Below are 144,179 nucleotides of genomic sequence, written 5' to 3' on the forward strand. Positions count from 1 at the left end.
CCGTGATGCCTGTAGAAGGTTTGATCAGGCAGCATGGATGGGGTAGCCTGTGCTGCCCGTTCCCCGCCACTGCACGCTCAGGAACCAGTCAGTTCTTGGCAGAGGAGGCCTATACTCTTTTTTTGTCTTAGGTTTTTGCCTGTTGGGTTTTATTACGTTCTGTTTTCCTTCAGCTTTGCCTTGCAGTCAATTAGAGCACTTATGGGTGAATGTTTGTTTACATATGTCATGTAGCTGTCCCTTCAGGGATGGCTCTGTGCATCTGAGACAGGAGACTATGTTTGTATTTTAAACTAAGTGGAACGGGCCAAAAACCCCTCCCAGGCTGTGGAAAGTTACCAGCGAGGCCTGCATTTGGAGGACCTGTGGGTGGCTGGCTCGGCTGGTGAAAGGCACTTGCGGAGTTGCAAGCGTGGCTACCTGAACTGAATCCCTGGAACCCACAAAGAGGTGCAGAAGAGAGCTGAAGCCTTCGAGCTGTCTTTGACCGCCCCGCACATGCTGGGGCTAGTGTGCCTACACACATATGGTAATAAGTACATTTAAAGCCAGAATAAATCTTAAAAAAGAGAAAAATCTGTGCCCGTTATAAGAGGAGGGTAAACCCTGGATAATCAGTGTGTTGGCATTTCTCTTGTTCTCGAGATTCACGCCCTGCTTAACGACTCAGTGCCTGTCTGTGATAGTCTTCAGGTCCGCCATGCTGTAGGAATTAACTCCACCAGCCTTCAGAATGACTTGCCCGGCTAGCCCCTCCAGAAATCTGAAGTCATAATTCTTTTCTTCTCCAAATTTTCCATCTCTAAGCCTTCTAATTCTCCTTCAAATTTTCATCTGTAAAGTTAATGCAATCCAATAAGAAAATAATGTACTCTTGAGACGCTGACACGCTCAGAGCCATTTTATCCTGCCCCACAGCCTGGAAAGTTTGAATTTTCCAGATAAAAAATAGTTAGAAATAATAGAATAATTCACTGTACTGTAACAATTAAATCCAGCAATTGAACATCACGCATTGGTAAATACAATGTTCTCGACAGCCGAAAGTCTCCCATGTACTTAGAGACAGAAACAAAGTTCTAAATCGAAAGCGTCTATTCCCAACCACATCCCAAGATGCAAATGAGCATCCAAGCATGCGGCTACATATCTTTACAGAAGCAATTACAAACAAGCCCGATCATCAGTCTAGGGAGGTCTCCAGCGCACAGTCTTATCTGCTCTGCCCCCTACTGGAAAGAGCGTGCAAGGCCGACATCATTTCTGATTAATTTTTGGCATCATTTCTCTGTGTCTGCTTTAGGAATGCAAGGCGTGAAATTTATAGTAGCAGGTTTAATATTCCATCTAGCCAAAATGATTTTGCTACAAGGACTTTACCTTTGGTGGAATATTTTGGGTTGGTTCCTCCCGCCGCCACCTCAAGAATATAGATTGCTTCTTCCTTTCGTGGCAACCCCCTGTCCAAATTCTTTTTAAGCTGTCACCCAAGTCAGTACGCGGCAGGAATAATTTCATGCTGTGGGAAATGTATTTAATTCCACATCTTGTAAGAATAATTACTTAGCATAATGCCACTTAAAATGTATTTTTATCTGCAAATGCTAATGAAGCTACAAAAGTCTGAATCATCTTTTGAAAGAATTAGGGTATTAAGGGTGCTTTGCCTCCACTCCCCTTTCTCCCTGAAGAAGAATCCAGAACCCAGGGCCTAATCTGAGAGCGGATCCTGCCGGCTCTGAGCTGGGTATGAGCCTGCTGGCTTTGGGGGACATTTAGGCACAGAGGCTTCCTCAGAGTCTCCCTAAACTCTGGACACAGAAGTTCAGGCTTCCCAAGATGCTCTGTACTCACCGAGGTCATCTGAATGGCCACTGGGAGAGAGGGACGGAGGGAGGGAGGGAGGGAGGGCCCAGGGCCAATGAAAGCCACCTACCCTAATGGCCTGTCTGTCAGCAGACTGTGGCCCTTGTCATTAAGAATCTTATCTCTTTGATCATCGGTGTGCCCAACCCTCATAGAGCATTGTCCCTCTATTGTTCTGCCCAAGGCCTGAAAGCAGTCAACAAAAGGTGACAAAGAGTCAGGGAGCAATAGCTGCTTTGTGTAGAAGCTTCTTTTAAATCACTTTATTTTGGAAAGGTTGGAGAATTACAACAGCATCACAAAGATTATTCAGGAAGCACCCGTCTACCACCTATACCTTCTGAATGTCTTGCACAACTCCACAGGAACAAATGCACACCAGAGAGGCTGTGGGCCACTCCACAGGCTTTACTCTCCCCGTGTGCACTTTACTGCCAGGTCTCTATTAGGTCTTCTTAGTGCCGTGACTCCTGTCTCTGTCTCTTCTCATCTTTTATGGTGTCAGGACATCTGGACAGTGCTCACCGAGTGTCCTGTTGACTGTCTCTTGTTTGTTCCATGTTTTCTCACCATGACTGAGTGGACATCCGGGGTGAGAATACTACAGAAGCCAAGGGTTCTTCGTCGGGGCTCTGTGGAATCAGGGTCTGCTTTCCAGCAGGGCTGAGTGGGACATGTGCCAAGGCTACCTGAGATAAGGGAGCCCTTGAGGAACCCGAGGAGTGGATGTAAGGAGAGCTAGGTATGAGTCTGGGCCAGGGACACACTTGTCTATCCTCTCATCTGTTTTCTCTGTCATGATCGTGGCAGATGGAGAACTGGAAACGCTTCTTTGCTGTGGGGAGACAGTATTGTTTTTGTAATGGTCCAATGCCATTAAGATCAGCAGAAGGTCAAGCAGCAGCCAAAGAAAGCAAGGCCCTGAGGTGTGGGTGTGTGCATCCATGTACCAAAAGGAACATGTTGCTAAACAACACATTTTGCGTCTAGTGTAGCCCTTTGTGGATTCATCAGGGCTCCAGAAAACCTGAGAATGAGGTGTAGGCATCTTGGTAGATGGAAACTAGTGACTGTGTGCTGAAAGGAAGTGGTAACTATTAGTACCGAGACCTGTGACATCACATAGGCGACAATAAGCACAGCGTGACCTATAGGCCTGTTGCCAAGGCAACAGCCACCATATACCCAGAGTTCAATGGGCCTACCTTTACCTGTAATTTATGTCACCATCCGTATATATTTGGGTAACGTGTCTCTCCCCTCCTCTTTCTTTTTCTTCCTTCTTTCCACCCACTGCCCCTTTGTCCCATCCCAAATAAAGCCCCACGTGGAACTGTGAAACTGTTTGGTTTGGTGTGGTCCCTTATTGCAGCCCACATCTCCACCATGCCTCTGCAACCTATGCGGCATGCAGGCAGGCAGCCTGCGCAAAAAAACAAAACAAAACAAAACAAAACAAAAAAACCAAAACAACAGTAACCATTTCTTAAGCAGTGTTTCCAGCAATTAGAAAGTGTGCTGGATTCCTGTGCTTGGATAAGATTTGTTAGTGGCAATGGGATCCTTAGGTACCTTTATCCTTGTGTTTTGCCTTTCTCCTCCTTAAGGGGCACCTTCCTAGGGTTTAGCATCCCTGTCTGTTCAGTACCTGTCTGAAAGCTGCTACTCAGGCCTGGTTCATTTTAAAAGATCAGGAAATGCTTATTAAGGAAAAATATTTTTAATGAGTAGATGAATAAGGTGCTCAAAAAGATATGTGGGTGTACGGGCGGGTTGTGTGTCAACTTGACAGAAGCTGGACTTATCACGGAGAAAGGAGCCTCCCTCGAGGAAAGGTCTCCATGAGATCCAGCTGTGAGGCATTTTCTCAATTAGTGATCAAGTGGGGAGGGCCCCTTGTGTGGGTGGTTCCACCTCTGGGCTGGTGCTCTTGGTTTCTATAAGAGAGCAGGCTGAGCAAGCCAGGGGAAGCAAGCCAGTAAGAAACATCCCTCCATGGCCTCTGCATCAGCTCCTGCTTCCTGACCTGCTTGAGTTCCAGTCCTGACTTCCTTTAGAGATGAACTGCAACGTGGACGTGTAAGCTCAATAAACCCTTTCCTCTGCAACTTCCTTCTTGGTCATGATGTTTGTGCAGGAACAGAAACCCTGACTACGCCAGTAGTCATGCCGCTCTTCCCCATTGAGAAATCTCTGACCTTCACCTCAGGCTAGGTGTGAGAACCCAGCAATGGCCACGTGCACTAGACCTTGAGCTTCCTGCCCTAGGTGAACCCTGCAAATATGTGGAGATGCTGACAGGAAGCACTGTTCTAGCCCAAGCCCCTGAGCTCTAGAATCTGTATCATTTGTAGAATGCTGAATAGTATCAAATGTATAGATGGCAAATTCTGAGATTGAGAAACTGGAGAATCTAAGGTTAAGTTTCCTTCTGGTGGCCCATAGGATTGGAAAATGAATATAAGGAGAAGATTGGCCATTGCAGTGGGAATAGAGGTATGTGGAATGCATCATAAACATGTGGCTTTTACACATACGTACATCTATCTATCTATCTATCTATCTCATCTATCTCATCTATCTTTTATCTATCACCTATCTGTCTGTCTCTCTGTTTATCCTTATACACATGCAATGCTGAGACATATCTCCCTAATTGATGGGACTGGTTTCATTTCTTCATTTGCTCAGTGATTACCCTTTTGTGATTACCAATTATCTATATAATTTCAACAGCATTATTTATAGTTGTTATGGCAATTTAAATTGAATTACTAAGATTTTCCCACAGAGCTGGGGAGATGGCACAGTTGGTAAAGGCCTTGCCACACACGCATGGAGACCTGACTTGCTCCCCTGCACTAGGTATGCTGTAGCCTTGTAATCGATGCCACTGGAGAGATAGAAACAGGCAAGATCCCTGGGGACCGTAGGCTAGCCAGCCTCATTTAACTGACAGACATAGGTCCCAGTGAGAGGACTTGTTTCAAAAAGCCAAGGTGATTGGAGCTGATTGGAGCTGGAGAGATGACTCAGCAGTTAAGAGCACTGATTGCTCTTCCAGAAGTCCTAAGTTCAACTCCCAGAAACCACAAGGTAGCACACAGTCATCTGTAATGGGATCCAATGCCCTCTTCTGGTGTGTCTGAAGAGAGCAACAATGTACTCAAATACATAAAGTAAATAATGAAAAAAACAAAAACAAAAACAAAAACAAGGTGGACAGCTCCTAAGGATCGACCCTTGAGGCTAACCTTCAATTTCTATACATGTACCTAAAGGTGCATTTGCACACATATGAGCATGCACTCCTCCCCAACATGTACAATTTTCTGGTGTGTATTTAGTGGGTTTATTTCAAGCAAATGAGGAGTAAAGTACCAGAAGGTTCCTCCCCCACTTTTTTCCTAAGATGAGGCAGTAGCCCAGGTTGGCCTCTAATTCACCATCATGCCTGGCCAAGGAGGCTCTGAAGTCTGATGTCACTAAGGGACATAAGCAAGTAACCGCTCTTCCTGGGAGCCAACAAAATGGCCGACATTTTGAGCAGCTGTTGGACAGGATCCTCACAGTCTCACCGCGGAGTCTACCCAAGTCCCATTCCACAGAGAAGGGAATTAAGATACGCAGAGCCTGCTGGGCAGTGTTGGCGAATGCCAGCACTTGGGGGGAGGCAGAGGCAGTCTGATCTCTGAGTTTAAGGCCAACCTGGTCTACCGAGTGAGTTCCAGGATAGCTAGGACTACACAAATAAAGTGTGTCTCAAAAAAACCAAATCAAACCAAACCAAACAGGCAGAGCTCAAAAACCTGCTGCTAAGTGGGGCAGTGGAAGCCTAGCTCTATCTGATGCTAGATACGTTGCTTCTAGAGAAGCTCCAGAAAACGCTTGTGCTTTCTAGAACAGCCTGCCCACCCTGAGACTGTGACTAGGAGAGCTGGAGGGAGTAGGTTTCTGTTCTCGGCTCTAGTGGAGGAAACATGAGCCTCAGGGACACATCATGTGCTTCTCCATGCAGTATTCAGAAGGAGCTTGCAGCTTCATGCATGTGTACAATGTGTGTGTGTGTGTTTGTATGTGTATATGTCTCCCAAGGTCCTCACAGCGAGCACCTTTAGGAAGAAGCATCTGGCTGTGGAGAAAGTAGGAGTGAGATGAAGGTGTTCCAGAATGTTTTTTTCCTCAGACCAAGTGCACTGTTAAAAAAAAAAAGTCATCAAAATTGCTGGCAACTCACAGGCCCTGTCAAGCAGCTCAGCACGCTTGTTGTGGGATGTTAGGAGACTGCCTTGAACTAAAACTCCTGACAGATTTATTCTGGTATAAGCTCATAAGTTTTCTTGGTACTGATTAACTCGTAATATTCAACAGAAACTGACCCTTTAAAGCAAGTACTTGTTTGTTCATGGGAGAACAAGTAAGAATAAAATTCTGTGCTTTTAAACGCTGGCCCTGTGAAGTAGGCTAGCCCTGTGTCTTTATCAGATCCTCAGGAAGCACATAGTACAGTTTGCATGGGTATAGACAGGGGTCTTAATTTCATGGGAGGCACCAAATTTACTTGCCTCCCAAAGATGAAAAGCCAAACTACTTTCAATTCTGAGTCAATAAAACACTGAAGTGGCCACTGAAGCAATTCAATTGATGGCTAGTGTCACCAAAACTACTGTTATAAGTCTTTACTATTATATATTTTATACATCATATATAAAACTCAGCCCGATTTGGAAGTAACATTCTCACCAGCATGGAACTGACATGTAATTAAGAAGCTAGACACATGGGTCTGGAGAGATGGCTCATTAATTATAGCATTTGATGCTCTATCAGAGGACTGGGATTTGGTTCCCAGCACTGATACATTCTTCTGACTTCCTTGGGTACCTGACACACATATATATAGTACACATATTTACATACACGTAGAGAAAACACTCATATACATAAAATGTTGAAGTCTAAAAAATGTTTAAAGGAAGCTAGATAAGTATTATTTTAATACTTTATTATTATGTATGTGTACAATGTGTGTGTATGTGTTTGTGTGTGTGTGTGTGTGTGTGTGTGTGTGTGTGTGAGAGAGAGAGAGAGAGAGAGAGAGAGAGAGAGAGAGAACACATACATGCCATGATATGTGTGGAGAGGTCCAAGGACAACTTTGTAGAGTCAGGTCTCTCTTTCTACATTTACCTAGGTTCTAGGAATTGAGCCCAGGCAGCCTTGGGCAGCAAGCAATTCACCCACTGAGACATTTTTCTAACTCAGTGTCCTTAGCATTTTAAATAAAGGGGTTGAACCAATCAGAACAGTCATAAATACCAGCTCAGGTTGTTCTCCACTGTTTTGGGCAAAGTCAAACTCCCAACTAAATGACCACCCCATGGATACAAGGGCTTCCGCAAATATATGGTGTGTTGATGTTGTTTTAGGCAGGGTGAAGAAATGGAAAAAGTAGCCCAACAGTTTTCAAATGGAGCACTGGGCTGCTGTGTCAGCTGGAACATAACTTATGCTGATAAGTCCTTGGATTTCAAAGTGACTCTTATCAGGCAGACCCCTTTTAATTTGGGTATAGATTCCTGAATCCAGAAAGGACAGGGGAATTTCCTGCTAAAAGAAGACAGGGAAAAGAAATCACATGCTGGAAGGTTGGACCAGAGAAATAAGTTTATACATGTGTCTAAATTTCCTGTGATAAGGTAATTTTTATTTCATAGACTATCTTTGTGTGTGTGTGTGTGTGTGTGTGTGTGTGTGTGTGTGTGTGCCGGCTAGACCCAGGCATCCACCTGGCTCTGATTCTCCAGTGCCAGGACTAAACACACCTACTCCCTTTTCTGTTTTTATGAGACAGGGTCTCACTCTAGTGTAGGCTGGCCTGGAACTACACAGCCCAGGCTGTTCTTCAACTCTTGGTAAAGTTCTTCAACTCCTGTCTCCTCCCAAGTGCCTGGATTATAGGCATGAACCACCATTCCTGTTGGTTCTCTCCACCAGCGAGTCACACTGTCTTCTGTCGGCCTTTAGCTTTCTGTTTTTCTATCTGCACATTATTCCCTAAAGATTTATTTTTATGTGTGTGTTTTGTCTGCATATATGCCAGTGTACCATGTGCATGCCTGGTGTGGGAGGGTAGAATATGAATCAGATCCTAGGGACTGGAACTAGGGATGTTGTGAGCTTCATGTAGGGACTGAGAACTGAACCCAGGTCTTTGGCAACAGCAAGTGCTCTTAGCTTGAGAGCCATCTCTAACCCCAAATCTCTTTCTTTTTAAAAATTTCTTCTATCTGCTTGATTTAGCTCTTCAACCAAAAGAACCTGGGGGTGGGGGGGGTGAGGAGAATCACCTTCCACCTAATGAGCAATTCCTCAAAAGGTACTTTAGGAACTCATTGCTGGAGCAACTGCAAGGGGTGCCTGGTTTTGTGTATTAACTTTTAAAAGTACTATTATTAGTACAACAATCTTGCAATGTTTCCTTTTTACTTTCAAAGCTGATCTTGAGGGATGACATGGTAAAATGATTTGGGTCCTCAAAATCTTCAGGACTTCCACTCTTGTAGATTTGGGGTTCAAGACTTCATATAACAGCGTCATGGGGCCTTCTTGCCTTTTTGGATACTTGAGGTTCTGGATAGTGAGTGATTCACCAGGGCAGAGAATCCTGGTCTGATTTACCCATCGGTGTGATCTCTTTGGTTTTAGCACTTTCACAGATAAGCCACAACTGCAAGTATTAAAGTTACTTCCAGTGGTTCAGCCACATAAGGGAATAAATATTTCATTTAGTAAAGGAAATTTAAAATTTCCACTTTAAAATATTTCCTCACAAAATAATCCCTTTAAGGCACCACTTCTAAATAGATGATGATGTTGATAAAAAAGGACAGAACTCATAATGTCTTATTTTTTTAGTGTTTAATGTGCAGCATATGCCAACATAAAGACTTGATTACAGGGCTGGGGATGTGGCCCCGTGGAGGGAGCTTGGCTCTATTACGTTTGGTCTATTGTACTTCTGTTCCTCTAACAAGGCTTACACCAGACAACATAGTTCTGAGAGGATGAGCTCCTGGCTTTGGCTTAGGGCTCTGGTATTGTCATTGTTGTTCTTGTTTTTAAACATCCGACTTACCATATCCTCGTGGAAGGACACATGGACAGAAGAGCCGGTGTTTAGATGCCGTAAGCTGAGCCCTGGGGAGCAGTGCAGCCCCTGATCTACATGCTGCTCTTTTGACCATTATCTTGAAATGAAGCAATCTCAGCAGCTGAAAACTTTGTCTCTTCAAAATATCTATATGATTGAGAATTAGTTTTCAACCCCTAACACACTGGTTCTGCCAGAAAGTTGCCCTTTAGAGGCCAACAATTGCTGGCTTCCAGTTCCTGGTGTGGGGACTTCTATCTGCCCGTCCCACCAACCAGCATTTATTTTTTTTAACAGCATGAGCTAATCTTTCTAACACATGCGGTGTTGGTGAAGTCACTTCTTCTATTTTTTTTTTTTCTGAGAAACAAAACAATAGCCTTTTCAAGATCCATCCAGGTTAGCGTGCTTCCCTACCACCAGGTAAGCCCACTGCACTACTCTCTGGGCTTTGAAAGCTATCACCCATGCTGATCCAAATCAAACAGGCCTTCGGAGGGGCCTGGCGATGACGTCTTCATTGAGCGCGAGCACAGCTAAGCCTCCACTCCCTGTTTGCTCTGCAGGGCTGTGCCAAGAGCTTGGCTTTTAATGTTCCCAGCATCCTTGGAAACCTCACTTGTTTGGCGTGCAAGCTTAAGAATGCTGTTGCATCCACAACAGAACTTGGGGATGAGTGAAAACGGTGTGTGTCTCTCAGGGGTCTGGAATTATTCCCGTTACCTAGCCATAGCACTTGAGTAGTTCAGAATCTTATTACCCTATGATAGTGCATTTGTAAAATTATATCAGAAATAGAACAAAAGGATTTGCTGTAATAGGATTCATTTTTTTAACCTTTGAAATTGAAGTGTTTTTCCCCTGAATATTAAAAGCACTCATTTTAACTGCTGACGGATATTAATGGGAAGTATGATTAAAGAGTCATGATGTTTAACTTTTAATATGTAAATATAAAAATCTACTCTTCATAGCCTAATCTGATGACACCGAGTTATCAGCAGAGTATAATAACTTGACCCACCCTCCAACCTGGCTTTAATTAAATCTCTTAATGGCTAAACATCATAGCTTCATCAGAAACACGGAGAATACGAACAAAGTAACATTTGCAAACTCTACTGTAAGCTTTCACATTTTTGAATACATTTTAATTAATTTTCTTTTATTTTTGACTACATTTTGAGTAACAGAACAAAACATGTATTTTTTTTTAAAAGGTTCTTCTAAAAAACAAGAGGGAATAAGCTCGTGGAACTGCGCATGCTCTCAACTGCGCATGCTCCCACAGCAGGACACAGAGAACAGTAGGAAGTGGGAAGTGCTAGGTGCTTTGCTGTGAACATGGCAGCCACAATGCCCTTGTCCTGTGCCCTGTGGTGTGGGCTGGCCTCAGGGTCCAGGCAGCGGGGCACTGTAGTGTGTGGAGAAACAGACAGCTCTGCTGGCTCCTACTTGCTCCTCAGGCTAACCTCCAGGCAGAAGTTGGCTTTGTGGGGTTCCTGTAGATCTGCCAACCCATGGCACACCAGGGACATGGAGGAGGATGCTGGCCAAATCCTATATAAGAAGCCATCTCCTCACTCCCTCCTCAGCCTTGGGGGCTGGGCTGAAGGGAGCCCTTTATCTGATTTTATGCTGTTATGCTCAGCCAAGAAAAAGCAATATAGCAAGCAAGGAAAAGCAACTTAAGCTTCACACAGGAGAAAGGAAAAGATTCTTCAAGAAGCTTACTGGGAATGAAGGCTAGTCACAGCTAACCATCCTTAAATATTAGTTCCATTTGAAATTGTTTCATTTACCGATGGTTTTAAGGAGTTTAAATAGTTGTGTTTTATCTGTCTTACGCTATATATATTATTGCTTTGTCAAAAAGGTCTAATGTTGCCGCTCTACAAATATCAGATAACCTATATGCCATGTGCTAATACTCATGTGCAAAGCACACTCAGTAGACATGCCTATATGCTGATACACATTTAAAAGGTGTTCTCAAAGAGGCCTTGGCTGCTACTTTGAGGCTAGCTAGAAAACGTTCCTTTTAATAAATACTGTGTCATATGTAGATTCTCAGATGACAATCACACACACAGAAGGATGTTTAGAAACAAACATGGGCACTACACACTCAAGCAAATTTTCTGAACCAATAAAGGCTTTCTGAAGAAAGGTTTGGATTTTATTGTCCTTTTCCCCTAGAAAAGGGAAAGTCATAATCTTCCATAATTTCTTTCAAGTGGATAACCTTAGACAATTTACCAATGCTTCCTCCGATTCTCACACCGCACTGAGTTCCAACAGTTTTTTGTTTTAAGGTGAACCAAGTTTCTGGCTCTTCCCTGTGGAGAAGTTACTTTCAAGTCAGTGAAAGTTCTTGGCCCATGATTAAAAGTCTTTGCCAATTAGTACTCAACAACTTCAATTCAGTTTTTTCTGGTTCAAGATGAGCAGGAGCCTAATAAGGCTGTGATAAAAGGGCAAAAGGCACCGAGAGCCAGAAGCGGATTAATGAGCTCCTCCATGTATTTGTCTTCCTAACAGCTGAACTGTTACAACTATTGACACTCTTCAAAAGGTTCCGCTCTGAACCCTGTCCAGGCACTGCAGGCTCCAATGGACATCTTCAAACCCAGAGAATGGAGGAGCAAGAGCTTCCCCTGTGTGATGCCAAAACCAACAAAGCCCCCTGGATCAGGTAATGAAACTTCAGCTTTTCCCCCTTTGAGATTTATTTACTGGCAGCTGACAAGGGGCAAATTCAGCTCGAATTGTGCAGTCAAGGCCCTGTCAAGCTTTTAGAGGTACCCTTGTCTTGAAGCACCTTCCTGACTGGCATTTCACTCAAAAGCCCTCGGCACTGGTCCTTAACAGCTTATGACATCACAAAGGACACTCCAGACAGATGCCTACATGGCATCCTGCAGCATTTTAAAAGAGAATTAGTGGTTTTAATTATGGTCGTAGTATGAAAGGGAGCCATGCAGGCTCCACGGGAGCCCTTTGATCAGACCCTTTTGCCAGTACAATGGCACGGAACTGTGGCTATTCCTGGTAAGGGGCCTCTTCTTGCTGAATGACTCACCAGTGATCTTTGAATGCAGACAAGCTTCTAGCCCTCCCTCTTCATTAGTGAGCATTTCTATACAGGGGCCTATATAGTGCTCGGAGTCTAGGAGCTATACAATCAGGGGGAAAGAATCCCTACAGATTCTGGCCTCTACTTAGGAAGTGCTGAAGGACTCTGAGTGACTTTATTCATTAAAACAGGTTTCTATTAATTAACTGTCATAATAAAATAAAGCACTATTATTATTTGCATTTCTTGCTATGTTCTCTTTAGTAATATGTATAAAAGATGCCTGAAACAGAAATGAATTTATTGGGCGACGTCCTCACCCACTCTCGCCCACACCCTTTGTTCATCTGGGCAGCTACTTCCTAATTACTGGGTCTAGATCTGTGAATCCAAAGAGAAGGACAACATAAATATGAAATTAATTAAGGACATATAAAATACCTTTTAAGTTTGCCCATTTCTGCAAAAGGAAAGCGCGAACATGAAATTAGCTTTCCTTTTTAGGGGCTGCAGAATTAAGAGGATAAAACTCAAAGTTTAAAAACAAAATCAGATACTTGGTATATAGTTTAAGACTAAAATAATTATAGTTAACAAGGAAAAAAGGAATTGTAATGAGGTATATAACAAGAATTTTTTTTTAAGAAACTATCTCACTTGCAGGAAATAGAAAATGACTTTGGTCTGCAATGAGCATTTCTTAAGAATTTACCTTTGAATCCCAATAAGCATGGCCAACATTTAGGTCTGTGGAGACAGTTCCTTCTCATCTAGAACCTACAGTCGGTGACTCCGTGAGGACTGCAGAGGTTTTTGAATGCCTCTCAGGAAATGCTAATTTGGAACATGAGATAAACAGGATTTTGCGCAAGGCCGATGTTTCAGCCACCGGCACTCTGAGGTCCTTGATCCTTATATCCAGGAGATAAATGAGATTTCTACTTTTTGATGCACCTGCTTTACTTGAAGGAAAAATTCTTGGACTTGAGACACTTTGGAAGCAGAGCTACTGCACTTTGCTGGCTCAGACCTTGTTTTTATTTCTTAGACTTCGCAGTTCTCTTCTTAGATGCTTGAGAGCAGCTATAATGTCTGCTCTCTGGGGATCATTTTGTGCTTTCTGAGTGTAGAGATGGAAATGTTTGATGGTTTCCGACAGCAGGACTTCAGGGTCTACGCCGGCCCCTGGCAGCCGCAGCATGCGCTCACAGGCGATGGCGTAGTTCTTGTGCCAGTTCACAGGGAGCTCCTCTTGCAAGTACACAATCTCCTTATACAGCTAGAAGACAGCAAATGTTGTGATTCCATTGTTATCTTGGTGAATCTTCTCATTTCAAAACCAGAAAACAGAGAAGAATTAATAACACAAGGGGGGGGGGGAGAACCACAAACAGCCTACAGTAAAATCCTAATCATCGCCGGGCCATGCAGAAAATGCAGAGATGCTACGTAATTACTGCAGTCACAGGAGGCAAATGTGCTCCATCTGAAGCCGCTTCTGAGGCTTCGGATGCTGCAGGACCTGAGACACACCATGTCAGGACAAAGTGCTTTTCCTCCAGAAAGATGTTCTGGGAAAGGATTTAGTTCGAACTGGAGGAAAGCTATTTACACAACAGGCCAAGTGGCTAAATTTAGCTGCTGGAAGGGGGTGGGGTGGGGAATGCAGCTTTCTTTAGTAGATAGTGTAGAAAAAAGAACTTGGCAGAATTAAACTTCTGTCTCACATTATTTGCATGGATCTCTCTCTACATGAAACAATCGTAGCATTAGCAACAAAACAACCCAACGATGCTACTCTTATCAAGGATTCCAGGCACAACAGGATCAAGAGTTTCCTCAAAGGGCAATACTGAAAATCTTCACAGCGCCCTACAAGCCACCATCTCAACAGCCGAAACCTTGTCCATAGAAACTCAGAATTTTGGATTTCCCAACTGCAGAGACAGTAGAAGCAAGTAAAATAATAAATTAAAAAAAATTGTGTGTGGGACTTGCGGGGAGTGGGGACCCAGAAAAGGGGAAATCATTTGAAATGTAAATAAAAATTTATCAATAAAAAAAATTGTGTGTGCGTGCTCACGCATCCATGTGGATGCACCAGGACCACGTACACAGGCAGAGTTCAGACGACAACTCTGGGGAGCTGGTTCTCTTTCCACTGTGTAGGTTCTGAGGATCAAACTCTGTTCATCAGGCTTGGCAGCTGAGCTATCCCACCAGTGGTCTAGAATTTTTGATATTGAATTTTCCAGAGGGAATGCATGAGCATTTAACAAGGGTAAGTGTAGACTAGCTGGCAAAATAGAATATAAGATGCCTCCTTCCTTAGGAATTCCACTGTCAAGTTAGCACTGGGTAACTAGAAGTGTTCTGTAGACTCTCAGGGTAGACCAGAGCAGGGGACTTTTAACTAGGGCTGTGTTCACAATGTCATGTAGCTGACATGGACCAATTAGATCATCTTCTTCCTTCTCTCCTCCAAAGCAGCCAGATAAATGCCTACTGTAAGACAGTGCTCTTGTCAAGAACTCCACAGCCTGTGACTGCCCTTTGGAGATTTAATAACCCTGTCACTCTCCAAGCTCCTTTCAGAATAGTTGCCTTTATTCCTGTGCACTGACTCACAGTTGACATTTAGGCTGGAGTGGGCCTACACTCTGCCAGACAGAACTCTACAGGCTGCCTTTAAAATTTGAATCCCTCACTGTCCTTGAGTGGGGTACCCTGCAGACTGCCTTTGCCCCCGTAGTTACCTCCTCATGGACCACCATCCCTCGCTCCCTATCTAGATCTACCATCGATTTGGCTAGCTCATCCTGATATTCCAGCGCGGTACCTCAGGACATCTCTTCCCAGCACTCAGGCTCAGATCCCCAAGTCCCACAGCACCTCTGTCAGCACACATAGGGAACATCTGTGAGTGAGGGGTGGGTCATGCTCAACATCCTCCCTGGAACCTGCTGCCTTTGTGATAGCAGGGACAAGACAACACTAACACGCTGCACTGATAAGTAGGTGCTCAACAAATGCTGTGAGTGAAGAATGAATAAAAGTGAATTAATGTTTAAAACCTAGGAGCAAAATGAGTCACGCTGGCTGGACCCCACGCTGCTTTAACTCAGCAGCAGGCAAGTGTCCTGGCTGAGTAGAACCAGGGAGCCCGGAAAGAGGGAACTTGGCTGCTCATACCCGCAGGGCCAAGCTGGGTGCGCACAGGCCCTTAACTGGATGCATGCTTCTGCATGGCACACTGCCTGACTTCTTAGTAGTACCAGTGCTAGTACTACCAGACGATCTCAGGCCAATGCGAGAAACCATAGGAAACCAGAGCTTTGTCAAAACAGTGCTACTGCAAGCCTCTCTCCTCTGGGCGCCTTTCCTGGGGAGGGTGTAGCGCTGTCTTCTGAAGGTGTGATGGGCTTCCCAAGGCTAGTTAGAAGACACGACTCTTCCTGTAGCTTATCTGTCCTCAAGACTCCTCCACCAGCCACGGCCTATCATTTCACGTGTAGCCAGTGTCAGGCTGGCATTGGGGACACGGCAGAGCTTGCTTTAATGAAGCCATTGTGTAAGCTGATGCTGCAATGAAGAGTGACAGACACTTTGGCTAAAGAGCAAAGGTTTACTGTCTGAGCTGTCGGCAGGGCCTCACTCCTCCTGGAGCTCTGGAGAATCTATTCCTTCCCTTTCCGGTTTGCAGAGCCTTCTGCACCTGGAACTCACAGTCCTTCCTCCATCTCCATGCTAGAGGACACCATTTCCAAATCTCTCCCGGTCTCTCTTTCGCAAGGCCCCTATGATCATAGTGAGCCAAATGGGCTAATCCATGATAAGCTGTGATCTCAGGGCCTTTAACTCAACCATATGTCACTGTGCCCTTTGCCACAGAAGGCAGTGGCCCAGTGTCATTCTACTTACCATGACCCTTAGCTTCAACACTGTTTATGACACACCGGAATGTTTTCCCCATGTACACTGCTTTATAATGCTCAAAACAGCCTGGGCGTGAGAGGGTAAAGGTTCCGTTGCATGCCCTGCATCCACCCTAGGCACTTCCACCTCCCAGTTGATGCCCTGCCACAAAAGTGAGCCATACTTTATAGGCGTGAGTGTAGAGCTGTGCTCTCACGTCTGCAGGAACTCCGGCAGACTCAGCCAGGCTGAAGATGAAGAATGGCGTCTTCATCCTGGGGGTGGGAGAAGAACCCTCATTAGAATCATAAAGACGGGGAATGGACAATTGGTGTGTGTGTGTGTGTGTGTGTGTGTGTGTGTGTGCACGCGTGCGCGCGCGCATTGTTCATTCTTTCATGTTCATAGAAATTTACTCTGAACCAACATTGATCCAAAAGCTCCCCAAGGACACAGCGCACTCACACTCACCACCAAAGCCCTCAAAGGCAGGGGCTCTCATGCTCAACACTAAAGCTCTTGGGGAAAAGGTTCCTATCATCACTGTGTGGTTCCCTGCAGATGCCCGTCGCTGTTACAGACGAGCAGGCAGAGATGGAGTGGCGTTGCTGGGCTTGCCAGTACATCCCTGAAGGTGCCCATCACCAGTGGCAGCTTATGTCATGGGCAACCAGTTCTTCAAGAAGTGGCTAGACATTCTGAGCACACAAACATCCAAACTGTATTCCACACACCAACTAAATCAGTCCCTGCCCAGATAATGCCCCTCTTCCTTCTTTTAGGTGATGTCTCCCTCTTTTCCCAGACTCAATCACAATGAACAATTGTGCAGAGAATCTTTGATCAGATCTTCAATCCAACTATTTGCCCCTGTAACTAGACTAGCAACTTTATGCCATTTTCTAACTTTTTAAAAAATCCCTCGGATATTTTGCAGTCTTTATATCGGAGTTATGTTTTTTCTTTAAAAGAAGATTTTTATTACATTTTTTACTTATTTATTTTGGGTGTATGTGGGGGCTGGGTACGTAGCTACATATGCTGCACTAGAGAAGTCACAGGACAACTTGCAGGAATCAGCCTTCTCCTTCTACCATGTGGGTAGTAGTGAGGGCTGAACTCAGGCTGACACGCTTGGAGGCAAGTGCACCTTTATCTGCTGAGCCATCTTGCTGGCCCAAGGAGCTATATTTCTTGGCATTCTTAATAAATACTCCTACATATATAAATGCTTTATACCCTAACTCTATTCTCAGCACATAATCTCTGGCATAGACTGGGCATCAGCATATTTCTGCAGAAGGAAGAACTCCACGGCCGAGAGATCCCGTTCTATATTGCCTAGGACTTTTGGTTAATGTTTTGGCCAAAGTTTGCTTTGTGTTGGTTTTATTTTATTTTAATTTTTTTACATTTATTTATTTTGCATCTGTGTGAGTCCACAAGCTGTATCTTGAATGTGGTAACCAGAGGAAAATTTATAGAAGTTAGTTCTCATTCCAACCTGTGGGTTCCAAGGATCAACTCAAGTCACCCAGCTTGGCAGCAAGTGCCTTTCCCCTTCAAGCCATCTTGCAGGCCCCTGTTGGTTGATTATTTAAAAATAATGACAGGGACCAAGAAAGGCAGCAGTGCCACCAAAAAGTGATACATCTGGACCAGCGTACCTCTCTCTGTGAGCAGTCACAGTAGCGGGTGATGTCTTTTCATGTAGTCTACTGTGATAAACTGTGCTCTATGAGGGCAGGGACTGTGTCAGCTTCATGTGTAGCTTCTGGCCTGGCATACCGCCTAGCCTCTGGTAAATATCATATGAGTGCTTTAATGACAAACTGGCATAGCACAGGTGGAGACATGGCTGTAATGCCCAATTATAAAACGGAAGCACAGAAGTCAGGGTGCCTTGGGCTACACTGGGCTTTGGACACTGTCATTAAGTGCCCTTGGAAATCTGTCTGTCTTGCTCTTTTATAAAATAGAGATAACAGAGCTTCACAGGTTATTATGAAAATTATTAATATTACTGTGTATTACACATGCATAATAATACAATGTCTTGAACCAAATAGCTGTTCTGAAGTTATTTTTATTCCCACTCAACCACAGTCCCAGGACAAAAAGCACCATGGGCTATTCCTTTGCCATATTAACAACAGGCTGCAAATGATAAAAATGGAGATCACTCACCTTGCTTGCCACATCTCCTCGTTGGCCACCGATTCCCAAGAAGATGGATCAAATCTGTAGTTACAAGAAAAACAGTATCCTTCGTAGGTTACCTTTCAGTATGAACATACAATGCCTGTGTGTTTATATATAGAGAGATAACCACTAGAACAGGCTGGCTCTGGCTGTACTGATGCTAATCACACCAAAGTTTTGCATTTTAGTAGGAGCCTCTAGGGGGCGGAGGACAAAGGGGAAGAGGCTGCAGGTGTTGGGCAGCTGTTCCTGAGGCAGAGGGCACACTAGGGCACAGCCAAGAGCTGGTGCAAAGAGAGGCTTCACTAAACCCCTACTGGGCTATGGGCTGCTTGAAGAATTCCGGCCAAACAACTGCTAGCCAGAGTTTTATAATTAAAAATGTATAATAAATTTATAATTAATATTTCTTATGCAGTATCTGTTTAGAGAGAATGGTGCTAAGGAATAATATATATGTGTGTATGTGTGTGTGCGTGTGTGTGTGTGCACAATCTTCACGGTTATCTGAAGAAAATGTAATTTTTAATTTTTTTTGAGAAAATGTTTTAGTCAGGGTTTCTATTCCTGCACAAACATCATGACCAATAAGCAAGTTGGGGAGGAAAGGGTTTATTCAGCTTACACCTTCCACATTGCTGTTGATCACCAAAGGAGGTCAGGACTGGAACTCAAGCAGGTCAGGAAGCAGGAGCTGATGCAGAGGCCATGGAGGGATGTGTCTTACTGGCTTGCTTCCCCTGGCTTGCCCAGCCTGCTCTCTTATAGAACCCAAGACTATGAGCCCAGGGATGGCACTACCCACAAGGGGCCCTCCCCCCCTGATCACTAATTGAGAGAATGCCCCACAGCTGGATCTCATGGAGGCACTTCCTCAACAGAAGCTCCTTTCTCTGTGATAACTCCAGCCTGTGTCAAGGCACAAAACCAGCCAGTGCAGAAAGGGTCTCACTATGCAGATCAGATTGGTCTTGAACTGAAATCCTTCTGACTCTGCCTCCTGGGTGCTGGGATTTTAGGCATGTGCCACCAGAGCTAGCTGGTTGTCATTTTCCAACTTTCCTTATGAATCAAAGTGAGTTGCCAAGCTCTTGCTGTTACACAACAATGTGGTGTTGTTTCTCGTTGTCTCAAAACCTTCCATAGCTCCCATCAATACGATCTTTCTTCTTGCACCTAAACTATAAACAATAGATAATCTAATACTAAATAATCCAGTAATGTGAAATATTTATATCGGATTGTGTGTGAGGTTTTGTGCATATGCGTGCAGGTGGCTGTAGAAGCCAGAAGAGGGTGTTGGCTCCCTGGAGCTGGACACCACCAATGTGGGTGCTGGGAACCAGAGCTTGGTCCTCTGTAAGAGCAGAACAGGCTCTTAACCAGGCTCAAGAACGCATAATTTAAAAAAAAATCACATAACGGGGGCAATTTGTTTCGATGGACTTATTTTCTACAATGTAAGGGCGAATTTATGGTTTAAGAAGAAATGAATAATGCCCTAAGTGATATAACAAGATTGGCGACAGACAGCCGTTGAAAGGTTCTCGGATTCGGCCTTCCTTACAGAAACTGTCTGTCTGTGCTTCTGCTCTTGGGCTGGAGACTGGATAACCCATTCCAACCCCGTGCTAGGAAAGAGCCGCACCACTGAGCCACATGCTGACTCTGTGTTCTTAAAGCAGGAACATGGCAAGTTCTCTCTTGTGGAAACTGTCATGGGCATCCGCGTGTAGGGTGATACAGTACACACTGCTGGACCAGGCTGCGTCATGGCCTGAAAGCAGAGGCGCATTAGCCTCTCAGGGAGCCCAGTCATCTTCCCTCGGATTCCCTAGACAGGAGGAAGAGAGAGACCATCTCCTCCTGTTCATGCTTTATGATCTGTTGTGGGCAGAAAATAACTGACCCCAAAACAAAGCCAAAAAATTAAGAGGCCTCTCAAGAGCCTGTGTGATGGGACAGACCTTTAATCCCAGCGCTTGGAGGCTGCTGCAGGAGGATCCTGAGTTCGAGGCCAACCTGCATGGTAAGAATTTGTCTCAAAACCCTAAAACAACAAAAAAGACTGTGTCCCTTTTCCTTTTTAGACACACAGAACTGACATCTATGCAAACAGCCAGCAGCCGCTCATACCTTCCATAGGCCTCTGTCCAGTTATAGATGGCTCTTGTGCGTTTAATCCACTCCTCTGGGTTGAACACCATCTTTGAAGGCACCAATTTGTCACAAGATCCCCATGGCCAAAGTGAATAGTCCTTTTTCCAGGTTGGGTCACCTTCATGAATTCCTATGCAAACAAATGTTTCTTTTCTACCCAAAACAGAAGAGCATACAATTCTAAATGTCACATTCCTTTAGTTCGCAGAAGGTCATTTTGGAGGTCATAAGTCTTAGTTATTTATACACCATTTGTGAATATGTTGATTTATTTAAATCTTTCCTAAATATAGCACATGAAGTTTATTTACTATAAAAACAAAACAAAACACTATAAAAACAAAACAAAACACTACCGGAAGGAGCCAACTGGAACAGACTTCCTACCCTCACCCTAAGACAGGAGCTGGTGCGGCAGGCACTGTGCCACAAATGATTTCTTTGATATCTTCCTATTTTACAGGTAGAGTTATAGGTCCCGGTCGGCACACAGCCACCGCACTTCACTGTCTCTTGTCATTTCTGTGCGTATTATTTGCATCTGTAAGTCTCCCCAGAAGCCTCGGTGCATCCTGAGGATAGGCTCCCCGCATTAACTCTGAATGCCACACAGCACGAGGTTAACACATAATAAATACTGGCTGCAATTAAATTAATCAGATTTGAATAATTGTTAGGAACCTTAGAGCCTAGAAGTTAGAAACAGAAATGGCTTAAACAATAGCTTTCTTCCCAATTCGGTTGTTAAGTAGAAAGAAAAAGGAGCACCGCATTTGGAGAATGATTTGAAAGTAAAAGACCAGGGTAACTCTGAAAGGGGACAATGGGAGTGGAGACCTTACATTTCCCCTCACCCCTTCCTGCCTCTGATTTGGTGTCCTAGGGCTGCCGGTGGCACCTGGCACACAGCTCCACCTCCACTGGAACAGGTCACTCTGGGGAAGACAGTCACGGTCAGCTGTATTCCGGCTCTGGGAGGAAGCCAGCAGCTGCCATCTGAGGCCCCATGAGCAGACCCGGGGAAGAACCCAGACCCAAATCAGCAGGCTCCAGCCTCTCCCCTTCAGCACTGCAACGCTCCCAGTTTTCAAACCCAAGGAATCAGAAAGGGGTCCCGAGGCTAGAAGACCAGGGATGGGGGTTCCCTGTCCTCGGGCATGAAAGCAATGCAGTGGAAGCGGTGTGGTGATGGTAGTGGTGGCTGGTTAGGAACCCCAAACCCTGAGTTCCAGGAGCAGTATGAGCTCAGTCTAATGCCTGATAGAGACAGTGTCAGGAAGGAAGGACAAAGCAGAAGATGAGAGCTTTCTGACCCAAAGTACTAATAAAGTAGGCCCTAGGGAACTGGAAAAACTGGGGTGACTGGGCTACCAGGTCACTGGGCCATGGAGTTCTGGCTCCAAGTGTGGTTTACACAACTGTAAAGAGCAGACCATACTCCCTAGGAATTGGACAGACTTGGTAATGAAAACTGATCAGCAGCGATGTGGGGTCAAAAATAAGCCAAAAATGTCCCTGGTTTTACTGGCCAAAGGAAAAAAAGACCAAAAATGTTCAAGGGTACTGGTGTGTGCTCTGGTTTCTTTCTCCTTTTGTATTGCAATCTGAGGAGCACAGCCTGCGGAAAGCTATGAGGAGTCAGACAGACCTCTGAGGTGTGCCCTCAACTCCAGCTCAGACACCAGGATGGAGAAGTACGTGAACACCTTGTGGGTAGGACAGCTGGACTGACGCCCACCCCCACCCCAGCACCATGGAGGGTCAGCTTGGGTCACCAGGAGCACTCTATACTGAGCCCTGCCTCCAGCCCTCTTTTTACTATGGGACAAGGTTAAAGTTATTCCTGCTGGCTTTAAACTCTCTCTAGCTACACTGGTACTGAACCTGTGACCGTCCTGCCTCAGCTTCCTGCCGGGATCACTGGCTCCCAGGCCCAATCAGTCAACAGTCTGAATGGTTTCCAGGCCATCACCACGCTGAGGAAAGCACACTGGTCTCTAGGTTATGCCCTGACTTCATTTTTTTAAAGATTTATTTATTATTATACGTAAGTACACTGTAGCTGTCTTCAGACACACCAGAAGAGGGTGTCAGATCTTATTACAGACTGTTGTGAACTACCATGTGGTTGCTGGGATTTGAACTCAGGATCTTTGGAAGAGCAGTCAGTGCTCTGACTTCATTTATATGCCGCCCTGGAAGCAGCGGAATCACAGCAGTGAGGGGCGGAGCCACAGTGAGGCTGTGAACGCAGCTTGGCTATCCAAGAGCAGCACAAGAGCATTTGTACTAGACTATCCTGTGTCCTCACTGTGGGATGCCACACACTAGTGGACACATGTCAGGGCTCATAGAAATGCATGCCCATTAAAGTTGATTTTAATGAATAATCTTTAAAAAACAATGATCAATAAATTAGCTTCCTTCCTTAAAAGTAAGTACCGAGGGAGACATCACACGATGGCCTGGCGAGTGCCATTAAGCCGTTCGCGTCTTCAGAATCCATCATTTCCTGTCTCAGTGAGATGCTTATATTCTAATTAATATTAACATAGTTTTTTAAATTACTTATTCTTATTTTACGTGTATTGGTGTTTTCCCTGCATGTAAGGCTGAAGGTGCCAGATCTCCTAGAATTGGAGCTACAGACAGTTATGAGCTGCCATGTGGGTGCTGGGAAATTGAACCAGGTCTTCTGGAAGGGCAGCCAGTGCTCTTAACCACTGAGCCACCCTTCCAGCAGAGCAAAGTTTATTAACAGTGTTCTAATATGCTAGTGCTCTTTAACCTGATGATTTAAAATTCTACCTCCACAGACTAGATACAAAAGGCCCATAATTTTAGTATAGTCAAAAATTAGGAAGTATATCAAGTATTATAGGACTCTATACTACACTTTTATTTTAATGAAACACTTTTAATGTTTGATGTTTGAGCCATATTTCCCAGTATTTAAAAGATACCCTATTCTACAATGAACACATACTACTTTTTAAACGTTAGAAACATTAAAATCAGGTAACAATAGGCAATACTGTTCCTGAGACCTCTGTTCATCAAATATATTAAAAACTTGTGGCCCAGAGCGCTTATCATCATAACAGCAAGAATCTAGAAACGATGAAGAATTGTAAAAACATAAAGAATTGTTAAATATCCCTTTTGCAGAAGCCTTAAGGTTACAAAAAATGGTAATAGCATTTTACTGATTACATAGAAAATGCTTGTGACGTGTGAGGTAAAAGCAGTGGGGCTATATTCTCCACAATAAAACACCAGATGTGCGATCTTCTGGACATGTGTTGGTAAGTAAGTGACTTGTGCTAAAGACAACTAGACGTCACAGTCAGGTGATCAAATGGCAAGAGCAGTGTCCTTGACAGCATTTCTGTAGTGTCTGGTTCATTTTCCAGGGAGCTGAGATATTTCTATAATATTGTTCTTGGAACATCTTGACTCCCATTTCCTTTTCTTTTTATGTACATGTGTGTGTGTGTGTGTGTGTGTGTGTGTATGTGTTCCTATGTGTAAGGGTACCATGGGCCAGAAGTGGGGTGTTGAATCTGTTGGATCCAGAATCAGAAGAGGACACTGTAAACTGCCAATGGGGAGCTGAATTCAGGTCCTCTGGAAGAGCAGCAAGAACTCTTAACTACTGAGCCATCTCTCCAGCCCCAACTCATTTCATAACAAATGCTGAATGAACACTCACAGGAAAATGAATGGCTTCCTTGTCTGTGTTCCTAGAATGCCTAGCTTATGTAATCAAATAATGTATTGAGTAGGCCTACAGGCGCATTTCCCACTGGCTAGTGGCTGTTCCCGTTCACACCACTGTACACATCCAACTCGGAGACTTGGTCCTCTTGGATTGGAAACTGAGCCTCACAGATCTTTTTATTGCCAGGCCTAACACGAACTATAACAGAGCAGATTTCTGAAAAGTATTAAAGCTGAATTAAATAAAATTCACAAAACCATCAGTCTGAGCATGCTAATGGCTCATTACATCTTACCTCTGGATGTAATTATTCAATGCTGTTGTGACAGCACATTTGGGTCCACTCCCTTTCCTTGAAAACTGGCTCAGCAGCATACTGAACACTGCATTACTGGGTCTCTCCCAAGGGATAACATGACAATGGAATTTATAAAAATTTTCTCAAGTCCTCTTCACAAGAAAACAAACAAATAAAAACACAGAACATGAAATAAATGCTTCTTTTTCAAGCCCTGGCCAGTCTAAGGATCTCAGACAGAAGCAATCGATGCCTCAGCATATTCCTGACCTTACCTCCAAATCATTTTATGTTCTCAAGTACAGAATTCACAGTTCTCTTATTTTATCCTCAGCTAGCATAAACTGGAGGTGTTTTTCTTATTTATAAAAATGTTTTATCCTTTATAAAAATGCTTAAGCTATTTTTATATAGTGATTATTCCTGGAAAAAAAAATGTTTTACGCTTAAAAGGGGCCACGGTGCTGATCAGGAGGAACCTGTAATTGCTTGCAATTCACCTGCAATGATTTCAAGTAGGCAGGCACATCTCCAATTTCTCAGAATTGTGCTAAGATCTTATTTGCTGTTCTTGCTAATCTGTCTTTATTTTTCTTTTACCCAGAACAATACCATTTATTTCTGCCTGGTCTCATTTACACACAGATATTCAATTTAATTACAAAGATAATCTCACTGGTGACAGGGAAATAGGTAGAAAATTGGTCTGTGGATGAGACACACAGCTGCTTCAGAAACAATTTTAGAAAAGCTTCAGAGTTGAGAAAAGCTATTATATGAACAGAATGCTTACTGTTTATTCATTTCAAGAAAGTGATAGAGATTGAATGTGACCACTCCACTGGGTAACACTCCTTCCACAGGGTTCCACCGGTCCCCAGGAAAGCGCACTCCTGGCAAATGCCTCACCACCTTGGGTAAGTACCACTCATAGGTCATCATCTGTAGGAAAGATCACACAAAGAGCCACGCCTCAGAGCATGCTGCAGAGACTCGGCTCACCAGCAGCCTCAGGAAGGCTCCAAATTTGGATACACCATTGAAACAATGGGATGAAATAGACACCCATTCAGGAAGATTGAGGAGGACGGCAGTTGCCTGTCTTAGGAGATGATCACTACCAACGACCCGATCAGAACCTCTCCACGCTCTTGCCAACTCCCAGATGGTGGTCCCCAGTCTTAGACCTAGACAACTGACCTTGACCTTCAGAACCTTTGCAGCCCTTAGAAGCCCTCCGATGTCCCCGCCTCTGTACCTACTTCTAGTCCTGTTCTAGTCCTGCCCCTCACTAGCCTGCGTTCCCAGGGGAAGGGACTGGATCTTTCTATCTCTGTGCATCTAGAACACTGCATGGCACACAACAGTGTTTGTTTGAGTTGTGGTTGAAATGTCTTTGATGGACAGATAAAATAACCTAGACAAAATACACAAATTATAGTTACTACACTCTTGTCTTTTGAAGCGTTGGTCACTTATAATGGATAAGATACACAACTCTGCTCTTGAGAAGCTCCATTATATACTTAAGCCTAAGCCCCAAAGCTGAAAACCTTTTTTGACTAAATAAAACGAATTTATTAGTAGTCCCCAATTAACCACACACCCTTATACATCTTTTGTCTTTATTTTTGAGACAGAGTCTTGCTATGTAGCATAGGCTAGCCATTTTGTTTTGTTTTGTTTTGTCCTCTTTTGTTTGAGACAGTGTCTCACTGTGTCACCCTGGCTGGTCTAGAACTCTCTTTTTAAACCAAGCTGGCCTTGAACTCACAGAAATCTGCCTGCCTCTGCCTCCCAAATACTGGGATCAAAGGCCTGCACCATCATGCCTGGATGACTTCAAACTCTGGAGCATCCTGCTTCTAGATCCAGAGAGCTTATGGGTATGTGCCACCACACCAAGATTCACTGTCTTTTCCGTAAAATAGTTATCAGAAAAAAAAAACTTTTGCTAATTGTATACTTAATTCTGTATTTTCATAGAAAAGACTCCTACAAACATTCTGAATATCATCATTTAAGCTGCTGTGCTCATGTTTTATTCACCCTGAATAAGTTATTTAATTAGCAAATCACGTTAATTTTAAATGCATGTGTTATATAACTCAAAGATTTTATTAGTTGAGCAGCATGCTATGAACTTAGTATTCTGCAGTTAATTCTCACTTTAATTCTGTCAGAAACCACTGATGGCCCATTCAATAGCTGCTACCTGCTTTTTTGTATGCATACTCCTGATTGTGACCTACTCTCTCAGGCAGCAGTGTGCTTAGGCCTGGTGGTTCACCTCAGCTAGTGAATGCTTTAGGAGTGGGCATGTGAGTTGCTGGAGTCTGCAAGAGCTATGTCAGCAGGGCAGGAAGCATCTTGCTTGGTTGTAGGATGTGAGGTTTGAAACCAGGCATCTGTGCTGGTTAATTTTTGACAACTGGACACCAACTAGACTCACATGGGAGGAGGGAAGCTCAAAGGAGGCACTCCTTCCATCGGGCCAGCCACTGAGCTCATCTGTGGTACATTTTCTTCATTAAGGATTGGCGTGGGAGGGGCTGACCCACTATGAGTGTTACCACTCCTGGGCAGGTGGTCCTAGGTGGTCAAAGAAAGCAGAGTGAACAAGCCACGGACTAAGCCAGTAGGCTGTGTTTCTCTGTGGTCTCTGCTTCGGTTCCTGTCTCCCTTGATGTGATGGGCCCATAACATATGAATGAGGCAAACCCTTTGGTTCTAGTCAGTGTTTTATCAGAGTGACAGAAAGCAAACACACCGCTGACATTAAGTTGTTTGTGTCATCCGTCCTGAAACAACCTCTCTGGATCAACTTGTGGGGTCAAAGTTTGTGCCGCAGTTTAAACTGCTCTTAGCTGTGCATTCTGTTTCAAGTACTCAAAAGCATCTTTGTATCTGTGACTAAGCAGAGAGAAGTTCCCAGAGTTAGAATCACCTGTCCCACCACACATCCGAGAGGGCAGAACGAGGAACCGAATCTGACTGAAATATCCTTTGAGATCCATGGTTCCAACCACGCAGTTGCTGCATCAAACAGCGCTGACAGCTGAAATGCACAGAGTCATCAGCACAGCATCTGATTCCGAGAAGCCGGACTGACACTCAGGCTTGTCAGTCTGTACAGCCTACAACTGCTCACAGCCTGCTTCTAAGCAGTGAGCAAGATCCCCACGTGGCATCTGCAAACCTAGTTTCCTGAGGTCCCCGTCATTTACAAGGTGAGTGGGACAACCTACTCATCTGGATTACTCACATTATTCCTTCACGATCCAGTTTCTCTTTTCCCTAGAGACTACTTGAAAAACTGGATTTGCTCTTTTTGGCATTTAATATTAAAATAATCAATCTTATAATTAAGTATAGTTTTTCAGTTTTGGATATTTGCTCTGTTTTGTAATTTGTTTCTGTCTTTTTAGACAGAGTCTTGTATACACGAGGCTGGCTTTGACCTCCTGAGTAGCTAAGGATGACCTTTAACTTCAGATTCTCCAGTTAGTCCTCCTAGGTGCTGGGATTACAGGAGCCCACCTCCATACCCAATTTATGTGGTACTGCTACATTTCCAGTCCAGGAAAATGGTTTTAATAGCACTTTTTAAAAAGGTGATTACTTTTTTAAGCTTAATACTATGTTAGGTGTTTTGTCAGCATGTATGTTTATATCATGGACATGCCTGGAGCCTACTGAAGCCAGAAGCAGGTACTGGACTAGATGGCCGAGAGCTGCCATGCGGGTACTGGACTAGATGGCCGTGAGCTGCCATGCGGGTACTGGACTAGATGGCCGTGAGCTGCCATGCGGGTGCTGGGAATGCAGCATGAGTCCTTCGGGAGGGAAAACAGCAGTGGATTTAATCATCATCTATCTATTTAGCTCTAGACATGAGTTTTTACAAGTTACCTCCAAATATATTTCTGTCATAGAATCAATACTTTACATAGAAATTCTATAGCAATATTATAACTAATAATTTCTAATTTAAGTGAAATGTTTATTTGTGCACATTTTAAAATTTCCAACTAATTTAATTTTCACAGATCAGCTGCAATGTTTTTTGCTTGGCGAACTGGCTAAACGTAAAAATCCAGGTCTTGTAACCTCTATTACTTGACTCTAAGGTGAAACATTAATTAAACCACTTAAATGAGGAAGAAACAAGTTATAAGTCAACCCAAAATAAACAGGACTGTGATGTAGCCATTCGAAGAATGTGTGGCTGGTGGTACCCTGGGAATCCTCGCACGTGCAGTGCGAGGCCAAGGGACGGACTACCTCGGTCTGCACTGTGAGATCCTGTTAAAAGCAAAACACAATTTCTTTTCTCCATAGAAACCCACAAAAAAGAATGATTATAAAAAGTATACCCAACCATATTTAAAAAAAAATAACACTCATCTGTTTACCTACGTGGGATCACATTGTCTGCCCAGACTCAAGCCGTGGGCATCTGCCGCCCGCCATGAATGACGTGGTAAAAAGTTACTGTGTGCCGAGGCTGTTTTTCACACACTTACTTCTTGATCCACCAGTGAAACATCCGGCCGCAACCCTTCGCAGTAATGCAAGTAGCGGAGAGCATTCCCCGGCAGATCTCCTCTGAGCAGGATGATGGCATCCTGCGGCATGGAGTCCAGAAGGTTTCGTGCAAACTGATCAATCACGTTATTGGTTGTTTGGTCACAGATGCTGAATGAAAAGATTTTTCAGCTAATTAAAACCGAAGTCTATGTTTTCCTCTCCCTCCATGCATGTACACTTCAGAGTTTCCCACTCGGCTCTGAGAAGGCACACCCAATTAAGCAGATTATGAGCTCAGTGGTCTGTCTTTCTGTCTGTCTATCTGTCTGAGACAGGGTTTTTCCATACAGCTCTGGTTATCCTGGAACTCACTCTGTGGACCAGGCTGCCTGAACTCAGAGATCTGCCTGCCTCTGCTTCCTGAGGAAAGGCATGTGCCGCCATGCCCTCCACACCCCCAGCATCCTCTCGGCTTCTTTAGAGGGTGCTAACTGAAACTAGAGAGGAAAAGCCCGCTGTCTGACTGACTTCTATCAATTTATAATCCTGTCCATGAAAAGCAAATCTGTTGTCATGTGTAATTCTCCTTCCCAAGTAACCCAATCTCAGTTAACAAGAGTAGTTTCTGACTACGCCGAACTAAGACACTTCCATCTTAATTCCTTTTTCCAGAGACCTAGTCAGAAAAACAAGAGAAATTCTGCTGACTTCTGAAAGGAAAAAGCACCAAAAACCTAACAAAACAAAATGACTTGATGGCATTCCCTGTAATTCCTGTCTTTCTGTCTATCTATCTGCTGGCCTGAGGAGGGGCTGATACGATATGGCCAATAGGTTGGTATCACAAACAAAGGCTCTTCTAGAACAGAGTACCACCCTTGTCCTTGCATTACATTAGCAATGATGGTTTCCTGCTTTGCTCATGATAACTAACATCTTGTCACTAGGAAAGTTGCGATTCCTTCCATTCTCTGGGGGCAAATAAAAGAAAAGACAAAACCAACCAAACAGAACAGAGAAATCGTCCAGCCTGTGCGGCGTTGTCACCAGCGCTGAGACTGGACACCCCTCAGAGGCCTGTGCCGTTTAGAGACCCTGGGACCATGGTGGGATGTGGTTTGTCTCACAAGATCTCATCCCAAAGAGAAAAACAGAGAAAGTAAAAAAGTGGAAGAGGGCTCGGCTCCCGACGTGGGACTGGCTCAGACGGTGCTTCCACGGGTATGCCAAGCACAACCTGGGGGCCTACCCTCTAGAAAGCCCACAGCCCTCATGAGCCTCAAATCCAGTAACTGCTCCAGCAAACAGGTCAGCTGAGAAGTCCTGTTTTGTCATATTGTATGACTCTCCGGGTGTGGCTGGTCACTGGTTTGACAGAATCTGTGCATAAAAATCTGAGCTACCCTGTGAGCAGAGGTCACGGAACATGCATAGGCCAGGAGGCTTAATTTGGCCTGCCACAGCCTGTGGGAGAGGGAAGGCTGAGAGAGGCAGTGGTGGAGAGGTGGAAGGACAGACAGACACCGACAACAGATAAGGTAAGTGACAGGAGGCTGAGGCTGGGAAATGACAAGGGAGAGGTTGGGGAGAAAAGAGAGAGAGAGGAAAGGAGAGAGAGGGAAAGAGGGAGGTAGGAAGGGAGGGAGCTAGTGTCAGGGATAGGACTCCCCAACAGAGTTACCCTGGGGTTGGATAGCTCTAAGTCTGAGGCTGTCTGGGGGTTAAAGTCCAGAGCTACCCATCTCTGTCCATTGCTGTAGAGCCTGAGACCTCTGAGGGTCCAGGGATGTACATGACACAGCTGCACCCTCAACAGGAAGCACACTGAGAAGACTGTGGAAGTGTGAAGGCAGGCCCTCTGCCCGTGTTCCTCTCAGCGCCGTGGCTGCTTCCCACACTGCTGCCTCCCTCCAGGTGGCTTGATCTGGGGAGTCTCAGGGTGAAGAACCTCCCAGCACACAGACTGCAAAGCCAAGTGTGGCCAGCAGAGGGCCCTGACACATAAAGCAGGAAGATGGCTGCTGGGAAGACAGCCTGGGTGGACACTGGACCCTTGTTCAATGCAGACTCCTCAACAGTCTGAGTAAGGAAACACAGAAGTCTGTAAGTTTAAATGACTCTGTTCCTGTGTATAAGAAGGAGTCTCCAGTTCTCAAGGACACCCCAAAAGAGACTGATGTAACACCCCATCCCCCACCCATGTGGTTCTTTTCCCCGACATATTTAGGTATAATTTTACTGTATTTTAAGACGTTTCGAATATTTTGAATGGCTGGTAAGATGGCACAGAGGGCGGAGGGCTTGCTGCCAAGCCTGAGGACCCAAGTCTGACCCCTGTACCCTAAGAAATGATGAGGGGGAGAGCCAGCTCCTTCAAGTTGTCCCCTAACCTCCCTATGGCCCACCACTTCCCAAAGACACAGGATAACTAGGATCTTTTTAGAGAATGGTTGAAAAATCAGTGTTTTTATTTGTTAGCCCCTTTAAACGTTCAGATACTTTTGTTTACATGTGTTTCCACAGGCAGCAACACATTTTCTTTTTCTGAGTTTGTATGTTTGTTTGTTTGTTTATTTATTCATTCATTTATTATTATTTTTTAGTTTTTTGGTTTTTCAGGAAGGGGTTTCTCTGTGTAGGCCTGGCTGTCCTGGAACTCACTCTGTAGACCAGGCTGGCCTTGAACTCAGAAATCTGCCTGTCTCTGCCTCCCAAGTGCTGGGATTACAGGTGTGCGCCACCACCGCCCGGCCCTGAGTTTATTTTATTTTTATCTCCACACTTCCTTTCCCACTGTTGATATCAGGAGTTTTTAAAACACTCTCTTATATTTCTGTTTTTATCTCTTCTCACAGTTGCCTAGTGTCTGTCCTGAGCCTCATCACTACCCAGGACCCTTTGCTGAGGCGTGCTCCCCACTCCTTTCCGTCTTCCTCTTTTATCTCTCTGATCTGGCACTCCTTTTCTCTCCCCTCGGTGTCCTTCCTTTCCCATTTCCACACTCATTCTAAACAATTACTCTCTTTATTGCCCATTCAGCAATAAATGCTTTTGTCAACTTTGGGTCTGTGGCCATTGGCAATGTTGTAGTGGTCTTAGGGGTTTTAAATGTATTTAAATGTTTTGATGTATCGCTGCTAGAGCAGTTTGCTGCCTCTTCACTGGAAGAGTTAAACTTCTCAATAAGATCCTCCCCAAATCCAGAACCAATAGCTAAATAAATTCATTGCAGAAGTTCAAGAAACAACATGACCCCCCACAAAAGATCACAAGCCCCCCACTAACCTCAGAGACACTGAGACAGGTAGAGTGCAGGTAAAGATTTTAAAAGTGTTCTGGCAACAAAGATGAGATAAAAGACGACACCAACGAGCAGAAGAATTTAATCCACGACCTAGAGGGGGAAGTCCGCAGCCCAGAGGAAAGGCGAGCAAAAAGGATGAGAAAATGAGCAATGGGGAAGAAAAATCGAGATTTCGAAGGTGGGGGAAGGAAAGAAGAAATGTTGGAAGAGAAACCCTCAATGAATCAAGGTTGATGAACATTCAAATGCCAACAAGGGGGGGGGGAAGCAGACATGACTACACTATCCACAAACTCTGGAATACAATCAAGAGGCCATATCCAAGAACCCACAGGTGAGGAGAAAGAAAGAAAGAAACACTGAAGGCACAGAAACCTATTGGGTCATTTCCTAAAGCTAGAGAAAGAAGTGGACATTCGAACACAAGAAGCATCTAGAACCCACATACACATGACCATAGAAGAAACTCTCAAGAACATATATCTGTCAAAACTCAAAGCAAAGAAACAATAACAAAAGATGTGAAGGGAACACACCAACTCCCCCATACAGGCAGAACCATGAGGCTGACGTCAGCTCTTTCATCAACAACCCTCAAGGCCGGGAAAGCATGGAAGCACAGCGTTCAAGCTCGTCAAGTAAATAACTACCCAGCAAGAACACTATATACAGCAAGGGTGTCTTTTAAACTTGATGGGAAAAGCTGGGTGTGGTGGCACTTGCCTTTAATCCTAACACTGGGGAGGCAGAAGCAGGCTATGACTGAGTTGTACTAGGCTGAGTTGTTTTAACCCTAGAGATGTAGGGCTGTTTCAACATACACGAGTCAGTAAGCATAATTGAGTATGGAAAGTGTGTGATCATCTTGACTGATGCACAAAAGTCACAATCTTCAACATTCCTCCATAATGAAAGCCATGAAGTCATTAAGAAGGAACATATCTGAATACAATAAAGGATATACATATATATATATATATATAAAACAAGCCTAGAGACAATATAATAGTAAGTGGGGAAAATTGAGAGAATGTCCTCTAAACTTAAAAGACAAGGGTGCCCACTCTCTCCTCTCTATCTTACTCAATATGACTAGATAATAAGTCTTAGCTAGAGCACATAAACAACAGTAACAAATCAAAGGCACACAATAGAAAGAAGTCAACTTATCCCTATTTGCAGACAACGTGATCCTTTATTTTAAAGACTCTACCAGAAAACTCTTAGACCCGATAAACACTTTTAGCAAAGTATCAGGATACAAAATCAGAACACTCTTAGGTTTCTATATGCCAATAATGAACTTTCAAAGAAAGAAATCAGTAAAACCAACAACAACAACCGCATTCACAATCATTCTAAAAAACATCTAGGAATCACCCTAATCAAGGAGGAAGAGACCTGTACAGTAAAAACTTAGATACCAAAGAATCTCATGGAGATACTAAAAGATGGAAAGACTTCCCATGCTCATGATTAGGCAGAATTAATATAATGAAAATGACTGTACTGTCTACAACAACCAATTGATTATGTATAATGCCTATCAAAACCCCAGTGACTTTCCTCAAAAAATTAGAAAAACTCATAAAATCCACAGGGAAGCACAAAGGACCCTGAATAACTAAACCCATCCTAAAAGGAAAGAAGAATGCTGGAGTTAAAAGAATACTGGTCTCTGTTACTGAGCCAGAGTCAGAACAAAATGAAACATGGTATTGGAATGAAACCAGCTAGGTAGACCAGTAGGATAGGAAGACCCAGAAATAAATCCATACTGTTAGAGCCACCAAATGTTTAAAAAGGTATCAAAAACAAACTTGAAAAAAAGATAGTTTGCTTAATAAATGATGCTGAGAAAATTAGGTTTCTGTATTAGAAGAATGAAACTAGATCTGTATTTTTCACCCGCCCCCAACAACTGAAAGTGTCTCAAAGCCCAGACTTGAGACTTCGAGACTGCCAGAGGAACACACAAGTCCACACGTCACGATACAGGCACAGGCATGTGGTTCTGAACAAGCTCCACGGGCACAGGAAATAGTCCCAGGAGCTCACGAGTGGGAGTATGCGAAATTAAGGGCTTCTGCAGAGGTAAGGAAAGCCATCAGAGCAGAGAACCAAAATACAATGTTAACCAAACCACACACGACTGGGGATCAATATACAAGATAAACAAAGAACTGCAATCAATACATTGAGTGCAGTTTTCAAAAGAAGAAATAAAAATGGCCAATAAATACTTGAAAAAGTATCTAACATCCTCAGCCACGAGAGAAATGCAGATTAAAACAGCTCAGACCAGTGGTTCTCAAGCTTCCTAATGCTGTGACCCTTTAATACATTTCCTTATGTTGTGGTGACCCCCCAGTCATAAAATTATTTTTGTTGCTACTTTACAACTGTAACTTTGCTACTATTATGAAATGTAAATATTTATGTTTTCTGATACTCTTAGGTGATCCCTGTGAAAGGATCATTTGATTTCCCAAAGGGATTGTGACCCACAGGTTGAGACCAATGGCTTAGGCATTCCTGTCTCACTCTAGCCAGAACTGTTATCCAAAAGAGAACAACACGAATAAAGGAAGTGAGGAAAGAGGCATTTTATCTATGTCTACAAAGTAAGCTTGAGCAGCCACAGAGGAAGGAAGTATGGAACTTCCTAAAACCTGAAACTGGAGTGACACATTATTCAGAACATTGCTCTTGAACACGGAAGTAAAGGACTGTATATGACATAACAGACACGCCTACACATCCGTGTGTGTAACTACACTACACACGTTAGTCAGGGAATGAAAGCAGCATAATCCAGCAATGGGCAGGTGGAGAACCAAAACACAACACACTGAGATTTTCTTGTTTGTTTGTTTTTTTTGTTTTTGTTTTTCAAAACAGGGTTTCTCTGTGTAGCCCTGGCTGTCCTAGAATTCACTCTGTAGACCAGGCTGGCTGACACACTGGGATTTTATATAGTGATACAAATCAAATCATGACATCTACAAGAGAATGGAGGCAACTGCACATCACTAGGATAAACGGAACAGCCACACTCAGAAGCCAAGTACTGCAGTGTTCTGTCACAAGTGGATTGTAGACCTAGAATGATCTGTGTATGTATGTATGTATGTATGTATGTATGTATGTATGTATGTATGCATGTGTGTATGTGTGTATATTATGAATTTACACATATGTACATTATACATGCATATGTGGATATGTATATGCAAGTATACATATATGTACATGCATATTTATACATGTATATGTATGCAAGAATGTATATATGTATAAATATATGTGTATGTTTGCAAGTCAAAAAATTAGAAAGGGGTCATGAAGAGGGGAGGAAGAGTTCTTTTTTTTTTCATTTTTGTAAGATGTATTTATTTCTTTATTTTATGTGAGTACACTGTAGGTGTCTTCAGACACACCAGAAGAGGGCGTCAGATCAAATTGCTGATGGCCGTGAGCCACCATGTGGTTGCTGGGAATAGGACTCAGGACCTCTGGGAGAGCAGTCAGTGCTCTTAACCATCTCTCTAACCTTGAGCAGTTCTTAAAGAAGGAGACATAGGGAGGTAATGGAAAGGAGCCGCTCAAAGAAGAGTGGGGGATGGGACTGAGAACAGAGGGTGAAGGTGCCCAGAGCGGAGATGCTAACAAAGCTCACTGCTCAAACACTAACCCAAAGAATGTACTTACTTAATTTACTACTTTATTTTCAGATAGGGTTTCTCTGTGTAGTCCTGTTGTCCTGGAACTCTTTATGTAGACCAGGCTAGTTTGGAACTCACAGAGCCCGCTTGTTTCTGCCTCCCAAATGCTGGGATTACAGGCATGAGCCACCATGCTCCACATGAATTACTTTTAAAGCGTTAAGTTGCAAGAGAAAATTCAGTCTTTTTAAAGTTACACTAGTCACAGTTGTTACACAGGATTAGTTAAAGAGCTGTGTCTTCTGCTTTTGTAACTTGATACTGATAGAAATACAAGAACTGTCATTGAATACGTGAACAACTTGTTGGTTATTATGAAGTTTGCATTGTAAGGTTATTTAATTTTTTTTGAAAAGAAACCCTGTAATACCATCAGTGATTGCTAACTTTTAGAACTTAACTTTAAATTAAGGAATACTCTACTACAAGGTTAAATGAAAAAGGACGAGGTATTACTCAAAAGATAAAAAAATTGAAACACAAAGGGAATTATTTAGAACAAGAAGCCCAAGTCTTTCACTTCTCCACCTAAGGGTATTTTAATTATGAAGTTTTGCATCTACCCAGTCTTCAATGTGTCCCCCAAGTTCTTTAGAGGCAAGTGCATGGCTTTCACCCTCCCGGGATCATGCCCAGCTGTTCTCCCTGGCTGGTCTAGGGTGCAGTGTCTCGGGTGTAAGTACCACTTTTCAGGAAGGTGACCTCGTGGTGTTACCTGTAATTTGAGTACACTTGATAAGCAACAAAAAGGGCTGCTGACAGCCACTCCAGGTTCCGAATCCCATTGCACCTGAGCACCCGGTTAGTGTCAGACACAAGCGTGGCCAGACCGAGGCCAGCGAGGACGGCCACCACTGCATTGCTCTGCATCCAGAACCGTTCCACCTGCAAGGAGACACCCAGGTTACCACACCCATGACTACCCTCCAGCTGACAGGTCTAGGAGATCAGTCACAAGAGTTATTACTTAAGCTTAGCTCCTTACACCGTTATCGTCAGGTTCTGTTAATTCCCTTTTCCAGACCAGTCCTGGGTCATTTTCTTTCCCAGTTTTCCAGTGTTCCTTCTTCCTAATTGGGCATGTGCCCACAGTCTCCTCAGAACTACAGGCTTATCTGCACTCTAGCACTATGGGTGGAGGAGATACAGAAATGACTTGGCTTTCCTCTGGGGAGAAACACTTCCTCCGTTCCCTATCTACTCCCAGATGTCTTTTTGTGGGATGAGGGGGACTAGATTGGCAGCTTCCACTGGGCCAACACAGCCTTCTCTTCCTCTCTCTGTGTTACGAAAGTGAGCCACCCACAGGAAGTCCTGGTCCACAGTGGACTCTCTCGGAGGCTCTACTAGGGAGGTGTGTAGCACTGCTTTTAAGTGGTAGCTAAAGCTGCCAGCCTTGGAAGACAGCACAACGAGGCCCCTGCTCACAGGAAGGAGTTACATTCCCCAGTCTCAGCCTCCCAGTACTGAGGTGATTCTCACCAGCTCAGAGGTGATTCTCTTCTTTCTCATTCGGTTCAAAGCTTAGAGGGTCAAGTAGAGCACTGGTTATTAGGTTTCAAGAACATACACGCAGAAAATCAGGCGGGCTCAGCTGTCAAAATAGGGCTACTGGACATCTATGGTTTCTAGTATGAAAACTAATAAAAGCAGGAAGGACGGTCCATGATGGTGGCCCCAGCACCCAGGAACCCGAAGAGGGATGATAGGGAGTTCACTAGAAAGACCGGGCTATAGCGAAACCTCATCTCAAGCAGAACAAAACACAAACAAAAATCCTTATCTCCATCTCAGAGATGGCTGCCAGAAAAACACGCAAGCATCATGCACGCATGTACCGTGCATGTGTGCATGGGCTTGAGAGAGCTGACATAAGAAGACATGACAGGAGTTCCTTCCTCCCCCTCCACCCATAGCTCTTTTGCTATTCTAAAAGGAATTCCAGGCAAAACGCAGTTATTTCCTGTAATTGCAAGAATGCACACAGAAAATTATGAAGTCTATCTTTGGCTTTTTTACTTTATTTAACTACTCTGATAACTAAACAGTACATTTGCTTGCTTGCTTGCTTGCTTGCTTGCTTGCTTGTTTGTTTTGCGACAGGATCTCAGAGCTCTCAGGATGTCCTCGGACTCACTATGTAACAAAGACTGGCCTTGATCTGCTGCAGCCTCCCTAATGCTGGGATTATGTGTATATATTATATATTCCCTAGTTCTGAATTAGTTTATCCTTTAACAAGATTCATGAAGGGAAAATTTGTACACTCTTCACAAATTTACTGTTTAAAAGATATATTGAATTAAAACTTACCACACCCATGAAAAGTGGTTTTGAAATATCTAAATTTGCTCTCCAAGCGAAAAATAATGAATATACACAAAGCATCCCAGTGAAAAGCCATACTACTGACGACTTCCGCCTGTCCCTACAAAAACCAAAATGCATCCAAAATTACCTACATGTTTGAATATCAGTAATACACATAGATTTAACATATAGGGAAATAATATATGTAGCTTGAAAACTTTCTTTTTTTAAGAAGAAAGAGCAAACTCTCCAGGGAACAGGTGAAGTTAGAAGAGTATCAAGCAAGGTTCCACGCTGCGCTCGAGTTAGGCTGCAACGGTGCCGGGGCAGACGGGAACTCAGAGCGAGCACACACACTGGCAGTCTGTTGAGCACACGCAAATACAAACACACTTTCTGCTAAAATAGAAAGTTTAAAATGGCAAATTTCAAAGGAGGAATTCACCGGGGACATGACAAAGTACACTTCAATTCCTGAGGAAAGAAGGTAACTTGGAAATCTCTATCGATATCCTTAATATATAGGCACTAGCTCAGTGATCTGGCATCCAGATACATATCTTCAACCAAGAACCAGAAATGCAAATAATCACCAATCCATGAGTGCTTTAGAACCACTTATAAAAGTGGAACTGTGGGAGCAACTTAACGAGCCTTAAACAAGAGAACACTTAATTTCCCAGTACATCTGCAGATACAGCTCAGCCCGGTGCGGGGATACTTGCTCTGCATGTACAGGGCCCTGGGTTCATTCCTCAGCACCACAAATGATACATAAATTAATTTTTCCCATGATTACAAAATGGAATACATTATACAGATATTTAAACAACCCAAGGGGTTTTTGTTTTTTGTTTTTTCTTTAATATGAGAAAATGCTAACACTGTTTTATAATGTTAACCATTAAGCAAATCAAACTATATATATACATACATATATATATATGTATATTTATGGATTTATGAACAAATACATTCAACTGAACAGAAAGTAAATGAATAAAAATCAAACAGGGTTTTATTATGTAAGCTGGCCTCAAACTCATGGTGGGTCTGCCTCAGCCGACATACTGGGCTTGCAGGCATGTGCCATGCCTGAGAAGAAGGCTTTTTCTTTTTTAAAATTATTAGAGGGATTATATAGCTGCAGGCTTCTTTTGCAAGTCAACAATAGTATCAGCTATGGCAGGGAATGGATCAAATCCAGGGCATTTGAGCATTTGAGATGCTCAAATCTTTTAAGTCACTTACTTGTAATCATAAGACAAAACAAGACATCAAGACAACAGTAACTTAAAAAAAAAGACAGCAGTATCTATCTCTATCTCTATCTCTAGTCTTAATAGAAAAGGTCAGGAGTCATTTATTCTAACTATAAGGTAATGCTGGCAGCACTCTATAGTGACATATAAAACACAGATTCAACAAGAGACATGGGAATGCAGCAGCAAAGAGGGTATTACTCACTTTCTAGCTAGACATATATTTGCCCAAACTGCAAGAGCTTGGATATTGAATGAAAGTTCAGTCTTCATATTTATTATCTGTGAACTAAAGAACAAAACAAAGTACATTATTGTTGGCATGAAAGAAGTTCAGTAAATTTCAAACAAAATATTTTACCAATAATTTTACCAGTTTTAACCAGTGTTTACCAGTTAAACACTGAGGTGCTCTAAGGACTATGGTCATATTTCAAAATTATTTTTTCTTCCTTCAGATTTTGAAGGGGCTGAGAATTGTCACTGAAAAAGTCCAGCAGCTCTAAGTCATTCTCTGAGCGTGGTATTTGACTCTCAGCACATGTGATTTAGGACTGGCACAGTATAGGGTAGAAGAGCTTCCTAATGGCTCAGGGGGGAAGTGATTTTGAACTTTGGATAGCTTCTGCTGTCACTGGCTATTTAGCAACTGAAATAAAAAGTAACCTCTTTTCTGAAGATCCAGTTATGAAGGGACAAAGGGCCAAGAGAAGGATTTTGTCATTCTTTCTGGGTTTTCTTCTTCCTTCTTTCTTGTCTATATTATGTTTTGGAAAATGTTTAAGAAATGTATTCATCTTATTTTGTATAACTGAGCTAAAATCTTCCATTAGCTAGCAAGCAGTTTCAAGTGCTAAGTCCTAAAATCGGCACACTAATTTCTATAAAAAGAAATAGGTCTACACACTATGGAAAATTCATTCTCCCTACTGGCAGTTTTCTTGGAGAAAATGCTATGCTGTAATTACCGGAGCCACACAATGAGTATTTTACTAATGGAGACACGGCTGCCATGAGAAGCTGCCCTCCCTCATTTATAAACACACATGAAAATTTGATTCTGGTGTGAGGTCTGTCTCTTCTAAAGAAATGAAGTCAATCTCAGAATTAGTTCTTAGAGAGCTGCTGCTTAAATGTAAACTCTAAAAGGTGTCCATTGCCTAAGGTTAGATTCCGTAATTTCCTTATACAGAATTGCAATTTACAGATATGCATGGGGAAAAGACCTATTTTGCTTGACTGGAACGTAGGTGATTATGTTCCATCATTTCGGAGGCTTTTCTTGTAAGTTAATTACGCATCTCCTTTACAACAACCCACCAACCTGAAACAAGTTAAGTCCAAAAATGATCTCACTCCGAGTGGAGGGTTCTATCTCCAACCCACACGGCACACAGTTCCTGGGTGGGTGTGAGTGTTCCTCTCCTGTGTCGTCTTGTTTCTACATGTAACACTTGACAGCTCATATCTAATATAAGTTTCCCAACAGATGACTTTTATGTACAACGTAAACAAGCTGGGTGTATGGTCTAGGTTACTCTTGAAAATTCTTTGGAGTTCATGGAGCAGTAATTCTGGGAAGGCAGAAAAGAGCGAACAGTGAGTCTTTCTACATGGGGAGAAGCAGAAGGCCGGGAGAGCTCAGAGCCACTGAGCAAGGCTGTCTACAGGAGGCTGGCTCTCCCTACCTTCCCATTCTCCACAGGAGAAGAGCCGAAGTGCTGTAAAAGTCTTGAGTCAAACATCAAAGGAAACATCGTAAACTAGTTGTTAGAAAAGTAACTACAAGCAGAGAAATATCTCCAAAATCTGCTGGGAAGTGAAAACAGACCAACAAAGTTGTATGTATCTTATGAATCCATTTTAAAAATTATGAAGAAATGCAAAATAAACAAAATATTAACGAATTAGTGATAGCTTTTATCTCTGCATGTTGAAATTACTGGTAATTTAACTCTTATTTTTGCTTACTTGTATTTCAAAAATGTCTATGATTATATATCCTATTTTGGAATAGAACAAAACCAACACTCTGGAGGCTGAGACAGGAGGATTGTGAGTTCAAGGGCAGCCTGGACTATATATATACTAAAACCCTAACTCCGAAAACATAAAGGGAGTGAAGCATCCGTTGAGAACCACTGAGCATGGGAGAACAGGTGTACAACTCTAACTAAGACAGGAGGATTGCTTGTTGTAGACTAGCTTGGGTTACAAAGTCTGTCTTGTCTAAGACAGACATACAGACAAATGGACAGACAGACAAATAAAGAATTGATGATAGATAGGTAGATGGATGGATGGATATATGGATAGATAGATAGACAAACAGATATATAGATAGATAGATAGATAGATAGATAGATAGATAGATAGATAGATAGATAGATAGATAGAGGTAGGTAAGTAGGTGGGTGGGTGGGTGGGAAGGTTAGTATATCTTTCTTTTACATAGTCCAGAGAGTTCTAAACCAAAAATTAAAAGACCACTTTAATGTCATAAAAATTTATTTTTATTCTAAAATTTATATTTGAAGAATTATAATTGGTATTGATAATTTTAAAAGTTGACACAAATAGTTTTCAAGTGTCTTAATCTCTGTAGGTTTTAAAGCAAACATTAATCCATTCTTCAAAGAAAACCATTGGTTAATACATATGACATATATTTGCTTAAGCTGGCTCTAATAAGGTTGGATGTTAAAAATATGAAAGTCAAAAATAAAGCTCACGACAGCCAAAAGGGAGTCATGAGAGAGAGTACATATGCTCAGCTCTCAAGGATTAAATGAGCAGAATTCAAACCAAAATAACAAGAAATTGTTCAAATCACGATGAATGCAATGCTGCAACAACGTCCCTAAGAGAAAGATAATAGGAAACCGTAGGGAGGAGCAGTCATTTTCAGACGCCAGCGGATGGGCAATTTCACGTGCAGGTGGGATGTGTGGCCCAGGCGCTGCCAAGCTCCCAGCAGCCGCACTGCTGTGATGTGGCCTGCCTCGAGCCTTCTCTTAGTGGAAAGCTAAAGCACTTGGCAATACAGTGCACATAAGCAGCTATTAATTGTGGAGGTGGAAACTACTTCCTAGACATACTTCTTAAGAAAGGAACTAATAAGAAATCTCCCCGAATCATTTGAAATAGCTAATAGAAAATTCATTGAAGACAGTCTTGAAATATACTCACAGCAGTACTGTAGACATGCTTGATCCTACTTCAGACTTGGCCTAAACACAAGAGAGTTCATTTGTACAAACATTACACCAAAGCTCTGTGGAATGACGACATTTTTACTGATCTTGCCTTAAAGCTCCATATTTTAAATACACAACCCAACATTTTCTCTTAGTCTTTGAAGCTTTCAGAACCAGTGACAGCTAAACTTGGGCATCCACTGGGAAGCTTTCAGGATAACTGGTTACAAATCAGTTCAACTGTTCCAGAAGGCATGAGCTGGCCTGCAGAGAATTCACCCTCTTACCCGTCTGCTGCAGCCTCTCTCTGTTCTTGGGGCTTTACTGAGCGTTCACTATAAAGAGCAACGCATAGATGATATGAATCTTAATCTGGAAGTGCCCTCCATCTACACTTTCTGAAAAGCCAACTTGGAGCAACCAAAAGATCTGAATTCATATGAAGTGTCTGACATTAAAAAAAAAAAATAAAATCTCTGGCAGGGTGATGGTGCGTGCCTTTAATCCTAGAACTTGGGAGGCAGAGACAGGTGAATCTGTGAGTTCAAGGCCAGCCTGGTCTACAGATTGAGTTCCAGAGAGTCAGGGCTATACAGGGCTATACCCTGTCTCAAACAAACACACAAACACCCCAAACCTTGCATACATGTGTGGTGCATGTGTGCAAGGCAGGCTACCATGGCCTGCATTTGCAGGAGTCAATTACCTTTTCCCACCATGAAGGTTCTAGGGATTGAACTCAGACCAACAGGATTGGTAGCGGCACCCTCACTGCTGTGCCATCTTGCTGGCTTTGATGTACATTTTTATAACTAAACCAATACTAAGTAAACAAGAGTATAAATTTAAAGAATTAAACTCCCTATATCAAATAGTAATTAACAATCATTACTTTACAAATGTCTTTTATAATTAAATATGTCCTAGATATGATACATATGTTCACACACACACACACACACACACTGTAGCACAGGCTTTGAAGCCAGCACTGGAAGGTTGGATCAGGGAGGGCAGTGAGTTCTAGGCCAGTCTGGGCTCCATGGGGATCTTTAAAAGCAAACAAATGAAAATGGAGATAAAGGAAGGAAAGGTCAACAGACCTGCAGGCCCCTCTTCCAGTCATTGGTACCATCGGGTCCCACCAACCTGCAGGCCCCTCTTCCATATTATTCCTACTTCGTTACGTATTTACTTATTTATTCATTCAGACAGCCTCACTACTGCCCGCTGGCCTAGAACTTGTGACCCGCCTGCCTCGGCCTGTATGACCTCTTGCCTGGCTCCTCCCCGACTTTTCAGAAGGTTTCACCACTCTTGCACAATAATGTCAGTTTTTGAGGTTTGGATTTCTGCCAGTGGTATCACATATGCTTCTGAAATTCATTTTCTTTTTTTTAATATTTATGTATTTATTTATGTATGTATTTATTTATGTTTTTATGTATTTGTTTATTTATTTATTAGGTATACAATGTTCTCCCTGCATGTATGCCTATGCACCAGAAGAGGGCACCAGATCTCATTATAGAAAGTTATGAGCCACCGAGTGATTGCTGGAAATTGAACTCAGGACCTCTGGGAGAGCAACCAGTGCTCTTAACCTCTGAGCCATCTCTCCAGCTCAGAAATTAATTTTCTTAAACAACAACAAGTACAAGTCCCATTAGAAAACCCAAATGCCAGTGTCTATATTATAATAACCTATTGTTCATTTTCCCTTTCTTTTATCCTTTACTGCAGTTATATTTACCTTCCCCCCTACCATGTCTCTGGGAAGCAAGGCCTGTTGAATTTCTTAAGCCTGGCATCTCTAATGTATTGTGCTTACATTTTTCTGAGCACTGATAGATTTTCCATTTAAAATTAAACAGTAACACAGATACTATTCATCCAGTATGTTTTTTAAAAAAGGAAATCATGGGGCTGGAGAAAATGGCTCAGTGCTCAAGAGAGGGCCCAGGTTTGAATCCCAACACCTACATGGTGGTTCACAACTGGATTCAACATCTTCTTCTGGTCTCCATAAGCAATGCACACGCATGGTACACAGATATATGTGCAGGCAAAACAGCTATGTACATAGAACAATCACACAGTCCTGGCGCCCAGGCAATGTGGGTACACATTGACAGCCTGGTACCCAGGACATGGAGGTATGAGGATATAAGCCTATGCTGTGTAATAAGACGTTGACTCACCAGGCAGTGGTGGTGCACACCTTTAATCCCAGCACTTGGGAGGCAGAGGCAGGTGGATTTCTGAGTTCAAGACAGCCAGGGCTATACAGAGAAACCCTGTCTTGAAAAAAAAAAGATGTTGGCTCATAAAGTTTAAAAAAAGTGTGTGTGTGTGTGTGTGTGTGTGTGTGTGTGTGTATGTGTGTGTGTATGGGGGGTATGTTCTTGTCATCACTGTAACCTGTACAGGTGAGAAGCCATACTCCAAGGGACTAATCTGGTACCTAGGAGGACAGTGCTATCTGCTGCTCTGGGGGTCACGGCCCAGACTGAGCACTCAAGCGTCAACACTCGTTCCTTCCTCGGCTGGACTTTATATAAGTTTACCAGGCTGAACGTTCCATATTCTTCTCTGAGGAGATGTGTCAGAAAGCCTCGTAGTGTCGTCTGGTCTCCCCAGGTCCAGCGGGCGTGACTGAGGTAGGACGAGACCGGCAGGTAGACATAGGGCAGCAGGCCAGCAGAGAAGGCCAGAGCCAGCCTCAGCAGCAAGCTGAGGGCAAGTTCCTGCACAGGAGACACAGCGGGGACATGTTTACTTTAGTCTATTCATCCTGGAGCTTCAAAATCACATCAAGGGAAACATCAAATGTGTTTGCTTAAGGCTGATCTCTCAATTTATGTTAAGTCACCACAGAACACTGTTAAACCTTCTGATTACTGCAGATTACTAGAAAATTTCATCAGCCTGGATTCCTTTTCGTGGCAAAACCTAAGTGAAGCAAATATTAGCCAAGATGTATGAGTATCAAGTGTGGAGCGTGTTTTACATTTAATCCACGTCATGACATGCGGCGTGGCACAGCTGAGGCGACCCCTCGACTGCTTGGTACTCGCCTGCTAATACTATTTTAAGGCTAAGTCACTTCACCACCATCATTAGAAGTGGCTTTAATGTATACTTCATGACAAGCACACAGATTCTTCCAAGAACTCTGGATATCTCATGCAAGTGTTTAGTGTAAACAAAGCTAGCTTTTACAGACAGCCAGGGGAATCCACATTTCTCTCCTATCTATGTTTAATGGAATCTGCTATTATTGTAACCATGTGGTCTCAGGGGCACCCACATTTCTCTCCTGTCTATGTTTAGTAGAGTCTGCTATTACATGTAACAATGTGGTCTTACATGCTTTACACTGAGTAATCCTTCACCTGTACATTTATTTCTAAAACAAACGATATGAAAATGATTACAAAGATCAAGTCCTAATACTGTGAATTCTGGTATTCCAGAGACATTCAAGCCTTGTTTGCCTTACTAAGTGGAAAAGAGGATCTCTTACAAACATCTTAACTGGAAACTACCAACTCTTTCCCTTGCAAAAACAAGAAACTCATCTGAAAGGACTGTAAGAGGCAGCACTCTTACAGGGACCAGCAGCAGAAAAACAAGCAGCTGGGTTCTCTCTGCGCCCTCACACAAACTGAAAGTGAAGCGTGTGGTACAGCACCGATCTCACTGGTGACTTCCACAGCAGAAGCGAGGCACCTAAGAGCAAGGGCGGGGAAGCAGACACAGAGTCTGACGTGGGCACGGCTGTTCTTAAGCATCAAGGGAAGTGGAAGCTTAACTGCTGGAGGCCCCACTCGTTATAAAGTTGAATTTAGACTGGAAAGAAACAGTTGTTTTACTGTTTTCCTTTTGTATGAGAAATTAGCAGGGGCAATTACACAAGGGCTGTTCCTGCGGTACACTGTGATCACCTGACGAGGATCAGGTCTCAATGTAAAAGCACATATATACCTGTAAGTATGTATATGTATGTATACTTACAGAAGCATGCGCACGCACACACACACATTACTATAGAGGTTCCTTTGACTTCCCTTCTGCTATTAACAGAAATGTGTTGAAGAGTCACCGTTGTCATCAGTAACCTACCGAGACAACGTAATAGGTCCATCCTTAGCCCAGGCTCTCTAATTGTTAACTCTGGGTCCTGGACACTTTACACAAATCACATGGCTCTTCTTCCAGTCAACTGACAGGTGCTTTTCAGAGAATAAACCTGTTGCTTTCTGCTCAGGTCAGAAGTTGAAGCTAGATCTGTGCACTGGCTGATTTTGTGTGTCAACTTGACACAAGCTGGAGTTATCACAGAGAAAGGAGCTTCTGTTGGGGAAGTGCCTCCATGAGATCCAGCTGTGGGACATTTTCTCAGTTAGTGATCAAGAGAGGAGGGCCCCTTGTGGGTGGTGCCATTCTTGGGTTTTATAAGAGAGCAGGCTGAGCAAGCCAGGGGGAGCAAGCCAGTAAGAAACATCCCTCCATGGCCTCTGCATCAGCTCCTGCTTCCTGACCTGCTTGAGTTCCAGTCCTGACTTCCTTTGATAATGAACAGCCATGTGGAAGTGTAAGCTCAATAAACCCTTTCCTCCCCAATTTGCTTCTTGGTCATGATGTTTGTGCAGGAATATAAACCCTCACTAAGACAACCTGGCAGGGCTGCTCCCTAATCCAGGTGCTTACTCCCCTCCCCCATCCAGGTGCCCACTCCCCCCCTCATCGAGGTGTCTGATCCCCTCCCCCATCCAGATGCCTGCTCCCCTCCCCCATCCAGGTGCCCACTGATGCTGGAAGAGGAGTGTGTGGTGCTCAGTTTTATAGTCCACAGAGAAGCCATTGCTGAATTATACTTTTAAATGTTCATATATTTTGGGATGTAAAGCTAGCTGTCCTCAAACTCCCTGTAGCCTAGGCTGGCTTCAGACTCTCTGTGTAGCCTACACTGGCCTTACACTAACCTGCTTCACACTCCTGAACGCTGGGGTTATAGGCGTGCATCTAGTTATGCCTTCATCTGTTTCCAAGGGTTTATAACACAAAGCATCATTTAAAGAACTTTCTGTATACTCTATAAAACTACTGTTAACCCCCCTGAGGCCCTGTGTTAAAGAACCAAACCTCAGTAAACAACTATCTAAAAATATGCTGCTGGTTAAGCTGTTTAATATCCCCCATGTAAGGACTTACTCGATTGACGTCACAGAAGTAAATTCTAAGAAAAAGTTGTTCTTTGTCAACTCTTGTCTCCTTTTTATTTAATCACATAATAAGAATTTTATAATCTCCACATTACTCCTTTCTGCCTTGTTACCAAGATGTGTTAAAGTACAGTAAATACAATTATTTAAAGCTTTAGTATAATTATTTCCTTATTTCCGCATAATAATTTTATTATATGCTTTATGTATTTTCTATTGCAATTCTGACTGTAGTTGGGTATAATTAACAAATAATGAAATGAGAAATAAGTATCTCTGAGGTTCTTAACAAAGAAACAATAAACAAAGTGACCACCTAGCTCTGCCTTGTGTAGTTTACCGTCTAGAAGAACTGACTCTGATGGAATGAAGGACATTTATCTTCTCAGAGTCCTTGAGTGGAACTCACTACCTGCCTTTTTCTACTTGACTCCCCCAGTGTCTAACAAAGTCTCCTGAATTGCTCTCTGTCATTTTAATTAACCTTAATGTTTTTTTTTTCCCCAAAGAAAGATAAAAAGCAAATGAAGGCTTTTCAGTTCTGAGGAGGAATTCCCCGGTTCTGAGGACACAGGACTGTCTCTGAGTTCTGTGAGCTCACACTAGCAGGTGTCATCTGTTGTGTGTTAGCCTCCAGCACCTGGCCGCACACACAGGACTCAGCACTTGAAGGCCTGAAGCATTGCTACCTGAGTGTTTGAATCTGAGGATGTACAAGAAAACCAGTTAGGAAGCGTGATGCTGCCGGTCCCAGTCCCTTCTGCGACTGTGCACTGGGGCGCTGCCAGCAATCATGAGGAAGATTATGGAGACAGCCAGACACCACCATAATCAATACTGCATAATTCCGTAAATCCTCTTTTTAAAGTCAATATTGTTAAAGCCTCGGGCCACTTATGCTTTACATAAAACTCAAGAAACACTGAAGCCCTACGTTTTAAATAACACAAATGTTGAACTGAACCTATGTGAAATAGTATGAATTTTAACTTTTATAATTAAAAAAACAAACCTACCTTCTCTTTCAGAAGTTGGAAAAGAATCCAAGGTATTATGCATATGATATAGAGGACTATTGTGTGCTGATTACACAAGCTGAGGCCACACGAGAAAGCACCAATGACTGCTATCTGAGAAAGAAAAGGAAACACTAAGTCACATCTTCACCCAAAACTCCAAACATAACAATAAAAAGCCCTCAACGCACATGCACAGCTTCTGTGTGCCAACTTAGATGCCAACCACCATGCTAATATAGTCACTAATACTTTTCAGTGGTAGTTTTGGGTAATTCCCCCCCCCAGTCTCATAAAAACCTCCAGTTTGACATTAAGACTATCTCCAAAGTGACCCCTGGGAAGCCCCTTACAATGACTACCAGTAACAGGGTTCTGCATCATTCTTAACTGAAACTGTCATTGAAATTCAACAATTCTGTTTTACCCTACTAAATAAATAAAATTTTAATTAGAACTTTGGTTATCTCACAGGAGGCTTTCAGTTGCTACTGAACATATAGTTGTTTCCATAAGTGACAATCTCACCTTACCCACAGCAATTAGACCCCTTGAACAATTCCCCACTGTCCAATCACAGGGCAGATCCTGAGCCCCCCCCCACCCCCCCCACATCCCACCTTCCACAGCTCCTCAGGGGCCTGCTCCCTCACAAAAATTTGGTTTGACCCAAATCTCCCTTTATCTTTATGTTTCTTGTCAGGATTCTTTCCCTGACTCCCTGCCAGCTCCTTGGCTATAAATTTCTACTTTTCTTTGTATTTAGAGTTAAGCCTGCAACCATGGTCCCTATGGCTGAATGCAAGAAAGCCTGCTTATGTCCCCAAACGAGTACATGGTATGTATGATGTATGTATGTATGTATGTATGTATATTGTGTTTTTCTTTAACACAATGAGAAAAGCAGGTTGTTTTAAACAAAGCACTCTAAGAGCATGGAGATTTATAGGAACCACAAACAATCCATGACACCCTTTGTTTCCCAGTCTAAGAGCAGCTTCCCTGAACTATGACGATGTAGCCTTTCTAGGGACAGCACCCACAAGCACTTAGAAGACAGGGCTCCTTCACTCTGCAGTAACTGTGGTGGTCGTCTCTGAACTGCTTGGGTTTTTACATTTCTTCTGGCTAAAAATAATTTATAACTGTGATTTTTCCTCTCACTAATGAGGAATTAATCAATATACTACCACTCAATTTACCTTAAGGTGGTCCATCCACAGTTGGGCCTCACACACACACACACATACACACACACACACATACACAGAGTGGTGTACAAACCAAACCCAGGACTCACTAGACATTCCATATTTCTCATTCTCCAAAACCCTCTGAACTCTTGAGCAGGGAACAGCACCATGCTTGAGAGCTACCATGGTTCCAATCCCAGCAAAGGGTCCCCCGTGTGACAGTCTCTCCACCTGCCCAGATTACCCCTAACAGAAAGCAGAATAGATGAGTGTGGTCTAAACCAAAGTTAAAAAGAAATACATTCCTGCCTGAAAATTGAAACAAAACCCGATTTCACTTTGATCAAAATAGCTTACCTTTGATCTCTCCTTTGCGGCTCTTGCCTCCTCAAAAAGCACAGTAAGCGCCATGAGCAGCCCCACAAACAGATTGTTTAAGCTGAAAACCTCGGCTGCAATGGACCACTGCCATGTCAGGCGAGAGAATGAAAACACCCCTGCAGCAAGGATTCCTCCAGCGTGCGAGCCAGAGAGCCTGCAAACACAGATAACATGAAATCTCTCTCTGAACAAAAGGAGCTGACTTTTCTTTCAGAAACTCTACCAGCAGAAATTATGACAATTGCCCAGCCCTCGCCCAACACATTATACCCAACACGTTCTTCATATAATAATTCCAACAGATTTTAGTTAGGAAGCTCACAAGTCAACAAATCAGCAAGCCTGTGGACAGAAGGAGGGTTGTTTGAGCCGGGTCGGACAACCTAAAGAGATGGCTACAGGTAAATCTCGGTCACTCCTGAACAGCCACAAATGAGACTGCAAGGCCTAACAAAAGGCAAAACACCTACAGGGCATTCAGCTACTGCTTCTCATGGAACTCGGAGACTCCGACCTTCTACCTCCATCTACCCTATCTCCTGGTGTGACCACGCAGGTCTCTGTCAAAGTGTTTGATGATGTTAAGATCTTGTACAGCTATGTTCTTAATTTCTAACTTTTTTTTTTTTTTGCTTTAGATGAAGTAAAGATAGATTATATTTTTCTAAAGAGGCAGAGGGGAGTGTTAATTTCAACAAAGGTAAAGAATCAAAGGCTACACTGCAAACTGCTCACTCTCTGGATATCAACAAGAGCTATGCAGTGACTTCACGGGAACTCCACCCCTTAATTCAGAGACGTGACTTGTGACTGGTAACATGACCCAACACTAGAGTGTATCTAGCCAGGATAATTCCCACCTTGCTATGAATCTACAACTACAAAATTTAAAACAACTCCTGAGTGTTTCAGGAGTTTTGGAAATCCACCGGCCATCACAGAGTGTCTCAATACTACTAGGAAATCCAGGAATCCTTACTGGGCCTAACAAGTGATACTAACTGCTCTAAGTTACTAGTTTTCAGATATTTTGTTTTGTATAAAAATAGAAAGTAATTTCAATCAACCACTGTAGAAAAAAAAAAGTAAAATAAAATTTCAACACCAGAACTGGAAGGGAGGCTCAATGGTTAAGGGTACTTCCTGGTGGCAGTGCACACCTTTAATCCTGGCACTCGGAATTAAGGTACAGGGCGGGGGGTGGCTTGTTGATATTCAGGGAGTGAGCAGTTTGCTTCCAGATGTAGCCTTTGATTCTTTACATTTGTTGAACTTTACATTCCCATCTGCCTCTTTAGAAAAACACAATTTATCTCTACTTTGTCTAAAGCAATTCCAGGTAGAGGCAGGTGAATCTCTTGAGTTCAAGGCCAGCCTGGTCTACAGAGTGAGTTCCAAGACAGCCAGGGCTACACAAAGAAACCCTGTTGGCTGGGGAGAGGGGGAAGAAGGCATGCTTACTGTTCTTCTAGAGGGCCTTGGCTCAGTTGACTGAATGTGGTCATAAATGAGCTAGCCTGGAATCCAGTCTTCCGATAGACTGGGTCCCATCCCTTGGCGAACACCAGCATTACGATCTCTCCTGGCTAGCTGTGTGCTCAAAACTCCATAACGCAGTGCGCTATCCCCAGCACACATCAGCGTTCATGTTGTACCCTCAACACAATGTCCTCCATCTCCTTCCTCTATACTTGTATCTTACTAACTTCTCTTCAGTTTTCAGGTTCTTGTCCCTCTCTAAACACCTCTATCTTCTGTCTTTGTTTATATAGAAGCACCTTGTTCCAAACATACAAAGGTAACAAGGAAAGAGTGGATTAGCCTTAAAAACATTTCTGAGTTTTGTTTTCTGAAATAGGATCTCATTATGTAGCCCAGGATACCCTCAAACTCACCATGATCCTCCTACCCCATCTCTTAACTTCTGGGATCATAGGTATGTGTCACCATGGCGAGCTTTGTAACATTTTAATAGAACTCAGTTTCATCTATCAAATTCAATTTTGGAAAGTTGTCCCAAGCATCCTTCCTCCAGTTTACACATAAATGAGTACCCTGGGAGAAAGGTTACGGTGGGTCTGAAACAAATCCATTTCTTAAAAGTTCTTTGCATAGTCTAGATAGTGATCAATAAGTGGGCAGATGAATCGAAGGATCTTTATGTGAAGAAGTACAAATGCCAATAAATTATGAAAAAGTGCTCACCATTCTTTGCCATTAGAATACAAATCAAGATTATATTGAGATTTCCTCTCATCCTGACATTATGATTATAATGTAGAAAAACAACAACAAACACTGAAAAGTATGAAGGTAGGAGGAGTCCCCTCTACACTAGGTGGGAATGTCAGTCAGTACAGCCAGACGTTTCTCTGGAACCGGAAACTAGAACTGACATAGAGGTCAACATCTGTGACACCCGCACAGTGCGGAGGACTGAGCCTACACACCTGTCACTACGTGGGTGACCCGAGAAGATGGCTCCTGTACCCAAGGGAGCAGTAGTCAACTGTGAAGAGCAATGAGATCATCTCCTTGCAGAAAGTGTTGGGAATGGGGCTACTGTGTTAAACAAAATAAGTCAAGCCCAGAAGTATACCACATCTTCTTTTATGTAGAATTGTAGACTTAAAAAATAAAAAAGGCAGCCAGGCATGATGATACATGCCTTTAATGCCAGCACTCAGGAGACAGAGGTAGGCAGATCTCTGAGTTCCAGACCAGCCTGGTCTCAAAGAAAGTTCCAGTACATAAAAAAACCCTGCCTTGAAAAAACTAATTAATTGATTAACTAGTTTATTTATCAAAAGGTTTATTAAAATCAGGGGGGAAACTAGGGTGGGGGACAGAAGAGAATAATAAAGAGAGGTGAGTAAGATCAAAATATATGCCTTACCAGCATGAAACTATCACTATGAAATCCGCCATTTTGTGCCAAGAAGACAATACACTTAAAGAGTAACAATTAAGAAATTGGGGTCCGGGGGGAGGGGAAAAAAGAAATTGGGGCCCAGATAGGTCGGTCACTGTTCCAAGGTCCCATCCCAGGGTAACTGACAGCTGGCCAGCATTCACTCTGTAGCCGAGCTGCCTCACACCGCTATGTTGTGGTTTCAAAGACAGGTATTTGGGTTTTAAGATAAAATGATTTATTCTGGATTAGTGGCAAATTGTAGTTTGATTAAATGTGCACCTTCTGGAATGAGGAATGAACTAGAAAAAAGTTTTGATAGTTATTAGAATTGTGTTTGTTTCTATGTTACATCAAAATAATATACTACTGTCTGTATAAGACTAAAGTATATTCAAAACCTCTCTTCACGGGTTCAAATCTACTTTTTTTTCTGGAAGAAAAAAAAGTTTGTCAAAGTTTAAAACCACCAGATGGATAATTAAATAGATTCAAAGAGACTGATATTACTGATATCAATAAATCCCCAGAAAAAAAGTCAAAGATCCCCTAAGGTACAACAATTTTATATCTATGTTGTTATGCCCTGATATTTGCACTGATTACATCAGTCATTAGAATTAGGAACTGTTGCTATTCGTCCTTTCAGACATTTCACAGGATTGAAATGTTGAACCAAAAAAGGAAACATTATTGACATCACTAAGGAAATGTATCTAGTCACTTCAGCTTAGGCATGGCTTTTACTAACCTCATGCCAGCAGCTCTGAATGCTCCAACCTCCAACCAGGACAGTTTTGCAATGAACTGTATCCTCCTGCACTAAACTGACCTCACTGCCAGAGAAATAATATATTAAACTGTTGAGTAAAGTTATAGATGAAAAAGGAAGTGCTTTCTACAAAAACAGTGACAGAATCAAATCTGTAATCTTCAGCTTTTCCCACTCCAATGAGCACCTATATATAGTCCAATTCTGTTGTTCCCAGACAGGGTTTCTCTGTGTAGTCCTGGCTGTCCTGGAACTCACTCTGTAGACCAGGCTGGCCTTGAACTCATAGATCTGCCTGCCTCTGCCTCCCAAGTGCTGGGATTAAAGGATGTGCCATGTTATCCAGCATTCTCATTCAGATTTGTAATCTAAGCCAGTTTAGTAGGTGTGGTGTAGTCCTGTTGAGGTTTCAATTTGTGTATCTCTGAGGACTAAAGGCATCTTTCTTCTGTTTGTTTGTCTGCAATTTGCATACTTCTGCCCTCTGTGCCACCTCATTGGCCCTGTCACATTTCTTAAAATTGGGTCGCTTATCCTTTTAAACAAGCTGTAAAGCTCTTCTCAGTGTCTGTGTTGTTTTAGACATGGTCTTACATAGCCCTGGCTCGCCTGAAACTTTCTGTGTAGACTGGGATAATCTTGAACTCACAGAGTTATACTTGCCTCTGCCTTCCAAGTACTGAGATCAAGGGCATGCATCATCTTACCTAAACTTGACTCTTTAAAAATATACTTTTCTACTAAACACAGCCAGTCAAATGGTTGCAACCAAGAATGCCTATGAGACACGATTCCCCTTTATTATAATTGCCATTTTTTCCAGTCCGACTATGAGAAAACTGTCTAGAAAGTGGAAAAGAGGAAGTACATATCTATGTGCAGGAAGTTGTATGTATAGCCATAGAATTATTGGATTCTTTTTTCTTTTTGAGGCAGGTTCTCATGTAGCTCAGGCTGTCCTTTGAATCTGTGATCTGCCTCAGATTCCCAAACTCTGGAATTATGTGTGTAACCACACCTGGCTTTTAAGGCCTCTTTAATTATCTCTATACATATTCCTACATAGAGTTTGCCAGGCATGATGGCACAGACCCATAATCCCAGCACTCAGGAAGTGGAGGCAGAATCAAGATTCAAGAAGCCAGCTGGGCTCCACAGTTAACTCCAGGCCAGTATTAGCTGCACAGCAAGACCATGTCTAAAAAAAAAAAAGGATAAAAGGATAGAATATTAAACATTTAAACATTTTGGAGGACTATTAATGTTATTTTTCATAAAATAATCTATATAGGCTGAACCTATATGCATTTCTTTGATTTCAACATTTTATGAATCAAATTCTGAATTTCCCCTAAAATGCCTATGGTTTTTTTTTGTTTTGTTTTGTTTTGTTTTTGTTTTTTGTTTTTTTATAGCTTTGAACTCAGAGCTCTGCCTGCCTCTGCCTCCTGAGAGCTAGGATTAAAGACATGCACCAACAATGCCTGGCTCTAACACACATATTTTAACATTGTTTTTATGCTAAGATTCACAATCAGTATTGCTGATTGTGTAATTTTACAACATGCATGAAATGGTGGATTAAGAAAAGGGGGTAATTTGCTGGGCGGTGGTGGCGCACTCCTGTAATCCCAGCACTCTGGGAGGCAGAGGCAGACGGATTTCTGAGTTCGAGGCCAGCCTGGTCTACAGAGTGAGTTCCAGGACAGCCAGGGCTACACAGAGAAACCCTGTCTCGAAAAAACCAAATCCAAAAAAACCAAAAAAAAAACAAAGAAAAGGGGGTAATTTGACATACCTCCTGTGAGAAAGGCCATCACTCAGGAGTGATGTATATAAGACTGCCCCCCCAACACACCACACACACACACACACACACACGCACACGCACACGCACACGCACACGCACACACACATACACACAGGCATACACACACACACTCACATATTCACATACACACACACTCATGCACACACACACACACACATACTCATGCACACATAGTGCTGGAACTTGATCCGTGGGCTTCCTGCTTGCTAGGCAAGGGTCCCACTGCTGAGCTACATCCCCACTGAACACAAGGCTCTGAGACAGGGATGAAGCGAGAAAGTGCAGCTGAGGTTGGAGACTGCGGGCCTGCAGCTTTGGAGTAGCAGCAGTGGACCAAGCCTGGAGAGGAAGAGCCGGAGGATGAGGCCAGAGCCCCAGTAGGAAAGGGAAGGGGATGGAGACTGGACTGGCTAGACAGGATGTGAAGGCACTCGAGGAAGGTTGGGGACTACACGTGTAGAGCAAAAGGCTGTGGGTCATGAGACAAACAGCCTAACTGAAATGTAAACTGCTAGAAACAGTGCAGGGAAACGAAGTACAGAACTGTGAGAGGCTGGAGTAGGCCAGTTACTAAAACTGGACCCTTACTGAAGGCATCTCATCATAGAAAAGAGTAATGAGGCAATTCTCAAACTTTCTAAGGCATTTATTAAAGTTAAACTTTGTCCTGAAAGCCAAGGGCGGTATGACTGTGAAGAGGTGGGCTCTCTGCTCCAGCCAGAGCAAGTGGAGTCAGCCAATCAGGTGAAGGACGACTGTCTGTGGCTTTGGAGATAGAGGCCTTCACTGCCTCTGCCCGGCAGCAGCCTGCTTACATTGTACAAATCTTCCCTTCCTGGCCCTTCCCTGCTTCATCTTACCACAGTGCAGCAGAGATTCTAACTCAAAGCAATCTGACCTCAGGATGCATTCAAGAAGCCACTGCAGAGTCCCAGCTGGGCTCAGCGCCTGTCTTTTCTGTCTTGTGGTTTTTGTTTTTTTGTTTGTTTGGTTTTCCCTCTAGTTCACTACTGCAACCCCCCCAATGCCCTCCTACCCCCCCCCACCCTCCCCCAACCCTCCCACCTCCCCCCCTCCCTCACCCCCTCCCCCCCTCCTGTCACAATGGGCATCCCCATCCTCTACTGTGTTGTCCACGGCTGTGTAACTCTTCCAGGCCCACTCTGTAAGGTTCATATGTGGGGCCCCACACTCCCCTGCTCCTCCTCCATTGTCCTACATCTTCCTTTTGCATTTCCTCTCAATGTTTCCACTTTCCCCATGAACTCCTAACACTGGTGTTTGCTCTCATGTCAGTATCTTCCTACTGAGGGGATCACTTCTCTCATTTTGCAGAGACGGGTTTTATCTACTGTCTTACTTTCAGCTAACAACTACACACTGGAAAAGATAACCTAGCACACGTCACCCCTTAGCTTCAAACTTATGTATGTCCGAGTGACTACCATGTCACTCCAAATCTGATGTCACAAGTCAGTCAACGCCAACCTGAACAAAATGAACCTCTCATCCCCTCCGCCAGCTGCAGCTCCTGCTTTTTATTGTCTGCCTCATGATTTTCATTATTTACTTTGGTTGTCTGAGAGAAATGAAGGTCAACATTTCTTCTTCCTCTCTCCCTGCTGAACATTTTACAAGTTGCTGATTTTAGTTCCTAAACATTTATTTTAAATATTTATTAAACATTAAGTGTTTATTTCATGTATTTTTTAAATAATTATTTTTATTTTGAGTGTATGAGTGTTTGCCACGCATACGTGTATCAAATACATACAGTGCCCATGGAGGCCAAAGGGGCTGTCAGAATCCTAGAACTAGAGTTCCAGACAGCTGAGAGCTACTATGCAGATGCTGAGAAGGAAAGCTGGGCCATCTGCAAGAGCAGCAAGCACTCTCAACTGCTGGGCCACCTCTCTAGCCAGCCCCCATCACTGCTAAACTACATCTCCCTCCATCTGTACCCGTATCTGCCCTGTTCTGTCTCTTAGTAATCACCTGAGCTTAAGCCAGTCCTGAAGCAGGATGAACTCTAAGGTGAGCTCCCCATCACCACCTGAGTGAAGGAGTCAAAACAAACTCTGTCTTACATCTGTTGGCGTCTAACCCTTCAATGGTTCCTCTTCCCTCACAACCCTAACAGAAAGAAGGTCATGACCATAGTTGAGCTCTGATGATTCTGTCAACCTAGACGTACCCTCTTCCTCCTTTCCTCTTCCCTCTCCTTGTCCTCTCCCTCCGCTCTCCTCTTTCCACTGTTTCTGGGCTAAGCTGAGGCAGCGCAGCACAGCAGAAGGACATGGTAGGGAAGCTGCTCGCCTCCTGGCAGCCAGGCAGTGGCAAGCCAAGAGAGGCCAGGGATGACACAGACCTCCCAGCGTTGTCTCTAGTGACCCGCTTCCTCCTGCCGGGTCCCACTGCCTAGTTCCCATCACCTCTGAACAGTGCCATCACACTGTGAGCCCATCACTGGGGTAGGCCACACATGATGCCACAGTGTTCCCTCAGGAATAGTGGGAAAGAAGGGTTCAGGGGAAGGCGAGAGGGGATGAGGAGGTGATACAGGAGCATTGCCATGATCAAAATATTATGAACATGGATGAAAACAACAAAAAGCAAATTAAAGTAATTAATGCCCACCAGCGGGCCTTCACCATGCCAACCTTTGGTGGGGGCAGGGCAGATTAGGGTCAAACTGTAAGATTAGCTGTTTCCCCAGCTCTGGGTTTCTTCAGTGTCTCTGTCTCTAGAGCACAGCTTACCTTCACCTAGTTAACTCACTTTATATTTTATTCATAACTCAATAAAGGCACCAGGTTTTCTAAGAAGTTTTCCCTAAAATACTTTCATCAACACTAGGGTAGTTGCCCTTCCTCCAGGCGGTCAGTAAAATGAATTAACCGATACTTAATAGATTTTTTATAGTTCTAAAAATAATTGATTCTTAAGAATGGAAAATTTTTACTGTAAATAATCATAAGATAAGAAAACCATTGGGCAACTTAAAATTCGCTATATACAATATATTCCAAAGCAAAAAAAAAAAAAAAAAATCTGGACTACCGATACCTCTGGCTAACTGTGTCAATGTAAATCTCATACATCTCTGGTGTGGGTGTGTGTGTTTGGAGAAAAGCTACTTGATTTTTTGAAGATAAGTGCTTTTCATACTGTATATTTAAGACACAGTCCTGGGCCCCAGAGAGCAATGGTTCTAATTATCTAAACCTCAGCCTAGCAATTTTTCTTTCCTTCTTTTTTTCCTTTCCCCTTTGAAGTATTGGAGATTGAACCTAGGCAAGTTCGCTGCCACTGAGCAATACCCCAACAATACAACTTTCAAATCAAGCTTGTAATTATTCTATTATTTAGAGAGAAATCTTAGTGTGACAAGATGGCTCAGTAGTTAAGCCTGTTGCCAAGACTGGTACCTAAGTTTGATCCCTGAAGCCCACACAGGGAAGGGAATCTTTAAACTGTGGAAACAAAATGTACATTAGGCTTGGGGTAAATTTTGTTTCTTCTAGGAATCATGCTCTTGGGGGCTGGAGAGATAGCTCAGTAATCAAGAGCATTTGTTACTCTTGCTAAGGACCTGGGTTCAATCCCAGAACCCACGGGGAGGCTCAGAACCATGGTAAATTCAGTTCCAGGGGATCCAGTGCCCTTTTCTGAACTTTGGGTGAACCAGGCATGCATGTGGCACACATACATACATTCAGGCAAAATACTCATACAGGTAAAATAAAATAAATAACTCTGAAGACATAAAAAGAACCTTACCCCCCCACAGGCTTGTTCTGCAAAACTGTAAAAAGTGGTATCCTGGCAACAAGGAAGGTGGAAAATTAAAGGGTTCCTTCTTTGTTAGGTTGATTTTTAAAAAATTAGTATGATGTCCATGTGGACACTGCTTCCAGACGCGAAGGCGCGCTTGCTCCCCTCATTAGTCTGTACTTTAATCTGCTAATATTCTTTTGGGAAGACTAGGAAATAATTTATGTAAAGAGCACCTTTGTCTTTCATATTACTTGACTTATTCTTTACTTCCAAAATAAATATTTCCAAGGGGGTAATAAATACAGAGGGCTCAGTTACACTGCCTTTCACACACAGATGTGGAAAAAAGTTCCTTACAGTTTCCCAGGGTTTTGACAAAGTTCAACAATATTCCCACTGTCTGTTTTCCTGAATCAAGTATTGATGAGCACTCCATATCAATAAAGCACAGCACATAAGAGATAGAAAAACTTTAAACGATCAGCAGGTTTTCCTAGATGATACCACAAAGCTCTTAGTGGTGAAATTGTCCAAGAGCAGCTGTGCTCTTACATGTGTTCAGAGGAGAAGTGACGAGATTCTGCTCTGGACTCTACAGAAGTCTTCCCTGAAGTCCTCCAGTCTCCAAGGAACTCACTGCCCTGTGTGATTGTTGAGCCTGGAATCATCCTTCTCAACATGAGGGAGTGGCTTGTGGGTGATTAGATGAGTGAGTTGAAATCTCTTTTAGGAAAAAAACCTTGAGTAAGAGCACACTCTGTATCTCCTCTGCCCCACAAAGCTATAACATGTAATTTTTTCAGTTGGGCTAAATTAGGTAAGTAGAATAAAATGTCATTAACAAATATTCCTGCATATATAACTGCTTAATGACTTAACAGTCCTAATTTCTTTCTAAGGAATCTTTCTTTCAAAAATAAATGGAAGGAAACTAGGCATGACAGTGCACATTTATAATCCCAGCACGCAGGAGCCAGAGGCAGGAGTTCAAGACAGTCTGGGCTCTGCAGTAAAGAAGGTTTCATTAATTTTTTTTTTAAAAGGAGGGAAGATATCTAGTTTGGTACTAACATTTGGCTATGACTTTTAAGTGAAATTATTGATCTAAGCCCATAAAACAAGCTGTCATGTGCTACCCATAAAGTCTACTTGGCACATTAACTAGGAATATTTCCCTAAATAAGACAAAACAATTGTCACCAATCCAAAGACGAAATCTGATAATAATAATAATAATAATAATAATAATGACCTAACCAAAAGCCCCATTGTTGGGCTAGAGAGATGGCTCAGTGGTTAAGAGAACTGGCTGGTTGTCCACAGGGCATAGGTTTGATTCCCAGCACCAACATGGCAGCTAATGACTTCTAACTCCAGTTCCAGAGCACCCAACATGCTCTTCTGGCCTCCACTGTATACATGGGGTACACAGACATATGTGCAGGAAAACACCCAAACACACACCCTCACATGCATATACATAAACACACACTCACACTTGCATATATACATATACCAACACCCCACACACTCACTCACACACACTTACATACACACACACACACACACACACACACTGGCATACATGTCCACACAGACACCACCACACACCACACTCACTCACACATTTACACTCACATTTGCACACATGCACACATAGACACACACCACACTCACACACACATACTCAGATACTCACTCTTGCACACATGACACACAACACACACCCATGCATACCTACATACACTTGAATACATGCACACACCACACACTCACACACACTCACACTTACACACGTGCACACAAAGACACTACTCCTACACACCCCTACAGTCACTCACACACACACATACTCACACTTGCACACATGTACATATAGAGACACCCACACACACCTACACACAGTTCCAGTGTGTTTTCACTTGGCAATCATTGAACCCTATCTCAATTTTTCTTTCATTTTCTTGACCAAATCTGTATAAATAAGTAATCTTTCCAAATGCAAATACAGTTAGTAATGTGCTAAGTTAGAATCTTGAAATTAAAATCTAGTAAAAACTAAAAGACATACAAAAATATCTGATTAATTCATAATACTTGGTCACAGCAACAATACCCAGAAGGGGAGCTCAAGTGAGGTCACAGGCTCACTAAGATATTGAAAACAGTCTAAAGACACTATTTTCTGGTTTAATTTAACACTTTGTGATGAGGTAGATGTAGTATTTATTAATCCATTTTTTATAACGTGAAGTCAAATAAAGTATTACCTAAAATAAAGAACATGGTTTAGAATTCACTGTGACTTACAAAGAGGTATAACCTGATGAGCCATACAGAAATCACACACTTTGAATACCACTACTGTCATAACTTAAATAAAGCAACCACTATGTTGTAAAGGATAGCCACATATCAATATCAGTAACCAAAACCAAGTTTTTCTACTATTGAAGAGGTATGCTTAATTCTAAGGTGTCACACCAGTAGAAAAAAACGAAAATACTGACGATTTAACATATCAGATTCAAGTCATTGAAGTAAGCTGTTTTATGTTATTGTACTAGGGTTTGAACACAGGGTTATAGACATAGTAGTCAAGTGAGCTACCACTGAGCTGTATGGCCAGCCTTCTGTGAATTTTATTTTATTTTATTTTATTCTATTTTATTTTTTTCAAGACAGGGTTTCTCTGTGCAGCCCTGGCTGTCCTGGAACTCACTCTGTAGACCAGGCTGGCCTCAAACTCAGAAATCCGCCTGCCTCTGCCTCCCAAGTGCTGGGATTACAGGCGTGCGCCACCACCGCCCGGCTAAATTTTATTTTTGAGAGAGAGAGAGAGAGGAGGGGAGCAGGGAGAGATGGAAAAAACAAAAACAGAGAGACTGTGTGTGTGTGTGTGTGTGTGTGTGTTTTACTGAACCCAGGGTCCTTGAACATTCTGAGCTACATCCCAGACCTCTGTAACTTTATTTTTGTGACGAGGTCTCTTTAAGTTCCCAGACAGGCATTAGATTTGCTGTATTTCAACCTTATTCTCCTGAGTAGCTCGGATTATAGGCCTGTACTATCAGGCCCAGTTTGTTTTATTTTTTGTAAACATATTTATGTTTAAATATATTATGTGATATATTTGTAGTAAATGAATCTTCTTGATTGGGGGGGTAATCCCTAAAATCACGTGCTTCACAGCCAAACATTAGGCAGAGACAGATATCAGATTGGATGACTCCATCAGATCCCTCCCCTTGGATCTCAGGGAACGCTGTGGGAGAGGGAGAGGAAGAGGTGTAGCAGTCAGAGGGGTCAAGGACCCCAGGAGAACATGGTCCACAGACATCGACGAAGCAGGCCTCACAGGGGCTCAGAGACTGAAGGGGCAGTTATGGGGCCCGCATGGCTCTGACTAGGTCCTCTGCAATATGTTATGGTTGTTAGCTTGTTGTTGTCGAGAGACTCCTGACAGTGAGAGTCAGGGTGCCTCTGACTCTGCCTGCTCTTGGGACCCTTCTCTTCCTACTGGGTTACCTCACCCTGCCTCGATATGAGGGTTTGGGCCTAGTTTTATTGTATCTTGAGATGCAGTGTTCAGCTGATATCCCTGGGAGGCTGCTCTTTTCTGAAGGGAAACAGAGGAGGAGTGGATCTGGGGCCTGGGGGTGGAGGAGTGCAGGGAGGGAACTGTGGTTGGGATGTATTGAAAACAATAGAAACACACGGTCCAGAGTTTAGGAGAATACAGTGCTCCTATACAACGCAGACAGACATGCAAAGATAGTATGGGAAGGATGTCAAATCTTTTCAGTTTCACTGAGTAATGCAAAAGGCAGATTCGTGGCACTGAAGGAGAGCAGCAGTGATGGTTTTAAGAAAATCCATCCTAACAAGTGAGGGGCATCATCTCTAGTTAAAACGTAACTTAACGCCTTCTTTTTGGTCCATAACATCCTTGAGACCCAGAGAGGGCTCCTAAGAAAGCTACTGATTATGCAGTGCTTTTCTCACCGACAGAACAGTATTTCATCCGTTGTCTCAATAAATAAATCGGGAGGAGGTTACAATCTATAGCACTGACACAGATTTGCTATAGATAATAATGTGCATTTTTTCTTTCCACTACATGGTATTAGATTTTCATGTATAGTCACATACTTGTCTAAGCCTCAATCAGAAGGCAAACAACAGAAACCTGAAATTCGTTCCAAACATACATTTGATGTGCCTAATAAAATTCATGAATCCTTTGACTTCAGTGATACCTGCATACAAGAGCCCCACATGGGATGCGCTAGCCTTTATTGGTACTGCGCGCTCCTATGGTCAGAGGAAGTGGAAGCGGGCTGGTCAAGCAGCAGCACATGCGCATTACTGGATACTGAATTCCTGTAGTGTTCCTGTAGTGTCACTTCCTAATGGGAATGGCACAATGGGTTAGAGGAAGTATGCTTGAACAGGCTAGATCAACTGCACCTATCCCTCTCCCTCTCCCGTGTGTCTGTATCTGTCTGTCTGTCTTTGGTTTTGGTTTTCTGAGATGGGGTTTCTCTGACTGTCCTGAAATTCACTCTGTAGACCAGGCTGGCCTCGAACTCAGAGACGAGTCTGTCTCTGCCTCCCGAGTGCTGGGATGAAAGGCTGCGCCACCACTGCCCGGCACGCTCATCATTGTCCTTCCACAGTCTTATCTTCTAAGGCTTTAGTCATGAAAACGATGTCAAGATTGCTTTCTGGCTCATTCACATAATCAACATCATAATATTTTTATCTCTCCAGGCTGTGTGGAGAATGGTCAAACCAGCATCTTAGGGAAGGAAAACCCCAAGCCCCATCACACGCCTTTCTTTTTTTGTCAGTCAGAATTCCTGTAGCAAATGTTCTCTGAGCATCAAACGTGTAGAGTTCTAGGCAGCCGGGAGGGGATCCAAACCCTTTCACTTCCAGGTTCAGACCTGAGGAACAAAAAGCAGCGACTGAGGACACTGTGTATTCAAGTTTTATCTCTTCAGCCACCACCACTAGGCCTCAAAAATGATAATCTTCCCATTTAATAACTTTGAAAGTAAGTCCTTATCTGACATTTTATAAAAACTGTGTTGCCACTTCTGAGAAAAGTCTACTGTTTTTGCCGTAAAACTACCAATGCTTTTAAAGGAAAACTGCCAGGTGGTATTCATGATTTTGCTATTCTGCTACGAAGGGACTTAAGAAAGTGGAAGAAAATTTTAAAGCCTTCAAAAAAGAAACAAACGACATAGCACAACTAAAACGGAAAGAATCAGATCACCAACAATTTCTGTGAATAAATGTAATCAACCAATTTCCGTGAGAATTGAGGCCTACAGGCCAGCAGGGTTCAGCAGGTGAAGCGGCTTGTGGCCAAGCCTGAAGAGCCGAGTGAGTCCCAGGACCTACACAGAAGAAGGAAAGAACCAAGCCCCTCAAGCTGCTCTCTGACCCCCAGAGGTGCACTGTGGTGTGCATGCCTCCTCGACTGCTCCCCACCCCCTAAGATGGTTTTTTCAAAAAAGATTCATGTAAATCTAGCTATATAATAAAGCCGTGCATTCTAAAACAGTTCATTTCCATGTCCCTCACCATCTCGTTCCTAAACAATCTAGAAAGAAGCCCAGGACAAGTCTTTCGCATCTGTCCCACTGTCTCTCGGATGCCAGGAACTTGCACAGTGACAGCGTTACCTGCTGAGGCACTGCCTGCTTCAAAAAGTGGCTGGCTTATGGACCACGTGTTCAGACACAGCGCCTGGAAATGAGCTGGCTACTTGGTCCTGACAGCATGCGTGGCGTTCTGAAACTGCCTCCAAGTGCATGCCAGCACTTTATTGTCACAGGCAAGGGCCAGGGCATCTATCTCAACAGCCGAAGTCCTCCTAACCGTCCACTTGGAAGATGCGGCCTCGCTGCCACACCTGCACGCTGCAAGCGCAGGGAGCACACACGAAGCCGTGATCACTAAAGTCTACAGATGGAGGGTACCAAGCTGCTTCCATCACCAGCACTAAGAAACATGGAAAACAAGAAACTGGACATGAAGGGCCTGAATCAGCCCAAGTTATGAAACACATTCTCACATAACTCGTTAGGGTTATCATCTATCTCTGTGAGTCTGAAAAGCGGCAAGTCTGTGTGAGTTACAAGTTATCATTTCATTTGTAATTTTAAGAAATATGTGCATTTATTAGCCGGCCAGTAATAACTGATGACTACTTCCAGTAGCAAGGATCTCGGCAGGAAACAGATTTAGCAATTTAAATGTTTTATAAGTTTTTGTAATTGAGGAAACTTTTCATAATCTGACATTTGTTAAAACCACTTATTAGAAATTATGCAGCACAGTAGCTGTGGAAATATGAGCTAGCTTCACAATTATAAAGTCAGCCTATGCGGCCCTTTCCTATTGTACATAGTAGCATAAGCCCCACGGCGGCCTATCAGCTAACTGGCAGGCAGGGGGCTGCTCTATTCAAAGTGAGAGATACAAGCTGCAGGGCAAAAACCTGGCAGGTCCCATCTGACCCCACAATCCCCTACCGGTGACAGCTCCAAGCTCCATAGCAAATTAGGCCTTCTCATATTACAATTGGAGAAGACAGATTCCATTAGCAGTATCTGAAATTGAGTGGAGAGCTGCACTGTTATCAGACTTGACTCATAAGCACTGCTATTAATCAGAGCTATGATAGCATTTATATATTTCAAGCTATCTGCTGCCGCTGTGATATTCTGCTACAAAGGGTTGATGGGACTTAGGAGAGTGAACAATAGCGCTTTCTGGGAAAAGCAGAGTAAATCAAGAAAGTCTATGACTTCCGCACATTCTGAAGGGATTGCGGTTTACATAAATTTTCTCCCAATTGGAGATTGAGCTCTTCCTCATCTTACACATGGGATTTAGTTGTCACTCAATGGTAACAGCTGTGAAAAGGTGAAGCGGCCCACCGCTCAGAATATTGCCTTCGCTTTTAAAGCAATTAACCCATGAACAGGAGGATACCTGGTGATATCAAAGGGATTAGGCCAGGCAGTGCATTATTAACATCTCCTTGAACTAATTCTAACTCTGACTAGCTGTCAGGAAAGACTCTACAGTCTTAAAAGAGTTTTGGCCTGCTTTTCTCCCTTCAAAACGAAGCACTGCTATTTGAGCCTAATATGTCTCTCAACTTATAAGAAAATGCAAATGAGCTGGGCTCTTAATATGCTTAACCAGCCAAAGTCAATGCAATTTTAATACAAGTATGAGAAAAATATATGATCAATTAACCAGGGATCAAGACAGATATTCCCCTGAAAGGAAAAGAATGCTCTGGTACTTCCCGTTCTTCCCCAAGTCCGAGCGCTTGCTGATGACTTGTTACTTATGCATAGTTACTTCTGAAATTAGGGAGTGCGGCACATTCTCTCTATGGCAATAATCTAAAACATTCTTTGAGTTGGAAAATCCAAATGTCCCTTAAGCAGGAGATTCTGCATTCTCCAAGGTATGGCATTTTCGTTTTCTATTCTTTATTGAATGGCATCTTAATAGAAGCTGTAAGAACAGCAGATACAGTGCTTGGAATCAAGCACTTTCCAAAACTATAATCAAATTAATTTCAGCAGCAAATTAATGCTTAGAAATGTACAATATAAAAAATGGCAAAATTCCACGTACAAAATATGGACATAAAATAACCTGTCTGGAGATACTCAACTATTATTGCTATAACTGATGATAATTTCTTTAGAGTTCCAACATACCACTGATGATTAATACATATATAATCTACATAACATATTCTGTACTAAGAGATCTGATTTCTTACCATACAGTGTTTATGGTTTTAGTGGATTGTTGTTGTTGTTGTTTTATAAATTTCCAGAACAGGGACTTTTAGAATGCCTGAAAGTATGCTGATTTAATGTATGTTTTCGTTTCTTTAAAAGTAAATTTTGTTATAAAAACTAGAAGTGTTTTACTTTCATTTCTCACTGGGTGCACAATAACCACCAGGACAGGCATTTGTCTGCAGTTCCATCTGGCCACTAACAGTCGGAAATCACCACCAGCAGCAGCAACGCCACCGCCGCCACCTCCACCGCCGCCACCACTATCACTATCATCCTCATTGGCTGACTTACAAGGCTACTGAGAATGTTTTTCTTACCTTATACCTCCCCAATCAAGTGATCTAAAGCTATTCTCTGACTGGAGACTATGAACAGTTAAAGCTTCCTGCGGTACAGCGTGTGTGCACAGCACTGTCTGTGTGCTTTCTTCTCGTTATCGATAGACTGCAGCACACAGGGAATGTATCTGACATAGATGCTAGCCGACTGATGCCATCAGTCCTCTTCCTGGTCCACTACATAGCATTTAGTTTGATGCTCCCTGGCAAGTAGCTTTGAAATTCAAATAGTAAGTAAAGTTAGATGGCATTCATATTTGTGATTAATTATCTATAACTTTAAAAAATTATATATAGCATCTATGAATTACAAATAGGATATTAAATTACATTCCACCACATTTAAAAATTATTTACATCAGTGGCCTTAAAAGAAAAATCCTTGTTCTTTTAAAACATTAACTTAATTAGATAATCTTAATATAAAGATATAAGGATGAGATGAATTGAGTATTGGTTCATTAAAATGAAAAATTAAGTTTCTCTAACAAATGCATGCTTTAGCATGCCGCAAAGGGAGCACTGCTCACAGTGTTGCCACACTCTGACTACTTCTAACTCAGTAACTGCAATGACACACACTGCTTTCAGTGTACTAGTTTACTCATGTGTTTCTACATTAGAACAAATCAATACAAACGAGGTCCTGCCAACTTAGGAAGACTGACAAAAAGTGAAGTGTTAATGGTATCTTAGGGCTTTTAAAGGTGACAGACAATACAAAAAAGCAAAGATTACAAACTAATTGGAAACAATGAATAAATTGTTCTTTCAATCTAAGCCATGTTTACTGAAAAAAAAAAGAGCTCTTTACATCAACACATTTAAACAGAAATTTGCCTTTGAAACACACTCTTTGTTTAAAAGGTACAGAAGGTCTTTATGTCCACCCCAAGAGCTAAATACAGTGAATGCTATGTGAACAATTTCCTGAAAAAAAAATCCTAAACCTGTTAAAAGAATGAATTTACTGCACGGACCCACATGTACAGAAATTCTCTCCTAAGTGTTGGGGGAAGGAAGAAGGAAACTGCTTCCTGGATCAAAATCTTCAACATTCAACAAGGGAACAGCAAGAAGATTCTGTCTATAAACAAATAAAGGAATGAAATGTCTTCTAGACAGACTTTGAAGGAGGAGGGAGATACATTTACTGTGTGTCAGGGCTGGGGAGAAGCCACCAGTGTAATGGCTGCACAAAACCTCTCCTGCTGCTGGGTTTACATTCATAGAAGAAAGGTTTCAGAGGTTAAGTTCAGGTCATACAACAAATGAAATTGTAACAAGCCAGCTGACATTGTATAATGTCTTCTTCCACTCAATCAATAGGCTACTGTTAGTCCTATTACCATAGAGATGGCTTCTCCTTTCTGAAGGGTGTCTATTGTTTGACAAAACAGATTTGCCACTTGAACTGGGTTATTCCCAAAGGACATGTACCTTGTCAGTTATTCGTATTCAAAATAATGAAGTATTTTCATATTAAAGTGTATGTAAGCAATGATGTTGTTAGATTCTTTCTCAGTGAGAAACCAACTTTTCTGAAGTCCTATATTTGTGAAATTACTTAGCCAGTTGAGTAGTATTAGAATTCTGATTTAAATGTCAGCAAGTGGAGTGATCCATCACAATGCCGTGTATTAAATCAGAGGGTCGCACATGAGGTGCGCATCTTCAGCCCATGTGCTCCAGCACAGTAAGTGATAAAAGCTATTTCTAAACTGGGCAACTAAAGGGAAATTATTGTCCAAAGCTATTTGGATTAAGAGGTTGTTATATATGATTTTTTAAAAATAGTAGCTTCCTGTGTAATGGCATCAATAATATGTGAGCAAATATGAAAAGTTTTAGAGCACCAACTGCCTTACTTGCGTCAGAGGCTGTTTGCGTGCACGCGCGCGCGCGTGTGCACACACACACACACACACACAAATTCATAGTATTGAAGTGTCTATCTTAAAAGTTCCTTGTGAAAATTAATAACTCAATGTCTTCAATACTGAACAGGTTAGCCGGGCAGTAGTGGGGCACGCCTTTAATCCCAGCACTTGGGAGGCAGAGGCAGGCGGATTTCAAAGTGATCTACAGAGTGAGTTCCAGGACAGCCAGGACTACACAGAGAAACCCTGTCTAGAAAAAACCAAAAAAAAAAAAAATCTAAAAATACTGAACAGGTTAAATTTCAAATTTCAACTCAAATATTTAAAAGAAAAAAAGATCAATTTTCCTTGATCAAAATGAAAATACTTGTAGGTAGTCAGAAAAGATTCAGAAGAAATAATTTTAATCAAACTTATTCCAACTTTTTAGAAGAAAAATAATCATAGCCCTAAACAACCCAGGCAGGCAGAGCCCTTATTTCACACACTGCTTACTAAAGGACTATTAGTGAAAATGCAAGATTGCATGCAGACAGGTCAAGTGATACGAATAACATGTAGTAAATTACCAAAACTGTAAGAGTTGATCTGAACTCTTTCTACAAATAGATTTAAAAGTAAATTTTAGAATTATTTGTTAGCTTTACCACTTCTATAAAATCCTAGCTGCCAAAATCAGTGAAAATGGAATCAACTCAAACTACACTACATTTAGATTATTACTATTAGTATTAGTATTAGTATTAGGTTTTTTTTTTTTTTTTTTTTTTTTTTTTGGATTTGGTTTTTTCGAGACAGGGTTTCTCTGTATAGCTCTGACTGTCCTGGAACTCACTATGTAGACCAGGCTGGCCTTGAACTCAGAAATCCGCCTGCCTCTGCCTCCCAGAGTGCTGGGATTACAGTCATACGCTACCACTGCCCGTCCTAGTATTAGTATTATTAATGTATTTAAGAAAGGTTACAAAAGCTTTTGGAAGCAGGATTTTCCCCTCTATTTTCCACAAAATACAATTTGTATTTTTTTTTTGGTATCATCCTCTTAGGAAAATGTTTAGGCTAAGTTAAGAATGGAGACAGAAACATAGAAGGCAAATGAGTTCACCAATATTCCAGAGCAGTAAACAATCTGTTAAAAGCAAAGTAGCTTCCAACTATGATCGGCTCCATTAAAGAAGTCAGCAGGATCTATGCTGTCTTCCTCCCGGAGGGCTACGGCGGGAGAACGTGAAACCTCACTAAAACCATACCCCAAATGTGATTTCCTTGGCTAACAGCCTCATTTCCAAAGCATGCAGTTACGTTCATGTTTATAATATAATTGGGTATCAGGCCCAGGCTGAGAGGCAGCTGCCCGTCAGCAGCACGGTGGGTAATTAGGTGAACTGACCATTTTTAAGACAAGCTTGGTGTCGCTGAGTTCAGTCAGCCCACCCTCATCTGTGTAAAACGACAAACCTCATTAGTTCTGCCTAACCAGAGAAGTGTGACAATGAACAGGTGACACGCTCACCCAACTGTACAAAGCTGAGGCCACCCTGTACATCTGAGGGGGTAAGGAAGTGAAATCACGTGACTGAGGGACGCCACCTAAGCAACCAAAGATTTTACTACAGTCTGGAGTTGGCCACGAGGAACCGGCAACTCTTATTCCTCAAAGTGAACTGATCAACCACTTACCTGAAAACGGTGAAGAAAAGGAGCGAAGCCGCTACTGCCCCGAACAAGGCACAGAGGAGATTGACGCGGTAGGCGACGGAGCCAAAGGGAAAGAGGGTGATTGCCAGGCTAGCCATCAGTGTGAACAAGGGATAGCCGGGGGGATGGGCGACCTACGGGAAAATAAGCAACAGTTAGATGCTCTCATCTAAAAAGATGTGTCACGGTGGCTTTAACTGAAAAGCAGCCCTTTTGTTGGGCAAGTAAGAGGACTATGTGTCAATGACTAAATGTATCAATAGTGGCTCCTACTGTAATCTCTGTCAATATGGTTATTGTTTTTAATGGACCTGGCATGTCTATCCTATGGTATGTCACCTAAAGAAAAGATGACATATTCCACTGTCAGTCCTTAAGCAGTTTGCGCTCCAGGTTCACAGTACATCCGGGTGATTTAAAAGGTCACTGTGCAGGCAGGTCCTGAAATATCATCTTGGTAGGGTTGAAAGACCACACTGCTCCCGGATTACCACCACGCTGACAGTCATAAGGTCTTGACTAAAGGGATCACACACTATAATAAAGTTTATTAAATAATAAACTTATTAAAATGGTTAACCCGATTTATTCTCCACAGCTTATACAAAATTTGGGGTGATAATAAGCCAGCTACTGTATATATAGTAAAGGCTTTGCTTTATAATTTCAGCTAATTGGATTTAAAACTTAAAGTAAATTGTCACGTACTGTACTTATAAGTTACTAAAAACTAGGGCTTGAAAATAAATTAATCTACTTTATTCCACGCTTAATTAAACTTTCTTAATTCCTAAAACTGTTAATGAGAGCATTGATTAAACAATAAAACTAATACTTACTCCAAGCTCATGTGCGGCTGTGATCAGTTCCCCTGTGAAAAAAATAATGTAAAACCAATAATTACTATTACAGAATGACACTCCTCCAAAGTTTTCAAAATCCGGATGCTTGCATTGGGGTTTTGCATTAATTTGACTGGATAAAACTGTAAATCTGAAGAGATTTAACAGCATGAAATGGTCTAACAGGACTCTCCCCCATAGGTCTTATTAACTATATTCCATAGTTTTAAATAACTGGTCAGTAGAAATACAGGTGAATTCTCATGTTAAAAAAATACATTTTCCTTCCTGAAAGTTGTATTTACTTGCAAATATACAAAGGCACTTACAAAGCATGAATATGACACTCTGCATTCTCTTACAAACTTAGCACAGCTTATAAAGATGTGATCATAAAGCTGTGGGTGGCCTATTATCTTAGTACTTTCAGAGGCAGAGGCAGGAGGATTACCATAAGTCCAAGGCCAGCCTGGGCAACCAGGTGAGACTGCCTCTCCTACAACAACAACAAAAAGATGTAGTTGTCTAACATAAAACACGTGCAGAGGTTTGAGTTTTGGGCATATTATGCTGGCACTTGGATAACTGTTTAAGTTAGGTATCTTTAAACAATCTGTATTCCTTTGGTAAGCTCTCCCAGAATATATTGCTTTAAACCAGTAAGTCACTCCACCCTTTGCATGGGGCCCCTCTGTGCTAGAGGTCCGTTCTAAGCTCACAGCACAGTAAGCAGTCCAGTGTCTGCTACAGGAAGGAAGCACAACACTACTTTTGACTAACACCTCTACATAGCAGCACAGTGAGACATTAGTCCATAATAGTGAATTATGGTACTACTGCTTATTAGGAAAAGCACTTGTGTTCATTTTCTATTTCTTGACAGGCATCAACACTCTGACTTTAATTTCTAGTCCTAGTTACAAAAGTAGACCTCCACCTTACCTAGCCTGGAGTTATATACTGTATCTTTTGTTCGAAAATTATTCTTAACTACAGCACCCTTCCTCCAATGTATAAAAAGCCAAGAAGCTGAACCCTGGCGCTAGTCTATACTTTCAATGCTGCTGTTCAGGTATCTTAGCAAGAGGGCTTCTAAGGTCAGGTCTAATGGCTTCAAGGTCCCTTTGGCAGCCTTGTTTCTAAACAACCTATGCTCCCTGAATACCAGTGTTCCACTAGGGTGGTCCTTTATTCACACACACACACACACACACACACACACACACACACACACGCACACAAAATCTCTCTTCTCACCCTGAAATATTTTTCAACCTGTCTGCCCAAAGTCTGTCAAGGCCCAATTCATCTGCTATTTCTGAATGAATAATACCTTTCCTTACACAGCTCCAGCCCAAGCTATGTTATTATTCCTTCTCTTCCATAGACTCTGCTCGACTATTTAGCACTTTCCTATATGGGATTATATTCCAGCTGCATTTTCATTTTTTCTCACTGAGTTTAAAAACCTCATCATATCCATTCCAGGATCCTGCCAAGAAGACACCAGCAGTCTCTCCTCTGAGAGCCCACGAAGAATCAAACACAAATGCCGTGTGATTGGAGGGTGGTGACAGTTTACCACATGGTCATCCTTACCACTCACAACCTCATGTCAAGTGACAGCCTCACAGAAGCCCCGAAGGGCAATCAGATACATGCTGCTTATATAGAGCAATTACTGACGTTGGCACCTCAGAGACTGAAGAACTTTTTGTGTCCTGAACATCTTTCAGAGGAATTGCTTATAGTCTGAAAATGCTCAGAACTGTTCCCTGCATAACTACTGAGAGGCAGCGATCCTACAATTTTACCCCATTACTTTGCTCAAGTTTTGCTCTTATCTGAGAGACCAAGCATACCGTAAGTTCCAGCTTCAAGGGTCCATTCTCTTCCATTCTGAATATATTCAAACTACACTTTAATATTGACACCCTTTCCTAACTGCTTTAACACACACACACACACCCTGCATTTTCTGCAAAATCCATCAATTCTTGGCAATGTTCAATCTAAACCAAAATATGCCACTGTTCTAAAATCTATGTCTTCCTGGTCAAGAGCAAAGGGAATGTTCGTTAGGTGAATGTGAAAGAGGAAGGTGAAGTAAATCCTTACACAAACTCGGCGCCTCCGAGTTCTTGCTTCCTCCTAGCCCTTGCTGGGGGCTTTCCTCAGTTAAATTAAAGGGCTGCGAGGAACAGAACAAAACTTCCTGAAGGTCTTCCAACATTACCACTCAAACCTGCTGGGCAATTCTGAAGTATATTCATTCAGGTTTGAGACACACAGCTTTGTTGTCCCAAATGCAAATTGGAAGTAAGCCCAGAGCTGTCTGTAGATTCTTCTATGTTTAATATGGCCATATATCATCCATTAGAATAACTATACTTAACATATATAAATCCATCTGTAAGTTAGTTCTTTCAAGGATTATAAGAATTGTCCATGAATATGAATGTGTAGTAGTGCAAAAATAATTTTGCCAGCACCCCACATTGTATCTATAGAGGAAAACTTAACACTTATCAGAGAAAAAAATGCATGTTTTATTTGGTTTTGAGATGTATTCTGTTTATTGACAGAATATATATAAGCATTCAAGTACATCACAAATACGATATGATCGTTCAAGTACATCACAGACACAATATGATCGAAAATAAGCTTAAACAAACCTTCTACATTGATTGGCACATAGTTGAAAAATAACTCACTGATGATTCCTGAAAATGACCATGAAATATCAGAAGCAACCACTATTTAGCATACAAGTAAACAAACATGTCAGAAGTCTGGAATTCAGATGAATACACAACTTTATTTTTTTGGTAACACATGAAATACAGATTTAAAAAAAGGCAACAATTTCAAATTTATTATCACTATGTGTGATGGATAATTTAACAATGTCACAAAACTCTTCTGAGTATGCATTAAGAAGAATGTTCCAACATCAATCTGATTAGGTTCCTTTCAGAAGACCCTCCCTCACTGTGACTTTGGGTGTAGGTTAGCCTTACTTTTCTCATCTACAAAGGTATAGTACCTACCTTCTAGGGCAGCTGGGAGGGCAAAACTCCTTAAAGGGCACTTTGAACAATGAGTGGCGTACAGTTAATGCAATGCTATGATTTTTTTCATCCTGTATTTGTGGCTCAAATAAGTTGTTGTAGATACTTTTTAAAGGGTACAGAGCTATGTACCCTCTAACCTCTCCAATATCAAATCTCTTGCTACCCTACTTTAGTGTTTAACATTAATCTTAGGAAACTGGTAACTCCATTCCAGCTATGCTAATAAAACACCACTCTCACTAAGTGCTCAGTGGAACCGGGAAGAGGAGATGACCTGAAAATGGGGCTTCAAGGATTCATTCTGTGGCAGGCCATCTTGAAGACAGTCCTGGTAATCCCCATCTCCGGGCTTTCTTGCCGTGTAATCCTCTCCCCCTTTGAACTGGTCTAGATTTACTGACTCCCTCCAATACAACAGGGCATATCACTTCCAGGGTTAGGTCTCAAAAATGACAGAGGTGTCAGAAGGCTCTATCTCTTTCTTTAGACAGGAATCAGCTATTTTATGGAGAGCCACACAGGAAAAGGACTAAGACAAGTTTGGAAGTATATCCGCACTAAGAGTCCTGAGAGGTTGCAACTCTGGTCCCCACCTCGTCCTGTGTTAGCAAACCCAGCTAAACTGCACCTAGAACTCCTGGTCCACAGATGGGAGATGATAAATGCTCCTCACTTCAGCCACCAAATCTGGGTGACCTTGTCAGGTAGTGAAATTGTAAATAGGTCATGGGTTCTTCAGGAAATAGTTTGACTATGTTCCATTACAGAACCATTCCGAATACACTGCTGATTATTATGAGGAATCATTGATCACTTTATCTGGCTGTAAAAACAAACAGGAACTTGTTTCTAGACTCAAATATGTTAAAATTATGACCTAGCTTAATCTCTGTGAAACCTGCTTTTCGTTTTCACAGGAAGACGGGTGCTTTAAGTTGCATCTGGCATCCCCTTTTATGAGTTCCCCTCTAAATTTTCTACATGACTGTTTCGTTCTTAATGTTCAGGTTCTAACCGATACACCTCCAAGGAAGTCTTCCCTGACCTTCTGAAGAACCTACTCTTCATTACCACCCTCAACCACATTTTCCCTTAGTGCTTCCGTAACTCATCACCACTTAAAATGTAGTTTATTTAATAACCCGTTGTGTCGTCTCTAACCACAATAGAACGCTCCGTGCTATTTGTTAACTACTGCCAACCTTTTCGTCTGTGGCAAAGGGCTCGATAGGTGACATAATTTCATCGGCTGAAACCCACAAAAGCTAAACAGCTCGAGAACACTGAGACCAGAGAAAGAGAACTGGTTCTGGAAGTCAGAACCGTGCACGGAGCTCCGGCTATGGAACGCGGGAACAGACACCGCGGCGGCGGGCGGCGCCGGGAGACGGGGCGGGGAGGGGGACAGCCTGCAAGTACTTTACCGGAGTCTCCCCCCGGCAGCGAGCGGGGCAGCGTGAGGGTGAACACGGCAGTCACGGCGGCGAACACGGCCACGCTGCCGCGGAGGCCCTCGGAGCGCCACGGCCCCGCTTCGGCTGCCGAGCCCCCGCCGTCGCCATGGAGACCCATGGGCCCGGACCGTGAGCCCCCGCAGCGGCGCGGACCTTCCTGGCCGAGAGGCGCGCAGCCGCGCTGACTTCCGGTCTAGCAGGACGGAGCGGACCATTCCTTCGCCCGCCGGGTGGGGGTGGAGGAGATGGAGGGCGACCCCCGGCACGGCCTAGTCTTCTGGAGGTCACCGCGCGAGGCAGGGTGGCTGCTTCAGTGTGCTTTCAAGTAACGAATCATAAGGGAGCATAAGTCCCGACGACATCAATCATGGGCCAGGCCCACTCACGCTATGCAGTACCTTTCTCCCCTTTCCGCACTGACTTGGCCGGCTCCAAGAGACGGAAGCGGCGTCGATAACGGCGAGCCAGAAAGCGCTGCTCTGCCCCCTGTGGTCTGGGGTGGAACTGCATAAAAGAGCCCCCTAGAAACCCAGTGAACCACCAAGGGTTCCAACCCTGTAAGTAATCCACAAATACATTAATTGCTATTATGTTTTTCAGTGGACACATTCATCGCGGTTATGTATTTATAGAGACTTGCCTCATTAAAAGTAATGTAAACACATGTCCTAATTATTAATTCACTAATCTTAAGATATTAAAATCTGCTAGTTAGTCATTTTTAACACAAGAATTCAGTGAGTTCAAATACTTGAGTTAACAAAATCAACTCTTCATGTTAAGAGCGTCTCCTACTTAAATGAAGAGGAATGTTTTGTTGTAGACTTTCTCAAAAAGTGGGAAATGAAATGAAGACACCACATAAATAATGCAAGAAATGGGAGCTCCTGGATAGCTAGGTACACTGCACACTGCTGAGAAGTCACTCTAGAGCCTTTAACAGACTAGCACAGAAAACGGTTTAAGCTTACAGTTTGCATTATTATACCAATTATTCGGACTGGGAAGGGAGGGGGACAACCTCTGTAGACTCTACGTCAGAATCCACAGGAAATGAGCAACATTCACACATGTGCTGTCTGCAGTCCGACAGGAACAGTGTCCCAGCCGTGAAGTTGATCGGCAGTAACCGTGCCCACCTACCTTAGTCTTTCCTGGTGTTTATAAAATGCTTTATCATCTGAGCTCCTGGGACACAGGGGTTGTGCAGTGTACTTTCCTTATTGCATGAGAAAACACTAAGACCAATGAAACTTATAGAAGAAACCGTTTTATTTGGGATTATAATTCAAGAAGGACCAGAGATTGTCACGGCTGAGAGCCATGGTAGCAAGTTCTCCATTGACCTCTGTTGAGTGACATGCCTTTCTTAATAGCAAAAGGTGCTGAGAAATATGCCTTTCAACTAGACGGCTTGTCCAGGATTATCTTGTATGTGTGTTCATGTGTGACAATGTGTGTGTGTGGTGTTGGGGGCGGGGTGTCCATGTCTGTGCATGTAGAGACCAGAGGTCAATTTTGGATGTCTTCAACTATGGCTGCCCACCTTGGTTTTTTTTTTTTTGTTTTGTTTTGTTTTGTTTTGTTTTGTTTTTTGGTTGTTGTTGGTAGTGGTAGTGGTGGGATTTTGGTTTTTGGTTTTTGTTTTTGTTTTTGTTTTTTTTTTTGACTTGGTTTTGTTTCAGTTTGTTTTGATTTTTGGCAAATTGATTAGCTGGATTTTCCAGTGAGCCCTTAGAATACAACTGCTCCCCAAACCCCCACCAGTTCTGGAGTTATAGGTGCCAACACCATGACTTGATTTTATATGGGTGCTGGAGACCCAAACACAGCACCTCACTTTTATACAGCAAGCAGCTTACCCACTGACTCATCTTCCCAGTCCCAGGGTCTAAGTCACAGTAGCATTGCCGGGAAAACACACTGTGACCAAGGCAACTCTTACAAAAGAAGGCATCTAATTAGGGCCTTGCTAGTGGTTTCAGAGGGTTTGTCCTTTATTATCGTGCTGGGAGCAAGGTTGCAGGCAAGCAGGCACTGGAGAAGTGGCTGGGAGCTTTGCATTCTTAACCCCTTGCCAGCAGAGAGAGTGAGACACTGGACCTCCTCCACCAAGGACACACCTCCTCCACCAAGGACACACCTCCTCTACCAAGGACACACCCCCTCCACCAAGGGTACACCTCCTCCACCAAAGACAGACCTCCTCCACCAAGGACACACCTCCTCCACCAAGGACACACCTCCTTCACCAAGGACACACCTCCTCCACCAAGGACACACCTCCTCCACCAAGGACACACCTCCTCCACCAAGGACACACCCCCTCCACCAAGGACACACCTCCTCCACCAAAGACAGACCTCCTCCACCAAGGACACACCTCCTCCACCAAACACAGACCTCCACCACTAAGGAGACACCTCCTCCACCAAGGACACATCTCCTTCACCAAGGACACATCACCACCAACCATTCTTATTCAAACCACCATACTCAAGGTTCTCCTAAGAATGCTGGGAGCTAACTACAGCATGCCTTTCATAATTAGATTTGATGACCTGTGAAGTTTTGAACCTTGGATAGTCAAAACTTCAGTTTCAGTAGTGATAGTGGTAGAAATGGAAACCAGATGCCAGTGAGTTAAGAAATAGATGACTGAAAATAGAATGTATTTGTGAAGTGCCAGGCAAGGTTCATTTTGTTTTTTTGTAGTTTAAAGGCGTATCCAGGAAAAGGTGATCATATTAGGGATGGAGCCAAGGAAAACAGAAGAGGGTTGAAGTTAGAAAGAGAAGAGGAAGGGGCAAGAGAACACTTTGGCTCTCTCGCACACACCCACCCACGGCAAATGGGCTTGATCTAGGGTAGACCATAAGACACAGAAGGAACATTGTTGCTCATGCTCCACTCTATCTCCATCTCCTTCCCGCTAGGCCTCTGTTGCTGCCCGTCTAGCTGAGAGGGGTGCAAATGCCTCTGTCCTGCTTTCCTGTGGCATCCACTGGCACCACATTGTAGGTGAGGTGACAGATGAGGGTCTCTTTTTTTGTAGGATAGTAATAAAAATTCTGAACCTCCAGGCCCCTCCGATCCCATCCTGAGAGCGGTGGAGGGGCACTCCATCACTGCTGTGTAGAGACAGATGTCTAGGACGTGGTCTCCAACTTCCTAGAGCTGCTTCTTCCTCAGCCTTCTTTGGTACCATCTTGATGGTCATACTGGGGCCCCTGGAGATGGTGAAGGTCTAAGCTGATACCCCACTCAACCCTTCTCACAGCTCTTGCTGGGATTTAGGTCGTAGTAAAACCATTTGTCTTTTTGCCTTTACTTTCTTGATCCGTTTGTTAAATGGAGTTAAACAGAGTCACCTTTTGTTGGCTCGTACTTCTTGTTTGCTTGTTTTTAATCCATGCCCACTGGCATCTGTGAGTTGCCAGCCCCTCTACCAATCAGTCTGGGGAAAAAAAAGGCCAAAACCAAACCAAACAACAGCAGTAACAACAACATCAGCAACCACAACACCTCTCTAGGATCTCACTACTGTGCCATTCCTCTAAGAGTAAAGCCATCCGTTCTGCATCCTTCCTGCGCATGCAGAAGTAGCATGATGTCCATCTTGATCATGGTGTCAGGCATTTCCTAGTGCTCAGCAAGAGGGACAGGAAAACGTGAGCATGTCTCCCTTCTGTAAGGAGAAGTCGCGTCCCTGTGTCTCTTTCTCTCCGAGCATTGAGGGAGGGTTCACAGGGGCTAGAGAGGTGGCTCGGCAGCTAAAGATGTTTGTCACACAAGCCTGACAGCATGACTTCAAACCCCAAACCCACTGCAAAAGTGGATGCAGTGGTGTGGTGAGGTAAACTGTCACCACAACACTTCTGCATCGAGATGGAGACAGAGGCAAGAAAACATCTGTTCCGAAATACACAACAGCAGCAAGAAACAACAAAGACAGAGGGAGAGAACTGACTTACAAATGCCATCCTCTGACTGACATATGTATGCCATGGAATGCCAAACAATAACTTTATAGATATTAGTGCACTGAAATCCAACAAGAAACCCAGAGTCACTCATTCCCAACCCCAACTAATAGGAAACCAATATGTCTTTATCTCCCTAACATGAATAATATTTTTTATTAAAAACTTTAGAATGAAAATTAGATATCTGGAATATCCTTGCATAAACCTTCTATAGTAGAATAAGACAAGAGATACAATCATCCCTCTCCATTGCCTTAAGAAAAAAATATCAGAAATTCAAAGAGTTTGAAAATTAAAGCCTAGTTTTCACCTTTCCATTTCACAGAGATATTTAATATTTGTAAAATAATAAAGGAAATTGGTATACCATCTGAGAAATCAGCTTAGCTATGCTTATCAAAAATCCGAAAAAATAATAGTGTGATTTTTATCTAGAATTGTCAGTGAACACACAAAAAGTGGTGACCAGAAAAAGGCAAATTAGGAATGGTGGTGGCATATAGTATGCCCGCTAAGTTAGCAAAACTCCTGAAAATATGTAGTGTTGGTAATGTAGGGAACAATAGATGTTAGAGGTATGAACTGGTGCAAGTATTTTAGAAAACAGACATTTTTTCTGACAGAGGTGAAGATGCAGGCCCTTAAAATCTAGACATGACATGTGATGCTCCCATCTAGAGAAGACAGGAGACAAATCCAAAAATTTATAACGTTGTTGTTCATAGATGCCAAACAGGAACAACCCCAAACTGCTATTGACGTAGATTAGATGCACTCTTGTAAAGAATGCACAATGCAATGGTGTACAACAAAAAGAACCAGCAAAGTAAAACTGTTTTATAGATAGTATTATAGATAACTATAACAAGTGAACTATTGAGCAATGGGGAAAAGTTATACAAAACAGAATGATTCTGATATTTAAAACACTAGAAGGTGGTTATTTAGATATGCATTTGTAGTGTTTGAAGAGAACATTTTTTAATCATGTGTGTGTTGTGTCTGTGAACATAAGTGCAGGTTGCACACAGAAGCTGGATCTCCTGGAGTTGGTGTTACAGGCAGTTGTGAGTGCTGGGAACCAAACTCACATCTTCTGGAAAAAGAGCAAGGGCTCTTAACTGCTGAGCCATCTATCTCTACATCCCTGTGGATGGTGTTTAAAACTCTAAAGGACACAAGAAAATAATGACTGTAGATGATTAGTTAGCCATTGTTGCTTCTGATAAGTAAACACAGCCGTGCATGAAGAAGTGGACCTCGTTAGCACCCAGCTAGGTTTTGTGTTCTTGACTTAGGCTCCAGCTATATGGGTTCATTTGAAACCATTCTTTCTTTTAATTTTTTACTTCTATTTATTTGTGTGTGTTTATAAATGCTTTTCTGTATCCATCTATTGAAAGGATGCATTTTGAGAAAAGCAGGCAAGAATAACAATTCTGGAATGCCTGCCTGTTGCATCGGCCAAGGTTCTTTTTAAGAACTGAACCAATGTGCAGTGTGCACCTGTGGGTGCACGCACGGGGGCGCACACACTTCTTTCTATACATGCATGCATAATTACATAAGAGGATTATAAATGGGATTATAAGACATTTTAAAGTTATTAACTCATCTTTGTATGTGTACGCAGTTGTATGTGTGTGTGCCCTGGTGAGCATGTAGAGGTCAAAACAACTTTTGAGCCTCGATTCTCACCTTCCTCCCTCCGTAAACAGCTTCTCTCTTATTTCGGTGGCTGTTCTGCACACACCAAGCCAGCCAGCCCAGAAGCTTCTTGGTGCTTCTCCTGTCTCTGCCTCTCTGACACAGGAAAGCTGGGATTGCAGGTATACTATTACATCTGGCTTTTCACATGGGTTTTGGGGGAGGGGGATTCGAACTTAGGAAGTCAGGCTTGTGTAGCTAATGCCACAGGTGATGAACCCCTTCAGGAAGAGGAGACCTTGCATCCTGGATGGCTTCCTCCTCCTGTTGTCCATCTCCGTCTCCAACCTATTGGATGCTACCACCTGCATTTGAATGTTCCTGTGACCCTAACAGAAGAGTCTCACAATATGTAGTAAGCCCTTGCTGTGGCTTACTACATCAGTGCATCTATTCCCGAATAATTAATTACAATGTTAACATGTGGTATTTTAAGAATTTTTTAGTCTAGGTCAAGCTGAGAGACATTTAAAAAGTCTATAAGAAGATGACAAAGTGATCTATCATACAGAAAATGCAACGTTGAGTCCCAGGACAGTAGATTCAGAACGTGAGTTCTCAACAATTATTTGCTGGCTTCTGGAATTGGCGTTACAGGCAGTTGTGGGCCAGCATGGGCTTCTGGGAACCTAACCTGGGTCCTCTGCAAGAGCATCAAGCGCTCTCAACAGAGCCATCTCTCAGACTCTGTTCTTATTTCTAATTGCAAACAATACATATAAAGTTTACCAGCTTAACCATTTGTTTTGGTTATGTCCCTTAGAGTTCCTTTATTCCTGTTCCCAAATGCACCACAACCTCATACTACAAGTAGATGAGGCTGTCCCCCTTCAGTTACTAAACTGTATTGTATTACTGTTTCCACATAGGGCTTGCACCGGGCAAAATTATTTTCAGATTTACCCTATTTCACATGTTATTTATTTTTTTGCATATCAATTTTCACACAACCCAAACTAATGGGTCTCTCTAATGGTTTGATACGTATCTGTCATTGTATTTTGTCCTAACACATCCCTTCCCCACTGTCCTCCCTCGTGGCCTGTCCACCCCTGGCTGGCTTTTTTTCCTCCTCCAATATAGTTTCCTTCTGTTTCCTTGTCACATGGATAACCTTACTGTCCTCTTTTCCTGTCCTTCCTTAAAATTTCTTCCTCTCCACTTGTGATCTCCATCCCAAATTCATATCACACACACACACACACACACAAACACACAAACACACACACACACAAACACACACACACACAATGGTGTGGGGAGGGAAGCAGAGAGAGGAGAATGTATATCTATGAATACATGTATAAAAGCAGCAATAAACATGGATGTACCAATAGGTCCTAGTACACACCCACACAAGGAGGTACGCACACACCTTTAAGTCAGTATTTCTGTGTCATATTGACTCTCGTCTTTTGTATACACACCCAGGAGTGGTACAGCTGAATCCATGGTGGTTCTAGTCATTTCTGAGGAAGCTCCATCCTCATTCCCACAGTGGCTGCACAACTGTATCCTCTCACCAGCAGTGAGTAACAGTATCACCCACAGCTGAACAGGGTGACCACTGTGGAGCTCAGACTAGCCTCAAAGTCAGAGTCTTCCTGCCTCTGCCTCCCAGCTGCTGGGATCACAGGCATACCGCATAACTGCCTCCCCATCTTCTAAACCCACTCAAAACTGCTGGAATAGGAGGGTTTCAAGAGTAATATGTGGTAGAGCACCTTTGGGGATCCTGACCCATCAATGTCAAGGGACGTATAACACACTTGACTGCCTAACCTGGCTGTCTGCTCTGAGATCTGCAGAGCCAATCTGTTTCTGACTCATGGAGCTGGCTTCTGAACTGCCTAGCCACTGTCCAGGCAGAAGTGGTGATGGACTTTTGTGAAAGTGGACTTAGGTTGCCTTCTGGAGAGATGGAGACCTGAGCCTCAGAGGCAGTCATCACTCAACCCGGAGTGGAAAGACTGGGACATCCCGTGTTTCCAGATGCAAGAACCACATCCTAGAACACACTGTAGCTGCAAGTATGACCGGCACACTGAGGAGAAAGTCATTTGGGAGGTGTGAAGCTATTAAAAGTCTGGGATTGAAAAGGCTACACATCCCTGGAGATATCAGGGGAGCTGAAAGGCCATAGGGCTTGGGGAGCCTCTTGACCTGTTAGTTTCCGGAAGGATAAAGAACACCCACATCCTGTTCTCAGAGGAGAGTGCAGAGAAGATGCTGCTGGGACCAGAGCTGAGCAGAGTGCTGGTGCAGTGTGCGCACACACCGCAGAGTGTGCACACACCGAAGAGTATGCACACACAACGCAGAGTGTGCGCACACACCGCAGAGTGCGCACACACACCACAGAGTGCGCACACACAGCGCAGAGTGCACGCACACACCGGGACCATGCTCTTATCACACCCAGAACGCTGGGGCTAGAGGGAGGTCTTCTCCAAGGGACTAGGGACAAGGACAGCAGACACTCAAGAGAATTCTTTGCCTTCTGGGAAGTGTATTAATATTGGGAAACTTTCCTCAGCTCCTCAGATGGAAGTTGACCTGGGAAGTAACGTGTGGTTGACATTTCAAAAGAAGAAAAGGAGATGTTGATAAAAAATGGCATCTGTGTCAGGTGGTGGTGCACACCCTTAATCCCTGCACTCGAGAGACAGATCTCTATGAGTTCGAGGCCAACCTGGTCCTACAGAGCTAGTTCCAGGACAGCCAGGACTACATAGAGAAACTGTGTTTTGAAAAACCATCCCCACCCAAAAGAAAACAAACAAACAAACAAACAAACAAAAAACCAAGAAGCTGCAGCCTCGCTTGCATAATCTTCACTCTCTCCAAAGCAGTTAATTCTGTCCAAGCAACTCTACATCCACATGTCGGAACTATTGTGAGTTTAAGAACTTTATAAAATAAAAGACTTGGTGCCTGAAAATGTAGTTTGTAGGAGGGAAGTACCTCTTTCCACTCTTCTAGAGCTAAGTGAAGCTAATTCAATGACTGGGGGGAGGGGGGAAAGGAGCTGCTGATAATGTTATCACATGTGACTTCGGAGGCTAAAACCTTTCAATTCTGCTGTAACCCACTGGTGTGCATAACCCAGTCTACTCTAGACCATTAAGAGACATGTCTGTAACTAGAGAGACTTCTCAGGCGGTTCACCTACCCACCTTGCCCACTGGGACACTCTCTGTGATCTGGCAGCACTAGAGCAGACTCTAGTGGCGGTCAGGAAAAGCAGTACGCCCCAAGCTGCGCAGCTTCTCCACCCCTGGGGAGTCCCAAGAAGGAAAGATCCATTGAGCTTGTTTTGAAAAAGAGCAGAGGAAACTAATAAGACTGCTTCAAGACAGCTCCCTGCCTTCGAATAAGGAATTCCCAAGTCTCACAGTCCTCAAAAAACAAGGCAAATTCGTTCCTACCCTTTGCTCAATACCAAGAGCAAACAAACAAGAATTATTAAAAAATCTTTCAACAATCTAAAATGGCACCCTATGTAGTGAATCTTCAGAAAGTCTTCGATTTTGTTTTCTTAAATCCAAGCCACATTCAGATTTTCTCCTTGAAAATTCTTTAGAGAAGGGAGAAGGAGCAGATAGGAGATGTAATACGGAAAGCAAACTCCCACCAGCCGTGACTGTTATTACAGACTTGAGTGAGTACTATTATTTTAGGTAAATAAAAACAATGGACCATAACCGATTTTACATAAGGAGATACTGTTCAATTTGTTGCCAGCTTTGCTGGAGTCTCCTCTGGTCTGTGGAGTGATAGTTAATTAGAAATAAGAATGTTTGCTTTTGCTTAGCGATAGCACTATTAGGAAATCACATTGCAGACATTTAATCAGGCAACAACATTGTCTCGTGTGTGTATGTGTGTGTGTGTGTGCACGTGTGTGTCTTCAAACTGAAGGGATATGTTCCTTTAGTTTTAAATGTAAATTCTACTCTCAAAAATCAAACACATGAACTGGAAGAAGAAAATTCACCACCTCCACTACCCACCTAAGAAAAGAAACTCTTAAGCCAGATGCTTTGTGTACTATTGTGTTTAGACTTAAAATATAGAACTGTTTAGAATGAATTAAAGAGATTATGTTTATGTGACTTCAAGTTATCTCAGCAAGAAACACATTTTTCACACCTCTTTGGAAGAACAGCAGGTCAAACGACACATTTGTGAGTGACTTTGAGATATTTCAGCCACACTGCAGGCTTCTTCTGACCCAAGCACCATAGCTTGAAGCAACAAAAGCTTATGTTTTAAATGTTCCTTTAAGAGACTCTCTCATGGTGGGAGAGTTAGGAAGCTGTCACAGGCAATTTTTTGTCTTAGAACTATTCAGTTTAATTATATTTCTAACCTATAACTTGGGATCCTAATAAATTTCTCCAAATGCAAACATTATATAGCATAATTTTGCAACTTTGCAAGAATAAGCATGGTTTTCTTCAAACTCACCCACATCCTTTAAACTCCAAAGAGTTCTCCACTATATGCATTTTTTTCTCTCTTTGACTAGCTTTTCTTTTGGACCATGTTCAGTGGCTAAGGTGGGTCTTTGTTATTAATGCTAAAACAAGAAACCAAACAGGTTCATTACAGAGGAGATCTAAACTCCAAGAAAGCAGTTGGCTCTATTAATAAAACAAAAAGCACACACTAGTGTAAAGTTAAATGGGACCGAAATTTCCTTATTAAATGGTACAATTAAATTAATATTACACAAGTTTGAAGATCATGGGCAGGAATACTTCATTGACTGTTTCCGAAAGCAATTATTCTGAATAGAGAGAAAACCTCTGTTCAGAGTGTAACTCAATATAAGGACTTGGGAGTCAAACGCTGAGCTCTCTAGAACTATAAACCTTTGTTCCTGTCTTTATGAGAGCAATTCTGTCATTTCCATTCAAGGGAAAGGTTGCCAAGGATGAAATAAAAGGCCTTAATGAAAAACAAAAGCAGTTCTGACTCCTTGCTACACCTGATGCTTCCACTAGTGATTTCCTCTGACTCCTGCGTTCTTCACCTCCCTTGCCCCGGGCTTTCATAATCCAGAGAGAGAGGGGAAAAAATGAATTTCACTTCCCAAATGCTAGAGCTGCTGGTGCAGAACGTAACTAAATACCAGCAGCTGTGCCAGGTCACCTGGGGCACAGAAAAAGCCTTACAAAAGACTCAGTGATGAACAGGAGCCCAGCTCTCTGCTGCTCTTGGTTTCTTGTGCTTTAAGGCGGAGGGAAGATTGCAACCATGCTCGGTGCAAAGAAAAAAGGGTGTGCAGGGTGGGAATTCTCATGCAAAAGACAAGGTAAAACAGATCTTCCTACTACTACAAAGGAGGACTTGAGTCTGGCTGCTGCTCCTCAAGGCTATGGCTTCTTAACGGAGTGTACAAGTTCCTCCCAAGGGGGTTCATTAGAGATGCAGATTCCAGTCCTGTAGCTCAGGCCTGGGCTTCTGCATTTCTAACAAGCTCCCATGTGGTGTGGGTGCAGCTGGAGCAATTCACTGCCTTTTCCATCAATTTGCCACCATCACAGTTACACCTGCTACTCAACTCAGTAAGAGATTTTCTTGGAGACAGTTGTACAGTTTGTTCCCTTGGTACTTGCCTTAGCTCCTGGAACGGCACAGAGATAGCAAGGGGAAAGACAAGCATATTAGCAGTAAACTTTGCAGAGACGTTGGTGGTGTAAATGCCAGGAGGGAGACTTATGCTCCAGGGTAGCAATTCAGTCTGAGCAGAAAACAAGGACTAGAACCTTGTTCATCTGAGTGGTCAGTTTCCTTTTGAGAGTACAACCTGCAGTCCCCGCCCACCTCTGTGTCCCTCTGTGCTGTCCCTGTTATCTCCCAGGAGAGGCAGCAGGTATGAAAAGAGAGGAGTGGATTTTCAGTGAGAGGACTCTCTGTGATCTTAATTCAGCCTTTAAAATGAGCGTTCTTACCTAGGAGTGGATCTGAGGGATGAGAAAGGATCTGCTGGTGATAAAGCTTGTGATTCTAGCCATTCAGGGGCTGAGACAAGAGAATCACAAGGTTCTATCCTGCCTGGGCTATAGGATGAGTTCAAGGCAGGCTGGGCAAATTAGCCAGACTCTGCTCTGAAATCTAAGGCTGCCTCTAGTCCAGTAGCAGAGCCCTTGTCTGGCATGCACAAGGCCCTGTGTCCAAGCCCCACCCCGTACCACAGGAGGAATGAGGCACCCACAGAAAGCACAGTAGCTGCTCATGGAGGACAGGCAACTCTCCAGCCAGGGTCAGTTTAAGACTGGCGTTCCACCTTAGCAGTTAGGTGTGTGTTAGAACTACCTGGGGCACTTTCAAAAAGCCCTGCATTCTCCAAGCCACACCCTCGACCAACTAATGATGGCTGAGCAAGGGGAGTAAGGAACATTGCGTACGAAGCCCCAGGCCTGCAGCTCAGATCGGGAAGGACAAGTCTAACTGTAACTAAAAGGGCAGTCACAGTCACTTCTTTCCGCCAGTAGGCATCTATTTTGGTGGCTAATTAGGCAGGGGCAGTGCGGACACTGGAGGATGGTAAGAAGCATGCTCTTAGTGTCCCCAAGGCTTGTCTTCTTCCTTCACCCAGCAGGGGACAGCGATCTGCAGCAGCTGGTGCTGGCCAGCCTTTCTCTTTAGAGCACAGTCTATGCATACTTCCCGGTAACTGAGTGGAATTCGTGTTCATTCGCAGTCTCTGTAACCCAGGATGGTTATTTCACTATTCTTGTCCACATGTTTAAGGGATTTACCAATCTGTGAAATTAAATGGACTTTCATAAACAATCACAATGATGATGATGGTGATGATGATGATGATGATGATGATGATAAACTATGAAAAACCAGATGTTAAGTTCCAAAGAACCCACGGCAAGTATGTTTGGTCTTACTGCGATGTATCTCACATGGGTTTTATATTTTCTCTCTATTTTTTGAGGGCGTGTAGCTCCATGCACTGTAACCTAGGCTAGCCTAGAGCTCACGCTCTTCCCATCTAAGGCACACGAATGATGATGTACAGGCATGGGCTCACCTCCCTATTACTCCCCAGCCCGCTCATCTGGCTTTCTTGTGCACTCTTGAGCAAATCTAGTTAGCAGCTCTCCTTCCTCTATCACATTGCATCTATGACATCAAAGTCTACCATGGAACAGTGACTAGTAGATCAAACAGAGCATGCGAAGTACATTAGCTTACTGTACCTCCTCAGGTATGTTGGATGAGTGGGCAGGCTTTCAGATCAGTAGGTGGCCTTTGCAGTATGTGGTCACGCTGGCCAGGTGCAACATTTGCTAGGCTCTTTGGCTCCTCCCTTACAGGTTGGGCTCTCAGCCAGACTGCCTGCTTTGTTGTTTACATCATTGTCTGCAGAGTCCCTAGTAGGAGCAGCAAAGAGATCTATAGTTTAAAGGCATAGAGGTCCCCAGACAGTATTTTTGAGGGCTAGAGCATCTCACTTAGCTTCCCCTTGTTTTCTTTTCTTCTACTGACCCAAGAATAAGTCCTCACCTTATACTAAAACTCTTCTGCACTGTGTCCCTGACATAGTGTCCCCAGACTGTGCTTCCTGCTTCCCTATCCATTCATTTCCTCCCTGGGAGAACTCATGCTCAGAGGCCAGCTGCATAGTATTGTCAGACGTGGCTAGAGACAGATGGATCTTCAAGGAATAACGTGTGATCCCTAGATGGGGTGGGGGGGGGCATTGAGGTGCTTGCCAACAAGGGGCCAAGGCCTTTAAGGGGGAGTTATCTGTCTCTATAGGTATCATCTTTCACTACCAATGATGAATGATCACTGTTATTTGGTAAGTGACCAATAAATATATTTACGTTGGCATTTAAAGAAGGGCTAATTCAGAACCATAGAATATGATGACAATAAAAGGCCATATAAGAAACTGCTCAAAGCCAGGCATGATGGTGCACACCTTTAATCCCACCATCTGGGAGGCAGAAGTAGGAGGGTCTCTGAGTTTGAGGCTAGTCTGGTCTACAGCGTGAGTTCCAGGACAGCCAGCGCTACACAGAGAAACCCTGTCTTGAAAACAAACAACCAAAAAGTACAAAAAGACATTGCATGTGACATAGATCTAAGACAATCTCTGCAAGAAAGACACTAATGTCCTAAACGAGTGGAACACACTAAACAGCGGGCCATGGAGAGAAGCATGCTGAAGAGCACGCTGGTGCACCAGCAAATAGGGAAGGCACATTGAAAAGCGAGGAGATCAGGTAAAGGCAGTGCACCTTTTATTCTCACCACACACAGTTCTAGAACTTAAAGCTAGCCTGTCAGCACTGTGGTCTACTAATGCTTTAGTAACCGATAGCAAGCCATGTGAGAGCTGGGTGGTTTTTTAATCATATAGGCAAGTTAGGCATCCTTTTTGTCTTCAGTGTTTAAACTCCCATTGCTTCTGTCAAGTAAAGGGAGGTGTGGCTGTTGCTGCCCACCTTAGACTATGCCTAAGTGTTAGTTTATTAGATAGTTAGATGGATAGACAGACAGACAGATTGATAGATGGACAGACAGACAGACAGACAGACAAAATCATTGTGAAAAACTACACAAGCAACTTAAGGGGAAAAGGGCTCACTTTTGGATCATGGTTTCAGAGGTTTCAGCCACAGCCCTTGGCTCTGTCGATGACGAGCTCATGGTTGGCAGGGTATTGTGGTGGCAGCAGCTTGTGGCAGAGGCGCCTCTTCAACCACCACCAGCAACTGGGAGCAAGCATTTAATTCACAGCTTTGGGTGAAGGGGTGGACCACTTCATATCATAACACAGAGTTTTGTGCTTTCTGAGAGTTTTTTCTGGAAAACATGATGTTTCAGAAAAGTTGAAACCTTGTTCCAATTTAGAACAAATAGAGGAAGTCATAAAATGATGCACATATGTGATATTTGTGGTCTAGAGTTATAGAATCCCAGAATTATACCTTTCACCCCCTTGTGGTCCCTTATGTAACCTGCTGTCCCAAACAAAATCAGGCAGCCCCCGGTTTTTGGGTAAATGGAGCACAAACTCAAGAGGGCAGGAGCCTTTGTTTCCTTCCTTGACACATTCAAGGAGTGCGGCTTGGTTAAGGGAGCTGATGAGCATTTGTTGTGCCAGGGGAAAATGAAGAGTCCAGATGACTCATGGCGAGTTTAAAGTCTTTATCTCCTGATGTGGCCCTGAATCTGAAGACCAGCAACTCCCCAGGATGAAGCAGTATCAGGGTCACCCACAAGAAGAGAGGCTCACGTCCGTGTGGTCTGGTGCTGCTGGCAGCTGGCTCCAACGGTAGAGCTTACCTTTAGAGCCACAGTGCGCTGCTCGGGTCTTTCTGCCTCTTGCTTGAGATCACTGGAGCAGGCACATCTCAGCAACCGGCACAACTGTTCTTTCAAGGTCTGCTTCTATAAGTGGGTAGGCTGTTTGTAGTGAAGGTTTATGGGGAGGGAAAAGTAGGGGGAGGGGAGAGAGAGAAGAGGGGGAAATATGCAAAAGTTGAAGTTAGAAGAACCAAAACCTATTTAAATTCTTTAAGGGTCAGTGAGTTAGTGAACGACTTGCCTTCCCCCTCCTCAGCCATGGGTTCTCACCTGGGCAGTTGCTAGAAACAGGCGAGTGATGCTAATTTCATTAGACGCACACATGCTCAGAGCTGCTGCCACTGAGACTTGCTTCTGCTTTGATTCCAGAGCCGCTATTTTGGCAATGACAGAATTAAAGTCAGACACACCAGAGGCATTTTAACATTTCCTTAGCAAGGGAATTCAGACCTGGTGCACTTTGAAACACATAGCCAAGAAAGTAAACCAGACATATTCTACCAAGTCCAGCACTCCTTGTATGAACTGCGATCTGTGCTGGGGATGCAGCCTGTATACCTGCAAGCCAAGTTGGACTCCCCTGGAAATGTGCTCATAAGAGATCTTAGAAACAAGGGGGAAATAATCTGGGCTAAAGCTATTCCTCTCCCAACCTCTAGATTTGCTGGGGAAAGACGCCACAACCAAGGCAACTCTTATAAAGCAAAACATTTCATTGGGGCTGCCTTATATATAGTTCAGAGGTTTAGTCTATTATCATCATGGCGGGTAGCATGGTAGCATGTAGGTAGACAGTGCTGGAGAAGACCCTGAGAATTCTACATCCAGATCCAGATTCTGGCTCTGGAATCAGCATTTCAAAGCATCGCTGGCACCAGGTCAGCACTGTCTCTATTGGCAGGAAAAGCTCCAGTGTTCGAAGGTATTCAATTGACTATTAGACCCTTACTTAAGTTAGGAATTGGAGAGAGAGGGTTAACAGGCTGTGGTGTTTGGAAATGGCCTCCATAGGCCCACAGGGCATAGCACTAAGGAGGTGTGGCCTTGTTAGAGAAGGTGTGGCTTTCTTGGAGGAAGTGTATAACTGGGGGCGGGTTTTGGGGTCCCAGATGCTGTAGCCAGGCCAGTGTCTCACTCTCTCTTCCTGTTGCCTGTGGATCTGGATGTAGAATTCTCAGGGTCTTCTCCAGCACTGTCTACCTACCTGCCACCATGCTACCCACCATGATGATAATGGACTAAACCTCTGAACTATATATAAGGCAGCCCCAATGAAATGTTTTGCTTTATAAGAGTTGCCTTGGTTGTGGCGTCTTTCCCCAGCAATAAAGTCCTAATCGAGACACAGGCATGTGACACTTTACTTCGTGGAAGAAGTTAAAATCACACTACCCTTTTGTGTTGAAGCAGATGAATCCTCTGTGTTTGCTAGTCTCCCCACCACTCTCTCGGGGACTATGCACTGGCTGAGGAGACCAGTTGTGAGCAATTTTCCTGCTCTGAGCTCATTTTAAGCCAGCCGTAGTAACAAGCAAGCTTTCCCGTCCCGACAGCAGTGCTTTAGCAGCATGCCGTGGCCTTACTCATCTCTCACGAACCAACCTGATGCCCGCGTCGCTCTTTTAAAACGTCAACAGACTACATCCATCTGGGGATGATCCCCTGCCTGCCAGAAGCACTAATGCAACTGACTTCATTCATTTGGCACCAAGGCAACAGACCATGGTTAAAATGTCAATTTAGTGTCATGTTAACCTACCACCACTTAACCTGTAAGGAAAGAGTCTTGTAGACCACAAGTGTCATGAAAGCAAGTGCAGAAACTGTACTTGTATGTAGTTACAGTCTTGGTTAGATTGAAACAATTGGAGATGCTAATGTCAAGGCTCAAGAACTGAGCTAATCATAGAGACTTGGAATAAAAGATTCAAGGTGTATGGGTGGTGCACGTCTGCTGGATCCACGGAGTTTGCCATTTTATAGAAGAAAGTTGAGCACCCAAGGGTTTTGCTGTGTGTGACTGTGGAATGAGATGCTCAGGTGACAGGGTGGGTCCTGGAACAAGTTCTCAGGGCATGGCAAGGTGCGATTGGTCATATGGATCGATTGAGTGAAAAAAAAGGAGAGAGATGCATTTTTAATAAGTAAAAGTTTAGTTTTAAAAATAATTAAGATAAATTACATCATGAACAGTCTGCCCTTGCACACATAAGTCCCTCATTTTTAGAGTCAATCAACTATGAGCTGAAAATACATATTAAAGAAAACACCTTCCATCCACCTGCACTACTCAAGCAGAATCTCTTCTCGTCTTGTCTTTATTCTCCAGTGACACGAAATAACCATTTACATTGCATCTACATGATGTATAAGTGAGCTAGGTGTGGTTGATTCAAGGTATATGGGTGGTGCACGCCTGCTGGGTATACATAGTTTGCCATTTTATAGAAGAAAGATGAGCACCCAAGGGTTTTGTTGTGTGTGACTGTGGGATGAGATGCTCAGATGATGGGGTGGGTCCTGGAACAAGTTCTCAGGGCATAATAAGGTGTGATCGGTCATATGGATTGTCAATTCAGTTTGCAATCTTGAGTCATGATGGTAAACACACCATTAGGCATGTCAATGAAGTCATTTCTAGGTTTGACTGAGCTGGAAGACCTACTCAGAAGTGAGGGTGCTGTGCCCCAGGCGGGGGCCATCGACTGACTAAAGCAGACCAACCTGCCTACATTCATAGCTCTCTGCCTCTTGACTGCAAATATCAGCTGCCTCATACTCAAGCCACTAACTTCCCCACCACGACAGACTGTGCCTTTCAAACAGTACAAACCCTTAAAGTCGCTTCTGCAGGCATCTGATCGCAGCAGTCAGAGAAGCAGCCGGCACACAAGGCCAGCCACTGCAGCCTCCAGGACACTTTTGACTGGCTGGGAACAGAACTACAACGTTGCTCAGCTGTGAGCTCAGTGCCCAGGCCCCTGGCATGCTCGCCCACCGCAGATGCTCTTCAGAACCTCAAGCATGTCACCAGCCAAGTGCGTGAAGCAGAGCTGACCTCCAGCTTCCTCTTGTGTGACACACCGTTCACTTATCCTTGGGTATCAAGGCTTTTCCTTTGCTACTAAATGAAAAGGTGACCTAAGTCTTAATTAGCATTCCCTACCTAGTGTCACATAGAGTGACGCCTTCTAGTAAGAGGTTGGAGGATAAAGAACTAAAGCTCTGTACGTAATAGCCAGTAATGGGTACACATGTTTGTAAATGTTTGTTTTAATACTAATGTCAGATTATTTAGGCCCTAATCCTTCCTGTTGATTGGACTGAGTATACGTGGGAGGTGGGAGGATAAAGATTTCTATCCCTACATTAACACATTTTATGGGTTTCAAAGCCACTCCCCCTCCCCCATAAAACACAAGGTCACGAACTAATAGAATCCTCATTTTCCGAGTGTTTTGGTAATCTGCAGAGGAGCCCTATAGATGTACTAGGTAAACAAGTCGCCTGAATTCTTATGAAATGCATCAGACCAGTGAGTGCGCTCCTCAGAGCATCTGCAGCAAATGGGACAGAAGCAAATGCTAAGAAGCACTCTGCTCCAAGCCACTTATGTAACTGTGCCGCCACAGATTAAAATTAAGCTATTCGAGGCAATCCCAAAGCCCAAAAGAGACTAAAAGGAAAGAGACTTAGATCTTTTCATGCCTTCTCCCCACCCCAGAGGATTATGGTGTCGACCTTGTGATCATTAGTAGCTACAATCCTGTGTGATCTTCTGCTCCTGTTCTGCCGTCCCATCTATTTCCCCTTCCCTCCACCACATGAGTTTTTATTATGCATCTGTTTTTCATACCAGCAAATCACCATTTCATGGATTAAAAATCTAAAAAAAAAAAAAAAAAAAAAAAAAAAAATCTAAAAAAAAAAAAAAAAGTTGAGGAGTCCGGAGAGATGGCTTAGAGGGTAAAAGCACTTGCTAAGCCTTACTGAGTTCAGATCCAGCATCCACATAAAAAGCCATGCAGGGTGGGTAGCAAGTGCCTATAATCCCACCTGTTGGGAAGCCAAGTAGGGGAGGCCGGAGAATTGCAGAAGCTTGCTGCCCGCTTCCAGCTTCACTGGAAAAAAACAAGGTCTCCAGATGGGGTGGGAGATCCTATCCAGGAGATGTCCTCCAAGTGATGGAGGGTCCCTGACAACCTCCTGTGGTGTCAACACACACAGACACATGTGTGCACATGCGCATACTCTCTCTCTCTCTCCCTCTCTCTCTCTCTCACACACACACACACACACACACAGAGTGAGAGGAATACAATTATTAGTTTTTAAAAAGTACTACAATCAGCTGTCTCTTATGTTCAGTTACTGTGGCTCCCTACCCGATACCAAAGGAAGTTTCTTATCTCCCTGTACTGGCTAGTTTCGTGTGTTCTTGGGTTCTATAAGGGAGCAGGCTGAGCAAGCCAGGGAAAGCAAGCCAGTAAGAAACATCCCTCCATGGCCTCTGCATCACCTCCTGCTTCCTGACGTGTTTGAGTTCCAGTCCTGACTTCCTTTTGTGATGAACTGCAACATGGAAGTGTAAGCTCAATAAACCCTTTCCTCCCCAACTTGCTTCTTGGTCATGATGTTTGTGCAGGAATAGAAACCCTGACTAAGACAAATTGGTACCAGCGTAGTGGGGTATTCCTGTGACAACCTGACCATGTTTTGGGGAGGACTGTGGAAGGACTTTGGAACTTTGAGCTAGAAAATCCATTAGAATATTAAGAGCTCGGTGGAAAGTTCTGTAGGGGCTTAGAAGACAATGTTAAGAACAGTGCAAAAGATGGAGGCCTGGCTTATGAAATTTCAGAGGGAAGATTAAAGTCTCTTAGAGTGGTCATGTTTTGATTGTGAAGATTCTGTGGTTTTGGTTAGCTGGGGCTAAAGAATCAGCTGTGAGTAACAAGATACCAGAACCACTAAAACAAACCTTTGTGTTACTGGGACTATTGATGCTGGTTAGCTGGAGCTAAGAAATTATCAGTGATTAAGAAGAGACCAGCATCACTGAGATGAAATCTTCTGGGAAGTGTTTTCTGAGAGCACAGAGAGTGTGTTCCAGAGATAGCCACAGTTGTATTTTGTGCTGTGGCTGGACTTGGTACTGTGTAAGAGTCACCCAGATGGTACTGGTTTTGAAGGCATGAAGGGGTCATGAAGAGCAGCTGAGGCTCTTGGCACAGTGAGAGGCCATGGAAGGCCATTGGTGAAGGTGCAGCCTCAGTTGCAATTGATGGCCCAGGACTTGAAGGGGTCATGCATAGGAGCAGAGGCTTGTCACCATGATGAGAGCCTATGAGAGGCTATTGGTGAAGCCTAATTACAGTGGAAGATAGCAGCATTTTGGAGATGCCAGTGCCATACGATGACCACCAAGAACAGCAGCAGCAGTGGAGTACAGGCAGCTGGAGCCTAGAAGACAAGCTGTGTGCTACAAAGATCAGAGCTGAAGACGTGACCCAAGCACTTGGAGGAGCCCAGAAGATCGTGAGTTGGATCCCAGACATTGAGTTTGAGTTTTGCTTTTGGTTGTGACTGTGACCTGATATGTTTCCCTCTTGAAGGAAGAAAGTATTTTAGTGGAGCCCACAGTTGAGAGACTTTGATTTGTTTTTTGTTTTTTGTTTTTTGGGGTTTTTTTGTTGTTGTTTTTCGAGTCAGGGTTTCTCTGTGTAGTCCTGGCTGTCCTGGAACTCACTCTGTAGACCAGGCTGGCCTCGAGCTCAGAAATCTGCCTGCCTCTGCCTCCCAAGTGCTGGGATTAAAGGCGTGCGCCGCCACTGCCCAGCGAGACTTTGAATTTTTAAAAGGCTTTGAATTTTAAAGATATTGGAAATTTTAAGGTGATTGAACTTTTAATATGTAAAGACTGTGGGACTTTTAAAGTAATTTAGATCTTGGGGATGAATAAGAAAGTAAGGGTTGCGGCTTAATAGTGATGTGTTTGTGTGCAAGTTGACAAGGGGTCAATTATACTGGCTAGTTTCCTGTGTCAACTTGACACAGGCTGGAGTTACCACAGAGAAAGGAGTTCTCTGGAAGTTCTCTGGAGTTCTCTGTGGGGAAGTGCCTCCATGAGATCCAGTTGTGGGGCATTTTCTCAATTAGTGATCAAGTGGGGAGGGCCCCTTCTGGGTGGTTCCATCTTTGGGCTGGTAGTCTTGGGTTTTATAAGAGAGCAGGCTGAGCAAGCCAGGGAAAGCAAGCCAGTAAGAAACATCCCTCCATGGCCTCTGCATCAGCTCCTGCTTCCTGACCTGCTTGAGTTCCAGTCCTGACTTCCTTTAGTGATGAACTGCAACGTGGAAGTGTAAGCTCAATAAACCCTTTCCTCTGCAACTTGCTTCTTGGTCACGATGTTTATGCAGGAATAGAAACCCTGACTAAGACTCTCCCTCCTCATCTTCAGGGCTTTGCTGCTCTCCAGGTAGTCTCAGCAGAATCACCTGCCCACTTACACTTCCTTAGAGACTGACTGGGACGTGTGAGCCTCAGAGGACTGAGCTCAAGGGGGATTACCTGTCACTTTGCACCATCTGTCCTTGCTATCTGTGACTCACAGCCCTGGAACAACAGACAGTCCTTCCCCCAAGAAAGGCAAAAGTCCAATCTCAGTGTAACCACTCTGAATCACAGCTTCCTGGACCCTGCAAGCTCTTCCCATCTGAAGAGAGAAAAGGTTGCTGCAGGGGGTTCCCAGAGCAGGGACAAGAGGGCCTCACGCTTCAGAGGCCCCGGGTCAGTCGTATTTGTCCAGGCAGGAACTTTAAACATTAGAGTTTTCCTTCTCTGGGGGGAAGAAGGAAGTCTATCATGTCGAATTGTGTTTTGAAGTTAAAAGTGGCGGTGGACTGCGTGCTCTGTTGTTTTATTTCTTCGTCTCCCTTCCACCCTGTTCCTCCCACCCTCTCCCGCATGCTCTCCCTTCCACTCTGCCCCCCTTCCCATCCCTCTCTCCTGTCCTCTCTATCCTACCCTCTCCACCCTGTCTAGCCTTCCTCTCCATCCCTCACCTTTGTCCATTCTGTGCTTCCTGTCCTCCTCTCCCTCACATCCTCTCTTCCTGTCTTTTTATTCCTTGCCCTCTATTCTCGTTGCCGGGCGCGTTCCTCTGTTGAATCATCTGTTCTCATCTTTGTCATAATCAAGACTGTCCTCCGCACAGGCTCCTAAGGACTCCTTCGATAGAAACGTTATTGTGTTATTTCGGCCCCTCAGACTCTTCAATATTTAAGTCCTAACATGTCTTAAGGGATCAAGAGCCTTGTCTGTCGAGAAAGCAAAAGAGTGTGGTGGGCAACTAGCTCGAGTTATTCCTCCCTGAGCACGAACCATGCGCGTGGAATAGGAACAGGTGACTTCCAACCTCCATCAGATTAGAAAAGAACAAAGACAAAGAGGATCTGCAGACAGAGATGACTAGGCTAGCCCCCTTCTCCAACAAAACAAAATAAACAACAAAACAAAACAAAACAAAACTATTCTTGGCCTAGCTAGCCTAGCCTTCATCCCCTAGCTTCTCCCTTATAATTACGGAATATCCAACTATAAAATCATCCCCGTTCTTGATTGTTCTTATCCAGAAGGGACTAGTATTCCTTTAGACCTCCGCAGGACCACCCAACGACAGCCCTGGTCCTGCCCCCCAGCTCCCCGCCACTGAACTGCTCTGCACACCGCTTTTCACTGGCTCATCATCCAGCAATAAGCTGAATACATTTATCCACCCAGCCTAGGAGTGGTTAAATTGTATTGTCCCATTCTCCTGAATGTAGTTCTATCGTTCACAATGCATGCTCTGGTCATACGCAACAAGACTATGTGCAGTATCCCAAACATATCCTTTGGCATGTAAGTATTTCTGGCTTTCCCAAACCCTTCCCACAAACTATCCCAACCCCAGCTCTCATATCAAGTCATCTGTAAAGACTTCGGAGAGTGTGCATGTCATCTTAGTTCAATCTCCTGTGCCTCGTATTAACCCCAGCTGGAGTCTTTGCAGAGACTCAACATCTGTGGGTGGAAATCAGAGATTAGGTTCTAGTTCTGGTTTTGACAATGCCTGGCCTCGAGAAGCTTACTCATTACTCGAGACAGGATAAACCCACAAATATAATTTCCTCCAAAAACTGTGCCACTCATTACTTCCTACTGATGCTTAAGGGATGCCCAGGAACATCACTGCACACTTGTTAAGACTCCTTGGCTCAGCTCAAAAGACTTCAACTGTTTTTAAATTTTTAATTAATTTTTCTTCCTTATTCATTTTAAATCCTGCTCACTGCCCCTCCCAGTAACCTCCTCCCACAATTCTCCCCCCATGTCCCCACCATCCTCCTCTGTGCAAATGGGGGCTTCCTGGGTATCCCCCTACCCTGGCACTTCAAGTCTCTGCAAAACTAGTCACTTTCTTTCCCACTGAGGCCAGTCAAGGCAGCCCAGCTAGTAGAACATATCCCACATACAGGCAACTACTTCTGGGATAGCCCCCCTTCCAGTTGTTCGGGACCCACATGAAGGCCAAGCTGCACATCTGCTACATGTATGCAGGGAGGCCTAGGTCCATCCTGTGTAATTTCTTTGATTGGCAGTTCAGACCCAGAGAGCCCCAAAGGTCCAGGTTAGTTGACTCTGTTGGTCTTCCTATGGAGTTCCTATCTCCGTCAGGACCCACAATACATTCTCCTATTCTTTCATAAGAGTCCCCGAGCTCCATCCACTATTTGGTTGTGGGTATTTGCATCTGTTTGGGTGATCTGCTGGGTGGGGTTTCTCAGAGGACAACATGCTCCTGTCTTCAAGGAAAACAGAGTATCATTAATAGTGTCAGGGATTGGTACTTGCCCATGGGATGGGTCTCAATTTTGGCTGGTTATTGGTTGGTTCTATCTTTCAACAGAGCATTCCCTCAGTCTATGCTCTGTCTCCCGTGCCTACATTTCTTGTAGACAGGATAAATCTTGAGTTGAAAGTTTTATAGGTGGGTTGGTGTCTCTTATTGCTTCACTGGGGTTTCTGTCTGGCTACAGGAGGTGGCCTCTTCTGGTTCCATATCCCAATGTAGTGAGTCACAGCTAAGGTCACCTCCATTGATTCTTGGGTGCTTCCCTTATCCTAGGTCTCTGTCTCATCCTGAAGATGCCCCCCTCACCTCTTCATCCTGGTCAGTTGCAGATTTCCATTCATTTTCATGACCATCTAGCCATATCTACTAAGCAAAGGACACTGTCAGTAGGACAAACAGCAGCCTACAGATTGGGAAAGGATCTTCACCAACCCTACATCTGACAGAGGGCTAGTGTCCAAAATTTATAAAGAACTCAAGAAGTTAGACACCAACAACCCAAATAACCCAATTTAAAAATGGGGTAAAAAGTCAAAGAGAGAATTCTCAACAGAGGAGTCTCAAATGGCAGAGAAGCACTTAAAGAAATGTTCAAAGTCCTTAGTAAGCAGGGAAATTCAAATCAAAACTACCCTGAGACTACCACCTTACACCCATAAGAATGGCTAAGATCAAAATCTCAAGAGGTAGCAGATCCTGGCAAGGATGTGGAGCAAGGGGAACACTCCTCCATTGCTGGTGGGAGTGCAAACTTGTACAGCTGTTCTGGAAATCAACCTGGTAGTTTCTCAGAAAACTAGGGGTGGTTTTACCTCAACTTTTTTTTTTTAATTGGACCTTTCTAGATAAGTTGTTCTCAACCTGTGGTGTAGACTAGAATCACCTAGAATCATCTAGAATCATCTAAAGAATTTAGAAACAAGTCTGTGCTTCCTTCTCAGCCTCCACCCCCTAACTTTTGCACAGGGTACGGGTAGTTTTCAAGTTTTCGTAGTGAAGGACAAACATTGGTGATCTAGGTCCAGGAAGGATTCTATGTGCTTTAAAAACACAAAGTAGTTCACAACACTAAAAATGGGCAATAGAAAGTAGCCAGAAAAGCTACTTCAGTAAATGACTGAGAAGGAACAAATTTTATGAAGCCCCTAAGTATGTCCGTGGAAGCAGCGAACCTTCCCTAATGCAAAGGGCCTACGTGATGTGCAGTCACAGTAAAACTGAGAATTTCAAACATTAAACAGTTTGGAAATGTATATTGTTGCAAAGGTCAGAGGATATTGAAGGGAAATGGGACCAGAAGCTAATTCCTGTAAATATTTCTATCTGAACATTTCTCCAGGAGGCAAAGTAGAGATCTCAAGCAGTTTGTCAACACAAGTGACAGGCGCATCGAACACACCGCCTTTGCCAGGGTGGTTCGGCTCTAGTTCCTGTGAAGGTGAGAGTAATATCAGGCTCATTAATTGTCTACATTTCTGATATGATAAGACTTCAGTGGATGGTGTTAATTAAACAACAAAACAACTCCTCTTGTGGTGGTGTGCATTCCAAGTTAGAGCAATTAATTCACTCACTTAAACTGATCAAGATTTAATTACCGTCACTCTGTGCAATTACTCCATAATTAAAGTAATTTGGTTCCTTCCACTTGCTGACAGTGTCACTGAACAGCCATTCACAGCACCAAAAGAAGTGATAATTAACTTAAAGAATAGCTCAGGGCCGTTTTACGCACACAGGCTCACTGCTGATTATTCCTAAAGACCCTAGAATGAAGTTAAGCATGCAAAGACGAATCCTGGGATCGTTTTAAAGTGATAATAATAATAATAATAAAATAAACAACACCTTAAGGCTTCCCCCTCCCTCCCCAAAATGAGGTCTCTAGAAGCTTATGTATTTCTTAGAAATTTAAATGATGGTGGTTACCGACACTATAACCTAACCATAAATTAGTGTCATGGGCAAAACAAACAGAACTTGAAAAAAATTAAGCACTTAAATATTGGTTAGGGCTAATTACTGTGGGAGATTAGAGTCTACTTGGCAGTTGGTAGGACTGGTACAAAATATACTGGTACAAAAAGAACACTCAGGACCTTTGGGAAAGGACAGGAAAAGATGTGTAAGGATTGCACAACTGTGGGGCTGGAGAGATGGCTCAGCAGCTAAGAGTGTTTGCTGTTCTTCCAGAGGATGGGAGTTCAGCTCCTATCATCCACAACCCAGCACCCTCTTCTAGCCTCTGCAAGCAGTCATGCACAGACTCGCAGACATCTCCATAAATAAAATTAAAAGCAAAGTTTTTTAAAAGTAAGCTATCACAGTGTTGGAAAAGAAGCTTTGGAACACAGACATACATGTACACAGACACACATAATATGAGAGAGAGAGAGGGAGGGAGGGAAAAAGAGAGGGAGGAGGGAGAGAGAGAGAGGAGAGAGGGAGGGAGAGATCAGCTGCTTGTGTTTACTGTGGGATTTGTTTTGTTTTGAGTAGCTACCTGAAAAGGTCATTTCTCCCCCACGCAGAAAAAGGTGGCTGAGCACGTTAGGGATTCTGCAATTGTGACAGCATTCTGGGGAATGTGTAATCCAGGGGTGGCGTGGCTCCTTTACCCCGTGCCCAGGTCAAGGGTGTGAAGAGCCTTCCATTGCCCTCCATGTAGAGCATTATTCCCCAGTTGTGTGCTGAGAGTTTGGGAGGCAACAAGAGGAATGAGATCCTTTGCTTTTTCTGAATATTATTCAGATGCCACTTTGTTGTTGTTGTTGTTGTTGTTGTTGTGGTTGTTGTACTACACACCGGGAGCAAAGCTAGGGCTTTGCGCAGGCTAAGCAAAAGCTCCACCTCTGAGCAGAATTCCTAACCCTGAATGTGTGCCTCCACTGATACAGCCCACGAAAATGCGGAAGATGCAAAGCATCCGCTGCCCTCCTGAGGCAGCTGCTCTGAGCAGTGCACACTAGGGCTATTGCTGGGAACAGAGTCCTGCTCACGTGGCCTCATCACACTGGCAAGAAAGCTGAGTGTCTGAATAGCATCAAGTGCCTTCTGAGAATAAGCAGCTCAGATCACAGGTCTCGCTGATGCAGGAGCTGAATCTGAAATTACTGTCTCAGATCTGTTGCGACTGCAGTTTTGCTGAACAGTTGCTAAAGCAAACTATGGCAGTGGCTCTTTAATCAAAACCCTATATCTTCCATATTCATGTCACTTCCAGGGATATAGGTGACTTTCCATACTCAAGTGTCCATAGATTCAAACCAATAGATCAAACATATTTAAAATGAAAACACAAACTGTATCTTTACTGAAACATTCGCAGACATTTTTCTTGTTATTCCCTAAACTATATAGCATAAAATCATTTACATTCTATTGAGTATTAAAATGTATGGAATGATTACATAGGCTATATGCAAATTCTGTACCATCGTCTGGAAGGGACCTGAGCTTTCTAAGGCTTGAGTATCTGTGGGAATAGGAGGGAGGACTTTCCTATAACCAGTGTCCTGCTCATGCTGGAGACACTATGATGTGTAGATGAAAGGTCTCTGTGCTGGTTCATTGTGTCCCCTTGATGGTGTCGAAAGTCACTCAGGAAACCAATGGGCATGTCTCTGAGGGAGTTTCTCAATTAGGCTGAGGTGGGAAGCCACACCTTAATGTGTGCGGCACCATTCTGTGGGCTGCGGTGCTAGGCTGCATTAAAGAGAGAAGGAGCTGGGCACGCATCGTTCTCTCCTTCAGGGCTGCAGACACAGTGCCACCGCCTGCCTCAAGCTCCTGCCTCAGATTTACCTACCTCAGACACACCAAGTCTCCTTGAGATGTAATTGTAAATAGCTTCTTCTGCCCCAAGTTGCTTCTTGCCAGGTGTTTGGTCTCTGTAATGGGAAAAGTAACCGATACTGACTTGTAAGAATTTACTATTGAGTCAAAAGCCCAGCTACATTCACAACTATCTATGACTCTGCTTCAGCTGCCTATCTGGATGTCTATCTATTATCTATATATGTATCATCTACCCATCTATCTGTGGTGGCTCGAATATGCTTGGCCCATGGGAAGTGGCACTATTAGATGTAGTCTTGTTGGAATAGATGTGGTTTTGTTGGAGGAAGTGTGATATATAGGTGGGCTTTGAGGGCTCTTAGTGCTTTGCCCCAGCTCAGAAGAGTCCCCTTCTGCTGCCTGAAGATCAATATGTAGAATTCTCAGCTGTTTCTCCAGCACCATGTCTGTGTGGATGCTGCCATGCTTCCAGACATGATGATAATGGACAGAATCTCCAAAACTGTAAGCTAGCCCCAATTAAACATTGTCCCTTATAAGAGTTACCATGGTCATGGTGTCTGTTCACAGCAATAAAAACCTAACTAAGACACTCTCTGTCATCTATGTATGTATGTATGTATGTATGTATGTATGTGCCTATATATCATCTACTTATCTATCATCTACCTATCAATAATTTAGCAATTGATTAATCGCCTCTCATCTACTTATCTGTCACCTATCTATATACATCTATCTATCTATCTATCTATCTATCTATCTATCTATCTATCTATCTACATATATATTTATCTATTTGTCTATGTGCTTGTATATTATCCACCTATCTATCATCTATCTACCTATCAGCAATCTAGCAATTGGTCAATCACCTATCTATCTACTTATCTATCATCTATCTATCTATCTATCTATCTATCTATCTGTCTGTCTTTACCTATCATCTACCTGTCATATGTGTATACATTGGGATTAGGTCATACAATTACTGAGGCTGGAAAGGCCCTTGTCTGTAGGTGTACTGGCAAGGTTGAGACCCAGAAAGCTGCTGCTGTGGCTGGAGCTGAAGGCCAGTGGGCTCCAAATTTGGGAAGATCTGATGCTTCGCTCAAGTCCAAAGGCAGGAAAAAACCACATATCAGTTCAGAGGCATTTAGGCAAGGTATTGGTTTATTATTATTTTCACTGCAACTGGTTGCTGTTAGAAAATACTTTGACAAAAACAATGTAAGGAGGAAATGTGTTAATTTCAGCTCAATCCCAGATTATCACCTATTGCAGCTAGGAAGTTAGGATGGCTGAACTTGAAGCAGCTGGTCACATCCTCAGTCAGAAGCAGCAAGGGAATGAATGGATGAGTGATTACTAGTGCTCAGCAGTTTCGCTACATTTACCCTGTCTGGGATCCCCAAGCTTAGAGCATGACGCCTCCTATAGTGGTCAGGCTTTCTCACATCAATTAGCCAAGAGACTCTCTCCCAGATGTACCGGTAAGCCTGTTTCATCTACACAGTTCCTCTTCAAGACTTCTTCCCAGATGATTTTATATTGTGTCTGGTTGACAGTCTAAAAGAAACAACCTAGGAAGGAAGAATTCTCTCTCTTTTGTTCTAGTCAGGCTTTTAGATGAGCGCTCACTGTATTCTGGAGGGAACCTGCCTTTTGCTCAATCTACTTATTTAAATGGTAATCCTATCTAAAACCTCCCTCACAGAAACACTCAGAACAATGTTTGACCAAGTATCTGTGGATCCTGTAACCCCGAGAAGTTGATACATCAGTCAAGCACCACACCTCCCGAAGTTTCTCCCAATCCAAGCCTCTGTGTTATGAAAATCCTAGTTATCATGAGTACACAGTTGAAATCCCCCTGTAAGTGGAAGCTAGGCTCCCTCCTTAGCTATTCCCTGCATGCATGCAGGGAGCTCACCACAGCTATCATGGTGGTGTGTAGAAGTACGACACAATGCAACAGAAAAGGCCTGCGGTGGCTCTGACTTCTGCCCTTCCCAGGTGGTTCAAAGGTAAGAAGTACTTCCTTCCTTTCCCAAGAGACACCAAATAATGACTCCTGTCCAATAGAAAGACAGACTGAATAGGAATTTTGTAAGCAGAAGGAGGCTTATATCTTGAAATAGTGTGATATAAAATAAATCATCTAGGCTGAGACATGACTGTAAAAAGCTGGTGAGCTGGTTAGGAATAGTCATTCAGATTGAGATATTCTGTAAGCACAAAAACATAATAATAACAATAAGGTCAAATACCACACTTCTTTATAAATCCTGATAATGTGCTGAATGAAATTATCCTGGACATGGCTCTGGTTTGAATGTAGTTTGAGTGTGTCTGTCTAGAGTGTGTCTGGTGAAATCTTGGTCCTCAGTACAAAGATGTGAGAGGGTAGATCCTTTACAAGGTGGGGCCTTCCTGGAAGTAATTAGATCGTCGAGCCTTGGAAGAGTCTCATGAGCTCCTGTGGAACCCTCCGAGAAGGCCTAGTCTTTCCTCACTAGTCTGACTTCCCATCTCCCCATGATCTTCCCTCCTCTGTCCCCTCCGTGAAGCCATACTCCCTGACCCTGAGGTCCTCACCAAGGACAGTGACATGCTATTTAGCTGATCAACTTCCAAAGCTGGGAGGCAAATGAACCTCTTGGTTTTATGAAGTACCCAGCCTCAGGTGCTTCGTTGCAGCAATGGAAATGGACTTTGAACTTAGACACTGTCACTCAGAACGATTGACGCACCTTTATTGTAAGTAAGTCTGAGATGTCCTAGTATGAAGAAAGGTCTTTAGACACTTTTTGCGAGACAATTTAATTATCATTTACTATGATCAATGACCAAATTAAACATTAGGAGAAGGCTGAAGTTTTGATCCTTTACCCCAGTATTAAGCACAAGGTTACTAATCATATAAATGAAATATATTTATAATATATGCTTACAGCCTTAAATAAACAAAGTATCATTCAGGGAAAAAAATCCTTGTACCAGTTCATGTTTGATCATGTCCTCAAAAACTTGAACTGCAGACATAAATTTTGTCACATGATTCTAATAATAGACACTTCATTTAGACTTAAGTTAGACAAAGAGGACTTACTATTGAAAAAGATACATAGATACATATTAGTATAGGATTCTCTCTCTCTCTCTCTCTCTCTCTGTTTGTCTCTGTCTCTGTCTCTCTCTCTCTCAGGTATTAGGGAGGAGAAAAAAGTGTGCAGAGACTCCATGCTTTCCAAAAAGCTATTCTTGAAAGGACTATAATATGATCACAGGTCAAAATCACCACAAAGTTAGGGTTTTCTCTGTCTGACCACTGACTTATAGTCACTTTCAGTGTGGACCTTAGTCCAAATTTATATATAAAGAATTACTTGTCCATAGGTCCATCAGTCCAACTTTAAAAGTCATCTAAGAGACACCTTAGAAGGCTAGAGATCCAGTGGCTTCCCCAGGACTGATTCAGCAGGCTTTCTTGCCCGCAGAGGAGGCACATTTAATAATAGTTGGATGTGGGCATAATTCAAACTAACCTCAAACGTTTAATACCATTAATTCGTCAAAACTAATAATATTAATTCATTCAAAAATGAGATTAAACTGGGGCACCCCTTGCAGCCAGAATCCGTGACTGATGTCTCCGTGACGTGGATGGCTAGGCACCGCCCGCAGGGCAGTAGCACACGGGTGGGTGGCCAATTTTGGTGGGAACCATCAGCTTCTCCTGTCTTCGGTTAAAGTATCTTGGAAGGAAAGAAAAAAAAAGATGAAGAAGAAAGGAAAGTCTGCTGTCTCTCTGCACACCTTGAACGATGTATTTTATCAGCCAGACCCGTGATTGATGTTTAATGCCAACAGGGTCCCCGTCATACAATTATTTTTCTAAGCAGCATTTAATGGAAATCAGCAGGCATGAAGAGCCCAGGCAGGCTCCCGAAATGATGGCTGCTGCTGCGGACTTTATTCCTGACCACGTAAATCACACACGGGAATCATTAAATGTAGCCATCGAGAAGCGTGCAGAATGGCACGTGGCGTTGCTGTGAATTAAGAACGCTATCCACGTCCCCTTTTCTGTTCAGTTTGCAATACATTAAGACTCCATCCCTACCTTCCTCTGGCCTTTCTTCACTGCTAGGCATTATAAACATTTACCAAGCACCTACTATGAGTGCAAGGCACACCTAGAACTGGGCATAGGAAGGTCAACAGAAAACAGTGATGTCTTCTATGTAGATATTTTTCATCCTGTGAGGTGCTGTGATGTGAGACGACTGACACACAGCTTCTGTGTCCATCTCTAGATGGAAGGAGAGCAATAACAAGATGGTCCTGACCTGAGTATTGTAACCTCATTGGCCCGCTGCTTTCTTCTCTTGTGACATGGAGATGACCTGCTTATAACCTTATCTTGAGAAAAACATGGTCAAAATATACACATCCAACAACTAGCAAGATGCCTGTAAGTGGTTAGTATTTAATGGCTAATAACTAGAGTTATTTCATATGAACTGTAAAGATACATTTTGTTTTTGAGACAAGTTCTCATTATTAGCCTTGGCCAGTCTGGAGTTCATTATGTAGACCAGGCTGGCTTCAAATTCACAGAGACTCTGTCTGCCTCTGGAGTGCTGGGATTAAAGGTGCACACCAGCCTATCTGGCAAAGCTAATGGAAACATACTATAGTATGTGCCAGTGCTTGTGCATTCTGTGTGAAGAAATGAAGGTGCTCATTGCAGCTATGTATGGTCGGTCTCACTCTTGAAGCAGGTTGTTAGCAAACAATGGATTCTTCCCCTACCTTCCCACATAGCTGAGCCTCGGAACTATGTAAAGTATCAGTTGTATTTCACTATTTTCTAAGCTTTTCCTTGTAGCTCTTACATCATAAGCAGGTGACACCAACCCATCTTCTGGAGGCAGCTGCTGAGTTGCGGCTGCCTCTGGCTCGTATAGACTTCTGGCTGATAGCTTAGATGACTTCAAGGGGTGACTAAATGGCTAGTGGATGAACTTGGTGGAGGTGAGGGACTTCCTTGTATGCTCTACTATTTGCCTTGCCTAGGATCGCCCCATAAGGAGAGCCTCGTATCTGCCACACACACACACAGAATAGCACCCTGGAAGCAGAATTTTGCTTTAATGTTTTTAATTAAGTAATCACCATTTAACTAGCTAAGAACCTAACTTTGTGGTCTTAAACCCAGTATTTATTATTGATTAAGATAAAGTCTGTGAAGAACCATGTAACATGTTTTCTCAGGGGTCACTTCCTCTTTAATTCTATTATTGGAATTTTGAGGCTATATCTTGGATGATTGAAAAGAAGTCTCTGTCTTGTCTGAGTTGCTCATATCTCAAGGGACTGTGGCTGGCCACCTCTCCTGAGATGGAGGCAGATTCCCCCATAGTCTTTGGGGTGCTTTGCAAGGACTTGGCAAAGGGGATTCTGGCCCTTTCAGGGGTCACCAACTTCAGAAATATCCAAAATGAACAAGAACATAGAGTGAGTGGAAGGTCGTCAACAAAGTTGAGCTGAAAAAAAATAAGCACTACAAAAGACTAAAAATATCAACAAAAGAAGAAAATGTATTACTGATGGAGCTACTGCCAAACTCTTAGTGCACATGTAGGAACAGCCAGAGATGAGTCCGAATTCTTTCAGATCTTTTGGAAATTTTGATTTTGAAACTCTACGTCAAGCACAGACCACATTGGGGCTTTGCTCATCTTCTTCCCTTGCAGGTGGGAAGGGAGGGAGTCCCATCCTGCACATCTGGGGAAGGCGGAAGCTACATGACATGGAAGGGCCACTGGAAGAGATTGACAGTGGCCTCAGAGGCGTATGCTGAGACAGAAGTTAACATAATGTGTAAGATTCACATTTGTAGTGCACCTTATGTTTCTGTTAGACAACCCTGACAGAGGCCTTCCCCTAGAAAACTGAGAACTATAAAACACTCAGAAAGTGTTCACTGAAATCAACTCTTCATTTCAATTTTAAAATGAATGCAAAGAAAAAAGTATCTGGACAATGAGGTACATTTTAGCCATTTAGTCTAATTATCACTACATGGACCTAATAAACAGATTAGTTCTTTTTTTTTTAAAGATCTATTTTATTTATATGAGTACACTGTAGCTGTCTTCAGACTTACCAGAAAAAGGCATCAGATCCCATTACAGATGGTTGTTAGACACCATGTGGTTACTGGGATTGAACTCAGGACCTTTGGAAGAGTAGTCAGTGCTCTTAACGGCTGAGCTATCTCTCCAGCCCCCAAGATATGTTCTTTTTAAATTATCTATTTATTGTGTGTACACACACACTCATGCATGCATGCACACCTCATGTGTGGAGGTCAGAGGACAAATTCTCCTTTCCCTTCACCATGTGGGTCTCAAGACTGAAGACAAGCTGTCAGGCTTGGGGACAGCACTCTTATCCAATACATTAAATGGGAGAAAGACCCCTGATGTTCTATAACGGAGTGGAGTTAGTGATTTATTATATATTTAAAATAATTAGAGGAGGAGCTAGAGAGATGGGCCCAACAGCCTCCACTCTCAGTGTCTCCCCACAATCCCCCACCTCCTCATGACCCTGGCTGAAACTTAGACTTCATTTATTAGTACATTTACTTAACAGAACTTCAGAGAAGGGAGTTTCTCTGCTATTATATGGTCCTAGATTTCTCCTAGATGACGCTTCTTTTCCAGTTGGTGGTAATTACGCATGTGTACGAGGGACGGGGTGGCATGCAATGTATAAGGAGTGAGTCAAGTTAGCGGTCCTATCACTTCGGTGTTGAGAATATTCTAATTCTCTCCTCCAGTTTTTTGTTTTGTTTTGTCTTTTGTTTTTTTAGATTTGTTTATTTTTGTTATGTGTATGTTTTCCTGTCTGTAGGTATGGTATGTGTATCCATGTGTGTCTGCACGTGTACCTGGGGTTACAGACAGCTGTGAGTTGTCACATGGATGCTTGGGAAGTGAAGTCACGTCTTCTGCAAGAGCAGCAGGAATTCTCAACCGCTGAGTCCTCTCTGCAGCCTCTCCTCTAGTTATTTTAAATATATAATAAATCACTAACTTCATGGTGCTATAACATAATAGGGCTCATTCCTCCCATCTAACTTCAGTTTTCTACACAGTAGCTGTCTTCTCTGTCCCCTCCCCTCCCAGGCTCAGATAAGCATTACTCTGTCTTTAGGATTTAGTCTTCAGGTGTGAATGAGAACATAAGTACTTAGCAGTCTATTCCTGGCTCGCTCATTTAGCACAACTCCCTCCAGCTTCATCTGGGATACTCTAAATGACAGTATTTCTTTCCTTTCAGTTCTTGTTTTGTTTTGGCCAGGGTCTCAGCCCAGGGTGACCTTGAACTTGTAACACTCCCGACTCACTGTCTCAAGTGCTGGGATTCCAAGTGTATGCCACCAGCAGCCAATGGAAATCCATTCATTTACGGCTGAATACAATTCCATTGTGTGCAGAAGCCACTTTTTCTTTGGGTTACAAACAGGTAGGAAGGGGGGTCCTGAGCTGGTGCTCTCCAAGGTCTTGTACTGTCCACGGCAGTGGAGGCTCTAAATCCTTACAAAGAATATTATTTTTCAGTCCATCTACATTGCTTTCCCTTGAGACTTCAACTATAGGTTAAAAAAAAAAATGAACAGCTGACTGTGTTGTCCACAGAATCAAAGGGCAATTGTGCATCACATAAAATTAATCAGGATTATGATTCTTCTTTGTATACAGAAACAAATAACCAAGAATAAAAATGTAGATGGCGGGGCCCACTGATCTGGGAACAGAGCTTGAATATCCAGACTGTTTCTCTGAGTTTGTTGACATGCTCTGTTAGAAGCTGGTATGGCTGAGGCTCAGAATGAAATAAATGTAGGCAAGAGATTTGGTTTCACACAGAGCAACGACTTGCTCCGAGTGTTAGAGATAACCAGCACAGGTTAATGGAAGCAGGGAATTTCCTGTAGGAAGATAGATTGAGGGTCTTTATAAAGTGGAAATTTGCAGAAGACAATGCTGTCCTGTGCTGTCCTGGGGAAAAGCTCTGTTCCTTCAAGATCTCCCACAGAAAACAAAGATGCTATAAGACACTTGACAACAATCGTTTCAGCTGTTACCAAGCACCAGACATTAGACCAAGCCTTATGTCTGCACCAACTAGTCATTACAGCAAAGTCTGGGAGTTGGTAGATATTAGACACCCATTTTTGTGGACTAGGAATATGAAGCTCATACCCATCACTGGATTCTCATTCAGAAGTGATTTTGGCAGTTAAACTTCAGCGCTGGACCCCTGAGGACAATTTGGGCTTATTTGGCTCAATCTACAAGACTTGGAAGAGGTGGTCTGAATTGCTATATTGGATCAAAGACCTCAGGAACCCAAACTCCTTGAATTTATCTATTCTGCTTTTGTGATGAGATGGCTTTTGTCTTCAGAATCATCCTTTCTGTAGGCTGCCACAGCTCAGGAGGAAGAAGAGAAGGACAGTGGGCCATAGGAGCCTTTCAGCTCAAATTGTCAACCTTAACCCAAAATTTCCCAGAATTCAACTTAGCATCTCACTGGCTGGGTTGTGTCTTGTGACTTTCTGTTTGCAGGAAAAGGCATGAATCAGTCTTTTTCTGAGCACAACAGCTGGAGCAGGACTTCCATCATGGGGTTCTGGATTGTAGGGGTTCTGACCCCAAAACCTTGCTCAGGCTGTAAGTGCCCAGTAACTACTGAGGACCTTACAAACACATGTCCCATGACTGTCACGTGGTTACCATGGGAGAATTGCTGACTCTAGGCACTGTGTTGAAATCCCACCTGATGGAGAAGTGCAAATAGGCTTTTGTGAGAGCAAATACCTTACAACCCTCATCGGGCAAGTGGTTTCTGGACACTACAAGAATCGTCTCTGAGCAGAGACCCTGAGCCTTATGACCACTTGCCAAGTAGTGATCTTGAAAGGCTTGAAGACCTTGCAAGGAAAGACTTCTTCTAAGCTACATATAGGAAATGATCTCCAGATTATCTTTTTCTCTACATTAGCTTTGACAGTTGTTTTATGCCCCAACCCCAGCCCAGCTGCATCTGTGTCAAATCCTCTGCCTGTAGTGCAAACTTAGGAGCTTTGCGTCTGTGCTAAAAATCATGTGCTTTCCTTAGGAAATGAGAGAAGCTATCAGTTCTCATCTATGAGTTCTATCAGAACTCAGGAAGATTTTGTTAGTCAGAAAGTAGGTAGACTATGCAAGTATGCAAGCCTGAATATGTACCTGTGCCATCATGAAGGCTGTGGGGACAAGCAGTTCTGACGCCAAGAGCTAATGGACTACACCCTCCATGGCTAGGGAAGCTGCTAGAACATGACTTTCTCCCAGGATGGTGACAGAACCCGTGCAGTGCGAAATTGTTGCCAGTGATCATACTTTTGAGGATAGTCTCCATTTTTCAGTGTTCTGCACCAAAGCATATAAGATGTTTTTTTGATGATGTCTCCACGTACAAAGCACGGTCCTAAAGCTGTGAACCATTGTGGGTTCTTTTCTCTTCCAAGGGTCGGAAGGTTGTTTTTTTTTGTTTTGTTTTGTTTTTGTTTTGTTTTTTTTGTCTTGTTTTGTTTTGTTTTTTGATTCAACACAAGTGAGGAGTTAATTCTGTTCTTTTCTTTTCTGTGGAATAGGCATTTGTGAGAGAGACTCCAGATGCCAGGCACAGTTCAGGCCCCCAGGTCTCTATGCTCATGGGACCGGTTTGAAGATCCAGAACCACAATGATTAGCAACACACTGTTTCCTTTGCCCTCCTTGGATCTGATTGCAGATATAACCATCAAATGTCTGCATACTGTTACAACTTCGTGTAGAACAAATTTGGAAAAACAAAATTTTCACTTTTTATAAATGTTAATCCTTACAGGTACACTTGAATTTCACCATAGATAAAGCATATAATATATGTAATTGAACTCTATAGGTTACTTGGCTACTAAGAAAAACACAGGCATATATATATATATATATACATATACATATACATACACATACACATACACATACACATACACATACACATACACATACATATATATATAAAATTCTCATCTGGCAGTGGTGGTACACACCTTTAATCCCATTACTCGGGAGCCAGAGGTAGGTGGATTTCTGAGTTCAAGGTCAGCCTGGTCTACAGAGTGAGTTCCAGGACACCAAAGCTACACAGAAAAACCATTTTTCAGAGAAAAAGAAAAGAGAAGAGAAGAGAAGAAAGAAAGAAACAAACAAAGAAAGAAACAAAGAAAGAAAGAAACAAAGAAAGAAAGAAAAGAAAAGAAAAGAAAAGAAGAGAAAAGAAAAGAGAAAGGAAAAGAAAAAATAAATTTCTCACTGTTCTAGGGGCTGGGATTTGGAGAGTGGTAAGGGCTCATACTCCATCTCTAAGATGGTGACTATTCCTCTGTCCACACATTGCAGAAGCATGGGAAGTAAAGGCAGCTTTTTGTTTATTTAAGTACTTTTTACATCTATCTATCTATCTATCTATCATCTATCTATTTATCTAATCTGCCATATATCTCTCATCTACCTTCCTATCTATATGTCTATTTATCTATCTGTTATCTGTCTATATATCTATATCTATCACCTATATATCATCTATCTTTCTATCTACCATCTACCTGTCTGTCTGTCTCTATGTGTGTCTATCTACCATCTGTCTTTCTATCATCAATCTATCCATCTATCTATCTATCTATCTATCTATCTATCTATCTATCTATCTATTTACCTACCTACCTATCTACCTATCTACGATCTATCTATTATCTACCTCTCTGTTTATCTACCATCTGTCTGTATGTCTGTCTATCTATCTGTTTATTGGGAGAGGGATCTGTACATACCATGGCACATGTGCAGAGGTCAGATGCCAACTTTTACAGGATCTGGTCCTCTGCTTCTATCACATGGGACCCAGGGATCGAGCTCAGGTCGGCAGGCTTGGCCTCTACCTCTGTAGCCATGTCACCAGTCCCCAAGTGTCTTTACAGGAGAATGAACCTAACTTTCCAGAGCAAAGCCTTCATGGCTCATTGTCTTCCCAACAGCTCTGCCTTTTCATGCTGTTGCACCGACAGATACACTTCAACATCGATTTGAGAGGATACAGTATTTGAATCATTGCATCATGTGATCATTGCATCATCATGCCTTCTTTTATTAAAAATTAGTTTTAGTTACATGTATGTGTGTATCTGTATGTAAGTATGTATATGTCTGTATAGTGTGTTGGGATCCCTGGAGCTGGAGTTCTAGACTGTTGTGAGCTGCCCAATGTGGGTGCTAGGAGCCAAATTTGGGTACTCTGGAAAAGAAGAATACTCTCTTATCTGTTGAGCCCTTTCTCCAGTCATTTTATGGGGCATGAAAAATGCTATTTTACATAATTTGTGATAGCCGAGGATAACTGTATTCCACTTTATTTTTAATTTATTCTCACGGGATTTGTTGCCATTCCATCACCCCAAAGCTTGTGCATGCAAGGGCTTGGACTAAACTCAACACTTAAATAGCTTCTGTGGTGAGCCTGTGAGGCTTTTCCTGGAAGGACCTTCTGAAAAACGCAAGGACCGGATTAAAAGAGGCCTCTAGTCAATACTTTCTCTCATCTGCTAGGCTGAAGTTTCCAAAGTTTCAGTCCCACAGTGTGTCCCTTTAAGTTGAAACATGGCTGGTGGTTTCTTAGACCCCTTTCTGCAGTCAGAGCCCCATCCTCACTCCTAGGGCAGGCTCAAATGGACCAGGCTGTGTGAAATGTTTTCATTTCCCATTGACTGGTTGTGTATTTCCCTTGTGTTAATCCCTTGTTAATGGACACTTTCTTTGAGCCAGCTGAGATTGGAGTTGTGCTGTCTTTGTGACTCTAGCAGATTTTATGACTTGGATATCTTTGTTTTTGTTATTTTGAGATTTTGGGATTTTGTCTGTTTCATCGATATTGATTCTCTCAGTGAGAGATGGCCCAGGCTCCCACAGTTTCTGTTTGTGTTTGATCTACAAACAGTGGGAGGGACTCCTCAGACTGCAAATGTTTTCCTTCTCTGCTTCAACTGGGAAAGGCAGAGCCATTAGCAGCTCCCACCACTGGAAACTGATGAATGGGCCTTTAAACCCAGGTTTGTGTGCATGGGGGTGTGTGGTGAGGTGCTGCATTTGTCATTCAAATGACCTCAAGCTTCTGCTCTGGGGCACTGTTTTAGAGAGCCAAGTAAGAGTGAAGGGTCTCAGTTTTCCGAGGAGTCTGAGGAGAAATACAGTTCATCTTTCGATTCACTCTGCCCTTCACTAGCTGTGTGACGCTGGGCACATCACTTGCCTGTCTGAGTCTCAGTGTTAAGTCTACGAAGCCGTGGCAGTCTAGGTGGTACATGTTTGTCGAGAAAGACGAAGAAGTCTGAATTGGAGGCTAGCCTGGGATATATAGTGAAACCCTGTCTCCACAGGCAAAAACACAGGCACAGAGATGGCTAAGTTAATAAAAAGCTCATCTTTCAAACATGAATACCTGAGTTTGGATTTCCTAGATCCCACATAAAAAGCTGGGCATGGTGGGGTATATCTGTTAGGGTTCTGTCTAAGCTCCACCCACAATTACCTGGCAACAGCCAGGTAGGCCTGGCCCACTATAAAAAGGGCTGCTCAGCCCCTCCTCTCTCTCTTATTCTTCTTGCCACTCTTCATCTCTTGTACTCCTCTTGCCCCTCTTGGGCTCTCCTCCCCTCCCCCATCTCTCCACGTGGTCATGGCCTCATGGCCGGCCTCCGCTTCTCTACTCACTACTCTCTCTGCCTTTCTCTGACTCCACTACCCCATTAACTTCCATCCTCTGTCCTGAATAAACTCTATTCTATACCATGTCTCTGTGTGTCTGGTCCCTCAGGAGGAAGGGATGCCTGACGTGTCTGCTGGGGCACCCCCTTTCCCCATCCAGCCGCCGTATATCACACTCCCTAAAACCTCTTTCTCTTTTTATGAACATAACAGTATCTGCCATCCCAGCAGTGGTGAGATGGGAGGTGAGACAAGCAAGACACTTGGGAGCTTATGGGTCAGCTAATGTGGTCGGTTGGTGACATTCCAGGCCAATGGGAGACCCTGTCTCAAACAAAAGGTACAAAGTGCCTGAGGAGTCACAGTGAGGCTGTCCCTTGACATTCACAGGCACAAATGCTCGGGTACCCAGAATCCATACAAGTACACATACACACACATAAAACAAAACTAAAACATTAATAGTTCCTGTAATAGGCTGTTGGGATAATCTCTTGTGCACTGTATATTTCTGTACCAGCAGAGATTTGAGCAGGGGCTGGATTTGGATATTTTTATGAAACATCACCTATCTCAGTGGTTTGTAAACATCTTTTCCATCTCCTTCTGGCTGGTTTAATAAATTGCTGACCGGCCTATAGCAAAGCAGGAGAGGATAGGCAGGACATCTGGGCAGAGTAAGGAACTCTGGGAAAGAGTCAGGCATGGGAGATTCTCCAGCCAGACACAGAGGAAGAAACAGGTGCTGGGACTGAAAGAGAGGACACAGATCAAGTGGCAGAACTTAGAATCGAATAAATGGGTTAATTAAGTTATAGGATCTACTTGGGACAGAGCCTGAGCTAAGGCCTGAGTTTTAATAAATAATGTCTCTGGGTCATTATTGGGTGGCAGGTGTGTCAGAGATAGGAAGCATTAATAGATGATCTTTAATTCTTTAGATCAATAGGTGAAAAAGAAGAATATTTCTTTAACTGTTACTATATGCTCAGGTGCATTTCAACAATGTATACTTATTTTTACCAAGCAACAGTAAGGGCTAAAGTTAACCGGTGATCCCCACTTGCCCAAGGAGAGATAATTTTCTGGGATGCTGGAGGCTGTTCTTATAAGATAAAAAGTCATGTGTTTTTCACTTCAATACACAAAGTTGGTTGCCCCAACTCCACAGGATGTGCCTGATCACACGTAAATGGGAGACATGCAGCAGGAAGTACAGGATATAGGTTTGTCCTCATTGGACAAAGGCAAACAGTAGGTAGCCCTGTGGGTTGGACCTTTATAGGAATCTTAATTCAGCAGCATTCTCTGGGAATTCTGAATATGAACCTGGTTAGTGTTTGCCTTCCTGGCCAATATTAAATAAAGCTTTCTTTAACTGGATAATCATGGATTTGGTCTCTCTCTCCTTTTCTCTCTGTTGCTTTCTCTCCTTACGATTTTCAGTTTTAACACTGCAACCTTGTGGGTATCAGCATGTTTTACAGAGGACTACATTAAAATATGGGTGCATACTTTATACTATGTACGCTATGCTGGGATAAAATCTGTCATATAGTTTTTCATAGAGAAAAGTACACATTTTCTTCCCCTTAGATTGTAAGTTCTTAAAGGAATGTTAGGAATATGAAATGCCCTCTCCCAAAGCTAATATATTTGAGTTACTGTCCCCAACTGGTGGGACTATTGGGAGAGGTTGTGGGACTTTTTTTTTAACAGAGGTAAGTAAATGGAAATGGGTTTTTTGGGGGGATGTTGGGAAGGAAGAATGTCACTGTCCCATAAAGGAAAACACAAACAAAGCAAAATAATTAGGCAAGTGATTTCATTTTGTAAAAATGTCATGCGTTCCCAGGACCCACATAGGCTAAGGAGCACAAGTTGCAGAGATGACTTCTGATTATCCCTAATATAGGTGGTGGTGACAGTCATCAAGGTCATCTTCAACTCTATAGGGACCCAACTCACTGTGTTTTTATTCTTGAAAGTGCTCTAGAGCAGTGCTTCTCAACCTTTCCAATGCTGGGACCCTTTAATGCAGTTCTTCATGTAATGGTGGTCCCCAACCATAAAATTATTTTAGTTGCTACTTCACAGCTGTAATTTCACTACTCTATGAATCGCAGTATGAATATCTTTTATGTAGACGGTCTTAGGTTACCCCTGTGAATGAACGGCTGCGCTAATGAGAGTAGCTTTCTCTGTTTCCTCACATTCCTGGAGATGACGTAATAGGTCAAATGACTGCAGCTTTCATGGTCTCTTGGCACATCTGGAGGTGATTTAACAGGGACTTCACAATTATCTTGTTGAGCCATGTTTTAATTTTACTCAGGTCTAAGTCTTCCATGGACTCATTTGTCAGGCTAGGAGATGGTCATCATCGGGCTTCCTCAGATGTTGGTCTCTCTAGAACAGTCTTCTCAAGCCTGATGGCCTATCAGGACCATCTGTGCTTTTCAAGATGCCCCCTGCCCAAGCTGTACCCCAAACCCATGTGTCAGAGCGGTGGGAGGGAGAGCAAGGCTGGGGCAGCCCTAAACCCTCTTCCCTGTCTCTAGCAGTTACAACACAGAGCTAAAGTGGAGATCCACAGCTTTGAAAGGGTTCTGCTTGGCCATAAGATGCATGCCTAAGAGTCTATAGAAATCGGAATGTAACATTGAACCTCAGATGTATAACCTGCCCACTAGGATGACAAAGATGAATGTGTGTCTGGCTTTGCCCTGTAGAAACAATCAGAGAAAAGCTGCCTTGTCATGGGCAAAGGCGGGAAAGGAAACTGGATCACACAGGGAGACGAGCTCTGAGCCAAGGATCTCACTTGCAGCCTGTCCTAGAAAACAGGCAACTCTGAATGGTCCCATTACCTTCCTGCCTCAGGTCATTTGCTCTTCTTCCAAGGTCATAGTTGCCGTGTGTTCTGATTCAAGACCTCTCCTTTCTATCCTGTCTATGTGGTGGCTTGAATATATTTGGGCCACTGGAAGTGTTACTGTTAGGAGGTGTGGACTTGTTGAAGGAAGTTTGTCAATGTGAGGGTGGGCTTTGGAGGTCTCCTCCTATGCTCAGACTCCACCCATTGCAGAAGAGAGCTTCCTCCTAGCTGCCTGAGGATGTGAGTCTCTCCTGGTTGCCTTTGGATCAAGTTGCAGAACTCTCAGTTCCCTCTCCAGCATCAGATCTGTCTGCATGCTGCCATGCTTCCTGCTATGGTGATGATGGACCAAACCTCTGAAACTGTAAGCCAGCCCCAATTAGATGTTTGCCTTTATAATACTTGCCTTGGTCATGGTATCTCTTCATAGTCATGGATACCCTAAGACAGCATATATATAGTCTTCCATTCATTAGATTTTTATCAAGCACTTATAATATATCAGTGAGTCCACTATTGGTATATTCATCACAATTACCTGGGGAATATGGTTTCAGTTGTGTGTGTTTCTATCCCAGACACAATCCTAATTCAAAACAAACATTTCTCACATCCATTCCAGTACACTGGAATTAGTGGATCTGTATGGGAATGACTATATTCCCTCACATGATTTTGATGCAGGTGATCTGGGAATCTTACTTGCAACACTGTCCAGAGAAAAGAGAAAGAAGGAAGAGTCACGCAAAGTCTTTGCCCATGTCTTGACAACATATGTAAGGAGCTGTGGAGCTAGAGGGCAGAGCTGAGTCAGGTGGTGCCAGACTGGTCAGCAGAACTGGCTTAGCCTGGGCACCACTCCTTAGGCTCACACTCTGTCTTCTTAAGCACAGAAGAATTGTAAGAAGCAGTCATAGTCTGACAGGGGACTACTTCCAAACCTAAATGAAGGCCACAGACCATGACTTGTTCTCCTGTCCTTGTCACTTCTCTGTCATTTTTTGTCTATGTAGTGTACTACACCATCTCTTTATCATCCAGTGATAATACTGTCACCTTCTGCATAAAGCCTCCTGACCTCTTTCCCCCAAACCCAAAGAGTGCATTCCTTGAGCTTGCTGTCATCCATGGCTATCCCTAACCAAAGTGTCTCTTCATGGTTCATTGCTATCCATGTCTCTTCATGGTCCCTGGAACAACCAAGTCTGACATCTTAAGATTCGTAGTACCTTGCCAAGGGTTGGTCTAGGATGGGGTTCTTGAGGCTGGCACAGCCCCTGTCCACCAACAGGCAGGGACGTCACAAACTGGGCAGATGGGATGAGCAGAAATGTATATAATTTCCCTGCAAGAAGCCTCCCACTTCAAAGACAGCTGCATCTGGGGAGCAGATGAATGTGGTTCCTCCAGATCTCACAGCCTCAAAGATAGAGCCAAGCATCAGGGAACAGCAGCAGGGATGGGGGTGGGGGTGGAGGGGTGGAGCTGAGGCATACAAACAGCTGTATCCGTGATCCCATGTATAAGGGCCCATTTGGAGCACTCACAATGGCAACCCACACAGTGTCCTATGTCACAGATGAGAAGACGAGGCACAGAGAACTTCGTTGATTCAATCAGGGACATACACCTGAAAGGAACAGAGCAGACCCTGGGGAGGTCGAACTCCAGGATCAAGTTCTTAACCATCATGCTCTAGATGACCTCTACAAATATCGGAATTGTGTGGCAGTGGAGGGGCATTGATGGTCATTATTCATGCCGTATTGGATGCTTTTATTTCATTAGGTTTCAGAATCATTAAAAACAACTTAAGCCCATTTGCCAGTCCATATGGAGCCATGACTTGTCCCCAACCCCAGGGAGTCCACAGGTCAATCAACTCTATTCGGTGAGTAGAAATATGTGGAATTCATCAATTTGCTTACCTCTTCGGCTGTGCCACAGGAAAACAAACTGACCATGCAGAATCTTCCTCATATGATTTTATAAAATAAATTATTCTTCCTACTTAAGCTGAAATAATTTTCAATGATAATTGCTCAGTGCTCTCCACAGAGCTCAGTGTTTGCGTACTTCTTTCATTGCTCTGAGGTACTCGGAGGAAAGGGATTTAAAATTATTGCTTAGAATGCTCTTTCCCTCAGGCAAGAGTAAAAGCCATTGTACAGCCAAGGGCCTGTTAACTCACCTTTTCCACTTAACTCTTCAGCGAAGTCATCCTTTGCCGAGCATTTACAAGCAATAGAATAATAATAAACAAGACTTAGATATTGATGGTTTCTTCAGTGCAGAGTTGCTCAGAAGAGGTTGGCAGGTACAACACAACAGAAAACTTGAAGTAGCCTTGGCGGAGAGTGGAGCAGGGACAGAGGCCATGGCTGATGGCAGGATGTGAGATGTAGTGTCAGAGACCTCAGCAGACAGTGGCTTCCTATAACTCAGGGCATATCTGCTGTGCCAGCAACCCAAGGACCAGAACCTAGAGCTTTGCCTCCATCAGAAGTCATGCATTTAACTCCATACATTCATATTTTGATGGTTTAAAGATGAAAGGATAGAAAGAAAAAGAAGGGATAGAGGTAGAAAGGAAGAGATGAAGAGAAAGTGAGTCAACTCATAAAAAAAGATCAAGCACCCAGAAAGAAATGGCAATTCTTTTATAGTCTACATTTTATTTATAATGATTTCCAAAGTTTCTAAGTGAAGAATGATTTATATTATTTTCTTTCTTGGTATTGGTAAGTGATGAGAGACCATCTATCTATTCCTTATCTAGCAACTTGGGAAAAAACATGACAAGTGCTGATCTGACCTTCTGGTTTTCAAAGCATAGTGTTAGTATTAATCCTATTAATTTATTATCTCCTCTTCCTCCTCCTCTCCTCCTCCTCTTCCTCCTCCTCGTCCTCCTCCTCCTCCTTCTTCTTTTCTTCTCCTTTTCCTTCTTCTTCTTTGTCTTCTTCCTTCTCCTCTTCCTCATTTTTCTTTTTCTTCTCCTTCTCCTTTTCCTTCTTCTTCTTTGTCTTCTTCTTCCTTCTCCTTTTCTTCCTCATTCTTTCTTCTCCTTCTTTCTCCTTTCCTTCCTTCCTTTCTTTCTTTCCTTCTTTCTTTCACTGGCTAGTTTTGTATGTCAACTTGACACAAGTTGGAGTTATCACAGAGAAATGAACCTCCCTTGAGGAAGTGCCTCCATGAGATCCAGCTGTAAGGCATTTTTCAATTAGTGATCAAGGGTGGGAGGGCCCATTATGGGTGGTACCATCCCTGGGCTGGTAGTCCTGAGTTCTTCAAGAAAGCAAGCTGAGCAAGTCAAGGGAAGCAAGCCAGTAAGCAGCATTCCTCCATGGCTTCCGCATCAGCTCCTGCCTCCAGGTTCCTGCTTTGTGTGAGTTCCAGTCCTGACTTCCTTTGGTGATCAACAGCAATGTGGAAACATAAGCTGAATAAACCCTTTCTTCCCCAACTTGCTTCTTGGTCATGATGTTTTGTGCAGGAATAGAAACTCTGACTAAGACTCTCCTCCTTCTCCTCTGCCTTCTCCTCCTCCTCCCTTTCCTTTTTCTACAACCCAGCTGTCATGTTTCTTTTTCTTTTTTTTTCTTTTGTAATTTAATTTCAAATTTTATTCAAGAGAGAGAGAGAGAGAATAAGAACTGCTGTCATGTTTCCTATAGTGAGTGGCTCTCAGCTCCCAACTGCTGTGTACATGTAAAAGACTTACACTTAGAACAAGCATGCCTACCTCTTTCTCTCTTGGGCCTGGAACATGATGCAGTGTGCACATTAGGGGCTGTCAGGATGATATGCTGGCTCAGTACTAAGGAAGTATCCCAAAACTGTCTCCACCCAGTCAGTTATAAGGTATCCTTCAGTGATCATTGTTTGAAAACATTTGGCCTTTTCTTCATGCAGGGGATAATGGAAGCTGGCCAACCTCCAATTACGGGCTCCTTAAAAGAAACCCAACAAAGCTATCAGTGGTTAATATTTCTTCAGAAAGATGATTCATAACTTGGGCATATTCTTCACTGGAGAGTCCTACACTAATTTGGCAGGACCCATGAAGCTGGCCCACTTCTCCACAAGGCAAAGAGCATCTTAGGACTGGAACATGGGAGATGCTGTAAGAATATAAAACATGGGCTTAGATTAGGCAGGGTTGAAATGTTTGGTTTATAATGTGAATGACTATTTTCTTGGCTTAATCATGGTAGATATGTGGAACTGTGGAAAAACCTCACTTATTCTAGACTTCCATTCATCCAGAGCAGATGTGACCTTGGATCAATATGGCGCCTGAGTAGCCTCTCTGATGGGCCAGCTCCATTAGAATGTGACCAGTTATTCCTTCTGGATGCTTGAAAGCTTGATGAAGATATTATACCCAGTGCAATTAGGCAGTGAGCCAGGGCCTTACTACTGATGATGACATTCCAGAAGCTTCTAACAACCCAAGATCTCATCCTGTCCATTATTTCCTGCTCAGTTTCTTTGGGATGAAGTAAAAACGTAAACATGCTTGTAATGTGCTCTAAGCTTAGAATCCTTGTTTTACTTTCCTAATCCCCTTCCTAACCCCAAGCTCTCATTTCCCTGTAACCCCGGCTCTGTCTTGTGCCTCTACACTGCTTCTTTAATGGTCATGCTTATCAAACCTAATTAAAGTATTTGACTAAATTTTCCTAGGAACAACCACGGTCTTTGTGAGCTCACATTTCATAGTTTATATAATACCTAATTAAAATCACATGACATAAGAGGTCTGGATACACTCTTTTTTTTTTCCGATGTATTTTTATTTTATTCTATATATTTTTATTTACATTTCAAATGATTTCCCCTTTTCTGGTCCCCCACTCGCCGAAAGTCCCATAAGCCCCCTTCCCTCCCCCTGTTCTCCCACCCACCCCTTCCCACTTCCCTGTTCTGGTTTTGCCTTATACTGCTACACTGAGTCTTTCCAGAACCAGGGGCCATTCCTCCATTCTTCTTGTACCTCATTTGATGTGTGGATTATGTTTTGGGTATTCCAGTTTTGCCTGGATACATTTTTAACAGACTCAGTCAAGAGGCAATGGAAGTGGGTGCAGGGTATCAGCCCTGTACTCTCAAGCAAAATGTTCTACAGCTCGAATAGGGTATGGGCATGTCTCAGGTCATTTTACACCAGAGGGTATCCACCCTGTAGGCAATACTATGCCATATTTCCTTATTTATTTACACAAATACACTTTACACATATATACTTGCATGTACACACACAATAACTGTACATGTTTATGAGGCACAATTAATGTTTCAACACACATATGCTGTGTTATGGTTACTTCAAGAACCAATGTGTCCTTTTTTCCCAGACATTTCTCCCTTATCTGGATCTAGGACTGTTCAAGAGCCCATTCACTAGCTCTTTTGACATATACTAAGCTTTATTTGACAACCTTCACTGTTCTACTGTGCTACAGAGCAGTAACGGGATTCCTCTGTCCAGCTGTACTCTGTGCTCACCAGCTGCTCTCCCTCCATACTCCCCAAGCAGTAGTAACCACATTTTTCTATAGCTCAGCAATCACTTTGTCTCTGGTTCCCATACATAGAACATAGAGTATTTGTTGCTCTATGTTTCACTGATTTCACCAACACAGTGGCTTCCAGTGCTAGCAGATGTTTCTTTTCTCTTTTCAAAGAAGACTCGAGTGTATTTTACTTATTTACTTGCATGTATACTACTTGCATCCATATGTAGGTGAGAGGACAACTTTTTAGGAATCAAATATTTCCTTCTGCTGTGTTTCTGAAACAGGATATGATGGTTTGAATTTAGAAATTCCATATTTCTGGGGTTATGGGTTGCTCCCCACAACCTGATGGTCAAACCATATTGCTGAAGACAATATTCACATACGTTATCAAACACAGAGAAGTAAAACTGATGCTTAATTAGAAGCTTCATCCCTACTGACTCTTATATTTAAGGTGCTGAAAGATATTTTACATACTGCTGGAGGAGAAAAATAACCACCAGTATCTCTCAGCTATAAACCCTGAGACCTACAATAGTAACTTAACACTGCTAAAGTAGCCAAGGGCTTTAAGACTAAGTAGGTTATGGGACTAGGAAGATAACCTAATACTATTATTCTGCTAAAGGGACACAGCAATACAATGTGTCTTAATGCTATCTTGCTTTATACATAGATCAGTGCTCCACTCAGCATTCATCAAAGAAGCTTCTTTCAGTAGATGGGAACTAACACTGAGACCCACAACTAAACAATGTGCAGCAAGCGAGAAACTTTGGAATAGTCAGTTCTTATCTTACTTTTTTATTAATGTGAAGAGATACGATGGCCAAGACAACTTACAAAAGAAAGCATTTAATTTAGGGCTCGCAGTTCCACAGGGCAGTGAAGTCGATTGCCATCATAGACGGAAGCACGGCAGCAGGCGGGCAGACATACTGCTGGAGCAGTGGCTGAGAGCTTACATCTGATGTCTTCCTCAAGGCCCTCTTCTCAAGACTCCGATCTTTACAGAAAGGGAAGAACTAAGACTGTACTAGCCAGATGGATGACTATGAGGAATAGTCTCCCAGATAGAACATCACTGATGCACATGTGACCTCACAGAGACTGTGGCAGCACATACACGGCTCACACAGGTCTAAGTCTGATGAGGTATCATCACTGAGGAGGGGAGTGGACATTGGTTCCCATTTAACCAAGAAGCTATTCCAACGGATCGCTGCTGGCAAAGGAAAAAAATCTGGTTTTGTTTTGTTTTGCTTTGTTTTCTAGTAGACTCTCACTGGATATATCAAGCCCACGTCAGGGCAGGTCCCATCTCCAGCTGTAGCTGACTGGTAAAAATGATCTCACTGGTGTCTGCAGACACTGTCTCACTTCACTTTGGACATTTTTTTTTGTCTTTGGTCTTTTGCTTGTTTATTTTGATCTTCATTTTTGTGGAGCGTGTGTGTGGTGTTTCTTTGAGTTTTGTTTGTTGTTTTGTTTTTGTCTTTTTTTAAAAGAAATAGAGAATAAGAAAGAGGGAGGAAAAAGGGAGGAAGGAGGAAGACAGATACATACACACACACACACACACACACACACACACACAGAGAGAGAGAGAGAGAGAGAGAGAGAGAGAGAGAGAGAGAGAGAGAGTTGGGTGGATAGGAAGATATTGGGTGGATAGGAAGATAGGAAGAAAGGATCTGGGAATTGGGAGAGTGGAAACAAGATTAAAATACATTTTATAGTTTTTAATGCTCCCCATAGGCTCCGGTATTTGCGCCTTTGGTCCTTGATTCATAGCACTGTCAGAGAAGGCCGTGCAGCCTTGCTGGAGGCTGTCTGCCCCTGGGGGCAGGCCTTGAGAGTTGATAGCCTCGCTCTGCTTCTGGTTTACTTTCTCCGATTGTTTGTCATTACAGATGGGCTCTCTGCTGTGATGCCTCATGGAAGGGTTGCAGCTGCGAGGGTGCCCTGGCAGTTGGAAGCCAAGGAATCCAGAAAGTCACACTACACTGTATAGCAACCTCACACAAGAGATGTATTGGGAAAGGCACAAGAGGGTGGCTGCCCCCACTTGGGCAACAAACCTCAGGGAACTGAGCAAGAGACGGGTTGTGTAGGGGTCTTGGAGTGGAGTTTTCCAGACTGGATTGTTGGGCATCAAACCCAGGACCCTGAACCCTAACCCTGTGAAAATTGGCAATTCCAGCGACCTGCTCTCAGGGACCTAGCAACTCCATCACCTCTCCTCTCTTCCCCTCTCCTCTCTTCCCCTCTCCTCTCTTCCCCTCTCCTCTCTTCCTCTCTTCCTCACTTCCTTCCTCCTCCATCCTTCCTCCTCCCTCCTCTCTCCCTCTCTCCCTCTCTCCCTCTCTCCCTCTCTCCCTCTCTCCCTCTCTCCCTCTCTCCCTCTCTCCCTCTCTCCTCCTCTCCCATTTAGCTGCTCAGTCTCCATTCCTAACAATTGTTGACTTCCTTCATATACTGATGAGAAGAAGTCCTCAAGAATCTTTCAGGTTTCTTACCTACCAGACATGTGACCTTTCCTTTATTTCCTAAAACTAAAGGACCACCTGCAGAAAATGTTTCAGTTCTAAAGGGAATGCTATACAAGGGCCCCAGGCTCTCTGGGTGGTTGCTGTTTAGCAAATATGTTTCTGTTGGGTGGGCTTTTGTCTTTCAAGTAGGTTTGAGACTGCCTTCAGTGTTGCATGCAGTCCCGGGCTGCAAGTGTGCACACACCTGTGGGATTGTCCCTGGCACTGCAGATCAGAACCTTGCATCTTTCCTTTATTGTTTATTATCACTTTGCCGCTGATTTCTATGACCTCCGGGTTCTCTTCAAATTAGAAGAGTGCACAGTGCTTCTCTGGGACGCGTTTCCAGGCTGAGTGCTGCTGCTGGATGTGCTCTCTGCGTGCACTCTGGGCTGTTCTTCTGGCATCCATGATCGTCCACGCTTCAGCAGGCAGTGTGATCTGCCATACAGAACCCTTTACCTCCCGACAGGACAGGAGCATGGCTGCTACTGGAAGACAGGGGGCTCTAGAACTTGACATCTGAGAGCAGCACCCTCCCTGCGAGCTAAGGAACTGATGATGGACAGTGGAGGAGATGCTTTCTTTATTTTTTCTTCATACACCTCCCTTCTTACTGCTTTAAAATGTATCTTTTATTTATTCATTGTACATGTAAACAGTATGTCTCGATCATACCGCTTAGTCAGTTTTAAGGGTGGTAAGATGACCACGGTCCAGGGAAGGCCCCACCCTCACGTAAAGCTGACCACTGTCCAGGGAAGGCCCCACCCTCACGTAAGCTGACCAGGGTCCAGGGAAGGCCCCACCCTCACGTAAGCTGACCACGGTCCAGCGGGTGGCCCCACCCTCACGTAAGCTGACCACGGTCCAGGGAAGGCCCCACCCTCACGTAAGCTGACCACGGTCCAGCGGGTGGCCCCACTCTCACGTAAGCTGACCACGGTCCAGCATATGGCCCCACTCTCACATAAGCTGACCACGGTCCAGCGGGTGGCCCCACCCTCACGTAAGCTGACCACGGTCCAGCGGGTGGCCCCACCCTCACGTAAGCTGACCACGGTCCAGGGAAGGCCCCACCCTCACGTAAGCTGACCACGGTCCAGCGGGTGGCCCCACCCTCACGCACATATAGCAGCATTAATGGAATTCAGTGGGTTTCTTTTTAAGATTTGAAGTTGAATGAACCTAAAAATTGAATAAAAGATATGTTGTATGATTCCTGTTACAACCCTTTGTGAGTACACAGTTCAGAGACATTAAATATGCTCCTTTTTGTTGTGGGACTATCATCCCTCTAACCATCCCTCAGGCTGTTTCATTTTCCCAAATTGAAACTAAGTCCCTTAAGCAATAGATGCTCTTTGTCCGCACTCTAGCTTCTGGAATCACCATTGTATGTTTCTTGTCTCCACCAATGTAGCTACTGCAGGCATGTCATTTGAGTGGAATCATGTGATATCTGCTCACTGCATTTGGTGTTTGGACCATTTCTCCACCAAGTTGTCTGCTTTCTCCTAGACTGCTTTGCCGCTTAGAGCTCACTTCTGGTCTTCCACACCATTGGAAGGCCATTTTGACTCTCGTCTTTTAGCCTTGTTTATAGTGACGACCACCCTCTACCCAAGGGTCAGTGTCAGCCTCAAATGCAGCCCCACTGTGGCTTTAGACATGGTAGCTGATCCCCATTTGTCCTTTCCAAGGTGCTAGGATTTTTCCAATACCTGATAAATCTTCTGCAACAATCAATTCAAATACACAAGTTTGACCATTCAAATTACTTTTTTTTTTTTACAAAAGTACTTTAAAATGCATTAAGTTATTAATTGCCTGCTGGCACTTTAATCAAATGGGAAAATTGACATAGCCAGAGGCATATATTTTTGTGGAAAGAAAATTTATTTAAGAAGAAACAGCAGCTCTTACTGCTTAATTTAAACTGAGAAAACTGTGGAAAATCAGCTGCTATGGAAAATTAATAAAACATTTCCAGCTGCAAACAGTGACTAATTGTACAAGATGAAGACTGCCCAGAATTAATAACTTGCAGTCTTCTGTGTGAAGAACCCCCTACCACTTCAATTTACCAGGAGATTAAATTACTTCTAAGTTTGCTATATTAAAACAGAACATGAATAAAACGTTAGTGGACGCACATCCATTATTTACTGTCTGTGATATGGATATAATTATTTCCAAACAACCACAATGTGACGTGACCAGTAATATTTAAATGACTCTTTTAGCAAGAGGATCTACTCAACGTTATTCTGTAGGGAAAAAAAGAGTCCTTTCCGTGTTTCTACAATAATAAAATGAAACCTAGTGGATTTCTACAAATAGTTATTCCATAACCCCATAGATTGGGAGGTGTTCCTGTCCCAGCTTCTCCCCTCTCCTTCTTTCAATTATTAGACACTGTACGGAAAATCTGCAGGAGAAAATCATAAAGACTTATTTCTGACCTCTGACCTTAAAGAGAAGATGGTCCCTGATCTCCCTGCCCAAAGGAGAACCAGGTGGATGCCTATACACATCTTGCAGGGTCTGATGTGGCCTTGAGCTCAATATCTAGCAGAACAGAGTCCTGGGAGGTGGAAGGAAGGCCCAGAACAACTTCCATGGGAAAGTATTATTGGCAAGGGACTTCCATCAGGGATAGCTCCACCAACTCTTCAGCGATATACTTTAAGCTTGCTCAAGACATAAGCCCTTGGCTTCTCCCCTTAAAGGGAAGATCAAGTAACGCTTTCTATCTTTGTTTCTAAGATTGGGCTACTTTCTTGTCTGAAGGTCACCTACTTTCTTAATATACTGACATTCTTAGACATTTTTGGGAAGTAAGATGACGAACAAGACCTATTTAAGGGAAATGGGTCTAGAAATGAAATTTAGAAAATTAACTCAGAGTTCTTTTCTTTTGAAGAACAGCTGATGTATTTTTAGTTGTTTGATTTTTGTTTGTTTGTTTGTCAAATTGAAGCTATTAGAAAATAATTCATGAAGCCAGGAGGGAGGGCGTCAACTTGACACTCAAATGGAGGAGTCTTGTCACATACGGAGATTTTCTCAGTGAAGAGGCACTGCTTCCCTTGGCCACCAATCCTTTAATGCTCACACAGAGGGTATGTCTCACTTCTCATTATTTGATATCATTGGCAGGAAGGTCTGAGCATTGGTCTGAACAAAAATAAAGGCACACTGTTTAAAAATGTAGAGGCTAAACCCAACGTATAACTGTTTTGGGATTTACCACAGAAGTTATCTGGACACATCATTTGATTTCCAGGTTTTAAATGCAATTCCAAACAAGATTTGGCAGCACAGCCCTCTGCTGTGTGACATACAGAGGCTTTATCTGCCACCAAATGTCATTCAGGCTTACTGCTGCAGAAGTGAGTTGTGTGAACTGGGAAAATCTTTGCGGCCTTAAAGAACACAATTCTCCAAGTAGGAAAATGGGCACCCACCAGTCTCCTTCATTGCTAAAACCAGAAACACCGAGAGCTTCCCTCTCCGATTGGGCCCATTTTGGTTTCTCTTCTTAGAAAACAGTTGCTTTAGCAGTTCAAGCTTTATCCATAATCTAGGGGGAGTGAAGAGGAAGGCTATGGGACCCAGGATAACTGTTCTCCCTCCAACAGATAGGAAACACTACAGCAGACACAATGTCTCGCCCTCCACATTTAAAAACAATTGCCACAACGTAAACAAATTTCCTGTCTCCTAAAAGGAGATGAGTTGACCTGGGAAAGGAATTGCATGGGAGAAGTGGGTTATATGGAACAACTGTCAGACTCACTTGGCTGGCATCCAGTAAGTCAGAATGCTTAAGAATCAGCATTCTGGGCTCCTCTCTATCCCTCCACCAGCACTGCATGATGCTGGCGATTGCCCAGCCATTGTGGAAAAGGTACAAGTTTTAAAACTGAAGAACACTTGTTTGGCATGCATGAAGCTAGACGCCTCCCAAAACAGATGATACAAAATTGCATATTTCCTGCCAAGAGCTGTCTCCTCAGTCTCCTCCCTCTCACCCTTCAGTCAAATGCTCTCTCACTCCAGCAGCGCCTTCAAGACCTGCCCGTCAGGTTTATCACCATCCCCATGCTGCCAACCATGGTGCCAGCATCCCCAGATGCTAATGCAATCTTTCTTTGGTCAGCCGGGCCTACATGAGGACTGTCTTCTCTGCTTCTGCCTCTACATCATTCCTCTGCCTCTATGTCATTCTCACACTTTCACATTATTTAAAACTATATTTATTTGGGCAGGGCATGGCGGTGTGTATTCCATGATTTACACGTGGGAGTCAGAGGACAACTTGTGGGGTTCAGTTCTCTCCTTTTACTGGGGATTGAACTCAAGTCACCGCCAGGCGTGGCAGCAAGCTCCTTTACCTGAGGAGCACCTTCGCAGCTCCAGATCTACTTTTGAATGCAGTGCTGCTCTCTTTCCTGAGACCATGACACTTATCACCTTTCAGGCAAATATTTTTTACTCAGGACCTCCTTCTCCACAGCTGGAATACAGCCCTGATGATGGCTGGGGGTTCTGAGCACCGCACACGTGGCCCTGTTACACTGTAGGCATTTATGAAGCAAATACTGATAAAGTATCCAGGGTTCAAAACATTCAAGTCAAACCAATGCTGGGATTTCCCTGTTTGTAGAGTATTTGAAATTACTATGGTGGGATCCTGCCTTACACTGGGATTAGTGTCTGAAGTCAGCTTTGAAGGGGGAAAATCTAATATAGTAAAAAATCAGCCTTGAAAGTCTCTTGGATTCAACACATTAATTTTAGGATAAGCCCATCCTAGCCGGTCTCTCCCATGATTGGAAAAGGACTTGCTGTTTCTTTGAATACTATATGAATTTGTCAGCTTGAGTTTCGATGGAGGTGGTACAAAGCATGTGTGATCTAAACACTAGCCTAACCCTGGGCACAGAAACACTTGAGTAGGGGGTGCACAGCATAGGAAAATAACTTCACTTCTTCGTTGTGATTTCCCTGGGTTCTTAGGATTCAACTCTGAATTGGCTTCCAGAACACTGTGGAGACTGAATAGTAACTTTCCTTTGTTGCTGGCCACATCTGTGTGACTTAAACGATATAAGACGCCATTCCAGAGTTACTCTGGAGTTACTAAACCTAGGGATGGAGCCCTAGTCTCTCTGTTCTTGTTTTACCAGGTTCTACATGCAGCACAGTTGACACAGAATGTGAAAGCTGCTACTGGGGCCCTTGATTCTGTTTACACTACCACAGGCAGATAATGCTGCAGTTTAATGGTTCTGAGACCATCCTGTGTCAAAGGGTTCCTGTTTTCCAAAATATGACTCCCCATTCTTCTATATTCTTCACAAAGAAGAATACGGGCTTCACAAATTACATCACTAAGCAAATAAAATAAGTATCCCATACCTGTTAGAGTCCTTCTCCATCACATCCCTCTCCTAACCCACCAGGACTTGAAGACTGGCCATCGGCAAGGAGAGCCAGCCCTGTCGATGCATAGCTTAGACGGGCAAAAGGCTAGGTCTTTTCTCTTCTTCCTCCAATTCCAAGTCACCTATTCTATTTAGGTTTAGAAACTGGTTCCATAAGCCAAGGTTGCAGCTATGGAATGGGTCTTAAGTCTCCCCCAGTTTCATGTGTTGCAGCACAAACACTTCAGAATGAGGCTGTCTGTGGAGGTGAGACACTGACACCACTGGGGCGAACCTTAATCCACCATGGCTGGTGTAAGTGGAAATATGAACACAGAGGCACAGGTATGACCAGTTCCAGAGGTTTGCACATTCTTCTTCTGACACCTTCTGACCTCTATGGATAGCAGGCATACAAGCAGTACACGGACAATACATGTAGGGAAAATGGTCATATGCACTAAAATAAATGAATCTACACAGAAAAATTAAAAAAGAAGCTTGCTAAGTGATGTAGATGAACCTATATATTTTAAGTTCATCCTGGTTATCTCCCCTGTCTTTATAGACCCCTTCTCGTACCTCAGTGCTCTGAGGCAGACCCTAGAAGGTCAGATCACTCTCTTCAGCCCTCTGGCTTCCCAGGGAGCAGGAGGCTGGATGTCAAAGGGACAAGGGTTACTTATCTTAGGTCCTCTCACAAAGGGCCAATTCTTGTCTGGGTTCTTTCCCGCCACATCCCTTCCTGTGTTCTCTGGTCTCTTCTCCTTCTGTGTCCTGTTAGGTCTGCTATTCCTGGCTCCTAGAGAACTTGCTCCTTATGCTAATTTCCTTCCCCTACTGACTTTCAAACCTACTTACTCACAAGGCCACAGGCATAGCACTGACTTAAGCTCTTTTCTATCACATCGCTCTGGTGCTTTGTTTTTCTGTTTTGTTTTGTTTTTGTCAGAACACAGACAAGTCGCAGAACACAGTCACACAAATGAGTACCTTGCTGTCAGATCGCTTTGACAACAACCCGTTCATGAGTGGCTTTGTGACCAGGGAAAGTTTATATCACTGATCTCAATTTCCCATTTGCAAAACAGGGAAAACACTGCTTTTTCTCAGAGCACTGCTGAACCTGGTTTCCAGTCAACAGCAGGCAGGGAAAAGAGGGCCACACAGAAATGAATCCATTTAGCAGCCAACAAGACCTTCAGGTCCCTGTTAGAATTACAGGCTCAGCTTTTGGCCCAATGGTCCCTGACCTACAGAATCCCTAAGAGAACACATGTCTATTGATTCCAGCAACTACGTCTGTGGTGATTTTGTTTCAAGCAAGGGAAAACAAGTTTATTTCCCAGGCACCATGCTAACAAACTCTTAAATCTTCTTTACAGAAGATGAACGGTCTGGCTTAGACACAGGTGCGGACAACACAGCTCTGCCTCCTGTATTTCTGGCCTACCTAGCATGGGTGCTTACCCTCTGGAAACAAGATTTCAAACAATGTTAGAAAACAACACCCATGGGGCTGGAGAGATGGCTCAGTGGTTAAGAGCACTGACTGCTCTTCCAGAGGACCTGAGTTCAAATCCCAGCAACTACATGGCTTGCAACCATCTGTAATGAGATCTGATGCCCTCTCCTGGTGTGTCTGAAGACAGCTACAGTGTACTTACATATCATAATAAATAAATCTTTTAAAACAGCAACAGCCACAGGCTGGACAGATGGCTTACTGGGTAAGAGCACTGACTGCTCTTCCGAAAGTTCTGAGTTCAATTCCCAGCAAACACATGGTGGCTCACAACCATCTGTAATGGGATCTGATACTCTCTTCTGTGTCTGAGGATAGCAACAGTATACTCACATATATAAAATAAATAAATCTTTAAAAACAAAAAATAGCCACACAATCAACACTGACCTGTGGCTGGAAACAGAACAGATCCCCAGCCACTGGCCAAAGGCATAAACAAACAAATGAAGGAAACAGCTTTGAGTAGAGCCTGATGCCCTGTGGAATTGTGGGATACCAACTCAGTTTCATAACAACAATGGAAAACTCTGGGAAGCTTCACAGTTCAGGAGTAAGAAAGCTTGCCAAAAGGTAAATGCCCAGGTATACACGATCTTATCAGGCTACCTATGCCTCTGTGGCACCGGCCTTCTGAAACAGCTCAGTTCTTGAAGAAATGGTCAAGAAACATAAAACAGAAACTATTTCCAAAAATATGTCTGGAAATTTGAAAAAGGGAACTTAAGTAACTATCTTGACAAAACAGAACAGAATTCAGCTTACTGTTTAAAGAACGCTCAAACACCCCTGTTTGTAAAGGTTGTTGTTGCTAAAGGCATTTTAAAGGAGGTCCGAAGTGTGCACCTTGGTGAGAATTTGTGTTTTGGGTAGATTCTCAAAGCTGTCTTAGATCTAGGGTGGGAGTTGTGGAGACATGATAGCCCATACCTTTAATCCCAGCATTTGGGAGACAGAGGCAGGCAGATCTCTTTGAGTTTGAGGATAGACTGGTCTACCTAGCAAGTTCCAGGCTATCAAGGCTCTGTCTTGACAAACACCCCCTCCCCAACCTTCTGGGCCTGTCTACTCTGCTGGAGTCCACTGGATCATGTCAGCATCTACTGACTAGAGTCAGTGAATCCTCTCCTCCAAATTCTTGAGCATACAGATCCCAGCTTCCTATCCCTTGGAACCACTGAGAATCAAGTCAGGGTGTCAGTGGTCATGTTTGGAAACAGTGCACACATGCAAGAATAGGAAGCTGTGACTGAAAGCTCATGAACTCAGGGACGGTAAGGGGCATGCTACACATGTTGCCTGGGTCCCTCAGAGCCAGGCCAGGACAGACTTCAGGGCCTGGATGGCAGCCTTTGTGATCACAATGCTTAATCCGCACAGCCAATCTGTGGAGGGGTCCTCCATTGAGAACACGCGTGTCTCATTCTGTTTACCACTTGCAGTTCAGAAACAGCTGGTGAGTCCATGGTCTTCAGCTTGGACCGGCATCCCAGCAATACTTTTCAGTTCCTGGGACGTCAAATGCAGAGTGTGTTCTTCCTGTATTACAGAAGCGGGTGAGAGGCCAGATGGATGCACCGTGCAGCAAGATACCCTTGGTTAGTTGATGTCAGAGTCTGGTGGCAGCATGCTTGGGTACCTGGTGCACGAGGTCAGATTCTCTGCTGGTGGGAGCGCCTGTCTTGGGTCAGCCTCACCATTGCTATGTACTGCCATTGCAGAGAGATGCCTAGGAAAGCATGCAGCTCCCAACTCTGGAAGCCAAGCTCCTGCCACTCCTGACTGTGTCAATTATCCCAGAGAACGGTGTCTTACCTGCTGGCCTTACTGCTACATGGTACTCTTCAGCAATGACGATGGCCACTGTTTGACGATTATCTTCAAGACAGATGTTCTGAAACAGTATCCAAAGCTCCCTGTCCACCAAGGAACACTTCTACAGCTTGGACAAGAGAGCCACAACAGGGATTATACAACCTTGGGAGACTCTGCACCAGACTGACATTGCCCAAGTATCTACTTATGAGGTAGCAAGCAGGATGTAGCAACTTGTGCACTCTTGGCATGATATGTCATGGCAATTGGGGATTTCAAGACCTTGGAGGCTTTTGGTCTAGGGCCTCTGGATAATGACACACAAAACAACACCATTCTACATGAAGGGCTGAGCAGGCTCTGCTGTTGGTGGGGTGGCAAGAAACCCTGGCACCATTTAAACTCTGTGAACAGAGATCAAGGAAATAGTGAGTCTTTATTTGCATATAATTGGAGAAAGTGCCAGAATTAAAGGCAACAGGGGTTTGTTCTTTGTTTTGATTTTGCTATTGTATTTTATTTTAACCAAAGCTTCTCTTTAGCTTATCATGCAAAACTGTCCCACAGACTTAAAAGGAAGGGTTAGGGAGGTATATAAATTGTCTGCTAGAAAATTAAATAAAAATAATGAATGTGAAAAAATCCTTATAAGCATTTAAGGTAGTCAAAATTCTTTCTGGACTCCTCATTAGTTTTCAGTTGTTGTGTGAAATAATGTACAAAGCTGGGCTCTGCAAGGTAGAGCTAAGGTCCTTGTTCAATCATGGTGCTAATTATTACAGCAGGTCATGCTAAGATAAGGAACCACAAACATATTAGCAATGGGAAAGATCTAAGCAGCTAATTCAGTGTACATGCATGGCTGGGGATATAGGCTTGCAAAAATATCCTTACATTTTCCTCTTAAGTGTATCATATTAATTGCATGTCCTTTTTACAAAACCTTATAAAAATCAGTCTCATGGACTCATCAAGAACTTTTCCTCTTGATATTAGATGAGAAATGATAGTATAATTACATTACCTGCGTAATTAAATATAAATTCAGAGCCTCTAAACTGCACAATATCATTATTTAATTTTCTAATAGAATTATCCTGCCTTTGGCATAGAACTTTTTTTTGATAAGCCATGAATATCTAATTACTGAATGGCATGACATTAACTCTTGTGGACCATTTTTTTTTCAGAGAATAGATTTAATTTAAAATGATTCACAGAATTCCTTTCTCATTTTGTTACTGGGATCCAAATCATAGTACTTAGCATGTGAGAGATCTAATAGGCTTTCCTAACTATCATCCAGAACAGGAGAAAATATCAGTCAGACATTTAGTTACAAAACAAAAACAAATACAAAAACAAAAACCCTCTTCTTATATTTAGCAGCCTTGTGGAATGACAACCCTGGCAACCCCTGAGAGACAACATAGGCCATTAGAGGACATCATGCACACATGTAATGACCTTACAGGTAGGTCCTATAATGGTAATCTGAGGCCAGACTTGTTAAGATGGAAGGAAATTAAAAATCAAAAATTAAAATTAAAATTAAAATTGAAAGTTAAAGTGGAAATTTCTGGTTTCTTTGGAAACGCAGTTGAATCGTGTGATGTTTTTCTGGAAGCTGTCTTGTGAGAGGATGTTTTGCTGAAGCATACACTTGAGAGGGCACGTGATGTTTGGAAAGAGTATAAATGGATCCCCATAAACAGTGAGGATGCTCTTGCGTTGTGACACTGTACAATGCTTTGCTGGTCATCACTGACTGTGCAATGCTTCATGGGTCTCCCTTCTCTGCTGGTCTTCATTTCATAGAGAGAAACATGCCAAGGAACTCCTTGTGGTATTCTGGCTGATTCTTGCTGCTTCTGATGCGTTGACTCATGCCAATTTGGTGGAGCCTTGCAGTTTCAGCTGGATCGAGCTGCTCCTACTGATTTGTGTTTGTTGTTTGTTGTTGGATTGGGCTGCTGATACTGTCAGTGAGGAGTGGAATCACCCCAAAGAACAACTTCTAAACAGGTCTAAAAGAAAGCATTTAGTTGGGGACTTGCTTACAGTTTCAGGAATGAGTTCAAAACTATTACAGCGGGGACCATGGTGGTCAGCAGGCAGGCATGATGCTGGAGAAATATCTGAGAGTTTCCAATTGATCTTCAAGACTGAGGCAGAGAAAGCACACTGGGAATGGCGAGAGTCTTTTGAAACCTTAAATCCCACCCTCAGTGATGCACCTCCTCCAATAAGGCCACACTTCCTAATCCTTCCCAAACAGTTCCACTCCTTAGTGGCTAAGTGTTCAATCACATGAACCTATGGAGACCCTTCTCTTTCAAACCACCTTAAAGTGTCAAGATATAGGGTATTAATTATTGGCTAACTACATGTGGTGGGAAGACAAAGGCAGAAGTCGAAATGGGCCTATCATTGCTATTTACTATGCAGTTCAATTAGAAATCTTGAACATGTCCTTTGGTTTAATACGGAAATTTTTTTAGTTATCGTCAGTCTGATAAACATCCTCTGTCTAGAAGTAGTATGTAATATCTCCATTATCTCTGAGTCCTTTAGCTGTTTACTTAAAATTGCTAATTAAGAAGATCAGTTCTGTTTGAGACAATATTTTGTCTTTATTAATCAAAAGTACAGTTCCTTTGTGTGTGTGTCTATGTGTGTTTCTGTGTGTGTCTATGCGTGTGTATATGTTTATGTGTGTGTCTCTGTATGTGTCTGTGTATGTCTACATGTATGTCTATATCTATGTGTCTTTGTGTATCTGTGTATGTCTACATGTGTGTCTATTTGTATCTATGTGCTTTGTGTGTGTCTGTCTGTGCATTTATGTGTCTGTGTGTCTGTGTGTATCTGTGTGTATGTCTATGTGTGTGTGGATCTGTTTATGTTTGTGTGTCTTTGTGTGGGTGTGTGCACACCCACATGTGCGTGCATGTATGCCACACTACTATCAAAGTCAGAGGACACCGTCTGGGAGTCTGTCCTTTCTTTCCACCATGAATCTTGAGAATGAAACTCATGTCATCAGGCATTCTTGGTGAGGGCTTTTACCCACTGAGTCATCTCACAGTCCCCTCTTTGCTTATGTTAATAGTAGATTATACTGTCCTCAAACAGGACAATTTCTTTTATCATGAGCACAAATACACAAAGATTTTTCTTTACTGAAATATATTGAAACTGTACTGCGTAGCACTTCTATATGTATTTCCAAGTCCTCCCAAAACTGAAAAAACTTGGATTGCTCCAGCCACTCAGAGGACTGACACTTCTGATTGACAGGTCTCAAGCAAGAAGAGACAGGATTCTTTGCCAGCAATCTTGGCAGTTCATTCTGCTGTCTTCATAGTGTTAGATTTAATGACCCTACAAAAAAGTGGTCTCACTTAGACTGCTGCCTGGGATTTGAACTGTACATTACCCTCAAATTCTTCTGTTGTCACAGTCTCTGAGCACAGTTTTACTCACATAAATCAGCAGACTGATTTTGCTTTTTGTTGTTGTTTGTAGATTACTTTTCCAATTCTAAGGACCTAAGACTTACGAGAAATATACATTCTTCCCATTCTTCTTTTATTCCTCATGTCCACATACTTCTGAAACAAGTTAATGCTCAGATGGGATATAGAAATGTCTCTGTTTTTGACTGTGATGATCAGAATTGTCTGATGACATGGGTGTCAGCTGTCAAACCCAAGATGTTAGTCAGGTTGAATGTTTCAAACCCTTGGTGGCTTTAGATGGAATAGCATTGTTATTTCACGAAAGGATTGAGGTGTTATGATGCATTCAGATGTAAATGACAAACAATGCTGCAGAGTCTCTGACCTTTCACCTTGTGTTCTGACTGGGAAGTGCTGACATTTTCACATCTTCAACCACAAACATGAAGCAGAAAGGGAAAATAGGAAGTGAGGATGCTGTGAACTCTCAGAGCCTGGCTGCAGTGACACTCTTTCTTTAACAGGCTGCACCATCTCTGCAAACAGCACTTCCAGCTTGGGACCAAGTATTCAAATATGTGAGCCTGTCAGTGTGTGTGTGTGTAGGGGGCCACTTCTCAGGAAAACTACTATACTACTAGTTAAAGAAGAATTATATATATATATATATATATATATATATATATATATATATATATATATATATATATATATAAAATCTTGACCTATTTTCTTATTTCTGTGCAGATAGAATCTTGTTAATTTTCTCAGACTAGCCTTGAGCTTTCAATCCTCCTGCCTCAGTCTCCTGAGTAGTGAGGCTTGCCTAGACATGCCCAGCTTGCCCTCTTTCACTAATACAGGTGCTCAATTTTGTAGCAAGAAAATCGATCTGGGGACAGATACTGTTTAGCATCTCAAGCATTTATGATCCTTAAATCAAAATCCAAAGGCATGATCCAGGGCCCACCTGCCTCTCTATAAAAAGCTGTTGACTTTCTGTTTTTATGTAGGTGATAATCTTTTAAAAGTAATCTACCATACACTGAATCCTCTGGATGATGACATATAAGAGAGTCTTGACACCTGATTTAACTGTGATACACACAATTTTCAAAATTATTCTATTGACTGAGATGTCAAATGAAAAACCCAAACTCAATCAAGTTTTCTGGATTGAACACTCAGAGTGGCTTCTGGCATTTTCCCTGTTTCAAGTAACAGGCAGACTCAACACATACAACTTTACAACTCCACTGGTAAAATAAAATGGCATATCTTACCCGTGAAAAATTATTATGATCACTATTCAAAGAAAATAATAACCGACGTCAAATAATTGATGGTGTTTAGTTAGAAAAAGGCTGTCTAGAAAAATTAGCAGGCCCAACTCAAAAGAATACGGGAGGGGCCTCCAGCACCATATTCATGCTGTAAATGGTAATTCAATTTCAATACAACATTTTGTGCCACATTAATTTAATGTTGTTAATTTAAATTTTATTGGTTTTGCAATTTGTTTGCAGTTAGTGCATTCACTCTGGTTTTTTAATTGAATAAGAACTACGACATAAGGAGTTCATAACTAGTTTTATGCTCATACATTTTTAAGTAATATTATTATAAGCATAATTGGAGTCAACATCTGGAGAACAGTGGGAGATATTTTTTGAAGCATTTGTTCAACTATATGTAGAGAGGCTATTATACTACATTTGTATGCCAGCGCTACTTTACTGCTATTCCAGAGAAATTAAATATCTCAAGAGGAATTCAACTGTAGTCGCTGATAAACACATAGGTTACCTATGTATGTATATTCAAGTATATGAATATATATAAACTAAAAACCACAATGGCTTTGAATTCCTTGGAGATGTGTTATACTTATATATATTCCCATGACCAACAACTTGAAAGTTCTCTTTTGTGTAGTACTGAGGTTTTTCTTAGATAAATAGTTCTTCGGGGGGGGGGCACGTTATCAATCTACATAGTATAACTTCATTTAAACTGTATGTATATGTGTATATGTATGTGTATGCGTATGTGTATGTATACACACACATAAAGAAATAAATGATACATAATGTAATTTCAGGTAATTTATTAGATAATTTGATTCCTTATGACTTTTTTTCATAATTTTTTTTAACTTTTCAGGTTTTTTGTTTGTTTGTTTGTTTGCTTGCTTGCTTGCTTGCTTGAGATAGGGTTTTTCTGTGTAGCCCTGGCTGTCCTGTAACTAACTCTGTAGAACAGGCTGGCCTCGAACTCAGAAATCCGCCTGCCTCTGCCTCCCAAGTGCTGGGATTACAGGTGTGCGCCACCACCACCCAGCCTCCTTATGACTTTTTCAAACATCCTCATTATTTATTTACTCCTCTCCTACTGTGTAACTCCCTGACCCCCACTCCCCTGTTCTGTACTGCCCTTTCCCCCACCTCCCTCCTCTGTACTGCCCTGACCCTCACTCCCCTCCTCTGTCCGCCCTGACCTCCACTCCCCTCCTCTGTACTGTCCTGGCCCCCATTCCCTCGTTACTAATCTCAATTCTCTGTGTTCCCCAGTTTTCCTTTCATAGCCCCTGTGCCCCACTATCCCTCTTTCTAGATCTCTCTTCCTTTTCTACTGTCCCTGGTTTCTGGGTCACTCCAGGTTATGTACTCATCAAAAGATCCAGAACTAGAACTAAGGGATTTGGGATTTGTCTTTCTGGGACTGTCTTTCCTCGCTCAGCAGATTTTTTTCCTAGTTCCACCTGCTGACCTGAAAAATTATATTTCTTTACAGCTGAATAAAATTCCATTGTGTATGTGCACCACATTTACCTTATCTATCAGTTGATGGACATCTAAGCTGATTCCACTTCTTAAGCACTGTGACCAGAGCAGCAGTGAATGCCGATGAGTAAACATTTCTACAGTAGCAGATTTTGGGGTGTGTGCACAATACTAGCACAGCTGAGTAGCAGGGAGAGCTGTTTACACCTTCCCGGGGGAACCTGCACACTGATTCCCACAGTGGCAGCAGCAGTTCACACCCTCAGTTCACACCCTCAGTTCACACCCTCAGTTCACACTCTCACCAGCAATAATTTGGGGCTGCTCTTTCCCCACATGCCCACCAACAGTTGTTGTTTCTTGATTTCTTGATGCTAGGTATCCTAACCAGGGTGAGAGAGAATCTCGAGGTGGTTTTTTTTTTTAATCTATCTTTTCTCCTTTATTTAGTCTTTTTCCCCCTAAATTTGTTTTTTTTTTTAATTTTATTCAATATATTTTTTATTTACATTTCAAATGATTTCCCCTTTTCTGGTTCCCCACTCCCTGAAAGTCACATAAGCCCCCTTCTCTCCCTCTGTTCTCCCACCCATCCCTTCCCACTTCCCTGTTCTGGTTTTGTCTTTTACTGCTACACTGGGTCTTTCCAGAACTAGGGGCCACTCCTCTGT

The 144,179-nt window shown here is 43.1% G+C and overlaps 1 protein-coding gene across 1 annotated transcript; it reads right to left on the reverse strand.

Moving 5' to 3' along the window:
- Positions 1-10,163: 10,163 nt before the first annotated feature.
- On the reverse strand, positions 10,164-77,160 carry Tmem260 (transmembrane protein 260). The gene is made up of 16 exons (XM_052191646.1): positions 76,935-77,160; positions 72,431-72,462; positions 71,574-71,725; positions 50,514-50,691; positions 48,964-49,077; positions 45,287-45,466; positions 42,712-42,752; positions 39,728-39,811; positions 38,264-38,378; positions 36,666-36,835; positions 28,918-29,089; positions 25,185-25,333; positions 20,349-20,525; positions 18,198-18,251; positions 16,195-16,285; positions 10,164-13,374 (listed from the first exon to the last, which is right to left on the reverse strand). Exons 1-16 carry the CDS (start codon positions 77,080-77,082, stop codon positions 13,120-13,122), a joined length of 2,112 nt encoding a protein of 703 aa, XP_052047606.1. The 5' UTR covers positions 77,083-77,160; the 3' UTR covers positions 10,164-13,119.
- Between the last annotated feature and the right edge of the window lie 67,019 nt (positions 77,161-144,179).

Source organism: Apodemus sylvaticus, chromosome 8 (genome assembly GCF_947179515.1).
Source record: "Apodemus sylvaticus chromosome 8, mApoSyl1.1, whole genome shotgun sequence".
NCBI classification, from domain to species: Eukaryota; Metazoa; Chordata; class Mammalia; order Rodentia; family Muridae; genus Apodemus; species Apodemus sylvaticus.

Coding starts and splice junctions, on each gene's coding strand:
- Tmem260 (XM_052191646.1), bottom strand. CDS start 77,082: ATGGGTCTCCATGGCGACGGCGGGGGCTCGGCAGCCGAAGCGGGGCCG. Junction 36,836..38,263: donor AACCACTTTTCATGGGTGTG/GTAAGTTTTAAT, acceptor GTCTCCTTGCAG/GTGGAACGGTTCTGGATGCA. Junction 29,090..36,665: donor CAAGTGTACTCAAATTACAG/GTAACACCACGA, acceptor CTTTTCATTCAG/CATCTGTGACCAAACAACCA.